This window comes from Barbus barbus (genome assembly GCF_936440315.1).
Source record: "Barbus barbus genome assembly, chromosome: 25".
Classification (NCBI taxonomy): domain Eukaryota; kingdom Metazoa; phylum Chordata; class Actinopteri; order Cypriniformes; family Cyprinidae; genus Barbus; species Barbus barbus.
The window spans coordinates 29,676,118-29,820,296 of record NC_136753.1 but is presented as its reverse complement, the minus strand read 5'-3'; the positions used below and the strand labels follow the sequence as shown (position 1 = coordinate 29,820,296).

The window sequence follows — 144,179 nt, the reverse complement described above, 5'->3', positions numbered from 1 at the left end:
TGTTTGCTAAGTTTAATTAGTTTTGTTTATAGTCTGGTTTCCTGTTTCCCGCCCTTGTATCGTGGATTTACCCTTGTCTCACCGTTTCGGACTCGTTTGGATTATTGCTCTGGTTATCGGACTACTCCTCTTCTCAAAATATATATATTTTGCCATAAGCAAAAAACTAATTATATTTCTGCAAATCTACTAAAGCTGAAATCAGAGACCCTAGTAAAGGAGAGTTTAGAGGCTTCTAGCTCAATAAAGCCATGCAACGCTGCAACGCAGATGATTGCTCTGCTTCAGCCTATTGTTCCAAACTCCCTATAAACCCAGTGTTGATATCATAAAATAGTTGTGTGAACTACTCGCCTATTGTTGAATTTCTGACTTGAGGCAAGTTCTACACGCAGTGAGAGACAGATAAACCCTTTCTATTGCAGTAAATCTGACTGAATTCAGATGATTTATAGCTATGTTTACAGCTGCAGGCTGTGGTTTAGGTTCTATTCCTGGTAGATTCAACCAAAATCTGCTGAAAATGTGCTTCCCTTCAGTTCATCCAAGATTAGGATGAGTTTGTTTCTTCATCAGGTTTGTAGAAATGTGTCTCTGCATCAGTGTCTCAGCAATGGATGCTCTGCAGTGAATGGGTGCCGTCAGAATGAGAGTCTGATAAAAACATCACAATAATCCACACCACTCCAGTCCATCAGTTAACATCTGGAGAACACAAAAGCTGAAACAAATCCATCGTTAAGATGTTTTTAGCTAAAATCTGAATCCATAATCCATAATAATGCTCCAGAGGCAAACTCCTGATAAGAATATTATAATTTATTCTTATAGTGTAGGAACCCAGCAATGACTTAATTATAAGCTCTTCTGTTACGCCACAGAAACGCTGTCAAAGCTCAACACAAGCCAGCGGATGCCGTTAACCCAGTATCTACCCATTATCTTGTTCCCATCACTAACTTTCAGTGAATCTGATAAAAGCTCAAGACTTGTCAGTGACCTTCATCTTCCTCATCAAAGCAATCTCTGCTGTCCGTGTGATAGTTGCTCTGACACTAAATCAGCAGCCGCTGCAGAGACAAACCACTGGAGGATTTAATGAAAGACAGAGATATGAAGAAGAAAGATAAGAATGCACCAGAAAATTGAATGTGTGTGTGTGTGTGTGTGTGTGTGTGTGTGAGTGTGTGTGTGTGAGTGTGTGTGTGAGTGAGTTTGGGCTCAGATTTCAGCAGAAGAAGCACATTAGCTCAATACTGCTGCTGTCTGCGCCGCTCTAATGCAGTTCAGAACAAGCTCTGATCGATACGCAGCTGTCTGCACATGACATATTCTATTCATCTAGTTACAAAGCAAGAAAACGTGCTTCTGTTAGACAATTATGGTGTGGATTATTGTCTTTTCATTGAGATCCTGCATGAAAACGAATATATGGCATATATTGATTCCCATATATGTTACTTATAAGGTGATAGATATAATTTCCACATACATACATTCTGTGGATAGATGAAGATTATAACATATCTAAAATCCCTATAGTATTTATGTACATATGTTATTAATATCTATATGATCATTTTTATAATTTATGTAGCAAATATACATCAATTTTTTTAACTTATATAACTTATATATTTTAACTTATATATAAAACAATATATATATATATATATATATATATATATATATATATATATACAAAAAATATATATGTTTATGTTTTCGTAATACTTTATAAAAAACTAAACGTTTATCTTTTGTTTTTACTTATATAATATCAACATGTATTGGCGACTTATAGGATGGATCACATACATGTACATGACATATGTGTCCAAGAATGTATTGCACATAAATATACAGACATATTTGTATAGTCTGTGCATGCTAATATATGAAATTGTTCCAATCTAATAGGTTTCATATTTGTTTTTACTACATTTAATACATTTCATATATGGAAATTTAATTGGGGCATGCACCCTGAACTTTAACACTTTAACTAAAGGTTTCTCGTCTCTAGTGATGATTGATTAATAAGGATTTAAGGATGAAAATAGCTTTATTTTAAAATGTGTCACATTGCATTTATAAACAGCATTCTAAATTCCTGAAATCTGAAATCTGTTTGTATTAATATTAAAATGTGACATTTTTAGAGCAGTTTCTGCTTTATTTCCATTAAAAACCTTGAAAGAGGGTTTTATGCTCTTCCAGCCTCTGGCTTTCTAGTCTTGATTTCCATGCCAAAGCCACAGGGCTCTTTAGCAGGCAGGCATTTAAGAACACACACACACACACACACACACACAGACACAGACACAGACACAGACACAGACACAGACACAGACACAGACACAGACACAGACACAGACACACACACACACACACACACACACACACACACACACACACACAGACACAGACACAGACACACACACACACACAGTCTCACACACACACACACACACACACACACACACACACACACACACACAGACACACACACACACACAGACACAGACACACACACACACACACACACACACACACACACACACACACACACACAGACACAGACACAGACACACACACACACACACACACAGACACAGACTCAGACACAGACACACAGTCTCACACACACACACACACACACACACACAGACACACACACACACACAGACACAGACACACACACACACACACACACACAGACACAGACTCAGACATAGACATAGACACACACACACACACACACACACACACAGACTCAGACACACAGTCTCACACACACACACACACACACACACACACACACACACACAGACACACACACACACACACAGTCTCACACACACACACACACACACACACACACAGACGCACACAGTCTCTCACACACACACACACACACACACACACACACACACACACACACACACGTTGGTTTTTGTGGTTTATGGGGACTCTCCATAGGCGTAATGGTTGTTATACTGAACAAACTGTGTGTGCTATTGCCCTACACCAACCCTACACCTAAACTTAGCCCTCACAGGAGACTTTGTGCATTTTTAGATTTCAAACGGAAACGGAAATTTGTTTGTTCATGCAATGCTGATTATCTTATTTTACTAATAGAAAATTTATTGTCACAGCAAATTAATGTCGTTGAGGTAATTTAAAGGGGTCCTATCATGCTTTTTCACTTTTTGAATTGTAGTCAGTGTGTATAGTGTATGTTTGGGCATAAAACGATCTACAAAGTTACAAATCTTAAAGTCCACTCCAAAGGGAGATATTTCGTTTTTTTTAAATCCCTTTTCAAGAACTACAACGAACGGCTCGTTTGGACTACAAAGTTGTTTTCCTGTATTTGTGACATCACAAATTTTAAATCCCGCCTACAGAAATTCGGCTGGTTGGCGGGTGGAGAGAACACTTGGTTGAGCGCTGCACGTTTCAAAATCGAAACCCAGTGCGGGTGTTTTTATATCACTGTATTTCTGATGGAAACCAACTGTTTTCAGAAAATTTTGGATGTCATTTTTATTTCATCTTGCATGTAATGTCTGATAAAGCAGCGTTTGTGAGCGGAGCTGTGCTTTGTGTACAGCGTTACGGAAGAAACCTCGATCTCTGCCGCTCCAACAGCACCTCCTGCTGGCAGAGAATTCATTTGCATATATATATTTCCACAAATAGAGTTAGTCTGTGGGAGTATGGTATAAATAAATTAAACTGTATAACAGTTTCAGTGCAATTCATGTTATAATATTAGAATTAAAGAACAATAAATATAATACATATTACCGGTGCACTTATCTGTACATAGTCAATGCAGTTATTTTAAGCTGTTGTTGACATCCCATCTAAAACATGATTTAGCCAAAAAAACAACAACAATAACATTACCACTTTAATATGTCTAGCAATATCCGTGCGTGCAAAGGTTCTGCCTGATCCTCTTGTTTAATATTCTCTGGGTCTGAATTGATATGGCAATATTGAGGAACTTACTGCTCTGGCAAGGGGCGGGGCAAAACTGAAACACCGTCTAAGCTGTTCGCCAATCACAACGCACTGGGACAGCTAACCAATCACAACGCACTGGGACAGCTAACCAATCACAACGCACTGGGACAGCTAACCAATCACAACGCATTTCGTTTTTCGGAAAGCGGGCATTCATCAAACCTGTAACTAATCGAGTCGTTTGTGTCAGGCTGAGGAGAGAGGTATTGTAATAATGTAAATTATGTATTTAAATTTTCACCAAGCATGACAGCATGTTCTAGTACACCCCCAAAACAAAATCAAGACTTTGTAAAAGAGCATAATAGGACCCCTTTAATTTTTTAATGTTTTCTGAATGGAAAGAAGAATGTGTAAAAGTCACCACTTTATCAATATTATGTTACAAATGACAAACAGTGAATTGTTATAGAAATCTTAATGAATAACTAATATTGTCTTTGTTTGTAAAATACCTTACAAGACTAAGCTATCCAGAAAACAGATATAACTGTAAACATACTCTAGTCCTCAAAACTAGACCTCAAGAACTCTGGAAATCAACAAATAATTAGTGATCTAAAAAGATAACTAACAATAATGACAAAACAACAAGAAAGTTTAAATGAAGTCAGCAAACAGCAAAACAATATTATAACAGTAACCACGTCATTTATTCATGCTGGGAACTCACAAAGCCTTATATTTCAACAATATGACATTCTTTGTTCAGACAACTGTGTTTGACTAGTTTTGGGGTCATTTTGTTGGTCTGACAAGGATTTTTATGTAGTTTCATTAAAATAGCATTTTTTTGTATTTGAGACTCAAAAGGTTTCGTAAACTGGAGAATATGCAGCTGTATTTTTTCAGAGTTCAGATCTAGAGAAGATAATCCTTTAAAAGGGAGGAGAAGATAATTCATATGCGTCAAAGCTTGTGGGTTCAATCAAAGTTCATCTGTCACCTGATGTCAGCGTAAAATCTGAATGCTGAAAAAGCAGATGAGAAGCACTAATGTCCTCCCACTCACTCATGCAAACACCAGCGCTGTGTTTCTGCGTCTAATGAAGAGGTCTGGGGTTTGCTGCTGGAGTTCAGGTGCATCTGCTTCGCTCTGATCCCGTGTGTATTTCAGCTCCCAGCGCGGCCGGTTATCCTGATGTCTGTGTGTGTGTGTGTGTGTGTGTTCAGCGTCACGCTTCACGTCCCTGCAGAACACATTCAGATCACATCCTCATCTCAGATCTGCCCACCGTTCCCTTCAACTGCTCATTTTTCTGCCTTTCACTTCGGTTCAGTCTGTGCGGCTTCGTTGGGTTTGCTCGAGTCTCTTCAGGGAATCTGTCTGTCTGTCTGTCTATCGCTCTATTCAGCTAACAAAAATATGTTCTAAGAATATTCTGCTAATAGGGATGTAATGATTCACTCAACTCACGATTCGTTTCACGATTTTTTTTTTTTTTTTTTTTTTTACAAAATGAGACAATTTATAAGACAAATTATAAATTAAATGTGTCCTTTTATTATTGCTTGGACAAAATGCAGCACGTTTCTTTGTGAAACTGAAATATAACCCTATAATAATATACTAATATAGCACTTGCATATTTATGCTCTTTTGTTGGTTTTGATTGCTTCTATTGTAAGTTACTTTGGATAAAAGCCTCTTCTAAATAACAAAATGTAAATATAATGTAAATGTAAATAACAAAACTAAATAGAAATTTTAAAACAAGCTCAAAATAACACAAAATAAGGCTTTGTCTGTGCTCTTTCCATTTAAAACCACTGCATTTTAATCATGATCCAAACACAGATGCTGCATGCATGCAACATGAGCAGTTTTTAATGTAAATTAGAGACTGTATAATTTCTAAATTTGAAGCAAAAACAGAATGGCCTGACTTCAGTTTTGTGAAACTACTGTATACATAAAAAAATATCTGCATGAAACCGAAACAGCAGACGAGCTGAAGGAGACGCAGATTCAGTCTCTGCCAGCAGGTGGCGCTTTAAGCGTTTCCTTGGTTTCCGCTGTTAACTTATAACATATTAACTAAATATTTCTAACATAATTGTGTTAGCTGGGAGATCATTTTGAACGGATGTTCTGTTAACATCTATCTGTTAACATCAGGTAACAGGGAATATTCTCACAACGTTCGCTAATGTTTTTTAAAAGTTAAATAAATGTTAAGACAAAACATTGTTAAAGTAGTGTTTATAGAGCGTTCTTTTGATTTTATTAATATTTGATATACAGTCTCATCGTGTTGAGAAAAATACATTCTGAGATCAACATTGATCTGAATGTCCTTATGATGTTGTCCTTGATGAACATTCCAAGAAACGTTTTTGTAACATTTAAATAACGTTCTAATCACAAGAAGAATTGTGCATTCTTAGAAAAGTCAAAAATAATTGTTCAAGTAACGTTACATTTTTGTGAAAATGTTTTTAGAATGTTGTCAGAAACATATTTTATATGTAATAATAATAAATGTTCAAATAATGTTTTTTTTTTTTAAATTTAGTTAGAAAATAAAGTTAGTAGAATGTTGTAAGCAATGTTTTTGTGGTAATCACGACAAGATAACTGGACATTTTAATGTTTTAGAAACACTTCAGAACAATGTTCCTAACAGTGTGTGCTAGAGATCAAATAAAGATGGAAGAGGAGCTGTTTCTTGAAGAAGAACTTTTACCTGAGTCTCTATAGAGACTATATATATCATTATAAACATATATATGATGATATGCCATTATAAACATGACCATATCCAGGCACAGAAGTGAATAACATGCATGTGTATGTGCGGTGTGAACCGCAGCAGTGGTGTGAGGAACGGATGGATGTTTGGATGAAGCTGAAGCAGAGGGAAATGCTAATGTCAGAGCTCTGCTGGACTGATGTTATTAGAGCGTATCCCACAATCCCTCACGTGTTACTCTGGGCAGTCGTCATATTATTAAAACAGATGCACACATATGGGGACGTGTTGATTATCTCAGCGCCGCAGACTCTCTCTCATCACAACACAGATTTCAGCCATAAACACTGTGTGCTCTTGTTTAATGACGCTCGTTGTGATTCCTGCAAGCACAGACTGATATAAAGCAGTGTGACGCAACTATTTTAAGACGCGTCAAAGGTTCAGTGTTCTGCCATCACAAACACACACTGCGTCTGACTGCTTATAATGTGTGTGTAGAGACTCTTCAGGTGTGTGTCTGCTCTGGAGACGTTGATGCTCTTCTGAGGAAAAGCTCATGGGAACAGCAGAGAGGGGCTAATCACTGACTGAAGAGCTTCATGTTTTTCACCTCTAATTGCTTTCATGTTCAATTATAACAGGCAGTTCTGCTGTATGTTACATATTATTTCATGGTAAGTGTGTTTTAATGCATTGCCTTGTCTTTTGTATGCTGGTCTTGCTGTAAAACCAATTGCCCTTAGAGGACATAAATAAAGAATATTCAAACTGCAGTGATTGTTTTCAAACAGGTAGCCCCGCCCCCAAACTCACATCACTGGTTGAGTGGAATGTCTCAGCCAATGATGTGAGTCAGGGGCGGGGCTACCTGTACCAATGAATATTTATAGTGACTCTAAAAGTTAAACTAAAATCTGAACATATAATTGTGTATGTGTTTGTGTCTTACAGGGGAAGCCGTATGTTTTTGACAAAGTTTTTCCCACGAATTGCACACAGGAGCAGGTGTACAACACCTGTGCCAAACAGATTGTCAAAGGTGAGTGTGTAGATAGGTATATATAATATAAATAACTGTCTATAACTGATATAAATAACTGTCAAAATATTATATAGCACACATTATTTCTTATAAATAAAGATGATTGTATTTATCTGAATATCAACATTTGTCAGATTTTTTTGTGTTGTTTGTTAATGAGGTAAACATTAATAAAAGTGAAGTGAAATTATAAAGTCAGACCGCTGGAGTTATTGTTTTTTTATATTTAATACTTTTTGATTTTAATACTAAATTTAATACAAAATAATGAGATATTTCCATGAATTATATGTACATTTCAAACATATTCACTTTCATTAATACTGAGTAAAATCATTAAATTTGCATTCATAGTGCTGTTATTATGACATGTCGTCAATTAATATATGAGCAATTAAATAAATATTCAAATTCCTGTAGCCTATATAAGTCATATAATAATTTTACCTTTCAGATGAATCTCATTTATTGGGATTCTGCTTTGTCTGTCTTCAATTATTCAGTTATTCAACTAAATTATAAATACATTACAATATTTTAAATAGAATAGTTGTTTTAGAATTTTTCATTAATAACCCCATAATAATTATATCAGAAGACATTTATACATTCTGTAAAAGGCTTCTTTTAATATTTGACATTTTGTGCTATAGCAACTAAATCAGCAAATGTTTCTATTTTATTTCCTGTAACACATTGATGATGTATCGTCGTCCTGCGCAGGCTACACTTATATCTGAAGATGTTACATTGTTTCTGAGGGCTGTTGGGGATGCAATGAAACCTCTAGCCCTTTTCCATGTTGATTTAGTGTTTCTCTCTCCACAGATGTTCTGGGAGGTTATAACGGCACCATCTTTGCGTACGGACAGACATCATCTGGTAAAACCTACACTATGGAGGTAACACAGTTCTCTACACTGCTCTTGGCTCATTATTAAAGAACAGTTCGCTCAGAAATGAAGATATATTCACCCTCATGTTGCTCCAAAACTCTAAAACTTTCTTTATTCTCTGCAACACAAAAGAAGACATTTAGTTCACAATAAAGTACAATAAAACACGATTAAAGTGTACTGACTGCTTTCTCTCTCTCTCAGGGAAAACTGCACGATCCTGACGGAAGGGGAATCATCCCGAGGATCGCTGAAGACATTTTTAACCACATTTACACCATGGACGAAAACCTCGAGTTCCACATTAAGGTGATAATAACAGCACAATATCAAGACGTTAATACTTACAGATCATTCTGTTTTCGAGTGAAGGAATGAAATGTTCTCAGATATTTCCATCTCATTAGCTGTTCTTGTTTCTCTCTCAAGGTTTCCTATTTTGAAATCTACATGGATAAAATCCGTGACCTACTTGACGGTGAGTTCAGTGAGTTTTGTCTCGAGTCGACCTATATACAGGCCTGTGTGTGATTCACATACTCCAGAGAATCATTTTAAAGCATTTCCCCCCTCAATATAATGTAAACGGGCTTTACTGTATTTAAAATACATTGATATCATTTATTTTTGTGGGTATTATTTATTTAAACTGGATATAAAAAGAGCATTTAATTGACTTATAAACAACTGCTCTTTTACAATTTAATTGCATTTTTATTTACTTTTACTGATCAAGAATGCATTAAATCGATCAAAAGTGCCAGTAAAGACATTTATAATGTTGCAAAAGATTCTATTTCAAATAAATGATGCTCTTTTGAACTTTCTATTCATCTGTGAATCCTGAAAAATAAAATGTATCACGGTTTCTACAAAAATATTGTGCAGCACAACTGTGTTCAACATTGATAATAATCAGAAATGTTTGTTGAGCAGTAAATCAGTATATTATTATGATTTCTGAAGATCATGTGACACTGAAGACTGGAGTAATGATGCTGAAAATACAGATTTGATCACAGAAATAAATTACACTTTAACACATATTCACATAGAAAACAGCTATTTTTAATCGTAATAATATTTCACAATTTTTACAGCATTTTTGATCAAATAAATGCAGCCTTGGTGAGCAGAAGAGACTTCTTTCAGAAACATTACCGATCCCAAACTTTTGAATGATAGTGTAGCTACTTAAAATAACCCCTGCTGAGAAACAAGCTTAAGTTTGGTAAGGTTTGATGCTCTCAGCCGGTTTAGGATCAACTAGTTAAGACCTGCGACCACCTCAGACTGCTTTATTTTCAGCATTTGAGCATTAAATAAGAGTGTTTGTGTTCACATCTATGAATACATACACATGTGTCCATCTGTGTCATTTTGCTGCCTTCTGATTGGATGGATTGGACACTCATCTGTATTCAGCTGCGATCGCTGAGTCTCTGAGCAATCTGGGAAAATACCTGTAGACAGAGAGAGAGAAAGAGAGAGAGAGAGAGAGAGAGAGGAGTAATGAAAGCAGAAGAGAACAGACAGATAGAGATCGGCAGGCACTGAGGAGATGAGATGACGTCAGTCTCGCTCTATCTATATTTGATTAAAAGGAAACTGACGTTCACATGCGCTTTCATATCTGCCGAGACTCATATGAAGTTTATCACTAGTGTGTGTGTGTGTGTGTGTGTTAGATTACATTCAGTGTGTGTCTCAAAGGGTCGTTACATCATTGAAGTGATATAATAAACTACGAGGACTGTCTGATGTGATCACATCAGATGATCACATGTGCATGTGCTTATTAAAGGGATAATTCAGGCAAAAATGAAGATTCTGTCATCATTTACTCGTCCTCGTGTCGCTCCAAACCCGTTTGACCTTCTTTCTTCTGTGGAGCCCAAAATAAAGTGTTTAGCAGAAAGTTTATGCTAAACTGAAAGAAGCAGGGTTATTATAGTTAACTAAAACTAAAACCATAAAAAAATCATTACTTGAAATAAATAAAAAATAACTAAATAAAATGAAATCAATTATAAAAAACTTAAATGTATTAAAATAACTTAAAAAAAATACAAATTGAAATAAACACTTGCAATAAATAAATGTTACCTGAAATAAAATATAACAGGTAAAATATTAAATATAGTAATATCTAAATATATTTGATTTAAAAATTTAATTTAGGTTAATGTGATAAATAAAACAAAATAATAATAATAATAATAATAAAATAAAAAGTGTATAGACATGTAAACAAATAATAATAATAAATGACAAAACAACTAAATTACTACAACTTTAAAATAAAAACAGAAAACGTAAAAATAATTCAAACTAATAAGAAGAACTATAATATTATCTAATCACTAAATAATAGAAACCTGTTTTACACCATGGCATAAAAAAGATTAAAAAAGGTAATTACAACATTTTATCTCACAATTAAGACTTTTTTCTTACACTTCGCAGAACTGCAAGATACATTTGGAGGGGAAAAAATTAAGTAAAAAGTTATGAGATCAAAAGTTGCAATTACCTTTTGTATCTTATTTATTCCATGGTGGAAACAGGCTTCCATAAACACCTTAAAAGCAGTATAAAAATATCAGAACAGTAGTTCATACAACTACAAATATGGTTTATGTGAAAAACAGAGTGAAATGCATCAGACACATAAGAACCTGAAACACGCAAGACTGCTTTTATGATTTGCATGGTGTTTTTTGAGCTTACAGTACAAATCATTTTTGCGTTCCACAAAGAATTAAAGTTATACGGCTTTGAAACTATTGAATTAGAATGGAGGGGGGGGGGGGGGGGTGAACAAACCCTTTAAGCCTCTTTTCTTTGTTCTTTCTGCTTTTGCAGTGCATGTCCAATTCTGTCTTTTGTTCTTTGACCCTCATCCGCCTCTCTTTCTCTCTCTTTCTCTCAGTGAGTAAGACAAACCTGTCCGTGCATGAAGACAAGAACCGAGTTCCCTATGTGAAGGTGAGCTGAATCACACTCAGAGATCAGCAGCAATCAAACCTTTCTCAAATAAATGAGTCACTTTCAGAACTCAAAACTTCCTCCTGTCCAAATACAGCCTTAACTGAAAAAAAACTTCAAAAAATAAGATCAATATTATCATTCCTCTTTATATATGATATAATATATGGTAGATATATAGATAGTTGATATTTTGAATCATACCACATTTCATGCCATGTATGATATATTGTATTATATCAAATCATATCATATATTATATCATATAGTATCATAATAATGTATACATCATCATATGGCATCATATACTGTATCATATATTTTATCATATCACATCATATATCTTATTATCTCATATCATATATTGCATCATATACTATCATAATATTGTGTGTTGTATATCATATGTAGGCGCCATGCTTGAGGCATCATATTAATCATATCATATATAAAATCATATAGTATCATAATCTTGTATCATATCCCATATCATATATGGTATCATCATATTGTATCATATACCTCATATCATATCAAATCATATTACATATACATATGTGATCGAGTACAGTAACATGATATTTCATCACATATCTTATATGATTTGATATATGATAATATACAGCCTATGCTTAGGTGAGGGTGCAGTTGTTCTCCTCTATTGATATGATAATATACCATATGATGCTATTTAAGCCTGTAATATGAAGCAGTGACGCACATGATGGGAATCATTTCAGAATGGACGTGTTGACTGATAACAGATTTGTTTTATGAATTCATCTTGTGTCAGTTTAGCTGTGATTACTGATGAGAGATTGACAGTGAAAGAACCATGAGATCTCAGAGAGCACCTGCTATATTCTGTGTGTGTGTGTGTGTGTGTGTGTGTGTGTGTGTGTGCTGTACAGGGCTGTACTGAACGTTTCGTCTCCAGTCCTGAAGAAGTGATGGATGTTATTGATGAAGGCAAAGCCAACCGCCATGTCGCTGTTACAAGTGAGTTTCTCTAACCCACACTAATAGAAAAGCACAGAAGCATTGCTATAACTCAAACAGCAGGTTATGGGTTTGAATCCCAGCGAATGCATAAACTGATCACATGCACACCTTCAATGCAATGCAAGTCACTTCAGATAAAAGCGTCTGCCAAATGCATGAATGCAATATAAAGTTAGGAATCAAATGATCTGACTGCTGTGCTGTCGTGTGTCAGATATGAATGAGCACAGCTCCAGGAGCCACAGCATATTCCTCATCAACATCAAGCAGGAGCACGTGGAGACCGAGCAGAAGCTCTGCGGGAAACTTTACCTGGTGGATCTGGCCGGGAGCGAGAAGGTGCTTTAAGACTCTGACATCCTTCAGCTTCACGAGTGTGTCCACCTGTAGGAAAGAACAATCACTAATGAGATCTCATTCATGGCTCAAACATGTCAATAACTGTGTTTTCATGCTCGTATTTATATAAATTCACATTGTGTACAGTATGCATACTGCACAAACAGTACAGGTAGTATGCTAGTGCAATATTCTGAAATTAGCTACATTTTACACTGGAATTTACACAGTGTGTGTGAACATCAGCAAAACCATGAATCTGTGTGTGTTGGTCAGGTGAGTAAGACAGGTGCAGAAGGAGCCGTCCTGGATGAAGCCAAGAACATCAACAAGTCTCTGTCTGCACTCGGGAACGTCATATCAGCTCTGGCTGAAGGAACCGTGAGTCACAGCTGCATGTAACTACTACAAACATAACATGCATGAAATTATTGCTTAACCCATTTAATAACCACTGTTGGGAAGGATACTTTGGGAATGTAATAGGTTACTAGATACCCAATTTAAAATGTAATAAGTAGTGTAACTCTTTCAATTACTTTATGAAAGTAATGTAACTGGTTACATTTGATTACTTTTCTACATTTCTGTTAATCATTTTGAAACATGTAAAGCACGCCGGGTTAACCTTACAGTAGTTCTCAACACTGATTACTGCCAGACTTTCAAAATCCTTCATCACTTCAATTAAGATTATAATCATTTAACTTAAAGCACAGCCACCACAAAATCAGACTTAAGCACCTCTGTTTACTTTGAGATCATTCTGAGGTTAAATATAGATTTAAAACATTTTTTAAAAATCAAATCTATGCAAATCTACGACAGGAAACACTGGCATCTAACAATGCCTTGGAAAAACAGTTAAAAAATAAATCATATACATAAACCTAAAATAGGAAATAAAACAGTTATCGAATAAGCGTGTGTCCTGAACTCATGTATGTCTCATATTTTAGAGCAGTCAGTGCAATTTATGAAAGAAATCAATCAAATCTGTATGTGTGAAAAAAAAAATTCAGATGTAACCCCCTGATAAGTAATTGTAATTTAATTACACATTTTTTTCTCATTACAGTTATATTTATTTTGGGTTACACTTTATTTTAAGGTGTCCTTGTTACAGTGTAATTATACATTTAAGTACGGAGTCATATTAATTAACTACACGTATACTATATGGTTAGGGTTAGAATTAGGGTTTGGTTTAGGGTTACTTGCATGTAATTATGCATAATTAATTGTTATTATAATAGTAAGAACATGTAATGTGTAACAAGGACACCTTAAAATAAAGTGTTACCTTATTTTACAATTACTTAATTTAGTTACATGCAACTAGTTTCTCTCCAACACTGTTAATAACTCTGTGCTGTGTGTGAGCAGAAGACGCACGTGCCGTATCGAGACAGTAAGATGACGCGGATCCTGCAGGACTCTCTGGGAGGAAACTGCAGAACCACCATGTTCATCTGCTGCTCTCCTTCAGCCTTCAACGACGCCGAGACCAAATCCACCCTGATGTTCGGACAACGGTAACACACAGACACACACACACACACACACACACACAGACACAGACACACACAGACAGACACACACGCACACAGACACAGACACACACAGACAGACACAGACACACACAGACAGACACACACGCACACAGACGCACACACGCACACACAGACACACAGACACACACGCACACACACACACACACACACACACGCAGACACACACGCACACACAGACACGCACACACAGACACGCACACACAGACACACACACAGACACGCACACACAGACACGCACACACAGACACGCACACAGGCACACAGACACGCACACAGACGCACACACGCACACACAGACACACAGACACACACACACAGACACACACACGCAGACATGCACACACACACAGACACGCACACACAGACACACACACAGACACGCACACACAGACACGCACAAAGACACGCACACACAGACACACAGACACAGACACACAGACACGCACACAGACACGCACACAGACACGCACACACACACACACACACACACGCGCACACACGCGCACACACGCTCACACACACATACACACACACACACAGACACACACAGACACACACACGCAGACATGCACACACACACAGACACGCACACACAGACACATACACAGACATGCACACGCACACAGACACAGTGTTGCCAATTTAGCAATTTTGTTGCTAAATTTATTACCTTTTCAGACTTCTCTAGCAACTTTTTCTCACAAAAGCACCTAGAAACAAATTTAGCTATTTTTAAAATTTGACAATTTTTTAGCAACTTTTGATAAATGATTCAAACAATAAAAAGGCACACATTTTCCATCTAAATTACACAAAAAGAGAAAACCGAAGAGCAGTACACACATCACTTGAATCAAATTAGCTGCTATTTGCAATTATTCAACTTAATAATAATAAATTAAATTAATTGCTCATTTATGATGCACCTTGTTAGTAGCTTGTACCTGCGGTTGTTGATCAGTCTGTGCATAAGAAAAATATGTAGAAAAATGGAAAAGGCATTAGTAATTTTCCAGAACATTATCCATTATCCGTTGTAACCCTGTAACCCAAAAACACAAAATACAATGCGTAATTAAAAATGCAGGTAAAAAACTTCCCCTGAAAAATAGTAGGCAACACTGACACACACACACACACACACACATCCATCACTCACACACACACACACACACACACACACACACACACACACATCCATCACTCACACACACACTCTCTGTGTCTCAGAGCAAAGACCATCAAGAACACGGCGTCTGTGAACCTGGAGCTGACGGCAGAGCAGTGGAAGAGGAAATATGAGAAAGAGAAGGAGAAGAACAAGAACCTGAAAGAGAACATCCAGAGACTGGAGGCAGAGCTTAACCACTGGCGTAACAGTGAGGAAATATGCATTATTTCTCTCTTTCTGACACAAAAAACACTCAAAGGTTTCTTCAGAAGTTCAGTCACTACATGAGTGTTTTGGACATGCTCCATGATAATACCATGATTTATCAAACATATGTGACTCTGGACCACAAAACCAGTCATAAGGGTCAGTTTTTTGAAATTGAGATTTATACATCATCTGAAGCTGAATAAATAATCTTTCCATTGATGTATGGTTTGTTATGATAGGACAATATTTGTCTGAGATACAACTATTAGAAAATCTGGAATCTGAGGGAGCAAAAAAATCTAAATATTGAGAAAATCTCCTTTAAAGTTGTTCAAATGAAGTTCTTAGCAATGCATATTACTAATCAAAAATGAAGTTTGGATATATTTACGGTAGGAAACTTACAAAATATCTTCATGGAACATGATCTTTATTTAATATCCTAATGATTTTTGTCATAAAAGAGAAATGTATAATTTTGATCCATACAATGTATTGTTGGCTATTGCTACAGATATACCTGTGTTACTCATGACTGCTTTTGTGCTGCAGGGTCACATTTATTATGGGAATACCATGGTTTTTCAGAAATGCAACATGAGAAAATAATCATTTGAAATAAATTATAATAATTCTTATTTAATTATTTATTTGATAATTGTGATATATTTGATATATTTTTTAATACTGTTATATAAATATTGGCATGACTGAATATATAACATGATTACTGAAGATTATTGAAGTACGTTTTACAAGAAAATACTACGTTAATCTTTCTACTTCAAAACTTCACGTTTAGTTCAATGTGTTACTTTCCATTTCTTTGTAATTATTTGTGAAATTTACTAGCAATTTCCAAGTGAAAATTTAATCCGACACCATTTTTTTTGTCAGTGTTTAGGAGTACTGCCAAAATATTGTATGTTTACTTTTTATCATTTTAAATAAGATTTACTCATGGTACATTTACCATGGTAATACCATTGGAAGTACCTTGGAGTACCATGTAAATACCATAGTACCATTGCTTTGGATAAAAGGATCTGCAAAATGAATAAATGCCCATGTAAAATGGTATATTTAAAGTATCATAGTATGCACCATGGTACCACCATAGTAATGTTTTGTAAGGGCGTCTACCATGGAAATACCATGTTTTTAGACCACTTACCAAAAAAATACCATGGTACTACCACATTAGAAGTAATTGATGCAAGAGTTGTTAAAGTAAAACTAGTAAAACCAAGGTAATTCAATAAAATGAGAAAGATTACACCGTTTAAAGGAAATCCCAGAATAAAGTCTTCTGATTTTACTATAGTAAATGTGGTAAATGAGTGTGTGATTGTGCTGCAGGCGAGTCTGTCACGCCGCTGGATCTCATGGCTGTGATTCCTGTCGAATCTGAGGTCAGTGAAGACGCAGCTTTAGACAATCAGAGCAGCGGTGTGTGTGAGCGAATCCCAGAGGAACACAAGCTCAAATATGAGGAAGAGATACGCAAACTCTACAAACAGCTCGACGACAAGGTATGAGCGCCCACACACACACACTCACACACACGCACACGCATACACACACAGAAAGATAGGAGTAAACAATGCATGGAAAAATGGACTTTCTGATTGATTGTTTTCTCTCTGACAGGACGATGAGATTAATCTACAGTGTCAGCTGGTGGAAAAACTGAAGGAGCAAATGCTGGATCAAGAAGAGGTAAAACACTTGCTGAAATCATATTTGCATACTACCACAACTATATATGGCAAAAATAATATGAGTAGTATGGTAGTGTAAAATTCCCTGCATGAAGATAAAACTGCATAGTGGATGATCTGAGTTTTGTTGTGTAAAGTAGGCCAGGGAAACTGCATGCTCAGTGTGTGTGTGTTTAGCTGCTAGCGTCGTCGCGTGGAGACGGTGAGCGTGTGCAGTGCGAGTTGAGTCGTCTTCAAGCGAACAGCGACAGCGCGAAGGCCGAGGTGAAGGAGGTTCTGCAGGCGCTGGAGGAGCTCGCTCTGAACTACGACCAGAAGAGTCAGGAGGCCGAGGACACGAGGATCCACAACAGACGCCTCATCGAGGAGCTGTCGCATAAAACCGTACGCAAACTAGCCCTTCATTAGCAAAAAATACCTTAATACAGCACATGCTGTTTGGCTTGAGGAGCCACATGTTCTGCTTTGATCTCATGAGCTTTTTCTTCATAATAACCTACATATTCCACAGAGCTGAATATTCTCTTGTCTTTTACTCATTCATTCCTGCCTGTTTCTCAAAGTTAAGCTACCATTCAAAACTCTTAAATTAATGCAATGAGTAATGATGCTGAAAATACAGCTTTGATCACAGAAATAAATTACAGTTTAACACATATTCACATAGAAAGTAGTTATTTTATTTTTTTCACAATTTTTACTGTAGTTACTGTATTTTTTTATCAAATAATTGCAACCTTGGTGAGCAGAAGAGACTTAAAAACGTACTTATTCCAAGAATAAGCGGTATAAAATGTTGTTTCCTCAGATCTATAGTACAAATAATATAATTTATTAAACCAGTTTTATTATTACTGTCTTTAGTGCTTTGCAAGCTGGTCATAATATTCATTGAGCAGTAAAGTAAGACCTATAATGATATAAACACCAGCAGTAATGTTAGCTGGAACTGCCTTCCTTCAGCTGCTCATGAAATCATCAGTGATCCATTCATTTAAGTCTGTTTCCATGCAGTGAATGATGTATAATCACGCTGCTGATTTGAGCTCTAATTCTGTCTTCTCTCAGTCGGATCTGATGTGTTTGGAGGCAGAGTTTTCCCGGCTACAGGAAGTGAGCGGCCAGCAGAGGAAGCGCATCACTGAGGTGTTAAACACTCTGATGAAGGATCTCAACGACTTCAGCTTCATTCTGGGAAACGGAGACCTCAGACTGGTGAGCGAGTGTGTGAACGAGTGTGTGATGTCTGAAGAAACGCTTCTCCACTGATATGATCTGGAACTGGAATATTAGAAGAGTTTGTGTTCTTGTCATTTATCTGATTTGCCTTTTCTCTCTCATTTAAATTCATTGCAATTATGCACATTTGTATTGCCAAAGTTGGGCTAAAAAATAGGCCTAAAGAAAATTGACATTACTGGAAATGATGTAAATACATATAATTGACAAATAAAATAAAAGCAATAGAAAATCTAAGATAATAATAGAAATAAGTGATAATAAATATAAGATTTATGAATGAGATCTGAGAGCTGATTATCAGTGAATAATGAGAGATTTCATCTTGTGTAAAGTAATTCTGTACTAAAACAAAAGGATGAAGTAAAGATGCAGAATAAGACTGATTGTGTGAGTGAATGTGTGTGTCCGTCAGCCGTGTGACCTGTCGGGAGTGCTGGAGGAGGAATACGCCGTGGTGTGTGTGTATGTGAGCAAAGTCAAATCTGAGCTGAAGTCGGTGGTGAAACGCTGCAGACAGCTGGAGGCTTTACAGTCTGACTGTCACCGAAAGATGGAGGAGACTGGCAGAGAACTGTCATCCTGTCAGCTGCTCATATCACAGGTCACACACACACACACACACACACACACACACACACACACACTCACTCACTCACATGCACGAACACACACACACGCACTCACTCAAACACTCTCACACACACACACACACACACACACACACACACACACACTCACTCACTCACTCACACACACACACACACACACACACACACACACACACACACACACACGCACTCACTCAAACACTCTCACACACACACACACACACACACACACACACACACACACACACTCACACTCACACACACACACGCACTCACTCAAACACTCTCACACACACACACACACACACACACACACACTCACTCACTCACTCACATGCACGAACACACACACACGCACTCACTCAAACACTCTCACACACACACACACACACACTCACACACACGCACTCACTCAAACACTCTCACACACACACACACACACACACACACACTCACACACACACACGCACTCACTCAAACACTCTCACACACACGCACACACACACACACTCACTCAAACACTCTCACACACACACACACACACACACACACACACACACTCACACACACACACGCACTCACTCAAACACTCTCACACACACGCACACACACACACACTCACTCAAACACACTCACACACACACACGCACTCACTCAAACACTCTCACACACACGCACACACACACGCACTCACTCAAACACTCACACACACACACACACACTCACTCAGTCACTCACTCACACGCACAAACACACACACGCACTCACTCAAACACTCTCACACACACACACACACACACACACACACACACACACACACAGATGCTAAATTCTCTGTGTGTTTCCAGCATGAAGCGAAGATCCGCTCTCTGACTGAATACATGCAGAACGTGGATCTCAAGAAACGGCAGCTGGAGGAAAACTACGACTGTCTGAGTGAAGAACTCGCCAAACTACAGACCGCAGGTACAAAACACACACACACACACATTTATACTGATCAAAAATATTGTACACTATATTAACACACTGCTTTTATGTATTTTATTTTATAAACCTCTAGGTGGCAGAAAGATGGTTCAATTCAAATACACAATACCATTTCATAAATTAAGATAATATGGGTCTGTTTTAGAGATCATTATATTTAATTACAATAAAACCATAGTTTTTCTCAAAATATTATTTATTTAATTTAATTATGTATATTTAAAAATGTTCTGTATATTTTAAAATTTATATTTGACCAACAATGGTGGATATAAAACAAATGTTTATTTTTATATGTGTATTCATTGAATAAAATAAATAAATAGAAACTTTTATATTTTATTTTATAAATATATATTTCATTTTTTTAATTAGTTGTTTAGTATCAACATAAAATAATCAGAAAATGGTATAAACTTTGCTGAAGTGCTTATTTTTAACAAGTTTGAACTTGTTTAAATATTTTAAAAGCTTATTTCTATATGTGTTTATTTTTTATTTAAAAAATTATATTTTATATATATATATATATATATATATATATATATTTTATAATATATATTTTATATCAAAATAAAATAAAGAGAAAACAGTACAAACTGTTAAAGTTTTAAGTTTTATATCATTGAGATAGTAATATAGTTTTTGCAAATATTTTGAATTAAATTTTTTTTATAAAGTTTCTGCTTTCACGTTAATTTTAGTTAAAGTTTTGGTAATTTTGTCATTTTAGTAATTTTTATATTTTTATTTCAGTTTTAGATTTAGTTATTTTAGTTTATGAATTTAAAAGTTAAATAAAAAAAGAATTGTTGCCTTAGACACTAGTTTAAATAAAATATTTTTATTTATTTATTTTATTTTACTTTTTAAATAACTTTTAAAAAAATGGTCATTGTTTGGTTTAAGTTAGCTGTTATAAGCCTGGCTTATTGCCCGAGTACTTGATTATCACTCAGCTCTTAAAGAAAACATATTTTACTGTTTGTAGATCCTAAAAAACATGTTTTAAACATGCAGTGATATGCTCAGATTGTAAAGTTATTGTCTCCATATTCACAGAAAGTGCTCAGGATAATCTGCTGCACACTGACGAGTCTGGAAACGGAAAGGTAAATCTCAACCATTTGGTTTATTGCTGGAAATCCTTGTGAATTCTGCAGTCGGTTGTATTTGTGTGGTGTTAACTGTGTTTGTGTGTGTTTCAGAAAGCAGAAGCTCAGCGTGAGCCGCAGCACAAGCAGCTCGGCCGTCTGCGCAACGACATCAACCACAAACAGAAGATCATCGACGAGCTCAAAGAGTCAGAAACCCTCACAAACACTCCCTGATTCACTCTGTGTGTGTGTGTGTGTGTGTGTGTGTGTGTGTGAGTGAGTGAGTCTGTGTGTGTGTGTGTTTAACCGCTCTCTGTGTGTGTGTGTGTGTTTAACCTCTCTGTGTGTGTGTGTGTGTGAGTGTGTGTGTAACTGCTGTGTGTGTGTGTGTGTGTAACCGCTGTGTGTGTGTGTGTGTGTGTGTGTGTGTGTAACCGCTGTGTGTGTGTGTGTGTGTGTGTGTGTGTGTGTGTGTAACCGCTGTCTGTGTGTGTGTGTGTGTGTGTGTGTGTAACCGCTGTGTGTGTGTGTGTGTGTGTGTGTGTGTGTAACCGCTGTGTGTGTGTGTGTGTGTGTGTGCAGTGATAACCAGAGGCTGGGTCTGCAGCTGGGGCAGATGAGCGTGGAGTTCAGTGTCCTGAAGAAGCGCGAGCAGGAGAAAAGCCGACAGCTGGAGGATCTCAGGTGAGAACAGACTCTCATCTCAAACACACTCTACCGGTCAAATGTTTCTGAACAGTAAGGTTTGAATGTTTTTTTGTTTTTTTAGCAGCAAATCAGCATATTATTATGATTTCTGAAGATCATGTGACACTGAAGACTGGAGTAATGATGCTGGAAATACAGCTGCAGATCACAGAAATAAATTACTGTTTAAAATATATTCAAATAGTAAATAGTAGTTATTTTAAATAGTAAAACTTTTTCAAAATTTTACTGTTTTTGCAGTATTTTGGATCAAATAAATGCAGGCTTGGTGAATAGAATAGACTTCTTTAAAAAACATGAAAAATCTTACGGTTCAGAAACGTTTGACTGGTAGAGCACCTGATCCTGTTTCTGCAGATTTCTGCACGAGCGTCAGGAGCAGACCAGGCAGGACATGAAGGGTCTGGAGGAGACCGTCGTGAGTATCTACAGCGCCTCAGACTGAATATGATGTTTAATAATGAGATTTCTGACACACCTGCACGTTTGTCTGTGAAAGGCTCGTGAACTCCAGACTCTCCATAACCTGAGGAAGCTGTTCGTTCAAGACCTGACGGCTCGAGTCAAACGGGTGCGTTCATCTGAACCGCAAACACTCGTGAGATGAGCAATCCACTGGGATTAAAGAGCCTGATGGACTGGGAAATAATACAGGAACTGACCTGCTGTAAAATGACATCAAAAAATAAATTATGACTGATTTTGGTGCACAAAAAAACAGTAACATTTTATAATAAGTTACTGCATTTAACAATCTGTTAATGTATTAAATGACATGAATAAGGAACAATACAACAACATATATTTATTTATAAAGCACATTTAAAGCACAAAAAAATTATCCTAAGTGCTGCACAACATGGAAAAAAAAGCTACACATACATTTTTGTTAATTATTATTGGATTATTAATTATAATCCATTACATATATCCAACAATATGAAACATATTACAATATATTATAAATATAATAATATTATTATTAATAATTATAATTTTCATAAAAATAATAATTTTAAAACATTATAATTTTATAAAGTATTTATTATTTTACTAAATATTCTATTACATATTATAAGTAATACATTAAATATATTTAATAGCATATATATATTATTATTAACAAATAGTATACTATATTATAAATAGAATTGTTCTAATTATATAAATTAATTACATTTACTATGGAAATATTATAAATATATTATGATTATAATTATAATATAAATATGTTAGTAAATTATTATATATATATATATATATATATATATATATATATATATATTATAAAAAAGTATACATTAAATTCATTTAATAACAGACTTATAATACTATAAATACTTATAAATACAATATTATCATATTAAAATTTTATTTTTTGTCTGCAAACGCAACATTTACACTTTTACAAGAGCTACATAATAAAAACATAATAAAATACAATTTTATAAAAATATAAATATGATAAAATGATAAATGATTTATGTATTTATCAGTCACAAGTTAATAAAAATGCAATAAATAAATAGAAATACATTGAATAACTCTGATTTATGATGGTATTTTATTAGTAAATGTTGAAATCAACATGAACTAAGATCAGTGAATGCTTTAGAAGTATTGTTCATTGTTTGTTCATGTTAATTCGATTCAGGATTATTTGTATAGCGCTTTTCAAAAAACAAATCGTTGCAAAGCAGCTTCACAGAAAATTAAAGTTTCTACATTATATTCAGGAGTAGCTTATCAGTGGCGACTATATAAGGGTGATATGGCAGAAATGTACAGTAAAAAATCATGTAGTTAGTTAATGACATGCATTCAGATAGACGGTGAACGAAAGCAATGATAGCAAAATTTGGTAGTTTAGTATTTTGGTTCAGGGTTGGCATCATCTGAGGGGTTGGCAACTGCATGTTAACTAATGTTAAATGGAACCTTACTGTAAAGTGTTAAAGAGAATAAAAATAATGATATGAGCGATTAAACTGTGTTTCAGAGCTCTGAGCTGGAGCTGGACGACAGCGGAGGCTGTTCCACACAGAAACAGAAGATCTCCTTTCTTGAGAACAACCTGGATCAGCTTACAAAAGTTCACAAGCAGGTCAGAAATCAGATCCTGAAACTCTGTAGAAACTGTGGAAATCTCCATTAGAATATGCTCACAAAAATCTCTCAGTTTGACTGTATATGACATATTGATGGTGCTCATATCACCTGATTGAGCTGGACGGCAGGATTTAGTGTTGATTTTGCGCTGTCTCTCAGCTGGTTCGTGATAACGCAGATCTGCGCTGCGAGCTTCCGAAGCTGGAGAAGCGTCTTCGTTCTACGGCGGATCGGGTTCGAGCGCTGGAGGACGCGCTGAGAGAAGCCAAAGAAGGATCCATGAATGACCGCCGGCGCTATCAGCAGGAGGTCGAGCGAATCAAAGACGTCATGAGGGGCAGAAACGGCTTCCGACGGCCTCACGCTGCGCTCATCGGTCAGTCCAGCTCCCTACTGAACCATTAAACAAATCCATCTCAAGAATCATCTCTATTATTACTGCAGGAGATGAAGCAGCTTTCATTTGTAAAGGAAAATATGCATTGCTAAGAACTTCATTTGAACAACTTTAAAGGAGATTTTCTCAATATTTAGATTTTTTTGCTCCCTCAGATTCCAGATTTTCAAATAGTTGTATCTCAGACAAATATTGTCCTATCATAACAAACCATACATCAATGGAAAGATTATTTATTCAGCTTTCAGATGATGTATAAATCTCAATTTAACAAAAAAAACCCTATGACTGGTTTTGTGCTCCAGGGTCACATATATAAACAATTTGTGTTACATTTCAGCATGTCATGAAATATAAAATTACTATGATATATTGATGATTCCTCATACCATGAAATAAAATACAAAACTAGAAATATTAAGATACAAATTGTATATTAAAAAACCTTTATTAAATTACAAACAAATATTAATATTAATATGATTCTATTGTTAATTATAATACATTATATATATTGAATAACACATAAATACATTATAAATATAATGATATTAAAATTATAATTGTATAAATAATTTATTAAATTATTAACATTATTTAATAAGATGATAAATAATGTATTAAAAACATTACAAACATTATAATATTAATGTAGTAATTTTATAAATAATGTATTGTTTCTAATAATATTTTTACATTAATAATAAATGCACTAAATACATTTCATAACATCTTTATAATATTTTAAACAAATGTAATATTTAGTGCTGTCAAACGATTAATCGTGATTAATCACATCCAAATAAGTTTTTGTTTACATAATATATATATATATATATATATATGTGTGTGTTGTGTATATTATGTATATATATATATATATATATATATATATTTTGAAAATATATACATATTTATATTCATATAATTTATAGTATATATAAATATATTAAATATAAAAACATAAAATTTTTCTGAAATATATAAATGCATGTGTGTGTATTTATATATACATAATAAATGTATAATAATATTATAAATCTAATCATATTATTGTGTAAATAATGAATTAAATAACTAAATTGATTATTAAATATGCTAAAGAATACAATAAATATATTTAATAACATATAATATTATAAATAAATGTTATCTTAAATGTAATAATAATATTATTAATATACTAATTCTATTTTTCCCCTCAGCCAAACCGATTCGCCCAGGACATTACCCCGCCTCCTTATCTGCCAATCACGCGTTCCTTCGCAGCAGGGATCAGCCAATCACGTTCAGCAATGCTATGTTCAACAGCGCCACTGAAAAACCCCAAACCACAAAAACTGAGTCCAGCTTCACCAACAAGTGAGCATCAATGTTTCTGAATTGTGTGTTTTTACCACAGCTGATGTAGAAAATGTGCTTCTGTTTGTCGTGTTAACAGCACGCTGTCAGAGGACGAGAGACATGAGAACAAACTCAACATCACCGACGGTAAACACACTTCTCTGACTTTTATCACCTGAATAAAATGTTATTGCTCAGCGGTCGCTCTTTCCAGTTTATGGGTCCAAGCTGTAAAAAATGTCTGCATGGGACCTGATTGGGACACCCATAGATGCTGTAACGTGATCAGTGTTGGGAAGGTTGCTTTGGAAATTTAATAGGTTACAGATTATAAATTACCCTATTTAATAAGTAGTGTAACTCTTTCAATGACTTTATGAAAGTAATGTAACTGATTACTTTTCTAAATTTCTAATGAATGTTTTCGAATGCTGTTAAAGAAGGCAGGGTTAACCTTACAGTAGAACTCAACACTGACTTAATTTTAAAATACAGCCACCATAAGATCAGACTTTAGCACCTTTTTTCACTTTGTGATCATTCTGAGGTTAAATACTGATGTAAAATCAGAACAAGATATAGTTTAATAGCTGTGATACTGTTTTTAAGCTCAAATCTTTAAATTATATTCATTCTTGTTTGAGCAGGAAATGCCACAGATGTGAACGAGAACAGGTGAGTGTGAGTGTGTGAGACTGTACTGTACATACTGTAATAAGCTGATAATCTAATGATGTCTGGTGCTGTAGTGTGTGTGACGGTGAGCCAGCAGACCATCTCCAGCACAAACACAAGCTTCAAGAGCAGCGCGCCGCCAGCTAAACACACAGGTGAACAACAATCACAATATTACACACAGACCACAGCATTTACATTCTAACAAACATTGTTACATTAGCGTTTCAACATATGCACTGCAGAAAGTCATTTTCTGTCGATGTATTTTTGTCCTGTTTTCCAGTAGAAATATTGTAATTGTGAGGAAAAAGTAAAAATTGTGAAATAAAAAGTTGAAATTACCTTTTCATATTTAATTTTGTCAAAAAACAAAAAAATCTCACAATTCTATAATTACAAGATTTAAACATAGAATTGCAAGACACAGAATTGTGAGAAAAAAGTCAGAATTGTGAAATAAAAGAGTCACAAATCCCTTTTTTTATATTCTGTGGTGGAAACAAGATTCCATACTTAAACTATTAAGTCTTGATTTCTGACAATAAATAAATAAATAAATAATATAATAAGTTTATGCTTAAAGTAAGAACATATCTACCAATGCAGTCAGACAAACAATCTTGTTTTTCTTGAATTAAGTTTCTTTTTCTGACCCCACTGAAAGATATTTATTGCTTTGAGCATAAACTCGTTCTGTTTTCAGAAAACAAGACTTAAGACTTTGCTTCTCACGTAATTGTATCTTAAGAATTAGTAGGTATTTCTGCTGAAAAACAAGACAAGAAACTTGAGAATATTCTTCTTTTCTTCTCTTTCTGTGCAGGCGATCTGTTCTTCTGAATCCTCCTCTGTATATTTGCATGTTGCCTGCAGATCCAGTGATGAATATGAACCCGTCCGCTCACTTTAATCTGTCGTGTGACCTCAGATCGTTCAGCTGTCAGACTCTGAAGGAGCAGTGAAGATGAAACATGAGCAGAAGAGTTTATATATGCGAGGTCAAGCAGTCGTCAGCAAACGGCTCGTTCTCAGAAAACAACTGCCAGAACATTTTTATTAAAAATAAATTATAACATTAAATTGTACATTTCATTTAATTTAAGTGTTAAAATCAAATTATTAATTTAAAGTAAAATTAATAATTTAATTAAATAATTAAATTTAATTTGAATAAGCCTTTATAATGCATTATTAAATGTGGCCAAATTAAATTATTACATTTAATTATTAAATTAATTTAATTTAGAATTCAATTAAATAATTTAATTTAATTTAATTTGAATAATCCTATACAATGCATTGATAAATGTATCCATGAATATTACTATTCTAATGAAAAACAAACATTTAAAATCATAAAATATCAGTTTTTTATACGGTATCGGTAGAAATGCCTGAAGACACATACATGATACATGGCAGTGTTTCCTGAGAACGACCCAGAAACAGAGCGTATGATGGTGTTAGTTATTGTCGATATTAATGTGATGTTATTATAAAATTCTGTAGCTATTTTTATGTAGCTGTAACTATTTTTATATTCATATTTAAACGACAGAATAGCTTTTGTGGGCCGGTGTGTTTGGTATGCGCTGATTTGTATGCATTATGTTATTAGTATCGTTGTATAAAGAAAACAAGTATTATTATTTTACCAAATAACAACAAACTCTAGAGAGACTAGAGAGAGACATTTCACAAGTGCAAGTCAGATGATAAAAAACTAAACATATTAACAATTCTAATCAGTTCTAAGAAGATCAGATTACTCCTAGAATCAAGATACCTCATAAATGCAGTTGAGAAATGGCCAACTTTACAATTTCTAAACTCAGAAATGAGAAAAACGTGTGATCAGACACATCAGTCAGTGTGACCTCTGATCACATGACCTACGGTCTTTCTGCTTTGAGTCTGACCTTTGACCTCTCTACATATCCTGATCTGCCAGTCAGGATGAGACGGAGTCAGACTACGAGAAAAATATAGATTTCTCAGTAACAACTTAAAGGCTCTGAAAGTGCACCTGCACCATAAATAAATACATTTTAGCCTGTATAAAAAATGTATTATATTTTTAAAAATTATATGAAATTTCTATATAGGCTTTGATTAAGGTGTTGCATTTTTCTTTGACTTTTTTTTACAACTTAAAGATTCCATGAGTGTATAAAGACTTTATGCAGAGCTTTAATGGATTCTCATGTGGCCGTTTTCTGCGTCTTTGACCATCGGCCTTCAGCTTCTGCTGGGAAATACAGTTACATAAGATCTCATGCTGTTTCTCGCCTGGTTTTAAAAGAGATTCTGCGCATCTCAAGCCACATCTAAATGTGAATAACTCTGGTGAGGATCTGTATGTCAGTGCACACGATGAAGGACTCAAGGATGTGTGTTTGAATCAGTTTCTTGTGGTTGGTTTTTGTAGTGCATGATGGACAAACAGGCCTGTCGCAGAACTTGCCGATAAAAACCTTTCAATAAAGAGAATCCAGTCTGTGAACACCTGTGTTTTTTGAATATAGTTGATCTGTTGCCTTGCTATTAAAAAGTTTCTCCATGAACTTAAGTGTTTTTTTTTTATTGTACATATATATATATATATACATAGATGAATACAAGTACAGTTAGGTCCATATATATTTGGGCCCAGGCACAATTTTTGTTATTTTAGCTGCTGACCAAAACATATTCTAGTTATATAATACAGTTATAAGTTAAAGTGCAGACTCTGAGCTTCAGTTTGAGGGTGTTGTAATCACTATTGGAGGAAAGGTTAAGGACTTACAGCTCTTTAATATGTACCTCCCTCCTTTTTCAAGATACCATACACAGTAAGTAATTGGACAGTTGACTTAAAATCCGTTTCATGGACAGATGTGGGCTATTCCTTCATTATTTCTAGATCAGTTAAGCAGGTAAAAGGTCTGGAGTTGATTCTAAGTGTGTCATTTGCATTTGGAAGCTGTTGATGTGAACCGCATCATGCCGTCAAAGGATCTCTCCATACAAGAGAAACAGACCATTGTTAGGCTTCAAAATCAAAACAGATCCATCAGAGAGAGAGAGAGAGAGAGAGAGAGAGAGAGAGCAGGAACATTAGGAGCAGACAAATCAACCGTTTGGTTCATTCTGAGAAGAAAAGAAGGCGCTGGTGAGATCAGAAACATAAAAAGACCTGGACGTCCACGGAGGACAACAGTGATGATGATCAGAGAATCCTCTCCATGGTGAAGAAAAACCCTTTTGAGTGTGTGTGTGAATGTGAGAGTGAGAGTGTGAGTGTGAGTGTGTGAGTGTGAGTGAGTGTGTGTGTGTGTGTGTGTGTGTGTGTGTGTGTGTGTGAGTGAGTGAGTGTGAGTGTGAGTGAGTGTGTGTGTGTGTGTGAGTGAGTGAGTGTGAGTGAGTGTGTGTGTGTGTGTGTGTGTGTGAGTGTGAGTGTGAGAGAGTGAGTGTGTATGAGTGTGGGTGTGTGTGTGTGTGTGTGTGTGTGTGTGTGTGAGTGTGTGTGAGTGTGTGTGTGTGTGTGTGTGTGTGAGAGCGTGTGTGTGTGTGTGTGTGTGTGTGTGTGAGAGCGTGTGTGTGTGTGTGTGTGAGAGCGTGTGTGTGTGTGTGTGTGTGTGTGCGAGAGCATGCGTGAGTATGTGAGAGTGTGTGTGTGAGAGCATGCGTGAGTATGTGAGAGTGTGTGTGTGTGTGTGTGTGTGTGTGTGTGTGAGAGCATGCGTGAGTATGTGAGAGTGTGTGTGTGAGAGCATGCGTGAGTATGTGAGAGTGTGTGTGTGTGTGTGTGTGTGTGTGTGTGAATGAGTGTGTGCGTGTGAGAGAGTGTGTGTGTGTGTGAGTGTGAATGAGTGTGTGTGTGTGAGAGAGTGTGTGTGTGTGTGTGTGTGTGTGTGAGAGCATGCGTGAGTGTGTGAGTGCGTGTGTGAGAGTGTGTGTGTGAGAGCATGCGTGAGTATGTGAGAGTGTGTGTGTGTGTGTGTGTGTGTGAGAATAAAGCATCAGAATTAAGTAAGGTATCAGACTGACTGTGTGTGTGTGTTTAGGCTGGTTCTGGACTTTGATCTGTTTTATTACGCGTTCGGTCAGCTGGGGACGGTTGTATGGGCCTGGATGCTCATGTTCTCATACACTGGTCGGCCCGTATCACGTTCGGAGTGTCTGGGCTTCACTGAATCACGGCCGCGGCTGGAGGACGTGTGTGTCCACGGTGGCAGCGCTAACACTGTGTGCTGCTCAGATGAGCATGCTGGGAATATTTCCAGTGTATGTCGTCCTGCATTATCAGCTACCGCCCGCTTCACGATTCATCATCATATTAGAACAGGTACAATAACTCAGAGTACACTAATACACAGGCCTGTGAGTAATACATGTGATTCACTTATTTCATTTCATTATAAAATCACACCTAAAATGTGTATGTAGTTAATTAAAATAAATACAAAAATTATATTTAAGTAAATAAACATAACTAATTTTGTTTATTTACTTATGAAATTATTTATATGTATTTATTATTTATAATATATCATATTTTAATAAATCTTATTGATAATATATATCATACGTGAATATAATTTACATAATTATATATATATATATACACACACACACACACACACACATAATTATGTAAATGATATTCACATTACATAAATACACATACATCAATGAGGTATATAAAAAAGATAAATCATAATTTAGACTTTTTACACACACATAATTATTTATAAAATGTCCTCATGCTTGATGCATAATATAAATTATTGTTTAATTAAATAAAATTATTCTAATTATTATTATTATTCATAATTTCATATTTAAATATCATGTACATAATTATATCATCTACATAATGTAAAATAAACACTATTAAATTAAATTATTATTTTTCATATCTATCATATTTTATTATCATTCATACATTGTATCATTATCACAATTAATGATATTTAAATCAAATGAATAATCTATATAGTTTCAGAAGTTCCATTTCATCATACAGTATGAAGATAGAGGTTTGACAAATGAATGGATAATGAATTAGGTTTTTATGAGATTGTTCCAGATTTAAAGCAATGCTTTGTGCCAGTGTTTATTTGGGACTGCCGTCCTTTGCCAAATGAAATAAGTCACTAAATTACTGGCTGCATACCAACATAGAAAACAGTAAAACACAGATGAGCTCAAACAGGGGGTCAGAGGTCAAAGGTCAGTGGCCTATCGGACAAAAGCGGTCAGATACACTTTGACTGACTGACAGCCAAACAGACGACAAACACACGGATGAAGCCTGTAATTTGAGCGTCGCTTTAATGAAGTTAAATGAGCACCAAATCCTGCTTTTCCTCCTGTAATACTCTCAGATTGTGTATGGATTTATTTAGAGAACATTAAACCCATAGAAAATGATATATATATTTTAAAGGGAAGTGTGTCTGTCATGAAAACTGTCACAATACAAATATGTTATTAGTTGTAAACATAGATTGAATTTGTGAGATTCTCTGACCTTGAGTCCATGGTTCTTGTGTTCCTCACAGATCTTGGCCAGTCTGTTCTATCTGTACTTCATCCTGGTAAGATTGTGCATCCCTGTGTTCAGAAACAAGAGCAACCAGCCGTTCAGTACACGGGCATTCATCCTGGCGCTCTTCCACGCCACTTTCCCAGGTACCACACACACTTCTGCAAGAGTTTACACACATTTACATTTATTCATTTAGCAGACGCTTTTATCCAAAACTACTTACAAATGAGGACAATATAAGCAATCAAATCCAACAAATGAGCAATGATATAGAAGTGCTATGACAAGTCTTGCTTAGCCCAACGCAGTACACATAGCAAGGGTTTATACACACACACACACACACACACACACGTTGGTTTTTGTGGTTTATGGGACTCTCCATAGGCGTAATGGTTTTTATACTGAAATGTGTGTGCTATTGCCCTACACCAACCCTACACCTGAACTACAACTACAGCTTTTGATTTTAATAATGCATCAGGGCGTGCATGTGTGTCTGTACTGTGTGGAGTGGTACGCTCAGATACAGTGCCCTCGCACCGGGGTAAAGATCCGGCATAAACACACTCACACTTCAGCTCCGTGATTAACGCATCACTGTCTGCTCACCAAAGCTCAGAGTGCAGATGTCGCTCAGAGACTGTGACGATTGAGTTCAGTCCAGGATTACGGTACAAGAGCAAAGCCAGCTGAAGAACACACTGGCAGATGGTGTACGATGTGCTTACAGCTCCCAAATACAGCAGAACGCAAGAAAGCTGAAGCACTGCACTGCTTTTAACTGGAAGCTTGTTTCTGCCACAGGAGAAAAAAATCAAAAAGGGTAAATATGACTTTGCTCTCACAATTCACAATTTTTCCTCTGCAGTTCTCAGGACTGTGAGATAAACACAGATATAAATCACAATTCTGAGAAAAGTCTGAATTGTGAGATTGCTATTACCTTTATTTTTTTATTCCATGGCGATTCCCCCCAAAAATCGCTTGATATAAACTCAGAATTGAGGGGGAAAAAGTCTTGCAAGCAATGCAAAAATTAAGTCAGAATTCTGAGTTTATATATCATATATAGATGCTTACTTATTGTCCTCAGAATTGTGAGAAAAAAGTCTGAATTTTCAGATAAAAAGTCACAATTATTTTTTCATTATTAAAAAGAAAAAAAGAAAAAAAAAGAAAAATTGTGCCAACTATAACATGCATTTAGGAGCACATCATGTGAAGAATAGGGGTTCTTAAGTATTATTTGAGGGAAGTCGTGGCCTAATGGTTAGAGAGTTGGACTCGTGATCCAAAGGTTGCGGGTTCGAGTCTCGGGCCGGCAGGGATTGTAGTGAATGATTGTGAGTGAATGTCCAGCGCTCTCTCCACCCTCAATACCACGACTGAGATGCCCTTGAGTAAGACACCGAACCCCCAACTGCTCCCCGGGCGCTGCAGCATAAATGGCTGCCCTGTGTGTGTGTGTGTGTGTGTGTGTGTGTGCTTGGCTGAATGTCACTTCACTTTACTATTAAATTCAATTTTTAAATTTGAGCCAATAAAGTCTAAATAAGGTAAAATGGCTAACAAAAAGTCTTAATTATAATTTCAAGTAGGCTTACATTTGTGTCCAGAAAACAGGAATTGCGGTACAGCCTAATGTGATTATTAAACTTCAAAAGGTGATGATTTAATGAAAAATGTGAGCGCTACGTGTTTCAAAGTAGAAAACAGCCTTGCTGTCAATAAATACTGCAAATTTAAAATATAAATAATTCCATAATTATTAAATACAGATTCTCCTCTGCTCCTTGTGAAAACAGTGTCAAGCCCTGTAAAGACAGAGGAGCATAAAGTTATAAAATTGCAGAAATATATATTGCAAAAATATCATAGACCTGTACAAATGGCTATTTAAAAATATAAATGTCCTCTTGGTGGCACTGCAGGATCACTTTAAGTATTGGGGGAAATTATGTTAAAATGTTCATTTTTGGGTGAACTATCCCTTTAAGAACAAGCATTTCTTCTTGTGAGTCCAAGATATTCCACATACACTGAACAATTGTGTTCATTTTCTGTGCATTAATGCTGTAAATCATATTTAAGAACCATAAGTTTACAGTTTGATGCATTTTCTCCTTACAGATGAGTTTCTGGGAGCTGGTGACGCCGCGATCATGGACATGCTACCAGTGACATCTGCAAACACCAGCTCTTCATCATCAGCCGTGACACATTATGAAATATATTACATAACATATGAAATCACTTCATGAAGTACATCAGCCTCTCTGTAAATGCTTTTTACTTTAATTGAATTTTGATTTTAACTTAATGACTGTATATTATATAATATATATACATATATATATATTAATGAATGTAACAATGCACAATATTAAAAGTTATAAATGCTTTTAAAAAGACAGACTGAAATGGTGTTGTTAAATGTACATCAATAATCTACAACTCTGAAAAATCATTTTTTATCAGATCCGTTCCAACTTCAGAATCCAAACCAAAATCCATGAGGTTCTTCACTTTCTTTATGTTGTGGATTTAAATAAAGCATTTAAAATTAATACAGGCTTCATATTTCAGTCCCTCCGGTTTGTTTTGCCCCATAGCCATCCATTATTAGTTCATTACTGTACATGCAACTCATGCTCGTTTAACTGAGATCACTGATGCCACAAAGAGATTGATCGCTTTACTTCACAGTTTAACCCTGAAGCTTCTGAAGGTGGAACAGTGTAAAAAATGATTTGCAGCTAATGCATCTAACAGATGTCTGGTTCCTTCTGCTGCCATTTAGCGGAAGCTTTAATACAAAGCAACTTACAAATGAGGAACGTCACAAGCAGTTTAGAGCAATGGAACCCGTAATACTGAAGTTTCGAGAATAAACCAGAGCAGTGTAGAAGCAGAAGCATATGCAGAAAAGGAGTGAGAAGGGGAAACAAGATAAGCATATTTCTGAATTTTTAATTTCTAGGAAGTATCTTTGAATGTGGTTTATAAGCACAGGAGGAAGAAGTGCTTCTTGTTCCTCAGAAATGTGGTTTTTTTGAGATGGGAGTATTTCAGACGCTCTTTTAAAAGAGGCAGTTTGGAAAGAAATGCATTTTCAGTGCAACCTTGGATGAAAATGGCAAAAATGTGAATGTTTCTAAAGCTGACTTTGGCAGTCATTATGGAGAGGCTGCCAAGCTAATGAAGTCACCACTGCATTAGAATACTATGCAAATTTAAAGGGCTGTTCACACAACTCGGTTTTCATTCCACTGCACTACTTCCCATTGTTTTTCTACATAAACATTCACTATAAAAACTTCAACCCCCAAAATTCAGATTTTTGTACTTTTAGGGGATTTTTTTTTTCTCCCACCTTGTGGTGTTTCTGGTCAAAAATGATTTGAATAAATGTCATGCAATATTATTGTTACCAAATGTTGGACTCAATCTTTTCATCAACTTGCTTTCAGTTAGCACAGGTTTTGTATTTCTTGATGGAATCGAAAAGTAGGCAATAATCTGAGTTCATGCACCTCAGTTTTTGAGTGATTACTGCCAAAATTATCCACAAATGATGCTTTTTTCACTCAAAAACTGAGATGCATGAGCTCAGATCAATGAGGCCTATGATCAAACGGTTTCTAAATGAAATACAAAACAAATAAAAAAAGCAATATGATAAAAGATTGAATTTTAACATTTTACTCAGTCTTATATATAATGCACAATTCAAGTAGTTTTAATGCATTAATTATGCCTTGTGATACACCTTATAATGCATTATATGATATTATGAATAATTGTAACCCCAGTTTTATTGCATTATAATACATTGTTGCAACTTTATAATGCATTAAAAAACAAAACAAACCTTGAAATAACCTTCATTTATCTTTGGTGCCAATTGTTTGTGAAAAGAAATAATGCATTACAACGTACATTCTGAATACCTTTATAATGCATTATATATAAAGACGAAGTATTACTGATTGAATCCAAGATTTGGTGATAATGTAGCATAGCGAGGGATTTTCAAGCAATTTTTGAAAGGCTGGGCATTTTTGACCACAAACACCAAATTAGGTTAAAGATTTGCAGCAGCTCAAGGGTTAAAAAAAAAAAAAACCCCACAAAAACCCATTCTGTGTGAGTGCAAAACCCACAGCAGACAATGCAACACAAGTGCGATTATTGCAGCTTTCTTACTGTGTGCTAAATAACAATCTGACATCTCATATCAGGATGTGTTTTATTCAGGAACCTCGAGCACCATCAACACAAAATAAAAGCAGACAAGACCACTGACTACAAAACCCAGCAAGAACATACAGTGTTACAAAACCGCATTACTGCATATTATATAATGCACATGAAAAGATAAGACAACAAATGTTGGTGTTTGAGCGAGAGTTTCCAGCTAAAAACGTTTCGTCTTGTTCATTTATTCACAATCTACAACTCTGAGCCAAATTCAAACAATCAGAGTGAACAGCAGCAGTGATTCATGTCTTGTTAGTCAGGATTGACAACATACAATTCTTTGAGCATTTCATTTCACGATTTATCACACCGTAAACCAGAGATCCCAAAACCAGGGCCGTGCCGTATCTTAAGAGGAGGGAAAAAAACAAGCCATTGAAGCATATCTTCATTTCTAACTGATATTTTAGTTTTAACATTTGTTTTAGTTTTTGCATTGAAATTTAAAAAACAATAAGCCAATTTGATTTAAAAAAAATAGATTTTTCTTTTATGCCAAAAATCATTAGGATATTAAGATCATGTTCCATGAAGATATTTAGTAAATTTCCTACCGTAAATATATCAAAACTTCATTTTTGATTAGTAATATGCATTGCTAAGAACTTCATTTGAACAACTTTAAAGGAGATTTTCTCAATATTTAGATTTTTTTGCACCCTCAGATTCCAGATTTTCAAATAGTTGTATCTCAGCCAAATATTGTCCGATCATAACAAACCATACATCAATGGAAAGATCATTTATTCATCAGATGATGTATAAAGCTCAATTTCCAAAAATTGACCCTTATGACTGGTTTTGTGGTAAAGGGTCACATATTTGGAATTTTCACCCACAGTCCTTCATCAAATTAGATTTTTGTCCCTTTGTATTAAAATGTTTGGGCACCTCTGGCATAAACACTGCAATTAAAATGATGAAACATCACAACCGAGGAAAGAGAACAAGATGGCTACGGTCTGAAACAGAAAAACTGCATGAATGTCGTGATGAGAGGTTTCAGACCATAAACAAGAGATTAATATCCAGAGAATATTCTGCTCTCAGCGACCGTCACTCAGCGTTTAGTCACGTGGCGTAAGAGGATAAATCAGATCTCAGCGTCTGAACGCTGTAAATAAGTAGAGAAACACAGAATCCCTTTTCTCCATGTTAATGTGGCTTTCACATTAGTACAATCCCAGAGAGAGCGACTGCAGAAAGACCAGCGCTAACACATCACAATCGTCCATTTATCTAACCTACCGCCTGCTGGTTACTAACCCGTATTCTGGTGAATGCATAGGAGAAAATGAATCAGTAATAATAACAGTACATCTACACTACTTTATCAGACGGGTATTCTATGAAATGGGTGCTTTCCATTTAAAAAAGCAGATTTTTACAGCAAATTAAACAAAGTGTGTTAATTGCATTGCATTATGTCAAGCTAAATTAATAAATGGTGAAATGTAACTATGGCACAACAGGATACGTGGATGAGATTACTAAAATGTTAATTTTTCAAAAATAATTCACTATATAAAAAAATGAGTCACAGGTTTGAGCATGTTAAATCGTATCTTTCCGAGAAAGCTATTAAAATATAAAGTATTAATTAAAGAGGAGACATGTGCTGGTCCTTGGCAGAGAACAACACAATATTTTAACCTGGAAACACAAACTCATTGCTGGAGTCATTATTTACATGTTAATGAGGGACACAAAGGCACCTGTTTTGTGGAATGACCCAGATGCACAAAACTGTATAAAACCGGCTTGATTTTCAAACATACAAGATTTGGTCCGTGTCCCACTCGGGTCCTGTAAGTGCATGCTGGCAAACATGATTAATAAACAGCATTTCAAGTAGACTCTTGACTCAAAGCTCCAGTGGGGTTTATGTGAGAAACTTCATTTATCTTTATATGACCTTCTCTCCTCTCACTTCTGTGTCTTTTTAAGGTAAAGTGGTTGTCTGATTCTCTAGATATCATTTAGGAAACATGCTAAACTGCCTGAACTCCTCATAGCTTATTCAGACCTTCTTACTCAGTGGTTCTGATCCCTTACTATTCATATTTATATAGATTATTGTATTCAGAAGAAATCCAGCAAGAAATGTCTGGGGCATATTTGACCCTAAAATATAAACGCGGGGGTTCTTTTGATGACTTTCTGCATTTCCCACAATATTTAAACTTTTTTTTTTCACCCATAATTTTCATTAATGCAAAAAAAAGCAATTTTCTCAATATTATTTTTTCAATTACAAAAATAATATATTATTTGATTATTTTACGTACAATTAGTACAACAATTATTTGCTGTGCTGAATTTATGACAATATATACATCACAATGTCTAGACAGAATGCATTATAGAAATAAAAATTTGGGTTGTAAATTTGCTTAAAAATATTATGTGAAATATACCAAAAAAACTTTTTTTCTTTAGATTTTTGAATAAAATATGACCCAAACATTTCTTAGTGAAATTCAAAATGTAATGTAAATGCAAAAATCTAACTTTCAATACTTTTTAATTACAAATTATTTTAAATAATAAATTACTAGATATTTTAAGTACAATTAGTACAACAATTACTACAGTATTTTAGTATACATCCCACAATGTCCATTTAGGTTGTAAATTTGATTAATTTTCATGAAAGTATTATGAAAACTTAAACCAAACTAAAAAACAAGCAAACAAACAAAAAATGCACAGATGCAAAATCTAATATTTTCCTTTAGATTTTGGGGTAAAATCTGACTCAGACATTTCATTGAAATTCACCATTTACAATACAGAACATAAGAACGAACTAACTTTATGAACACGTCACTGATAAACAAATGTGCACTAGAGAGGGATTCGTCCCAATTCACTGGAACTGCTCAGGATATTCAATGCATTTAATTCTATTACAAAAAGTGAAAAGATGAAAAAATATGGCAAAAGTGCTGTAAAAGTGTTTTATACTAACAAGTATTCTGATCTTGCACTGAATTATGAGCACATTTCATAGCAGTGAGTGCTGGATATCTGTGGTTCTCCAAAACATACCTGCATTGAGACTCTAGTCCAGACGTCCTTTCATTCATTTGGAGCAAACGCACAGATTAATATTCAACTTTGTCAAAGTGGAATGAATACAAACAGTGCACATCACAGTGTCACAGCTTGAAGTGAATCTACATGCGTTTGTGTATATGCAACTGTTAGCATCCACATATGGATTAATAAAACGTGTCAGTATCGTTCTGATCTCCTTCCTAATTGTAAGTGCACATGATGTCAAGACTGCAAAAATACCTTAAACCTGTTTAAAACCCGTATTTCTTTGCTCCATTCAAGTCATTGAATGTTTTTCCATGATAGTCTCTCTCATACTTCCTACTTCCGTATGCGGGAGCGCTGTCTAGCCAGTCGGTTCATGAAGCAGCACGTCACAGTGGCGATAATCAATATGCCCACAAACAGCGCCGACGACACGCCGATCACGAGAGGCAAGAGCAGCAGATCAGTGACTGTGGAGAAAATACATTAAAACATATATGAGTCTTTCAGTTCAACACTAGATCACGCAAGCATGCTATGGCTAAATGTGCTTTCTGTGGTGAACAAGAATTTTTGACGCCAAGAAAGAGGAAGCCACTAGAACAGGACTTTTCAAAATAGGGTCCACAAAAACTTGTATTTTTAGTGCTTTCAAATTTATTGTGCACACATGAAAAAAGGATGAAAAAAATTATTTATTTTGAAATAAAAATATAAAATAATATTAAAAAATATATTGTATTCTAAAATGTATGTGTACATACAATTTGTAAAAAAAATTAAGAAAAAAAGAATATATAAAATGTATTTTTAGTGCTTTCAAATTTAATGTGCGCACATGAAAACAACAAATATAAAGTAAATATTATTTATATTGAAATAAAAACAAACGGAAAGATATTTTGAAATACAATTTATTCTAAAATGTATAACTACATATATTACATATACATACAAAAATATATAAATGTTAAAATATTCAATATATTTGTATTTTAATATAAAAATGTATATATCTGTGTGTGTGTGTACATAACTAGTAAAAAGTGAAAAAGAAAACAGTTAGGTTAGCATTAGCAGGTCATTTGTTTTTCTTTTCCCAAAACATTAATAAAATAAATAATAAAAATAAAAGTAAATATTTTCCAGATAGTATTTTAACAATTGGAAAATATAATATAGAACAAACATATTCATTTAAATTTTAAAACAACAATATAAAATATAAAACAATATATAAAATATATAGACGCCTTTATATTTTAGGAAGAGGGTCGTTATTTTTGGGAGTCCTTGGCATCAAAATCTTTAAAAACCTCTAGCTAGGAAAATAAATACCGTCACAGGTTATCCCTGTACAGAAACAGCTTTCACTACTCTGATCATAACTCACCTCGTGCGTACAGGTACAGGTGTGCGGTCACTGACTGGGCTTCAGCGCCGGTGCTGTACCATCCGCCGCGTGGATCCTGCGCCCAGACGTCGGCTCGACACAGATAGTGTCCCTGATCCTCCTCAGCGGCCGAGAAGATCCTCAGCCTGAAGCAGCCGGCAGACACACGGTCCACGCTCACGTCGCTGCCATTGCTGTAGATACGCGTCAGGCCGTCGTGGGTCAGAGTCGCCAGGAGGCGGCCTTTGCTGTCCTCAGAAAGCGTGGTGTCTTTCCTCGACGGCTCCTCTGGTTTCTGAAGCCACTGGACCTCGACTCGTGAAGCACCGCTGGCTTCCACAGAGACATTGCAGAGCAGGGTGACGGTGCTGCCGCGCTTCAGGAGCGGCCGGCGCGGCAAATCAATGCTAGCAGATACACGCACCTCTGAATGGACACAAACACAAACAAATGCTACGTTAATAAACTCTCAACACGGCATAAGGGTTTATCTAATCCATCCCAAAGAAGCACAAAATCACTTTTAATCACAGACTTTTACATTAACCGTTCCCTCCTGGTGGAATGACCTGCCAAAATCAATCCTTAGCCATCTTCAAGAATCGGCTAAAAATAACATCTCTTCCATCTTTATTTGACCCTCTAACTCAAGCACTCTCTATTCTAATTCTATTTTCAAAAAAATAAATAAAAACTTGCCCCTTTTAGACTTTATTCACTCTATTCATTTACTAACTGCTTGTTTTCTAAAAAAAACAAACAAGAAACTAGCTTCTCAAATGTTTTTGCATTCAATCTACTGGTTTTCTTTTTATTTATTATACAATAATAAAACAAAAGCCCAACCTTGCTATGTGTACTGTGTTAAGCTAACTGAGACTTGTTATAGCACTTGAATATCATTGCTCTTCTGTTGGTTTTGATTGCTTCTATTGTCCTCATCTGTAAGCGTCTGCTAAATGACTAAATGTAAATATAATCTCATAAGTCTGGGTCATACTTCACCCAAATGAAAATAAATTTTAATTTTTAAATAATTTTTAAATTAGAACTAGGTGGAAAAAAAATCTACATTTTCAGCATTTTGATAGTATTTTATACACTGCTATTAAGACATTTGGGGTCTGTAAGATTTTATGTTTTGTGAAATATTATTTACACGGACCTCTAAAAGGACACATAAACAAACACTGTGTTAATGAACTCTCAGAACAGCATCTGGGTCATACTTCACTCAGAAAAAATAGATAAATAATGACTATTTTTATGTATTATATTAAGATTTTTGCATGATCACATAAATCATTCTAATATGCTGATTTGCTGCTCAAGAAATATTTCTGATTATTATCAATGTTGAAAACAGTTGTGCTGCACAATATTTGATTTATACATGTCTTTACTGTCACTTTTGATCAATTTAATGTGGCTTTGATGAATAAAAGTATTAATTTCTTTCAAAAAAATAAATACAAACATAAAAGAACTGTAGTTCAAAATATACGTTTCCTCTGCAGTGGATAAAGTGAAATACAGTATATGTCTAGTTAAAAATAATTAAAATATAAGGAATGTTTTCCACACTGTTCTTCAGTAAATCAACGCAAGGAATAATATTTAATAATTTCATATGCATTCATATAACAATAAAAAAACAGCTATTCTTGAGTGATAATGCAATTAAGAGTTTTGAATCAATTTACTGAACAGTTCAAACTGATTTGAGGAAATTAACTGAATTCTGATGCAATGGGCAAACAATGCATTAAAATCACATTCTTAATGTTGCTCATCATGTTGTCTATTTTTTTTTTTTTTAGAAATGCACTTAGAAACTTAAAACATGCATAAACCAGGGCTCCAGACTGCAGCCAAATGGTCACATTTTTAAAATATGTTTATAAACAGATCAAATGGCGTTGTAGAAAACCTTAAGTAGTAACAGTAACTGTAACCATGGTGTTGTGACAGAAATAGCCTATTCATTTCAGGGTTTGTACTACCTTTTGAGAGAAAAATTCAAGCAGTTTTCAAGCATTTCACACAACTGTTTCCAGCACTTTAAAGCTCCAAAATGATCCAATTTGAATGCACGCATTTTATTTGGCTACTTTTGGACTGTTGAACAAAAACACCCATCTACTCCCATTCTAACACTGGGAAGAGCCAGGATATTTTTTTATATAACTCCGATTGGATTCGTCTGAAAGAAGAAAGTCATATACACCTAAGATGCTTTGAGGGTGAGTAAAACATAGGCTAATTTTCATTCTTGGGTGAACTAACCCTTTAAGTCTATTTATTTTCAAAGCATTTGTCAGTAATGCAGTTAAAATGAGGAAAATATGTGAATGATTGCATTGCAGGCTGATTTAAGGTGTGCCCCTAAATTTTCTGCTTGTGCTCCTAAAACATTTCGGTCAGAGGCTACAGTGCTCCTAGTAAAAATAGTTAGGCAAGTTTTACTAACAGCTTGCGCCAATGCAAACCGTCTTTTGGCATTAAAATTGTACTATCAGGTTTTAAAGAGGCGCAGTGAAGAATTAGCGCTGAAAAGGCGTAGAAACAGTTATTTTTGCGCCTGAGCTTATTGAATATGTATTTGTAGGAGTTTCCCTTTCAGATGCCAAATTTATGGAGGAGAGTATTCAAATGAATCACGCAATGCGTTTTGCTAATGCTTGCGCTCATCAAATTACTAGTATTTGCTCCATTACTTAACGGCCAAAAAAAGCATGTCTTAAACTATTTTGCGCTTGAAATGGCTGCAATAATTGTTGCAGAGAACAGAGAGCGCGTGGTAGAAGGGACAGGATTTTTTCCACATGTATTAATTTATTTTGAATGGCAGAAGAACACATTATCCAAATATTTAATTTGCCAAGCCATGTTATTTTTAATTTGCTTCAGGAAATAAGACAACTCGGAACCCTCAACTAGGAGTCACGCAATACCAGCTCAATCAAAACTTCTATCAAACCTTCATTTTTTGGCCTCCGGGTCTTTTCAACGTACTGTGGCTTCTTTATTTATTAATTTGCAACTATGCTAATTTGCACTGCACTTGGTATATTGCATTGGTAGATATGTAAATGAGATGTTGCCTCTGTGTTTTTTAATTTGCACGTTGTTAGTAAATCACTTGCAGAAATTTCCACGCCCACCGGCGCTGTTTTGAAATTGCGCTCTCACACTAATTTGCTGGAGTCCTGGCATAAACACTTTCTGACGCACCTTCAGTCTTTAGGCTGACAGTGACCCACTCTGATCTCTGTGTGATCGTGGCTGGACTCTCTGGTGCTAGTGTCTTCCTCCCAGCGTAGACGCTCACAGCGCAGCGGTAGAGTCCGGCGTCAGCAGGGCGAATGGAGAACAGGCCCAGAGAGAAGCTCCCATCGGCCTCCCTCTCCATGCTGCCTCCTCCTGCCCGGCTGAGATCATCGCCCCAGGCCACCACGCCATTGGGATCCACACGAGCCACCTCCACCTCCACACCGCCCGCCGGCCCGCGCCGCATCCACTGCACCTGCAGTGCCGAGCGCTTCCACGCACCCACACCTGACACCTGACAGCTGAGGCGGAGCGGAGCGCCAGGGCGCAGAGAGACGCCACCCTCCGGGACAGAGCGCACGCTCAGTGTCTCCGCTGAGGAGAGACAGCAATAACAGACTGGTTACTATATTCATAATGACTAGAGCAGCATGGAGACTAACCCACACCTTCTTATTGCTATTGCTCAGGCCAATAAACATTGATGCTGTACCATCACTTAGTTTGAGCACAAGCACACAAAACATGCATGATTTGGGGGTGGTGGGGTTGCTAAAAACTGCAACTGTGATTTAAACAGAGATAAAAATACCAGGTTTGCTGTGCTTGTTTTTAGAGCTGCACAATTTGGCCAAAGTATTGTGATTACATATCAATATGGCAATAAAATGATTTTATTTTACAGTAAAATATTAGAATAATGTTATATTGCAAATAGGTGGAAAAGTTCCAGCAAATTTCAGAAACATTCCAGAAATTTCGCTTTTCAAACTTTCCAATTTTTTGGAAACTTTCAGAACTTTTTGGGAAGTTTCTGGAAATATAGAGGATATTTTCCACCCCTTTGCAATCCTAATTAATAATAAATATATTTATATATTTAATAATAAAACGTTTTATTAGTATTTTATTTTATAGTGAAATAGTAAAATAGAACTACTACTTTTGTTTTTATTTAGTAATTATTTATATTTATTAATATATAACTATAACATATATAAATTATATAATCAGAATGAGTTTTATTATTAATAAATACATTTATATAAATATATATAAACATATTATTTATTTCTAACCAAGCGGTTGAACGGTGAGATTCCCGAGCTCCATTGTCCTCTGTGCGATGCGTTCCCATTTTCCATCCGGATCTCTGATCCACTGCGCAGCCTCGCAGAAATATGACCCAGAATCCTCGGGTGCCAGAGCGCTCATCTTCAGCACGTACAGATCCCGGCCTCCGTCGCCCTTCCGCTTCTCCACAGCGATCTCTCCGTCCTGGTATCTCTTCCCATAGGCTCCGCTCTGGCCCGGCGTCACACGCAGCTCGCGGTCAACAGCGATGATCTCTTTGAGGTTGTGACCCAGAGACTCCGGGCCCCTGCTGCTGCGCACGCCGAACGTGACGGACACGTGAGTGTGCTGATCCGATTGGACAGATGCGGCGCACGTCAGCTGAAGCTCTGTGCCTTCGATAACAGGTTGGCCGCTCAAAATACGAGAGTGTGTTATGAGCAGCGTGTCGGGAATCACTGCGGAAATAAAAGACAAAATGCTTTCTGTTAATGTTTATATGTAAGAATCAGGGTCAATGACATGATAATATTTTTGACTGTCTATAAAAAAAACTATTTTGTCTTTTAAAATTCTTTTTGAAATTTTTGCGGAGCATGAAGTCAAATGTCTAATCGGTGCAATTTAACAAAACCAAAACCTCAAACACCCTAATGAGGGCGTCTCAAGTCATTAGTTAAAACATTTTAAAAATGTGCTTTTTTGTCCATTTTAAAGACATGACACAATAGGTTACATCAAATGTTAAAACCTCAAGAAAACATCATGATATGCATGCTTTTAAAAAGTCATTATAGTTGTAAAAAATGTTTTACCAAGAAATATGTGTTTTACCGTATTACAAGAAATAGCACTCAAGGTGTAAAGGTGTTCATGCCAGGTGTAAAGAAAATGTGTCATTACTTTATCCTGCTTCAAAAATCTTTACGAAAATAGTATAAATTATTAGGAAAATTATATTTTATGTACTATATTTCATATATCATATACAGGATTTCTGCAGGTTTCAAGAAGGTAAAGTTAAGACGTTTCTAAAAGACTTCTTAAGACTAAGAAGTGTTAACAGTATAATAGTTTATTTATATTAGCAAAATGTTAAAGTTTGAAAATGCAACTTTCAATTAATCTCTGTTACTTTGTAATTAATTTCACAAAAAGGCTTGAACAGCTCTGCTCCAAACCATTAAAATATGGAAATATTACTGTACCTTCTGATCACAAGTGCTAAAAAAGCGCTGTTTTTGTCAGTATATCTGTATTATTTCTGAAGATTTTCTTTCTTGAGAAGCAGTCTTGTTTTGTGTGAAATTGAGCAAAAGTGAATTTATGATCAAAACAACTTTTGATGAATTTTTCAAGACTTCATTTTACACTTGTATCTCAAGTAAAAGTATCCTGATTTAATCATGCTTAGATATTGATATTAAAAAAACCAAAATACAGAGGACGATGTTCAATGTTTGCAATGCATGCAACATTTAATGCCATGACTTTATGAATTTAAGACTTTCTGCTCTGATTTAATACCTTTTTAAGGCCTTAATTACACAGTGGTAAGAGCTTTACAGAGAAATAATAAAGCAATCATCAAAAAACAAGGATGAATTAAGACGTTTTAAGACCTTTTAGAAAATAAACTGCATATCTTCTAGTTAGCATTTGATGTATCCTAAATACACTTTCTGTATACTTGCACCAAATTACAGCTTGATTGGAAATAACACACAATAAAAAATAGTGATATCTTCATATTTTATCTCAATATTTTGACTAACAGCTCTTTAAAAAAATGTATGGGTCACATACGTAAAACATTTTTTTTTGTTACATTTCAGTATGTCATGAAATATAAAATTACTATAATATATACCATGAAATTTAAATACAAAACTAGAAATATTAAGATAAAAAATAAAAATGTATATATTAATATGATTATTAAATATGATTCTATGGCTAATTATAATACATTACATATATTGAATAACACAAATATATATTATAAATATAATGATATTAAAATATAATTGTATAAATAGTTTATTAAATTATTAACATTATTTAAGAAGATGATAATGTACTGAAAATATTACAAATATATTATTATTTAATATTATAATAATGTATAAATTTTTCTAAAAAGATTTTTACATTAATTATAAATGTATTAAATATATTGTATAAATATATTTCATAACATATTTATAATATTATAAACAAATGTAATATCTAGTGCTGTCAAATGATGAATCGCATCAACCCATCTGTCATTTTTTCTGATTTACCACCTACCTTTGACCACCACTGATGAGCTGTAGTTCCCTAGGAAGCGGGTGTCAGTGCTGGGCGTGTAACACTCGTAACGGCCCTGATCGTCTGAACGGAGCCTCTGGATGATCAGTCTGGCTTTGTCGCCTGAATCCCTCTCGACTCGAACCTCGCCGGCCTGCACGCGACCCTGGAATGGCGCGTACGGAAAGCCGGCGTCCCGTGTGGACACCACACCGATCTGACGACCCTCGGCATCATCCCGGTACAGATACCACTCAAAATCCTGCGTCCGTGGACCTTCGTATCCCGAAACGGCACAGGGAAGGGACAGCGAGAAACCTGCGGCCCGGTACAGCGGCCCGGCGGGAAGAGTGACCTCACGGCACACGCAGCACTGGAACTCTAACACACAAACAGAACAAATGTTAATCAGTCTGAAGGTTAACCACAGGGATCAATACATTCAAAGCGGTATTCCGAGTGAGGTCGATAAATTAGCTCACACTGCACAATATTTCCACTCGTCTCATTTAAATGGCAATATTGAACCAAAAATTTATCCTAAATTAAATTGAATCTATTCCACACCTATTGAAGCAGATGTGATGCTTGTGGTGTTTTCAAGCATCTGTAGTCTCAATATATGAGGATATGAACACACAAAACGATTCACACACACACAATGATTGTTCATACTGTACATGTACAGGTGTTTCTTCACCTATGCCGCTTTTAGAAACTAAACTGCATATCTTCTAGTTAGCATTTGATGCATTCTAAATACAATCTAAAAAACATATTTTAACATTTTCTGCATACTTGCACCAAATTACAGCTTGATTGGAAACAGTACACAATAAAAATATTGATATTTACCTTGATTTTACTTTATGTTTCATCTCAATCTCCTCACTGACACCTCTCAGAAACTAGTTTTAGAAAATTAAATCTTTACTAGGCCAGAATGGTTGGTTGTGATAAATTATGCAATTTGCTATTTTTTATAATTGATATAAAGATTTATTTTCAACAATTAAATCTGAACTGGTATATGTTTTATACAGTATGTAGTGATACGTGTGTCATGCTGGTCATGGTTTTATTTCTGGTATATGTGTAAAGCATTTCAACTTTGGTTGTTTTATTGGTGCTATATAAAAAAAAAAAAAAGAAAGAAAAATAAATAATTTTTATACAGTAGGAATCAACACATGCAAAGCAGTTTTCTGAATGAGATCAACAAATTAGCATAATGCACAATATCCTCACTTAAACGAGGGCACCATCAAATACCGCCCCATATTCCCGGGACTGGCCGTAAGTATTGTTTATTCATGCACACCCTTTGTTTGAGCATGTTGTAATGCGTCTCTGAATGAAAGGGTCAGAGTAATGAACACTAATGCCATTCTGCCAGTCTATGCCCATGTTTTACAACCTGTGAGCTCACAGCTGAACTCATCGTTTTCATAGGGTGAGTCATTTTGCAGATCTGTCTGAGGGTTATTTACATACATCCTCATTCTGCTAAAGGGACCAGAAATAAACCAGACACTCTTAACCATATTAACCTATTGTATTACATTTGATACATGAACTTCCAAGACCTTTAAATGATCGACATGATCAAAATGTGCTGTTAAACCTGTCGCACTCAATCTACTGCATGCCTTCTGTCGTCTGACTAGTTTATAGAGTTTTTATCAAGTTAAAGCTCTTTTAGTGTAAACTGCAGTAATATTTCCAGATGAACTCTTACTGGACTGAAGCAGCTCAGCTTTACTTAATTCTCCATCAATCTTTTTTTATGAAAAATCAGTGCGTCTCAAACCTGATCATCAGGATCTTTTGAGGAACGTTTTTTTCCAGAAGCTTTACTTTCACTCTGTCACGTGTTGGTTTCCGTTTAGTTCCTGTTTGCCCTTATGCCCTTATTTGGTTTTTCCTGTCCTAGTTTAGTTAATCATTGTTTGTTCCATTCACCTGTTTTGTATTAATCATCTTGTTTGCTCTTTTGTTCTTGTTCCTTTATAAGTCCTCAGTTCTCCCTTTGTCTTTGCCTGAGTTAATGTTCATTAAAGGAAAGAGTGTGTTGATGCTACTTCGTTCTCTGCCTGCTCCTCGCCTGAGCCCTCCTATGAATCCGCTGGTACCGTCCAACCCTCCTGCCCGAGCGCCCCCAAGTGTCCGCGCTCCCAGTGCGCCCTTCTATGTCTCTGCTGGTCCCTTCCAGCTCTGCGCTTCCAGAGTGCCCCCAAGAGTCCACGCTTCCAGAGAGCCCCCAAGAGTCCACGCTTCCAGAGAGCCCCCAAGTGACCGTGCCGTCAGAGCACCCTCTAGTGCCCGCTCCTCCAGAGCGCCCCACAGAGCCCGCTCCTCCTCAATGGCCATATACCTTCTGCCTGTGTGGCCGGGCCTGGAGCTAAGGCCACGGAACCCCTTCAGCCGCCTTGGCTGCCCAAAAAAATAAGGCCATGGCCCCCCAAGTCCTCGGATCCGCCATGGCCATCCAAACTCCCAGATCCGCCATGGCCTCCCGAGTCTCCTGTCCCGCCATGGCCTCCCGAGTCTCCTGTCCCGCCATGGCCTCCCGAGTCTCCTGTCCCGCCATGGCCTCCCGAGTCTCCTGTCCCGCCATGGCCTCCCGAGTCTCCTGTCCCGCCATGGCCTCCCGAGTCTCCTGTCCCGCCATGGCCTCCCGAGTCTCCTGTCCCGCCATGGCCTCCCGAGTCTCCTGTCCCGCCATGGCCTCACGAGTCTCCTGTCCCGCCATGGCCTCACGGGTCTCCTGTCCCGCCATGGCCTCACGGGTCTCCTGTCCCGCCATGGCCTCACGGGTCTCCTGTCCCGCCATGGCCTCCCGGGTCTCCTGTCCCGCCATGGCCTCCCGAGTCTCCTGTCCCGCCATGGCCTCACGAGTCTCCTGTCCCACCATGGCCTCCCTGGTCTCCTCCTTGTTCTGGCCCTGCTCCGGCCTTCAGGGCGCCCGCCAATTTAAGCAAGGTTAAATAACATTTCTTCACTCAAAAAAGTACTGAAATACTTATGCTGAACTAATTCAATAAAATAGGGCAATTTCAATGGTAAACTTGGGTTTGACATGGTTGGAAACATCTGAATCCAATGCAAAACCCTTCCCACAGTTTAGTGAGCTGTCTGTGTGACTCAGGGTTTGATTGGTGATTGTGAAAGCAGATATGTAAACAAGATCTGATAAACTAAGCTATTGTAACGCGGTTGAGTGTTGACATAAGCATGATGTCACCTCTCCTGTTTAACCACAACATTAACACAACCTGAAAAACAAGACAGGTGTTGACAGGTTTCCTTCACAAACATTTACCACTGTGTAAACAGTTTTGCCCAAAATACCATAGTACTCAATGTAGTCCCTGCAGGACAGGACACATCAGACACTGCTTGACATGTTACTACAACTAGTATGACTCCAAATCCATTTGCTATTTTAAGGAGAGCGCATTTTTATTAAGCAAGAAATCTTTCTGTCGTTCTCATTTCTTTTAAAGATGTATTTCTGGCTTATTGTTATGACAGTAACTAACAATAACTGTATTTTGGTGGAAACTACAGTCATTTCTGTAAGTGTTCTCTAACCGGCATCAGGTCAGTCTAGTTTCGGTGACTCATGGGAAGTGACCACACACACACAGCCCCGATAATGACCAGAGAACAGAAGCTGTAAGCGGATCAGACGTGTAATTAAAGCGTAACCAGAGCAGCAGGCCAGTGGAAATCCTGCACAGCTTATACGTACATTGATGTCAGTATTGCACTGAGTGGAAATGAAAGGATCGCTGTACTGTATAAAAGTACTGTGCTTTCCTGTTGCTCAAACACTAGCAAAGCCAAAGGTCATGGGTTTGATTCCTAGGCAAAGCAAAGCAAGAACTGGTAAAATACAATATAAGTCACTTTGGATAAAAGCATCTCCCATATGCATAATATAATAAATCATTATATAAAGCTCCTGTGACGATGCCGAAATGAAGTAAAGGGTCAAATAAGGACCATATGTGTCTGAACACAGTTTCAATCTTTCAAATATTGGTAATAAAATGAAACATGACACAGGATCAATGAATTGTACACAAAAAAAAAACACTATCAGATGATAATACCAAAGTACATTGATATATATAACACTATATCTGCAGTAAAGGTGCAATAATATACTATATGTCAATGTGCAATAATATATCTAGTCACTAAATCACTAGTTACTCATTCCATTTAAATCGTACTTTTGTATAAACTTACTGTGCATATCAATGTGAAAGCCAACGTGCAATACTATAAATGGTCACTTTACTCTCAATGTGAACATCATGACTCAGTCACTTGTTGTATCTACTTGTAAAACTATACTGTACAGTCTTATAGTCTGTGGTTATATGTTTGTTTCTCTATCACCAGTCAGTTTCGGTGTATGCAGAAAAATACAATGACAATAAAAGCACCAAATGACCAAAGCACACTGTTATTTAATTACATGGTACACCAAGATACTTCCTTAAAATATATTCCAGTAGAGTATGGCGCTTGCAACAACAAGGTTGTGGGTTCGATTCCCACGGAAGTCCCTCTTGAATGAAATACAAGTCACTTTGGATAAAAGCGTCTGCCAAATGTATAAGTGTCAAAAAACATGGTATTTCCATGGTACTATTTTATAAGTATAGTACTCCAATGACATCCAAAAACATTGAATGATTACCATATTCATATACATATGGTATTTACATGCTACTCCAAGGAATACTACCATAGACAACATTACTTTGATATATACAGTATATATATATATATATATACACCACTAAATACGTACTTCAGCTTAATATTTACATAGAACTTTACATGAATATTTCACTATGGTATAGCGTTAGAAAAATACTAGCATAACAAAACATGCTAGTGTAATATTAACGTTACCTCAGTGTTATTGGAGGATTGATGTGGATTATATGGAGCATTATGGACATTATGTTGGACTCACCCCAAAGTAAAGCGATGAACGAGATCCACCGCGATGCCATTCCGCGCTGAACTCCACAACACACTGGCGTTTACACCGTTTTACTATAGTAAACACATGCTAACGCGTGCTGTCCTCGGGTTGGTGCTGAAATCAAACGACTGACTACACAAACAAACACGCGCGAGATTCTGCTTTTCCCGCGGATTATGTCGCAAAGAGCGCGTGTTATAAACCAGCACTGCAATTGAGCAATCGGTTCGGTGTTCGGTTCGTTATTGATCATTTACGCCTCCTTTTCCCCTCGCGATCACCGTCCAAGCGACTAAATCAGGCGGTCGACTGAAAGTAGTGCGTGACGTACAGGCGGAGAGGCGGACGCTCATCGGTTGATCTCTGTCCAATGAGGCGACGCAGCGCGGACGAACACAACCAATGGGAGGAAGTCTCGCTTCAATCGGTTATAATATCTGTTTAAATCGATGTTTGAATTTAGGCCAGTACTTCCAAAAAAATAATGCTAATAGTGGTTTCCATTAAAACACAAAAACAATTAATTATTAAATAATATTAAATCCCAGTCGTTTATTAACACTTGTATTTAACATATATTTCTTGTATCCCTCTTCCCCTAGTTTCCTTAATTTCTTTATTTACTTAACCGTATTTACCTAATATTATAAATAAATAATTATGTCAATACGGTTTTGTTGACTCTGGACTATTTCATTCCTCCAAGGGGTGCCACAGTAATATGAAAACAATAATTTTACACCTAAATAATGAGAAACTGATTTATTTATTTTACCACGAGGCTGTTGAATGCTTTATTCCGAGTAAATTAAACTGAATATATTTATATTAACTGTACTTGGGCCTCTAAACTCAATGAATAATCTGTTTTAATAAAATAAAATTGCTGCTCAGTATAAAACCTTTGATTTGTATGCTTTATTCACAATTTTAGACACCAGATCGTCATTATAACCATCATTAGTATCTTATAATATTATAATTCAAGTAAATGTGATTCTAAAATGAATCAAAGTTATACTCTTAATATTTTATTTGACATGTATTTGTTCTTTCACCTTTGATAAACTAAACTGCTCACCAAATACACATCTATGGCTCCATCTAGTGAAGAAACAATTATTTGCTCATTAACAGAGAAATTAAACCTTTGCTTTGTATTGTTTACAAAAGTGTCTCTGTCTAGTGTTATTAATATTTAGATGAAATGTTTTGACTAAAACCTAATGTGTGAATAGCATGAAGTTTGCTGAACACACGTAAAGCTCATATATAGTGTTCATAATTAGTGTTAGTGATTTTAACAAATATTAAACTATTATTACTTTTATAAGTGTTCAGACTTTGTGTAACAACCACATGTGTCCCTGCAGCACAAAAGCAGTCATGAGTAACACAGGTATATTTGTAGCAATAGACAACAATACATTGTATGGATCAAAATTATACATTTCTCTTTTATGCCAAAAATCATTAGGATATTAAGTAAAGATCATGTGGAAATTTCCTACTGTAATTATATGAAGAGTTTATTTGCAAAAACAGGTTACTAAATTTATTGACATTTTCAAAAATCATATTTTTTATTGTTATCATGTTTTTATTGTGTTTTATTGTGTTAGTTAGCTGTATTTTTTCAGTTTGAGTTTAATTGGAATGCACAATGAAAAAACAGAGCTATTTGTTGTTGCAAATGAACTCTTCATATCAAAACTTCATTTTTTATTATTAATATGCATTGCTAAGAACTTAATTTGAACAACTTTAAAGGTGATTTTCTCAATATTTAAATTTTTTTGCATCCTCAGATTCCAGATTTTAAAATATTGTGCTATCATAACAAACCATACATCAATGGAAAGATTATTTATTCAGCTTCAGATAATGTATACATCTCAATTTGATAAATTATGACTGGTTTGTGCTCCAGGGTCATATATACACATATCTATGGTAACAACACCCATCCTAGCCACATCAAAGAAACTTACATTGATTAAAGTAAACAACCAATCAGAACACCTCACCAACCGCATAGCAACGCCCTACAGCAAAATAAATAAATAAACATTAGTAAAATCTTATCCAATGACAACAACGTTGTTAACATAATAAACCAGATTTTCTTCGGGAAATGCACATTATATATTTTTATTGTTTATTTTAGATTTGCATTTTTTTGAAAGCAAACTTTTAGTTGTTTCTTTCATTCTTTCGGCCTGTGTGCAGCTCTCATGTCTCCTCAGAGGGGCAGCATTGTGTTTCATCTTGACCTGCCCTCGTTTCAAATAACTGCTAAACCAACTTTTTATCATTGGCCATTATTTTAGTCTCACTATCATGGTGCACACATCTTCTCTGCTTAATTAAATACTTACACAGAGTAAACATTTAATTAAACACATCCCTTTTGTCGACTAGCTTACAATGAATCCCTAGTCAGTGAAGTTATAAGATGTGTTGGAGCAGAAAAATGCATTTGAAATGATAACATTGCTATGTATAAGTCTTTGGCTGTAGCAGTGCCATACCGTCTCATTTATCAAGCTTTAATCTGAGCATTTGATGAGCTGTCCACTGCCGTCTGAATTACTAAAGTAATTGCCATTGCTGAATGACTTTACTATAAACCACCACTGCAGGCAATTTATTTCATCAGATCTTCATCGAGCTCACAACACACACACACACACACACACACACACACACACACACACACACACACACACACACACACACACACACAGCAGCCTAGGCCCCGTCTGTAGATTCGATTTTGTGGCTTCGCCAGGAGCCAAAATCATCAGCAGATTCTGTGTATCTTATAAGAAGTCGAGTAAAGTTATATGAACAATTTTTTCCTTCCCCCAATATGCTGTGTTTCCTTTTTTGTGTGTGTTTTGATCCCGGCTCTTGCGGCGGGCCGCTCTGTGGTGAGGCGCGGGCTGGAGTGGCGCTGCTGTGTTATTTTTGGCAGCAGTGGCGGTTGGTGGCTCTAGAGATGGAGTGGAGCGTCCCGGATCCAAACCCAGGCTGTTTAAGGGAATTCTCATCTGTAATGATCAGCGTCATTATGGGCTCACACTAACTGCAGGACGAGCCGCGCGTTCATTTCAGTACGTCCCTCAAAAACACATACATGCATCTTGACATGCATCATGCTACATGAGACCAAACCTTCTTCTTCTTCTTAAAGAAGAAACGAAACATCATTCTGGACTGGGTGGAACTGAAATATTTCAGTGGCCTATTGGCTCACCGATATATTATTTAAGTTATGTTTATATTTAGCCTAGTTTTCATTTGAATTTTAGTTTTGGTAATTTTGTTGTTTTCATTAAGACTTCATAATACTGAACATTAAAACGTTCTTTATGTTTGACGTATCTTCTTCTTGTACCTTCAGTGGTTGAATGGATCCATGGTTGAAAACCCTAGTCTTATTCAATTACATTAACCAGACTTTCAAGCTATTTTTCATTTCATAAATAATTTAAAACAATACTATAGTATTTTTTTAAATAAATGTAAAAACAGTGGTATTTTTTGTTGTTTTTATTATACTCATCACTTTTATTTAACCATTTGCATAATTTAAATGACGTCAGCTTATATAATAAACTTATATAATATTATAAAATAAGTTTTCCAAATGTGTGCTCTGCCCTGTCAAGCGTTTTGATTGTTGAACTAGAACCGTTTAACAGACTGAATGAAGATGGTCTCCACTGCTATCCTCGTATATTTTTGCAGTAAAAGTTTGCTTTAAGTTACTGACGCTCAAATAAACACACTTCCGCCCGGCGTAACGCGGCACACACTAGGTCACACACTAGGTCAAGCGTTGCAGTTGTTTAAAGTCAGTCTTGCTATTAGAAGCCAAACCGGTTTGTGCAGCGTTGAGCATTTTTCATCCTCCCATTACGTGCTGTAACATCATGTTAAAATGTCTCTCTAACCGCTCTTGGCATTAAATCAGAGAATGAGATGATTTCAGTTTATATATTTATTTTTGGTGGTGAGCGTGCACAAATGCATGCAAAGTCTGTGTGCTTGTGTGTGCGCGAAACAGCGTGCTTGATGCCAAACAGTTGTGTCTGAGTGCACGCATGCATGTGTGTATCGGGTTATACGCCGGCGTGCATGATGTGTTTGTGTGCGAACCCACAAAGATATTTCAATTTCTGCTGGATATTAAAGAAGCATGTGGTGGCAGCGGCCCTCGGCCTGCCAGCGGGTGAGTTGAGGGGGGTGTTGTGGCCATGACTCTGGGGGGGGAGACGAGGGGGAAGTGGCTCATGGTCAGGGCCCCTGCTGGACACACTGGCGCCTCTTTCTGGAGGACTTCAGAACCACCACACTCCTCCACCAGAACCCTGCCAACCCAAATCACTCACTTCAACATCCTTCCATTTCTCTCTCTCTCTCTTGCTCTCTCTCGCCCACTCTAAAGCTATTTTCCTATCAAATTTTAATTTTCTCTGAACATTTGTTTATGCAGTCTTCTTCTAATACTTTGGGCTGTATTTTAAAAGGAACCCAATGCTGCGTTAAAAAATTGGATGTAGCCTACAATTGTAATGTTCTCCCACTATTTTATAAATTATGTTGAAATGTTGAAATTATGTTGAATTTCCAAAAATTTACCCTTATGGCTGGCTTTGTGGTCCAGGGTCACAAAGCCAGCCATAAGGGTCAATTTTTGGAAATTGAGATTTATACATCATCTGAAAGCTGAATAAATAATCTTTCCATTGATGTATGGTTTGTTATGATAGGACAATATTTGTCTGAGATACAACTATTTGAAAATCTGGAATCTGAGGGAGCAAAAAAATCTAAATATTGAGAAAATCATCTTTAAAGTTGTTCAAATTAAGTTCTTAGGAATGCATATTACTAATCAAAAATGAAGTTTTGATATATTTACGGTAAGAAATTGACAAAATATCTTCATGGAACATCTTTTCCTAATATCCTAATATAATCTTAATAATATAATCTTTATTTTTTATTGTAACTGTAAGATATAAAGTCGCAGAAAAAGGAAAGAGAGCATTTAGTTTGGCAACACATATGAAGATTGATCATCATAAGCTCATTTAAATTAATTGCGTTGGCAACGGCCTGGCACTTTATTTTTTCTTATACAATTATAGAATTTATATCTCACAATTCAGACTTTTATTTTATATTATTGAGTTTATATCGCAATTTAGATTTTTTTCTTTCTCAGAATTGTTATTAAAAAGTCAGAATTCTGAGAAAAAGTCTGAACTGTGAGATAAAAAGGTAATTTATTATTCTGTGGCAGAAACGATCTTCTGTAGTCCCTCAAAGGTTATGAAATGTTTTATTTATCACAGTAGGTCTTCGTGTTGCATTTGTTTGCAAAAGCTCCAAAATAAATGTGGAGAAAAAATATTTTGTAGCTTTAAGAATGGAAGAAGACAAATGTTCATTAAGTGAATAGATGAGTGTAAAACTTGTGACAACAAGGAAGTATAAAACATCTAGAATTATAAACTCAAGGAATTAAGAGTGGATGTCTATTTTAAAATGTCACAGCTCATTTCCCTCACTTCCATTTCTTTTTTTCTGGAAGCAATTTGTCATCCAGGGGACATTTAATAGGGAACATATTATCTTTTTACAGGGGCATGGAGTCTGCCACAGCCTGCCCACAGTTCCTATAAACAGAATTGGTCCATTTAGTGGTGCGTTTGATACATTTCAGGACAGCAGCGAGTTCAGTTACAGACTGGAGCCCGTAAAGGCTCAGATAAGTGCTTCTATTCACCAGGCCGTTGCCAACGCAGTTAATTTAAATGAGCTAATGATGATCAATCTTCATTTGTGTTGCCAAACTGAATGCTCTCTTTCCTTTTTCTTAATCAGTTTTCCATCTGACCTTCCCCGACCTCAGTTTCTTGTTTTAGGTTACCCGGGTTTCTCTCCTCTTCTCCTTCATCATTTGTTTTGCAGCCATTGTTAGACGCAGCAGAGCCCGAGGCGTCACGGCCCTGGAGAGCCCTAAAACAATGAGGCGCTCACCTGTCCTGTGCACACCTGTGGAAATCTGCCTCTCCCGCTCCCGAGGGCGTCCTGAGGGGAAATAAAGGCCTGTAGATGAGTGTGAGGGCCATTGTGACCGCTTTAATCGACTACAACACAATCAGACAGAAGGCAAACTTCATCTTTTAATCTTTTAGCTGTAAATGCATGCAAACACAGTTCTGTTTAATTAGTGCAATTAATCACGACTAATAGCATTAGTTTTAACCCTTGCGGGTCAATTTGCCTCGGTTTTTGAGTTGTTGAAAATATTGGTTAATCTATGATTTTATTCTTGATATTTTGTGACTTTTTCTTATTTATGATCATGAACATGCATGCAAAGTTTCAACACTCATGGAATGTGCATAAAAAAATTCTGTTATGATCATTAATTTCATGCTTAATGACAGCTGCACAGAAACTCACCAAAAACATATATTTTTGAAGCATTTTGTCAAGTCTTACCCATATATTTCTTTTTACATTTACGCATTTGGCAGATGCTTTTATCTGAAGAAATTTACACTGCGTTGACGGTGAACAGTTTGGCTGGGAATCGAACACATGATCTAGGTGTTGCGAGCGCCATACTTTTACTGACTGAACTTCAGGAAAACACAGACGTGCTTTTCCTAACTTCTTCTCTGTTTAAATGTTTTAAAAATCTTAAAAATAGTGTTCATTCATTCATTTATTTGTAATGTATGAGATCTATTAAAAATAAAGGTTTACTGTTTTTATCTGATTTGATATGTTTTTCAAAGTGTGATTTTTGGGGAATTATACGGAATCCAGTCTTTTTTTTGGTTTGTGAGAAATATTGGATGATGTATGATTTTATTCTTGATATTTTGTGATTTTTTTTCTCATGTAGGATCATGAACATGCAGACACTCATGGAATGTGATACAACAATTCTATTACAAATAAATGGTTGAAGGCAGCTGCACAGAAAAATATGTATATTTGTTTATGTAGGGTCTACGGTATCTTAAGTCAGTTTTGAGGGTGTTTACATGTACTTTTTTGACAGATGCGTTTATACAATATGTGTCAATGGTGTTAAAATGTTTTCAAAAATAATGTTTTTTAAATGAACAATTAATGAAAAGAAAAAAAAACTAATAAAATGAAAAAAAAAACTTTTTTTTTTAAATACAGTAATAAATATTTTCTCTAATTTTAAGAACATTTTTTAAAACTAAGTTGTCATGTTTGTTTATTTATTTATTTTTAATGTGTGAGACTTATTATTATTTTTATTTAATTTAATAATTTATTTTTATTTTTGGTGAATTATATTGAATCAGGGTAAATTGGACCCGTACCACAATCATAGCCGTATTTTCTGCATGTAAGTATCCTACACTGTCTGTGCTTGAGCACCTAAAGAAAGACTAAAGCATAACAACAACTAGGCAACTGTACTGCAACCCCTCACACCAACACGTGTGCAAGAAACAGTAAAACTCAAGCTCATATTTATCCACTGACCATCTGAGAGTCGCGTTTGAGGGGGATGAACGGGAGGAGTTCGTGCTTCCCTCTTTTCCTGTCATCTTCTCTTTTCTTTCTCTTTTTCTCTCTCTCTCATGGCCCTGAGTATATTTATCTTTTTATGGCTTCACTCGAGGCAGATCCTCTTCTTTCCTTTTTTTCCCTCTCCAACGTAAAGATACAAAAATAAAACAAAGTTACCGCCACCACAGGGGAGTATAAAGTTCAAAAATAATAGTCAGAAGCCACGGACCCTCCTGTACCCCCCATATAAAGCTCCTACACCCCCACCCACGGACGCACACCCCACCCAACCCTCCGCCCGCCCGGCCAGGCCTTTAAAGCTGCGGACGCGACCGCCAGACCACTTCAGACCACCATAAACATGTCAGGCCCTGATGACAGAGCCGGCCCCGGGATGCTTTATACCAGCTGACCTCAGCTCCAGCTCATTAGAGCCAGTAAATTAGAACCATACATCCCGAGTCAAAGAGGAGTCGATGAGAAGGGAGCGCACTGTATGAGGGGCGATGCATGCATTTGATCATATAAATAAAGTCTGCGATGTGTGCAACGCTTCCGGATCTCACAGCTTTTGCTGTTTTCAGTAGCTCGCCTTCACCTGCATCTCGTCATTTTTATAATTCACACAGACTTGATCTCATACAGGAAAAGCCCATTGCTGTGTTTCAAAATCTTTACTATGTAAAATATAGGAAAAAGTGTAATCACAATTCTGTATGCAAACTTGTTGACACCAAAATTTGTCGTAATTTGCAAAAAAATAGTTGTAGATACACTTTGCACTCAGAAATTGCTAGATTTCACAAAGAATTACAAAGAAAAGGAAAGTAACATATTGAACTTTTGAGGTAGAAAAACTGAAATAGTATTTATTTATTCATTAGGCAAAATGTAAACCAATAATGTGTTTTATTTGTAACATTAAAAGAGCCTTTTTTTCCAGTGAATATAAGTGGGAAAACTTACCTAAAACTATGCTTAAATTTCATAACAATATAAGGTTTTTAAAATAAAAATAGATAACATGCATAAGGCTGAGCTGAATTAATTGAAAAGAATTGTAAAAAAAAAGAAATTTCAAATGTTTCCTCACAAGCGCTGTGATAAAATAAATAAATAAATAAATACTACCCTCAAAAAACACCCTCACTGTACAAAGAGTCTCTTCTTTCATAAAGTAGAAAAACAAAAATGTAACATTCACAATATAAGTGGGAAAATGTAAAACTTTAAATTTAAATTTCATAAAAAAAACAAGGTTTATAAAAACCAAAAATATAAAAAACATAATGCACACATGAGCTGAATTAATTGCAAAGAAGCATAAAGAATAAAAATAGAAATTTCAAATGCTTCCTCACAGGCACTGTAATAAAATAAAATACATGAAAAAATAAATAAATAAAAAACCCTCACTGTATAAGGAGTCTCTTCTCTCATAAAATAAAATTTTAAAAATTAAATTTCAATGAAAATTCCATATTCACCTTTTAAGATTCCGAACGTGGAACATTCTCACAATGTAAGTGGAAAAATTAATAAAACGTCATAAAACTAGATTTCATGAAAGTAGAAGCTTTAGAAAAACAAACACAAAACTATTTTAAATATATATATATAAAAAAAAGTATAAATGCTTCCTCACAAGCACTGCAATATAATAAAATAAATAAAAAATTAAATAAGTTAATAAAATGTAGAAACCCTCAGTGTATAAGGACTTGATCATTTCCTCTCTTGAGTGGTCAGTCGTCTCCTCCGGTCATCTCCTGCCCCGCGCTGGCCGTCCTGCAGCGTTATGTGGGGTAATTGTCCGCCGGTGGGGCCGGTGGGGGTAATTGGTTCTCGCAGACAGCGGGGGAGGTTTAATTTCCTCGAGTGGCGTTCTGAGAGACTCTTTGTGAGACTGAGAGCTCTGCTTTGTTTGTGCTGAAAAACTAATTAAAGCATTTGTTGAGCCGTAAGACAGTACGAATGACAGAGCAGGAGCAAAGAGCAGAGAAACTCAAAGAATATATGGGAGCTTGATGGCATGAGGAAAACATATCTGGCTTTATATTCTTTCCCTTCACGATCCATTACTCACGGGCCAAACATTCAAAGCAATGACACTTCATTTCTGGAGAAAAAAGGTTTTACTCACACTTTGTGGTCAACTTATTCTGAGCATCATACATTTGATTTATGACATCCCACATGCAGCGTCTATGGATTCAATATACTGGTGTGATACCGAAACAAGCATTTTCAGGCCAAACCTCACAACATGGCATTTGGCTGAACATAAAGATGTTGTTTTTTACACAAACCGTGACTATTTCAGTATTTTCTGTATGTAGCATGCAGGTTTTTGGTCATTTAGATGGTTGCAGATATGTTTTTAATATATTAAAAACAGATGCATCATGAATAAATGTGAAGGAATCTCATGAAAACATCACATTTCAACCCAAAATGACAAGAAACACAAAATTATATATTTGTATACAGAGAATTAAGCTAATTTCGGCTAATTAGGGTCATCTACTGTAACGCTTCTGAAAGTTTTGCTTTTGATTATTCTTTACTGCAATACAAAACATCAGTTCTCAGAACTGTAGCATGTTTAATGTAAATTAACATATTTAAAATAACTGATACATACTATACCACTGACTTTATTTATTTTTTTGTAATACAGTAATGATAATTTGTGCTAAAAATTAAAATTATGGTCCTAATAATATTAGGTTAAATTTTGGTTAAGTGTAATATATATTTTTCTTTTGATTTAAGGGTGACATAGGACCCGAGATGTTCTTGAAAACTGTTATAAACATGTAAAACTCTACTGCTTTGCACAGGCACTTATGGTGGTTTGAATGCTTAACTAAATTACTGTATATGCTTTAAGTTTGACTTTTACTGTAATCAGTTCATAGAAATCTGCCCACTGATATTATTTCCACAATTACTTAGGATTTTACTTCAAAAAATTATATTTCATACATAATGTCTTTCTTAAAATTTAAATTCTGTTCTAAAAATCTGCTTATAATATTCAGAGTCAAAAGACCTTTAAATCAATTCATCCAAATAAAAAAATAAATAAAACCATCACATGAATGAGAAGACTTAATTTATTCATAAATGACTCGCTTCATGGTCTACCTCCATTCAGCAAAACCAGTGAAACACAACATTGTCTCATAATTTAAAACATAAATTAGATTTTATGTAAATAGGAAATTAAATAAAACAATGAGAAGCGACAGGACCAGTAATGAAATAAAAGAAAACGGTTCACTGTACACCAGATTGCCTCTTTGCAGCCTAAACTGAAGATTACGTCCTGATCAGTTTTATAAAAGTAATGAGTCCTCAAGGATTAAAAAAATAAAAGAAATCAATTTGAATTAAATAAAAACAGGATGAAATGTGCATCGATCGAAAGCCCGAATGTCAGATGCTCTGCTGACAAAAACTCAACGCTGGGCTTCAAAAACAGCCGCCCCTAAAAGTCGTCAAAAAGAAGGAATCTAAAACAAAGAATAAGAAATAATTCAATAATAATTTGTAGACATTAAAACATTTTAAAATACTCCCCAAAATGTAGGCCTCTCCAGACAAACATGTGTCTGAAGTTCTTTGTACATTACCAGTCAAAAGTTTTCGAACAGTACGATTTTTAATGTTTTTAAAGTCTCTTCTGCTCACCAAGCTTGCATTTATTTGATCCAAAGTACCACAAAGACAGGAAAAATCTGAAATATGTTTACTATTTAAAAAACTGTTTTCAATTTGCATATATTTTAAAATGTTATTTATTCCTGTGAAAAAGCTTTTTTTTTTTTAAATCGTTACTCCAGTCACTTGATCCTTCAGAAATCATTCTAATATTCGGATTTTCTGCTCAGAAAAACATTTATTATTATTATTATTATGTTGAAAACGGATGAGTAGAATTTTTTCAGGTTTTGTTAATGAATAGAAAGTTCAGAAGGACAGCATTTATCTGAAATAAAAATCTTTTGTAACTTTATAAATGTCTTTATCATCACTTTTGATCAATTTAAAGCATCCTTGCTAAGTAAAAGTATTCATTTATATGACCCCCCCCCCCCCCCCCCCCCCCCAAAAAAAAAAAAAACTAAACAAAAAACAATCCGAGCTTTTGAATGGTATAGTAATTTTACAAAAGCTTTTATTTCAGATAAATGCTGATCTTTGGATCTTTTTATTCATTAAAGAATCCTAACAAAAATGTACTTAACTGTTTTAAATATTGATAATAATAATAATAAATGTTTGTTGAGCAGTAAAACAGTATATTAGAGTGATTTCTGAAGGATCATGTGACACTGAAGACTGGAGAAATGATGCTGAAAATACAGCTTTGATCATAGAAATAAATTACACTTTAAAAAATATTTAAATAGAAAAGAGTTATTTTAAATAGTAAAAATATTTAAAATATTTACTGTTTTTGCTGCACTTGAATCAAATAAATGCAGGTTTGGTGAGCAGAATAGACTTCTTTAAAAACATAAAACATCTTACTGTTCAAAAACTTTTGACTGGTAGTGTAATTAATTTCTCCCAGTCAAGAAAATGTTCATGATACGCTGCTCTCCGTGGAGCACATTCCACTAGTTCCTAAAAACAGACTGCATAATAAAACACAGGATTTCATTTCATACGCAGCTTAGCACCAATGCAACAGTAGCTCCACTTGTCAGAGTCTTCATCCGAGTCCTCACACAGCGCTTTTATATCTCCAGCAGCCCGCTGCTGCCGTCCACACCGTTCCCTGTGCTGCTTTTTTCGTCTCCGCCAACCGTTGGGTCCTGCATGCCACCGGCGGGCCCCTGAGGAGCCACTTTACCGGAATCAGTCGGCTCCTCGGTCGCTCTGGGCTCTGCCTCCTCTTCCGGACCCTTCGCTTGCAGGCTGGCTTCCGTGTGGGTTTTCTGATGTTTGCTGAGATGGTCGCTTCTCGTGAAGCGCTTATTGCACAGGAGACAAGTGAACTTCTTTTCTCGAGTGTGGGTGCGGACGTGGCGCTCCAGCTCGTCTGAGCGAGTGAACCGCTTTCCGCAGAAGAGCCAGTTGCAGACGAAGGGTCGTTCGCCTGTGTGCCAACGCAGGTGGGCTTTGAGATGCGAAGCCTTGCCATAAACCTTCCCACAGCCGGGAATGTGGCAGCTGTGGACGGGTTTCTTGCGCAGGGATGCAGCCGAGGCGCCAAGCCTCTCCAACTCTTGGCAATTCGGGCAATCGCAAGAAGACCTTCCGGTTGTAGATCCGCCGGTGTATCCGGGAGATCCCCGAGCCGGTTTGAGCCCCATGGAATTGTCCAGGATTCCAGAAGTTGGGACGTGTTTGGGCTTGTACATGTCCTGAGGGAGCATGTGCTGGGAAGACTGGAGCGAGCTCAAGCCTACAGACGGATACGGCGCCGGATTTAAAGACGTAAAATCGGGAGTGTAACTAGGCATCTGGGAATTGAGGGATGCTTGAGGAGCGACGGGTTGGAGGCTCTCAGGTTGAGGTTGTCCAGCGCTTAGCCAGTTTGAGTTGGTATGGACATCCCACCAAGAAGATGTTGCGTTTGCAGGAGCAGCCGTGATCCCGGGATGGATGCCCTTGTACCAGGAGCCATAGGGATGCGTCATGTCCAAGTAGGTGTTGACGCTGGTCAGGCAGTCCGCTGTGGCTTTGGTCCCCAGGAGCGAAGGGTCCTGAGAGGCACTGGAGGTTTGGAAACTGGAGAACGGGTTGTACTCGGAGCCGTACGCTCCCGTGGGAGCAGGAGGAGGGCTGCCGGTTGGGGTTAGCAAACCCCCGGCGGAGCTAAAGGAGCCGCTGTAAGAGTCTGCGACGCCCTCATTGCCTCGGACGATATTCTTAGGGCTCTGGAGTTCAGAGGTCATGCTGTAGGCTTTCTTAACTGGTACCGTGTTTCCCGCTTTACCGGGGGTGGCGGAGTCTCGGACTGGACTGGTGTTTCCAAACTTGTTGCAGGTGGCGGTTAGCATAGCCAAGGGACTGGATCCATAACGTGTTTCCTCCTAAGAAGACAATAAGAGATCAGAACGCAATCTATGTTGCTTTAAGTTGCATACAGTCAAACCAAAAATTATTCAGACACCAGATATTTTTTACTAGTGGGTGCAGGACACTATAATTCATTTATATAAGTGAGGATAGAGAAATAAAGTGAGCTGTGATATATTAAACCCAAAAATTCCTCATACAGTGGACTACCAGTAAACTTTGGGATCAAATAATATTTAGACACTTTGACCAGACCATGTTTTGCTTAAGTGTTTTTCTTTAATTGCTAATGTGACCTTTTTACTCCACAGACTGAACAAGATTAAGCATTGCTTGGTAACTGGTTGAGCTAAACTGGAATTATCTAATTGTGTAGCTGAATCATTTTTTGATTGATTGTAATCCATTACATACCTTTTTATCAAAGTTATCTGCCATTATCAAGGTGAATTTGTTCTGACACAGTTTAACTCTGAGCTCTTGTCATATTGTATTACCATTTTCTAAACCGAATAAACTGTGATAATGTGAGAAATGTTGAAGGTGTCTGAATAAATTTTAATTTGACTGTAGCCATCATAATGTTCTCAAGCATAAAAGAGGTTGTGCAAACATCCTTCCTGCGCTATTAGTCTAGACAGAAATATGCACCAGCGTTGACAACACAATAATTAATGTCACCACACATAGAGTTCCTGTTTAACATGTTTACATCTCTATAGTGACCATCCGTCTGTGAAAAACAGGCAACAATATAATATTGTTTGGAAGAATAAACAATTGTTTACTCTAATTGTGTTGTCAATTAATGTGTCAGCTGTGCATTTGAACAAATGCACAGGAATAAAACATTTAGAAATCAAAGATGGTCAATTATCCTCACATTGATCCAAGCACAAAGTATTTATCATGCTTTATGCCAGTGCATGAACACAGCCACAGAAAAACATGTGGTAACCATGTTTACAGTCAACAATGAGTAATTCAAGATTTAATGACAAAACGTTCTCCGTTTAGATGTTAAATTAGAAAGCAGATTGGCATTTTAGGATTCCCACAACCCTATCTTAAGTCCAAACCTCACCTTACAGTCACAGACTACGGTTGGACTTCGCTTCATTTGGAATGGCAGTGGTCTACCCTATTTTCCGTTGGGAAGTGATGATAAATGAATGAGTAAGGCACAGTGTGTGATGATATTTCCCTCTGAGTGTGTGCGGTTCATCTTGGCAAAGGTTTTGCTCCCGTTTCCAGGTTAATTGCTCTCCATTACCGCGTGGAGCTTAAATTTGATGCCTACATCCAAAACCATTGCCGCAAAAGTTTTATGTCCTCGACTCGTAGCTTTTTTTCCCCCTTCATAATTCAGGGGCTGGACTATCTGGTCATAAGTTTGGAAGCTTTTTGATTGTGTTGCAACAAACGCTACACTCTTAACAATAAAGGTTCCTCAGTGGTTCCTTAGGTTTAGTCAAGAACCTTTAAATCTTACTTTTTTTGCTCTACAAAGTTGATTATGGGTTATTCACATAAGTGCATTGGTGTCTAGTTTCTTAAACACCATTAAGGTTTCTAAAGGACTACAGAATAAAACATTTTTGAAGAACTTTCAAAGGCTCTTCAATGAATGCAAAACTCTATTAATTTAAGTGCATAGTCTTCCTGACAACATGGACTGAATTTCAGTGTTTTCTTTACATATTTAATCACATATTTCATGCAATTACATCTAAAATTAGTTATTTTCATTCTACTTTAAACTTCACACATAAGCTATCTAATGACTTTTACTGAGTGACCAGAATCAGAAGAAAGCCAATGTCAACCAATAACGCACAAAACATCCATATAGTCCTCGTTTGATACGCGTAGCATACTTGATACATATTTATAGAAACCAGACTGAAAACATACGCAGGTCTGAGATCATCAGACTGTGTTTTCCATACCTCCAGAATCGACGCGGCCATCCCGGAGGAAGCAGTCCTGTGAAGTTCAGTCCAAAAGCAGGAGAAGCTCTCGGTCCAGAGTCTGATTGAAATAAACTCCGCCGGAGCGCAGCGACTCTTCTATGAGGAGACCCGGATACCGGGAGACCCGCCTCCTAATGACAGCAGACCGAAGAGACTTAGAACAAGAGAGAGAGAGAGAGAGAGAGAGAGAGAGAGAGAGAGACCTTAAATCAGTTTACGAATTATGAGGGGTTTGATACTCCTAATTAAAGTTTGGGGGTCTTAAAAGAATGTGTTGCTTTTTATTTATAATTGGCTTTATTAAGATATGAGTGTATATAGGTCTTTAGACTTTAGGCCTACTGATCAAAGCCTATATTAAGACAATCTCTGTAGGCTACTTATCACATTATCATAGGCCCCTAGGCTATATTTAGCCTACACCTCGAATATGCCATAAAAATCCTGTTTTGATTAAAATGTATAAATACATAAATTTACAATTGACGATTTTCGCAGTCAACTGCGCTATAAAATCACCGACAGATTCTTTTTTTTTTTTTTTAAATAACCTACTTTGAAAATAGTAGCTCAGAACTGTCACATTTGATTAGGAATATTTATCACAAGGGGAACTGTAAGTTTTGCAAAATGCACAAATGCTCGTTTTCTCTATCAGTGGTTTTGCATAGGTTTCTAAAACATAGCTACACTAGAAGAATTCTGGGAGTTCATAAATGCATTTATTACACATCGACCAAAACTAATCTATCTATAGCTAAAAAAATAAGTAAAAACTCATGTCAATATGGAATTTTTTCTTCATATACAAATGTTATATTGTGTGCATCCAATGCCATTAATTGGTTCCATATTGTCACATGCTAGAAAGATCGGGCTTGATTGCTTATGATCAAAAATGGTAATGATTTTCTTATGTGAATATATGCATGGGAGAAGTGCAAGAAAAATGAATTGATAAAATCAGTAAACTAGTTGATTCCCATCTTATATCAGACATGCAAATAAGGATTTTCCCCATAAGCAGTTTTGAGAACTAAATTTTTTCACACATTACTCTAAGCACAGATAAAATAATTTTGTAAAATGATGCAAAAATGCTATTTCTGATCATATTTTATCACAAGAGTTGAAGAATATACATTTCAATAACAATGCCAATCAAACCAAGTGAATCATACAGAGTCCTGTTATTAAAGAGGTGTTGGTGGTTTCAAAGACTGTAATGAGATAATGAAAGTATAAGTACTGTTATCCGGCCAATTTAAAGGATAAAACAAAATCTCAGCGAATCGAACTAAGAGAAACAACACAATCTGATTTTATACAGTTTATGAGAAATAACAGCAAACCGATTGTAATCAAGCCTTGAAACAAAATCAAAACAAAAGCACGAACATCCCTGGAAAAACCTGGTAAAAAAATTGATCATGAAAATAGAAAAACGTTTTTATGTCATAGTCTGTTATTAAATTTTTTTGTATCCAGGTGTGCCGACTTTTTTCTATTTTCATAATCAACCCTTAAAAACGATTAAAAAGGCGAAATTATGTCTTCTGTGTTTTTAGCCAAGTGCATGAAAGTCAAAGATGCTTTTAACAGCCTTGCCTATAAACTTCATTTACAATTTGTATATTTTGTTGATTTTGACCACATTTTCACTCTGAAATACCTTTTTGCTTTCTTTCCTAATTTTTCCATATTTCAGTTCAGTGTTCATGCACCACAGAAGCTGTCAGCTGTTAAGAGTCTCGCTCTGGCTTACAGACATCCATCAAGTGAATAAACAGTTGGAACGGCCTTCCGACAGCCCATCTTGGTTTTGAGTGTCCTTGTGGGTGTTGCTTTTTTTCCAAAATGAGGGGAGAGAAGATTAAAATTGTTTTCAAAAATAAACATGTAATTTCATTCTTTATTTTCTCCCTCAATTACAAGGCATGGTCAGAGCAAGCTTGTAGTTTGTGAGAGTTTGGCCCTTACAGTAACACACAGACTATATTTAGCAGTCTGCTCTTCAACTGACCCTGCGTCTCTACCTTGCCGAGCACAAAATGAAATACACACATGCACAATCATGCAACACATTAATTTCAGCAATCATAGTATTGAACTGCACTGGCTAATTAGATTGGTGCCATAGGGGGCACTGTTATTTCTAAGGACATGAATCATGTTGCTGTCAGAAACATTGCAGTAAAGACCACACAGTGATTTATTGGCAGATTTAAATGTTAGATTAGATCATTTTTGGAGCTCTTAGCAGCTGTAATCCACAGTCCTACTTTAGTGGAAGTAAATAACCCAGTACGAGATAGGAAAACCATTTAAAGACCCTATGAAATCAGCTTTGTGGCTTTTATATAAGACTGCAAACTAAACAGTGACAAAATAAACGTTTTGCAGGTATACACATTTAAAATGCACAGTTTCCTCCAGTAAATCAGTTAAAAATACAAATATGCTCATCAAGCGATTTTGGGGTGATTTTATCAATATACCACGCACTATAATTGGAGGAGGTCCAGTGCGTGTTGAAAGGTGAAGAATCATTTTCCAAATACTAATGCATGTGCATTTGCAAATTGCTGGGATGGCCTAATAAATTTTCGCTCATGCATTTATCTCGGGTCTCGTCTGCTCATCTGATCCCTTGACTTACTTCTCAAATGAATGGAAACATATGCAAAGACATGAGTTACTAAAACTGTGATGCAACTGGAAGATTATTCAAGGATTCATCGAAGAAGAAATGTAGACTTTTAATGTGGCCTCCTGGCCGGTCAATTTTTGTTTTTGTTGCTTGATTTGTCTTTTATCATACTGCATTACAAATAAACATACAATAAAAAAGAAGACAAATCAGCCTTGTGCATTTTAAATGTAGTTAACATTAAATAACAATACAGTGCCTAGTGCTGCCCTCTTTTTCAATGGCATTGCTTTCTGGAAGTATTTTTCCCATTCATTTTTTTTCCCATAGGAAAGGCTTCATTAAAGAAATATAAGCCATGAATCAAACCAACCACATACGAGGAGAATGACAATATTACAAACTTTAATTTGAAGCAAAAAGTAGATGCAAATTGGATAAAAAGACAAAGGTGCAAGACTGTAGTCGATTTAATTAGGGAGAAGAACAACTACAGCATCCCATGAAGCATTGCAAATGACATAATCAGATAAAAATTGATGGAGAAATATAAGTGATTCATTTAAAGTTGTTTATCGTATCTCTATAAATAATGTATTTTAATATAAGCTCAAATATTTAACTATTTTGGAAGTCTAAGGAGACTGATTCGCTTACCCATTTACGGTGGGCGGAGCTTTGCTGGCTGCTACTCTGTGAGTGGTGGAATCTTCTCTACAGCATCATGGGTAATGTAGTTTTTCACTCACTTATTTAAAAAATAAGCTGAATTAAACTGAACAGATGGGTTCAACAAAAGCATATACAATTGATTAACAACCCCAGAGCTCACAATAAGTCTGCCTTTACTGGTTTATCAGTTAGCATTAAAAATCAATTTCCATATTGAGAATATTAAAGGAGTTTTTCTGTTGTGCTCAATAGCAATTACGTAATTAACAGAAAACCACATTCGTATCCTCTAGAGTTTTGGAAAAAATCTCAACAACGTCTTAAACTCAGATTCGTCACGTCTGCAATCAAATGATCTCATTATGAACAATTCTCATCAAATGATCTAAGCTGCTCCACATTTATTTTATAGCTTTATACACTTACTAGATGAAAAGCCTATACTTTTATTTCTTTCAAGGAACTTAAGGAGTGAAATCTGAGACAAAGTTGATGTTTGAATGAAACATGAGATGTATTTGAGTACATACAGGACACAAACATGATCATCAGTGTGAAAAACTAAGGTTCAAATGGGTGTGCCTTTACAAAATTTACTGAACACGCAAAGATATAAACCGAGGAGCACGGTGCCACATGTGGAGGCTTCAGCGCAGTTTGAGGGAACTGCCTTCCCAATGATTTGCATGTGGTTTCCCCATTTGGCCTAATAGCTTTCCTATTTCCCTCTGAGGATCAGAAATCCCACACCCTGAACAGGCTAAAATTGAAAGGAGAGGTGCAGCAGTGGCGTATAAAGAGCCGCTGATGTAGTTTATTGGGATATCCTTTATCACTCTGAGGAGCTGTAAATGCTTGATCCCCACTAACAGCTTCCTTCAAAGTGGCACGAAAGCAATCTATAATTAGAGATTTAGAAGGAAACTGAAGGAAAACATTTTGTGTTTTTATCTTTTCTATTTTTGCATTTTACATTGAAATGTCTTCCTCTCTGGGCGAGGTAATGCTTGTAAAAGCACCGTTGATTATTGTGTTAATGAAGGGCGTGTGTCAGCTATGAAGTGGTTTTTCCTAATAATTTACTGTACTTTGGTGTAAATCAGCGGTTCTCCGCCAGTTCAGATTCAAGATCCAGATTTGACTTTGGGCATCACATGGTTGGTTGGTTAGTTGGTGTTTTAACGCCAGCTTTCTTGGCTATTTTCATGGCAAGTAATAAATTGAAATACTATAAAAGATCAATTTAAAAACAAAGTTTGCTTTGGATAAAAACTCAAAACATCAAATAGTGAGCATACACAGTTGTTTTATGGCCTTAAATTCATTTGTATTTTTGCATTTAACCTTGTTTCTTTTTTACCTGTTGAATGTGATCCAATAGATTTTATTTATTTATTATTTTTTTTTGCATTTATCATTTTTTCTTCTTACCTGTTGACTGTGATCCAATCAGAACAACATGAAGCAGCACTTGAGAATGGCTTATGTATGTTTCAGCGTACGTAACATTCCCCAAGCAGTAATTCACAAATGCCATGGATTTGAATGCTCTCCAAAAAAGTACCCTTATAAATCAAATTGACTTTTTTTGGAGCGCCGTTCCTTTTTACATCCATGCGACCCAAGACGGCACCATTAGCTGAAATATCAGCATCTTTGGCCAGTTTACAGATATTAAATATACGAATATACGGTCTTTTAGCATAACTCACTTTGGACCACTCACTTTACAGTTTTGGGTTTTTAAGGTCTATATGCTTTCATCATTAGTCTCCGTATCAGAGTACCGAGGATTTCATTGTGGTTAAATGGGAATCAATGGAATAATTCTCCCTGAATTCCTCCCGGAGCCCGGACCCTCAGCAAATTAAACTGCTTAATAACGCTGCCACGCAAGGAAAAAGTGAAATGATTAGACGTGTGTGAGTGGCTTTGGAGTTGGAAATGTGGTAAGAGGGAGATACAGGGTCAGGGACAAACTTGCCTCACAGCGAGATGGCTTTTTCCAGACCGTGCGGTCACAGAAACAGGAATTTCTATGGAAAAATAAGCGAGAAAGACCGTCAGATGGGATAAAAAAGGGAAAAGCTTAATATGATCTACAATAGACTTTTCTGCAATAAAAACCCCAGCTTTGGTCGTGCTTTACGCAGGTTATTAACTGAAGACAGGGAAATACTCATGAATTGGATGTAAAACTGTGTGGGGCCTGAAGGAGCCAGTATGATCATAACAAAGAGGCCAATTTTATGAATTACTGGTTACTCAGCACTCTAGACTATACTAAACATGGCACCGAGTTACCACTACTGCTGCCGTCCACCCCCGTAAGCTCCACCACAAGTGTCCTCCACAAATCATCAGTTTAACTGATTTAACATCACTCATGAAACGCTCTCAAAACACAGGAGCAATGAAGACGTCTTAAAACAAGAGTTCAGAAAGCATGGAGGGAGAGAGGAAGGGAGATAAAGACGAGAATATGGGTGAAGCTCATGAAAGAACATGTTATGTTTCACCCCAAAATCAAAATCAAATTAGAAATTATATTTTGCATTAAGAAACAAAAATGCATTATGACTTCCTTTACTATTTTCATTACAATTAAGCACATTTTACCCCCGAATTATTCAAATTTAGCACAATATACCCCCTAAAATATTCAAATGAAGCACATTTACCCCCAAATTGTTACAATTAAGCACATTTTACCCCAAAACGTTCATAACCACAATGACATTTAAATTAAATAAATGCTGTATTATTTATACTGTAAAATATTTATCAACTAGTTTATAGTATTTGAATTTTCAAGTTAATTGTAATAAAAAGTAATTTGAATCAACACTAACTGTAATTAGAATTAAAAGACCTGGATGCACTGAAGAAATTAGAATTTGGAACGAAATTATTAAATGTGCTTAACTTTCATGAACAAATATGGTAAAAATACCCATCATATTATGGAAAATATAATTTATTATTTATTTTCTACATATTTTCATGAGATTCAGCCATAATGAAAGAGTGTGAGCAAGCTGTACATGTAAAAGTAAGCACATTTTACCCCAAAATCATTATCATTTTTTTTTTTTTTATATTAAGCACATTTTACTCCCAAAATGTATGAAAGCCTGTTTCTTCCATGGAAGAAAAAACAACAAGTGCAAGATAGAAACTTGAAATTCAAGAAAATGTCAGAATGTTGAGATATAAAGTTATAATTAATTACCTCTTTTATTTTTTATTCAGTGACAGAAACAAAAAAAAAAAACAGAACTGCGAGACATAAACTAAGTCAGAATTTTGAGATAAATCGTTGCAATTACTTTTTAAATGTTTTTATTCCATGTTGGAAACAGGCTTCATTAAAAATATTTATAATCACAATGCAAAAAATAGGCTGTATCCTTCTCATTACTGTGATATGAAAGTAATGTGGTGTTATTTGTATTATAAAGTAATTTCAAACCATTTTATAGTATTTTCAAGTGAATCAACATTGAGAATAATACAAATTAAAAGGTCTGGATGCATTGCATCAATGAGAATTTGGAAGGAAATCATTAAATGTGCTTAACTTTCATGAAACAAATATTGTGAAAATCTCACAAGACCCTCATCTTATGGAAAATGAAATTTCGTATTTACTTTGCACGTTTTAATGACTTTCAGCCATATAGAAAGAGCGCGAGCGAGTGGCCCGTGTAAAAATAAGCACATGTTACCAAAAGAGAGCCCTTCCTTTAAACACCAAAACAAAACACGGCAGGTCAGAAACCCACAGCAGACGCTCAAGGAGAGCTCGGACCACCCAGCGCTGCACCCACACCCTGCAGCTAAAGCACAGCGACGGTGGTGAAATAAGAAAACACTGAATTCTGGGTCTAAAGCTCTTTCCACCTCCTCACCGTATGGCCGTTCCGTCTCACTCATGCGCTCAGGAGCGCTATAAATGTCAAGACCACCATCTGAAACTGACATTGGATGTTTAGGTCAAGGACGGTTTGGGTTTGTCGTCCCAGACTCGAGCGGAGGAAGTGACTGTAAACAGACTTTCCCAGATGTGCATGTGAACGACATGCATGCGGATGCTCGGAGCGAGCGAATGCCACGCAGTCTGGGCTCCAAAATAAAGTCGAATGCTTTTGACTTCCACCGGCTGGGGCGAGCGGCCTCAGAGCTGCTCTAAATCCGGAAGCCTGGCTTGAAGTAACGCGCCGTCCCCCACAGAGAGCGAGCGCGGTGGGTGTGGCCCCTGAGGAGATGGTTTTTGAGGGGGCCCCTCCCGAACGCTGAGCTGCATGCCAGCGCCCAAGGGCTCCAGTCTGCCTGACCAAAACCACCGCGAGCTACCCACGCCACATCACACGGGCCAGCTTGGTGAACGACGCCCCCTACTGGAGCTGCAGGAACAGACAGATGCACCTCTGCACATCCCTCCACCTGCAATGCTCAAAACACATGCATGCATGCTGAATTTCACCGTTCTGTCTGATTCTCAAATGTTTTATGCATATGTCCAACCAAACTTGTCATAGCCACAAAGCCACGTTAATTAAAATAAAGTGATACAGAATCAACATTGAGAATAATGAGAATTACAGTGTGGCTGCATTACAGCAATTTGGGAATAAAGTGTTAAATGTGCCACGAGTTGTCTGCGTACTAAACAAACACGATGCAATGAGCCTCAAGTAAACACTTGCTGACTTTGCAATTTGCATTACAATTAAGCACATTTTACCTCAAAATCATCTACATTTTTATTACAATTAAGCAAAATTTACCACTAAATTACTACAATTTCCATTGCACATTTTACTTCAATTTTCTTAACCACAATTGAAATAAAGAGTGATACAGTACTTTGAATCAACATTGAGAATAAAGAGAACGTCTGGATGCATTACAGCAATGATCATTTGGAAGGAAAAATATGATGAAGATCCTAGAACAAAAATAAACCTCATTTTATGAAAAATAAAATTTCATATTTATTTTCTGCACATTTTTATTAGATTCAGCCATGTAGAAGGTGCACAAGTCGTTTATGTAAAAATAAGCACATTTTACCCCAATATCATTACAATGTTTCTTACTATTAAGCACATTTTACTCCAAAATGTGGGGAAATCTGTTTTTGCCATGGAAAATAAAAATAAAAAAGGTAATTTCTTATTTTCTGCACATATATAAAGAGCGTGAGTGAGCGTCCATGTAAAACTGTCATTACCACAATGCATTCCCACAAAGTCACATTATACTGTATTATTTTATTTAAATTGTAAAGTATTTACAGGCAGTTTTGCATAAAAGTGATACAGTGATTTTTGTTAACATTGAGATGTACCAATAGCTGTCTGCATCACATCACAACACAACGTTTAAAATCTGAACAGATTTAGAAACACTTGGTACATTTGGACTTTGTAAATGGTTACAGAGTAAAACTAGCCATCACATGCTAAACGACCAAGGATCACACACACACTACTAGACTTTTGAGTTGTTATGAACACAACAAAATAACACAGAAACATGTCGCATTGCTAGAAGATGCATGAAACCTGAAAGCAATATATGTTTTAAAATCATCTCAGAATAGCAAACCTGTCTATCCTCAAACTGGACAGAATCATAGCATGAAGAGAAGAAATCAGAATCTGTTACCATTATAAGCTACACTTTCCAAAAGATGGGGTTCGCAGCAATGTTATAGAAAAAACATTTTGGGTTCCCCAAACAACCTTTATGTGCAAATAAACAATTTTCTTAGTGAAAACATTTTAATAATCAGAAGAACCTTTTTGCACTACAAAGAACCTTTTGTGCATTGAATAGGTTCCATGGATGTTAAAAGATCTTGATAGAAACCTAGATGCCAATAAAGAAACTTTATTTTCTGTGAAATCCGACAACTCGGACCACCTGAAATGGGCAGACAGCCTCTGATTTTCATCAGTTAGCATTGACCACAAAATGGGAGAAAAGCAATGTAGTGTGTCCCAGCCTTTAATCATTTGTTCACAGTAAAAATGACATGATACAGCCAATCAGAATGAGCTTGATTTATATACACCATTAAGTGCATCAAACCCATCGAGGTCATTTCTAAAGTGGACAATATGAACATACAGCAGATATTTACATATAAAACCTACAGTCTTTCTTTTCAGGAAAACAGACCAAAATACTGATGACGTGATCTTGCATACAGGCTTACGACTGGTTTTGTTGTAAATCTAAAATGTAACCATAGAGATTGGTTATCACTTGTGCTTTATTGCATGTGGTTACTGTAATGTTTAAACTCAATCAGACTGTGTTTCACCAATAAAATTGAAGTTTTTTTAAAAAACATGTTACTCCCACCACCAGCCCTTCAAAATGGTTTTGTCTTGAACTTTCTGTATTTTCTTTTAGAAAAATGTGGACTACACACAGTATTTTACACACGACCAGGGGAATCCTTGCTGTATTGTTCTTGTCTCCTCTAACGTCTGCTGGGAGTTTAACGTCTCTAGCGATACCACGCTAACCACTCCAGCCAAACTTTCTGCTACAGGGTTTCCATCAGGGGATCTCAGCACTGCTTTAGCATTCAGTATAAACACAACAAACCCTCACTTACTGCCTTACAACCACATTTCTGACTTAAAATTGGGAACATTTCTAGTCCAGCGGTCAATATATCATTGAAATTTCCAGTGTTATTATCTACGAAATTAAAATATTCCATGACAGTTCAGGTTTCATCCATTTTGATCATTATAAATGACAATCAGCTATGGTAGGCCTATATAATACTCCACCATACTACTTTAAACTGCGTCGTACCCCGAAGATACAACTTTAAAGACTCAGAACAAAGTTCAGTTTTAATACAACAGATGAACAAGCAATTACAGAATTCAGAAACAACATCAGACACATTTTCTGATAAACTTACACTTTTCATAGCTCCCATTATCCATAAACAGATATAGTTTGGCAATTATATTAATATATGGTTATGAAATATAGTCAGACTAGTGACATTCATAAACATCTAAACTAATATACTGATATAAATTATATACATTTTCATAATCATTAAGTGTTATTAAAATTACTATACTTCACATTCATAACTGAGGTCTTCAATTTACAACTGACGGGCATGTCTTATGAATATTAAATATGTTATGTGGAATTCGTCCAGCCTTATGCTACTATGACATATTTCATAAATGTTAAGTTATTAATAAATAGCCTATTCAATCACTGATACTGTATCACGCCATGTGTGCATGACTCAATTAATTGTCACACATAGCTACAATCATTTTCTAAAAAATAGCGAAACGCTGAACAAACGCAAGAATTGCATGCACTTTTTAACCCCGGTGGAAATTAACAATCGCACCGAATTAATGCATAGTATGTAAATGCATAGAATGATGCCTTATAGTGGATTGTAGTACTAAATATATTGAAATACTGTATAAGTGGCATTCTTTCTACTTTTTCTTTAGATGTATTTATATAAATGCATCATGGAAGCAACATTTGCATGAACAAATACCACACTGGAGTCTAAAAAAATGAAATCCAGCTTGGGTTATTGAAGTCACACACATTATCTTTATTCATCCACGTTTCCCTGTCTTAGAGAGCCGTTCACTCATAGCAGGCCTAAACAGTATTCTTCCAGTGACCTGTAATTATTTGATAGATTTTTAGAGCTAACTGCTATTTAGTAAGTTTGTAAGTGCTTCCTAAACAATCAGACATAATATGGGACTAATTTAAAGAGTAAGGCAGGCAGTTTTGGCAGCACCGGAGGGGCTGGTTTGAATCAGCGGAGGCCCCTCGCTCCAGCTCTGGTTTTAAACTGTTCTTCGTGTTTGTGGAAGTGCGGCTGGCGGTCGACTGCGAGGCCTGCGAGGCAGCGCTGTTTAATTGGGCTTTGTTGTGGAAAGAGACGGGGGAGCACGGTTCACTGTGGTCACATCTGTACGGTGGCGGTGGCGAAGAGACTCACACATGTACGTACGCACGCAAAAACATGCCTACATTGTCACTAATGAAGCTATGCAGTCAGCTGAGTTTATTAAATATCTATTGAATATGCACAGAGCGTGACTCAACAGGATGATGATGCGTTTGCTTTGTGCGAGCGGATTTTAGCAGCATATAATTATCACATTTACAAAACAGAGCTTCTGAATAATAAGATGTTGGATTTACACATGTGACTGTTTGGCCTGCAGCTCTCTCATGTGCTGGTGACATGCTGTACTCTATCTGAAACAAGCATTATTATAATTATTGTAAAATCATTATGCAGGCAGTTTTATGAACTCATTCTAATCGAGTTTACATGGAGTATTTGTACTGATTGTTCTTCTCAAGATACTATAGACCTTGTTACTGTTGCCTTTGGCATGGTTTGAGTTTATAAAACACTTCATATTCAGTGATATTATTGATTTGACTGCACTGAAACGGTTAGATGAGAACAAAACCTGCTCTAAATTGAGCTTAATAATGACACAACTGTCTTCTGTACAGCTGCTTTACAGCAGAATTTGTCTATCTTTTGATGAAGTTTGCATTTGTTATTTTCTTGTAAAATGCTTTGAAACGATTAAAGCTTTTCAGATCTGTATTATAACGTGCTGTAAATAAATGTGACTTGACTTAACTATATGGACCTAACAAAGGCACATGTAATAGAACACTGTTGGGAAACAATACATTTACTGCAAAAAAAGTTTTTTTTGTGTTGTTTTGTTAGTTTTTGCTTAAAACAAGAAAATCTTCTGCCAATGGGATAAAAAAATTTCTTCCTTCAAAGGGAAAACAAGATTATTCTTCTTGCCCCATTGGCAGATATTTTCTTTTCTCATTTAAGCAAAAACTCACTTAATTTTGATACTTTTTGATACAAGACTTACTTAGTTTAAATCATTAAGTTTCTTAATTCAAGCATGATGTTTGTATTGGAAAACATGACAAAAATACTAAGTAAAAAAAAAAATTGCAGTGCTTTTTTAATTTAATAAATAACTCTTAAATTACTTGGTTAAAAAAACATCTGTAAAAAAATGAACATAAATGATATAATAACTGTAAATATCAAGAAATAGACCATAAAAAGTGTGAACAGACCAAGCAAGAGACCGTAATGTCCTGAATTTCATCATCATGCATTAGAGAGATTCCGCCCCCCTTTCCCTATCGCTCCTACTTTTCATCCCACATCTTTTCCCTCCATTCTCCACTTCATCTCTCCCTGTCTCATGTGGTGCTGATTGAACCCCATCAAAGGCTGCGGTGAGAGTAGATGGCCTGCTGCAGCTCCAGCCTCTCGCAGCCTAATGAGACACACACACACACACACACACACACACACACACACACACACACACACACGTGCATACATGCACACACGCACACACACACACACACACACACACACACACACACACACACACACACAGACGCACGCACACACATGTTGGGTTTCCATGTTTTATGGGGACATCCCATAGGCGCAATGGTTTTTATACTGTACAATCTGTATGTGCTATTGCCCTACACCAACCCTACACCTAAACTTAGCCCTCACAGGAAACATGCTGCAGTTTTTGATTTTCAAAAAACTTTATGCTGTATGATTTATAAGCTTGTTTCCTCATGGGGACCAAAAAATGTCCCCACAAGATTAAGATTTACTGGTATTACTATCCTTGTGGGGACATTTGGTCCCCAGGACGTGATGAATACCAGGTGCACACACACACACACACACACACACACACACACACACACAGACACACGCACACACACATGTGCATACATGCATGCAATTCCAAACAAGACATGCACTACATGCACACAAGCACATACTCACAGCTTCTTGATGCATATCTTTTATGCAATGCAATGCAAGAAAAATCATTCTCATAATCATTTTTATCTTGTTTCATATAACTTCCATCCATTTACTTTAGAATCAATAATTAAAACTTGTTTTTAGAGAATACTTGTTCATTTAAGTTTATTTTTCTCCCATGTATGATCAATGCACATGCAATTCCAAGATGTTCTCTCAAAACAAATCTTCATATTTTACACAATTGTGCTTCTCAAGTAATGTCTTTCCTTCATTTATCCACTTTCATCAGTGGTTTCTCTCTCTCTTCTTGCCATGTCTCGTCACACTCCCGCAAAACCACAGCTCTCTTCAGAGTCTTTTCCAAACCAGCCTGGCGTCTGTCTCCCCTTACTAACACCCCTCTCTCTCTGTGTGTGTGTGTCTTACATATCAAAATATAGCCCCAAAAAGCATTTATACACTAATGTCACAAAAAAAGTTTTAATGTCTTTACATTAGATACAATGTATCAAAACAAAAAGAAGCACAAACACAAGCAAAACATTTGATGGAAGTGTGTTGAAGATGAAGACAGTCAGTATTGTGTCAGTGGATGATGTTAGTTTATATGATTCTTTATGCCTGTGATTTAAATTACTTCAAAACGACCTGATTCAAGCATATTGAGACTCCAACATGAAGAACAGCAACACTAGTGAAGAGAAACGCAGATACAGATCTAATCAATCACATTTTTATTTGTGACTTCGGTGTCCAAATACATTCTGCAGCTCCTGTATCGGCTGTTGAGCAAATTATGAAAAGAGCTGAACAGTAAACATAAATTATGAAATATATACATCTTTAATAGATAAATCTTTATACACGTGAGCAAATAAATACAGAACATTCAGGTTCTTGCATTACATTTATACACTCACAGACACAACAGAAAACAGAATGAATACAAATAATTCAACAGCATCTAAAAATAAATCATCTACAGTTACTAATTGCAATTTGCCTTAGTATTTGCTTCATATGCTAGTACAGCACCTCTAAGTGGTCAAACATTAACATTGCATTAGTCATAGTCTAGTGGTGCTGTGCTGGTAAAATTGATTTGAAGATTGAGGTGAATAAAAATGTTACTTTATCTTTGTCTTTTTTTTTAAAAAACAGATTTAATGCAAAAATGTTTTTCTTGAAACTTACAAACTTGAAATTTCACAAAAATGCTGAAATTAAAATAGAAATACAATCCAATTTCCAAAACTAAAACAGATTAATATACAATTAAAAGTTAATGTACACTAAAGTGCCATTCAAGAGTAGTTATTTGATGATTATATTAATGTATAGCACCAGTATCCAACAGATCTGATGAAGTGCAATGTTCCCTGGTGTCCATTTTTCAAAAATTTCACAAAGTATAAATGAGTAAATGTAGAGTATATAAGTGCACATTTAACACAGCTATAACGCAAATGCAGCTACAGAAATAAAACAGCATGAAGCTCATCATCTTCTAGCAGTTCTCACCAGACTTCTAGTGGGGTTTTTGAACCTGGATGTGCCGGGCAGGATTCACTACACATCCTTTCTCCTTATAATGATCCAGAAGTCTTCTCCACAACACACTGCACCGCAGCAAGTTCTCATTACCTGTCAAAATAGCAGAATTACAGCGCTGTAATCCATGCATCAAATATAAAACTGTTGATAATTATAAAATACATATAAAAAAGGTTTAGTGTAATTATAATAACATTTATTAAACCTGGCACTATTAACATAAACTGCACACACACAAAAAAAGGTGAAGATATATGATATTTATATCATTTTTATACCCTTTTTAGGGCTGAATAATATTCATGCTTAAGAGACATAAATGACTGTAAATTAAAACTGCAATATGTGTGTTATTTTGCATTATAAAACAAAAAAAAACAGGTGTTACAAATCCACTTTTTCACACATTATTGACTCGCACGAGCCTAGACGGTGTAACTAACCAATGATGCACAGGCCCTCTTGAGCCCTGGTGATGCCCACGTTAACTTGGTGTGGGTCCATGATGAATCCAAGTCGTTTCATATTCCAGGATTTGGTTGGTCGTTTTTCTATTTCAGATTCAGGACAAGAGCGCACAGTTGACATGATGACATATTTCCATTCACTTCCTGTGGTCAAACAAACAAAGGAGAACAGATCAGAAATAATAAACTGTATTTACATGTCTTGAAAGTGTTTAGTTGTGTCTTAAAAATACATAGCATTCCTGTATATGTTTATTATACATTTATTTTTCAAATGTATAAAAGGGAGCTAAATAATGGTTAGTTGTAATGTACCGTCATGGTTCAGGTAAACGAGTTAATGCTTAATGATGTTCACTCTGCCATTAGTGGACTCATTATTGTGAAAATGTTCTTACCTTGACTCCTCATGATGGTGTTGACTGTGATGCCTCTTATATTCTTATCAGACAGGGACTCATTAATATTTGCCACTTGAGCATTATATGGTGTGAGAATGGCAATGTCCTTGGTCTTTATCCCAGCCTCAGTCAAAAGAAAGGCGATCCGCACCTGTAGGAAGTTTATTACAATTATCAAATAATAATAATTAGTTTTTCTAGCTCGTTTTGTTATGAAAATGGAGAAACCGTGGAGTGAGAGACGAGTAGTAGCAGCAGTATGTGAAATATCCACATGCATATCTGGGCCTTAGCAGACCTCTGGGGATGTATATAGATAATGGAGGCATCCTTCAATTAAATATTGAACATACTGAAATATACAGCCTGAATGCACTGTAAGTCGCTTTGGATAAAAGCGTCTGCTAAATACATAAATGTAAATATTGTAATAATATGCTATGTTTTGTGTGTAACACAATAGGCAATATGCTTTAATTTACACTGTATAGCCCAAAATTACACTTTAATTAATTTTGCTCTTACCACTTCTTCTGCCTCTTCCACATTTGCCTTTGAATTTTCATTCCCCCGTTCAGTGGAGACCACCAGACCTTTCTCCTTTCCTTCAACATGACCGAAAACAATGCATGTTTGCCTTGATTTAGTAAGGAAGAGACTTGGTTTGGGTGACGTTCCAGTTTTTAACTGTCCTTCATAGAACTCCTCAGATGGAAATGCACAGATGTCTTCTTGCTGTAAGAGACAAGATATTTAAGAAATTTTAATTTGAAATAATTTGAACTATAAAAATAAAAATAGAGCTACTGCGGTTCAGTTGTTTAGATCATTGTCATATTTTGCTTGATAATAAATACTATTGCTGATTGAAAATGATACATTTACATAAAAAACAGAGCTGCCATTATCTAAAGAACATTAAAAAGTACAGTAACTGACCAATGTTTAGATAGAAATACAGTATTGAAGCTATAGTGTGATCATTTACTACCATTCTGTACTGAGTGTCAAGCATGAGTGCTTTCTCCATGTAACGTTCAAAAAGAGATTTGCTCATTCCCAGTCGCTCCACCACATCACAGTGGACTACAGGCTGCAGCTGCATATGATCGCCCAGAAGAACAATCTACAACATGACATTAGTACAATATTAAGAACCTAGAAGTGGATTCAACTCTATTGCATGTCTTTCTTCAATGCAATCATGGAATTCTTTCTGTTTTACCTGTATTGATGTGAATGTTATGCTAAAGCCTCCAATAACCTTTAATGTGTGTTATTCAACCAATCCATGCTGTTAATGTCCAGGTTTAAGTGTTTGTCTGAAACAAACACTGCTTTGGAGTCGTACCTGCTCAGGCTTATGAGCCGCTAGTGGAATAAAGGCTTCCGGTTCAGTTGCCATGGCACATTCATCAATGATGATCTGTTTGAAGTCGAGGAGTTTAGCTAAGGTAGGGTTTGAGGCGGCTGTGCAAGTGCACAAGATGACATCATGCCGCAGTAATTCATGTTTCCGAGCCTCTTGGAGAACGTCTTTGTAGCTTTAAAAAAACAACAAAAAATGTCTTCAACTTTAAATTAGTGCAAACAATTTTCAACAAACAAGAAACAATAACATAGAACCAAAATCCATGTGATATGTACTGTAGTTACAGAGCCATACTTACAATTTCTTTTCTTCATTAGTGAGTGCATCTCCTCTTGCGATTTTCATATCAAAAGCTAGTATTTGTGTGGAGAATGGGTTGCCATCTTTTCGAATCAGGTGGTGAAGTGCAATGGAGCTAATAAAATGACAGCAATACACATCTGTTATTGAAATATATAACATACATACATTGCCTTGCAAAAGTATTCATACCCCTTTATTTTTTCAAATTTTGTAATGTTGCTGCCTTATGTTAAATAGCTTTTTTTCCCACATCAATCTACACTCAATACATCATAATGACAAAGCAAAAACAAACATACAAAAAAAACAGGTTTAACATATTTGCAAATTTATTTAAAATAAAAAACTTTAATGATTCAATTGCATAAGTGTTCATACCCTTATCCAGGACAGATGAAATTGAGCATTTATTTTGCATGTAAATGTTACTACACTTCGAGTGAAGTTAAGCTGTGGCAAATTCAATTGAATGAGCATGATTTGGACAGGCACAAACGTCTTAATAAAAGGTCTAACAGCTGAAAATCCATATTACAGCAAAAACCAAGCCCTGATAAATAAATAAATAAAAACTGCCTGTAGAGCTCAGAAACAGGTTTGCGTCAAGCCATACATCTGCAGAAGAGTTCAGAAAAAAATTCTGCTGCATGGAAGGTTCACAGAAGCATGTAGTCTCTGTTACCCTTATAGTTTGAAACAATCAGGACTCTTCTTAGAGCTGGACTCCTGGCCAAACTGAGCAATTAATGGAGAAGGGCTTTGGTTAGAGTGGTGACCAAGAACCTGATGGTCACTATAGTTGAGCTCCATGATCGTATGTGGAGATAGGAGAAACCAACAGAAGGACAAACATCACTACAACACTTCACCGATCTGGGCTTTATGGTGTCGTGGCAAGACTCAATCCTGTCCTCAGTGAAGGCAAAAGAAAACACACTTTAAATTTGCAAAAAGTACCTAAAGGACCCTCAGACTGTGAGAAACAAGGTTCTCTGGACTGATGAACCTCAATTCTAAGCATCATGTTTGAAGGAAACCAGGCACTGCTCATCACCTGCAGAGTACCATCCCAAAAGTAAAGTGAGCCAGTAGCAGCCTCATGCTGTGGAGCTGTTTTTCAGCAGCAGGGACTCATCAGAGTAGAAGAAAAGCTCAATGCACTAAAATATTGAGCCTTAATGAAAACCCAGTCCAGATCATTTGGAACCTCAGACTGGTCAGAAGGTTCACCTTCCAACAGGACAATGACCCTAAGCACACAGCAAGAGTGGCTTATAGACAACTCTGTGAGAGGCCCAGCCACAGCCTGGGATTGAACCCAATCAAATATTTCTGGAGGAACCTGAAAATGTCTGTCGGCCCCCATCCAACCTGACAGAGCTTGAGAGGTGAAGAGAAGAGGATTGATGCCAAATGAGGATTATTGCCAAATGCTGATGTTCAAAGCTTGTCACATCATACCCAAAAAGACTCAACCAAGTACTGAGTTAAGGGAATGAATACGTATACAATGTACTTGTTTTAGTTATTAAATAGTTATTCTAGTTAAATTTATAAAGTTGTGAATGCTGTTTTTGCTTTGTCATTATGGTGTATGGAGTGTAGATTGATGTGGGCAAAATGTATTTAAAGCAGTTTAACATAAAAACGTGAAAAAAATGAAGGAGTGTGAATACTTTCGCAAGGCACTGTACACACTACATTTGTAGTTAGTATCTTCACTCAAATAAGTGATAGATGGACATTATTTGGCAAATACCTAAGCTCTGTGTTGGGTTTTTCGCCTCTTTTTGAATTGCGTGACAGCTTTAGATTGCAACCTGGGTAAGGAAATTCCAACATCTCCATCTGAGCACTGTAGACTCTGAGAGGTCTAAGTTGATTTCGAAGTTTTAGGAGATGACCTGCAACACATTTGTTAAAGTGCAGTAATGTTGATAATGTGATGCTATTTAAATCTGAATTGTGTAACTGCTGCTTTACTAGTGGCACATAACTATATGTCATACTGAAGATAATTATATAGAAAAGCATAATAGATACTACCATATTCTTACTAATTCTGCAATCTTTACTGTGCATACTAAATGTAAAGTTCCTCATGTATTGAATATCTGAATAATCCACTATTTTTCTAGTAAATTTACCTGCTACAACATCAACAGATTTATTTGAAGGCCCACAGTAAAGAACAGCTCCCTTCTTCTGTGAATTGGAGGCAGGATGTTTTTGAGTATTCTTGAACAACCAGTACACAATATGGACACCAACAACAGTTTTTCCTGTGCCTGTGAAAATGCACAACACTCATTTAAAATGAAAGGACTGAAAATCAAGCGCAATGGCCTTACCAAAAAAGTCTGAAAATATCTCTCACCTGGTGGTCCTTGGATAAGAGTGAATGGGTTGGTCAGTGCCTCTCTTATAGCTTTACGCTGACTGTTGTTTAAATTGGAAAACCCAGAAGGGAGATAATTGTCAATCTCAAACCTGGCTGGAAACTGCTTCGAAATTTTTGCTCCTTTGAAGAGATTTAGTGTAGATTTAGTTAAACTACATTTGAAGAGATTATTTTGATAAACATGGCTAAGAAATCACTGGTGCTGACAGTAGAGTCTAAAAATACAGATGTTATAAAGAGGCAGTCAGCCTTTAGTACCTCCTTCAGAGTTGATTCTTCCACCAATGGCTATAGTTTTTACAAGATGGTTAGCTTTGGTGAGACTACTAATTGCATTTTCTTTGCGCCTGCAAAAGAAATAAAACAAACTCATAATTAATAAAGAATACATATTTACACATTTAGTTAGCTAGAGTATCTATAATTTGTAGTCTTACGCATCTGGCAGAAGCTTTGGAATCAGCTCCAGAGTAAATCTTGTCCTCTCTGAGAATATCTCTTCTGGAATATTTGTCACGGGCATGTGGTTAATCTGAAAATCAATTTGCAAATTCTTCGGTTCCTTGGAGTCATTTTCTTCAACGTTTGTAATTATGCCATGGGCCACCCAAGTGATAGAGGGGATATCCATGAGAGTTGTGCACTGAGAGGGGCTTCTCTGACTTTGGTGAATCTTAGTTCGAATGCAGAGGACACTGTTCTTGAGGTCACATTCAATGGACCACTGAGATTTTTTGTCCAGTGGGAGGAGAAAAAAACCTTGAAGCTTCTTTTCACGAGAGTTTTCCCATTTCAAGACTGCATCTTCAATAAGAATGCTCTCATTTTCAGCAACAGCATTGGAGGCTGACTCCATTTCACACAAAGGTTTCCATATTGCCTGATAATCCATGTATGTCTTGTATGAATTCCTTGATGAGTGGAAAGCATATTTTGAGAAACACTTGATTGGATCTTTCACATGCTCCAAACAAATCTCAAATTTTGGATGCACAGCAAACAGCTGAATTGCTGGTGTCATTAGTCCCCGAGCCGTGGCTGCACCTAGCTGTACTTCGACTGCCTCACCTGGCTTTATTCTCATCGACAGTTCGGCATAATGCTCAGCATGCATGGGATCTGATTTTTCTGAACTTGTAGCATTTCTCAGTCTTTCCTGGAATTGTCTTGCATGGTTTCTTGAGCTGACATCAAGCTCCTCAATCAGGAGGAACAATCTGTCCCAATCGTCTTCTCTAAGAGCATCTGCTAGGCATTTCCAGGTCTTTGTAGAGACATAGGCCATGACTGAGTTTGGAGTTTGCTGTTTCACTTCTGCAAGGATGTGAGGATTGGAGAATGAATATATCCTTCGCACCCATTTCAAGATCATGCAGTTGTTTGCTTCATCAAACTGTGGTTGATCTGCCAACTGAAGATCCCTGTACATAATGTCTAAGTTTTCTGATATAGAGTTTCTGTTAAGTGGGAAGGATAATCTGAAGTTTGTCCCTGATGCATTGAGTTCTGCAATGTAGGCCAGCTTCCTTTCACTTTGGGTCAACAGTTCTATTGCAAAACGTAGAGCATTAGATTTCCTCTCATATGCTGATTGTTGATTGTTTTTCCTGGAAAATTCCATACAAGACAGATCGATGTCATGAGCTGTGTACCTAACACTTGTCTTGTCATTTACAGAATGAAGAAGGCGCTGTACAATGACATCTATATATCGGCGGATTGGAGATGAGGCCCATGTATAGCTGTCAAGATCTAAATCATAGTGCCCAATTCTTGAGGCATGTGTCGAGTTTGAACGCAGGACGCATGATTTGTGAAACAGTCTCCTAAATGCAATAGCAAAAGGGAGAAGTTGGGGGTGAATCTCATCTGTTGCAATAAAGTCAATTATTTTGTAGATATTTGTCTGCTCTGCTGCTGTCTTCAAGCATCTCAAAACAGATTTTAATATGGGGAAGGTTTCAGAATCAGAAATGCCAGCCTGAGGGTTTGGCATGGCTCTGCGGTGGATCAAACCTTGGTTATTCAGTTCATGAGACACATGTTCACACTGATGAACTTGACTTGAGAAGTGAACAGATAGTTGAATCAAGGAGGCATTTTTGTCAAAAAGGTCAGTGAGCTTTTCACTGTTTGGCCTGTCCTGGCATCTCAGTGGAGTTATGCTCCTTGTTGTTTCATCAAAAAGAAGACGTTCAGCAACCGTGTGGTTAAACATGATCATCAGCTCTTCCACCATTAAGTGAGATTGCCTTCTTCCCAGAGTCATGTCTTCATCTGGCTGTTTGTAGCACCAGTCTTCCTGTTTCCTCAATCTCCTGTGGACCTCAGCAAAAGTCCATGCTTTCACAAGGCAGATTTCAAGCTGGTCAGAATTCTGATGATTTTCAATGATGTCTTCAGCTTCATCATAGGAAAACTTCTTCTTGGAGCGAATGACAGACTTCCAAAATGATCTATCCTTTATGCAGTGTGTCTTAGTATCTACTTGAATTATCAAGGAGATTGCTCGTCTATCATGGTTAGGGATTAAACTGAAGAAATTGGTACTCAGTTCTTTTGGGAACATGTGTATAGGCTCCTTCCCACTGGGATAGAATGTAGTGCACAGCTGTCTTGCATATTTGTCCAGTTCACTGTCTTTAGCCACAAAACTTGCAACATCAGAAATGTGAACTCCTATTTCATAGCACTCTCCTAAATCCCGTACACTGAATGCATCATCAAGGTCTTGTGAATCTTCAGGATCAATGGTGAATGTTGGGAGCATGCGAAAATCTCTTCGTCCCTTATCAAACAAACTGACACCTTGAAAGTCTTGCATCTGATTTCTCACAGATGAAGAAAGTGTTCTCCTCAACTGATACTCTATGTTGAGTATATTCAGTCCATTATCTAAAGTTGTCATTTTTGGAAACACTTCCACAACTGTCCCCAAAGGATATCGGGAAAACTTCTTCCACTTAAGGACTTTGACAATGAAGAGATATTTTCCACGTGCTTCTTCATTTATTTTGATGAAACGCTTTATTTTGTGATTCTCTGGATTTCTTACAGCAATGTGGTCTGGTTTGTTCTTTGAAAATGGTGTGTAGATTTTTGTGATGCATTTGTTGATAGGTGTCATCACCTGATTGTCATGTCTTTCAATAGTGCAGACAAATTCTTTGACAGCATCCGCACTTTCAAGGACATTGATCACTTTACCCGTAGGTGGATATAATTTCTCATTCAGGATCTCGACTGTTACCTTGTCTCCAGGGAACGCTTGTCCGATATTCTTTCTACCCTTGATATTAATTCTCAGAGAGGGCTCGTCAAGTGGTCTAGCATAAGCTTGATAAAAACTCTCTATGACCAGCTCACACCGTTTATGTGTTGAAGAGTCAGTCAACAACTGCACTTCATCTAGTTCTGTAATTTGGTTGTTCACACTACTGACAAATTGCTCATGTTGAAAAACTGGAAACAAGCCTTCCTCTGTCAATGCAACGTTTATGTATTTGCTCTCATCAAGAAGCTCTTGAAGTATTGGGTCTTCTGTGTCTGGTATTTCAGATGTAGTTGATTCACTATCGCTGTTGTCTTCATCCTCACTTCTGCAGAGCTCAGATATCTCAAGGAGATCTTGTTTCAAAGAATCCAAGGTAAAGTCATGGGCACTTCCCTTGTTGATGCAATCCTCTATGTACGATCTCCATAGTCTCCAGCACATACCAAACTGTTGGCAAGAAAGTGCAACTGCATCTCCAACAACAAATATTTGGGATTGGGCTCTTGTCATAATGGTGTTTAGCACTCGTGTGTCATTGAAAAACTCAAGACAGGTCCGGTCCGTCTCCAATAGGCTGTCCTTGGTGTGCACAGTGGAAATCACGATTACTCTGAACTGTTTTCCTGCAAAATATGGAAAAGGGCAGTATGCTCTGTAAATCACATGCATTAATACTAGTATGTTTGTACATACCATAGCATAGTATTACATTTGAGGGATGAATCATCTTTACCTTGCACATTTTCTGCATTCTCCACAGTGAAACGGGGCAGTCTAAGCTGACGCAGTCTTTGCCTGATCTCCAACACCTGAAACACAAAAGAGGCAAAAGCATCTGGTATAAACACTAACATAAATTTGTGACCCTGGACCACAAAACCAGTCATAAGTGTCAATTTTGAAATTGAGATTTCTGAATAAATAAGCTTTCCATTGATGTATGTTTTTTTTAGGATAGGGCAATATTTGGCCGAGATACAACTATTTGAAAATCTGGAATCTGAGGGTGCAAAAAAAAAATCAAAATACTGAGAAAATCGCCTTTAAAGTTGTCTAAATGAAGTTCTTAACAATGCATATTACTGATAAAAAATTTAAGTTTTTATATATTTACGGTAGGAAATTCACTAAATATCTTCATGGAACATGATCTTTACTTAATATCCTAATGCTTTTTGGCACAAAAGAAAAATGGATAATTTTGACCCATACAATGTATTTTTGGCTATTGCTACAAATATACCCCAGCGACTTCAGACTTAAGGTTTTGTGGTCAAGGGTCACATTTGACACAATAGCAGAATGCCATTAATTAAAGCATAAGTTGGTTTGATACCTGTCTGCCTTGAGAAAGAACACAGATTGATTTCGGATCTTTACCATCCCACTCCTGAGGCCATTCCTCCATTATTCCTTGCACAATGTCAACAACACTTAGAACTTGTTCCGCATTGAACCAGGACATGCTTGTTGGGTCTAAACAGCATTCTCCTCTTACATGATGGAACTGCAAGGCATGTTGTTGTGGATGAGGAGGCACATCTCCTCTAGCCTTAATCACATCACTCTTTCCCACATAAAATTGTGTTGAAACAAAATCCACAATGTCCTTTGTGGAACGGTAGTTTTCAGTGAAAATGATTCGGCTTTGTTTGGCGATGTCACTGTTTTCAGCTTGGTAGTAATAGAAGAGGCGATTGAGCAGGGTATGTTCTGAGCATTTGCCTTGTTTCACAGAGAAGAGCTTGGGTCCCATCTGCATGTGATCTCCTGCTAAAACAACACGTGTGTTTTTACCTGCTAAGCCCAGTGCCATAAGAGCCTCACACTCCAACATCTGCGAAGCTTCATCAATCAGAATGTGGCTGAAGTAGTTTTCAGGGAGCTTCATGTCATGGAAGAAACGAGCCACAGCAGTTGTTGTTATGATGATTCTTGTGGAATCTAAAACAGCTTTATCAGGAAACTCAAAATGACTGCCGTCTCTGGATAAATGGCAGTACTGTAGAGTGATGGGATCAGTGGATCTGGGATTGCTTTCCTTTGCCTTGATTCTCAAAGGTTTGGCTTCACAATGAACAGTTGCATATTCATGAAAATGACCTTTTACATAAAGATCACCAGAACTGTATCAAGAAAAAAGAGAAATGACTGCATTAAACAATTAAAATTGTAGAAACACAAGTTACAAAATGACGATGCCTTCAAGGTATACATTTTTATCAGTTTTATGCATTCCCTGGGAATCAGTTCCATGACCTTGCCCTTACTTCCACCTTGCTCTACTGTTTTGCCAGAGGAATGCAATAGGGATGCACGATATGATTGGACCAATATCGGAATCGGCCGATAATAGCTTTAAATGTAAATATCGGCATCGATCCGATATGAAAAATTATGCCGGTATGTCTTGTCTATAAGAGGAATACATTAATTAGTTTTTCTTGTTAAAAACTAACCAAAATTAAAAATAATTTGCTTATAATTTTTGCACAGGAGACACTTGGTGTTTGTCCAAACAAAAGGAAATATATCGGCATTGGCTATCGGCCAAAATGAGTTGAAAAATATCGGCATATCGGATAGCTGCAAAAATCCAATATTGTGCATCCCTAGAATGCAATTTAAAAAATGTATATTAAAAGGCAATTTCCCTGTTGAAAAAAATGTGCTGTGTTTTGTGTTGTTGGTGTGCCAGTGTAAATTACAATAGATCACCCTCAGTGTAATCTGTCAACGTGATGGACGGCCTTCGTAAATGACGAACATTTTTCGGTTAATGCGACCTGTGCCTGCTCTGTCTTGTTTTTCAGCACGTTGTCAGTGTCCTCTTTGCTCCACAATGTATTTTTCACTGCTAAGGGGAGTCAGTAACTTTGAAGGGTCAATTGTGGTGCCTTACCTGTTTGTGTGTGTGCAAATCAGGATTTTGTTCTGCGGTTGCTGCACAAGAGCCTGGGTCATCTTTGCAAGGGTTCGAGTTTTCCCTGTTCCAAAAGGTCCATAAATTAACAAAGGTGGGATGCTGCTTCTGTTGTCTGTTACACCCAGAACAAAGTTCATTGCTGCTTGCTGCTTCTCATTTAACTCTCCTGTATCTGACTGAGAAGAAATACAGAAGTTGCTGTTTTTCAGGTCAGGTAAGACTTTGTCTAAGTTGGGAAGGTCATCAATGGCCTTGTGCATCTCACAGAACCAGAGACGATTTAGCTGGAACTGGACTTCCATCTCACATTGCTGTCCATTCTGCAGATTCAGATCAGTGCAGCATTGTTTGGAAAGCTGCAAAAGTACTTGTGTCTCTGTGGCAGCGTCTTTTAGAAATTCAGCCTCATAAATAGGCCCAAGATAATCATTGTTTTCCACAACACGAACAAGAGATCTGATAGCCTGTCTTTTCACTATGAAACCTTGAGGAGCATCAGGAGTGAGTGGGTGAGACAGAGGCACAGCAGCAAGAAGTGTCCCGGGATAAGCACATTTCAGTCCAAACCTGTCATCAGACAGGCAATTTTGCAACTGCGCAGTCCCTCGTAGATTGAGCCTGGAAATATTTTAGGACAGGGAGGGAACATTAGAATTTTTATCAATTTTCAAGTATTGGACTTAGACCTAAGAAATATATATGTATATACCTGGTAAGCAGTTCACCTTCTACTTTTTCCTCCCGATATAAAAAATGGTGCATGCTGTGTTTGTAATTGTCATGGTTAATCAAACTGTTCATCTGATCTATCTTGATGAGCTTGTATCTGTTTATCAGCTCTCTCTCTGCCTCTTCTCTTTCAAAAAAAGGAATGATTTCCATGCTTTCCTCATTCCAGGGCTCAAGATTCCTGGCAGACTCTTGTTTTTCTAGCAGAATCTCAGGTGCTGGGGTCGAGACTGGTGTTCCCTTACACTCATCCTCTCCAACTCTGACCTTGATTTTTTGTCGTAGTACGGGTCTCGTATTAAAGTCAAACACTACCCACTGCTCATACAAGCCTGGATGGTCAGATTTGAAGGACACTGGGATTTCATACTCTGCAGAAACACATTATAATTTAGGTGAAAGTGATTTGTGAGCTTGGCAGTTCAACAATTAATAAGTATTAGTAAAAGCATGTTATAAGGTTTCTTTAAGAGTTTTGTTAGAAATAGTCATTCTTCACCTGTTTGGCTCTTCTTATACCCAGCACTAGTGGAATATGTCCGTTCCTCATTGGGGTCTTTGCTGAGGCTGAATATCGCCCCCAGTTCCCGTCTGAGTAAAGCAATAACTTCTAGAGGTTCCTGGAGGGATTTAAGTCCATTTGGAAGTACAGATCAATGTCATTGCAGAGGCTATCCTACACTACTGAGTCTTACAGCTGTCTAAAACTGTTACAAAGGTGCTTGGCAGATTACAGACCTAAAAAAACTAGAATATGTATTGTAAATTTATTGTACCATATATACCTGATAATAAAAACTGGCTAAACATTTTGACAACTTTTGCAAGAATTGAATCTTTTTTATGTCACTTAGGGACTTGAGACTAAGAGATGACTTTCATCATTTAACTGATCAAGAAGTAGGCCTATAAACCACTGCTGAGTGAAACCCCATAATTCTTAAAACTAAGAGCAAGTTTAGTAGTATTATTGGTAACTGGTACTATTATATTATTGTAACTAAACTTTTTCATAACTATTTTTACTATTTTGGAAATTAAAGACAAATGTTTGTGTACGTGTTAAAATACAAACCTTAGAATTAATGGTAAAATTCCATGTACACTGTATTCCCTTTTTCCTTACATAGACGCTGTCTATATCTGGGTCACAGCTGATAGAAACTTCAGGAAGGCTGTCGCTGACCTGCAGGAATATTGATTCAATCAATGATTATGACATTGTAAAAAGCAATTGTAAAAATCCACAATTATATTTAAATTTTGGGTGTAAATATATATAATAAAAAATAGCATGAGCCAAAAAAATTTATTATTTGTTAGCATTTATAACACTGCAATTAACTCCTAAATAACAGCAAGTAGCAATGCAAAGTATCAAAGGTCAGAGGTACATCTGTCAACATTTGGGATACTGTCCTAGAGCTTTACTCACTAATGATATTATACACTGTTCATTACTGAATGGCCCACTTACGATGGTTTTCTTGTCGCTGCTGTGTCTGTATTCCTCCAACAGCTTGTCCTGATAGGACAGTAAACCCATCTCGGCTGCATCTCTGGCTCTTTTTCGTGAAGCCTTGATTCGTTTTTCCCATTCACGAAGTTCCTCTTGACTGTGTGCCTTTGTGCAATTATCACCATACTCGCATATCAGGGATCTATGGGAGAATGTTTTATAGGCTGCTTTATCATACTTTGACACAAGAAAACATTTAATGGCATGTCACACTTGCCATAAATACCTTCCACACAGTTTCAGGTCCTTGTATGTTGGTGGTGGATCTCGGTACTTCCAAGTCTGAGAGGTATCTTCAAAGATCAGTCTCCTGTGCTTCACAGTGAAACAGTGGTTCATCAGTTTCTCAGCTTTTGGGAAGTGGACTTGACATAATGTGCAGTCAAACTGTCCTCCTTTCTCTTGAGTCTTTGACTGCAGCGTCCATTGGTTTTGTTTTATCATATTCATAATCTGAGGAATTGTCAGTTTTTCATGCTTCATGGTGTTCCACAGCGCTGCTTCCTCTGAGCTCCTAGCAAAGGTACATCTACTTCCATACTGCTCGCATCCAGTTTGTTCAGTGAAGTACCAGCAAACAACATACTTTTGAGGTCTGGGACGACCTGGCCGGGGGGCAACAGGCCTCCACACTGATTTTCGACCTTTCCGCCTGATCAGCAGGATGTCTTCAGAACAGTTATGGATGACCTGGTTAAGTGAGTATGAAATCTCATTGTGTTTTTTACAGCATTTATTACATCTGACACACAGACTGAACCTCTTTTTTAATGTTTGAAGAGCATATTGATTTCCTGCAAGGGCCATGATTTAGAAGACATGAAATTCCTGTGAAAAGAAATAATTTGCAATTAGATTAAGATTTCACAATGTCTATTTACAACTTCATTTTTTGGTTATTGTTTTTAAGCAATTATATTTTAATTATGCATTCTAATTTTCAGACTTAGTGAATACTAGCTGTAAGGAACATATCTTTACATACAGTAATTCATGTTTTTATAAAAGGCATGGTAATTAAAAATGACTTGCCTGCCAACAAAACTTTTACATTTAGATAAATTTAAAGGCTAAAAAATGCTAAATGCTCAAATTTAAATGCTTGAAACCTGCAGTGCTCATGTTTATTAATGAAGTCAAAGCCTTTTGGAAAATCAATTTGTGGTGGTCAGTTTGGTCAGCACAAATAAATAAATGTAGGAAACACATCCCACAGCACAACAACCTGAGCCCAACTTCAGTCTACTCATCACTTTAAAGTGCATATTTCAGGTTATTTATTTTTTTCAAATTAATATATAACCTTGTATGAAAATACCACATGAACCATTAATGCAGGATTTAAAAATGTTTTACAAGACGCGAGGGCACAAATTTAGATGAAAAAGTGACTTTCCTTGACAGTTCTCAAAAAACGTTTTTTTTTTTTTTGTCAACATCATATTACGTCACGAGAGGGAGTCGTGTGCCGCACTCTGCTTTGAGCGCGCACGAGTCAGTGTGTTTTCAGTAGTTATTTTTATTTCAATTTATCATTGTCATGGTAAATTATTGTGTTTGTGGAGGTTGCACAAACTCCAGCCTGTCAGGACATCGAGTCCACAGGTTTCCTAACAAGAAATAGGATGGTATCTTCCGGGCCTCGGTGCGTTAGTGCAGCTGAAGAGACTGGACTTCACTAATGCATCTGCTTCAAACACCGCGGTGGTGTGTAACTTAACAGATGTGATGGAGGCCAAGTGGAAAAGCATGGTCAGCAGTGAATGTGATCTAAACTTGTGTTTGCTTCTCCCAGCATATGCCGTCTGAGAGAGGAATACTCCAGATCCCTCCAGTCATGTCCACTACACCTGCTCCTCTCTCCAGATCCCTCCAGTCATGTCCACTACACCTGCTCCTCTCTCCAGATCCCTCCAGTCATGTCCACTACACCTGCTCCTCTCTCCAGATCCCTCCAGTCATGTCCACTACACCTGCTCCTCTCTCCAGATCCCTCCAGTCATGTCCACTACACCTGCTCCTCTCTCCAGATCCCTCCAGTCATGTCCACTACACCTGCTCCTCTCTCCAGATCCCTCCAGTCATGTCCACTACACCTGCTCCTTTCTCCAGATCCCTCCAGTCATGTCCACTACACCTGCTCCTCTCTCCAGATCCCTCCAGTCATGTCCACTACACCTGCTCCTCTCTCCAGATCCCTCCAGTCATGTCCACTACACCTGCTCCTCTCTCCAGATCCCTCCAGAGGATCAACATGATGAGGCTGTTGGTGTATATCTAGCACAGCCTTCACCATTTAACACACTTTAACAACACATTAGTGTGATACCCAGACTGAAAGATTGTTAAATGTTTTTAAATGGGTCAGATGGTATTTCTTTTGGTAGTATATGTTTGGTACATCTACACACACACACACACACACACACACACACACATATATATATATATTAACAGTTGAAATGTTGTGTTTTGAGTTGGGTATTAACAGTGCTATGAAATAATATTTATGATTTAGTGCTGTATAAATAAAACTGAATTGAATTAACCATAAATGCAAATCTGCTTGATTGTGATTTATTATTTATTGATTGTCAACAAAATGAGGCCATTCAAAACCTTTATAAAGTCCTCCTTCCTCTGTAAACTATCTTCTAATAGCTGACACAACACATGCACCATAGCCCTTGTCTGTATGCTGTCATTATTGATTGTGTTACACAAATGGCATCAAAAAGTGTTACTTATAGGTAGTCATGACCTAAATAGAGTTAACTTGTAATTGAGAATCAAAATTATTCAGACTGTTTTAATATTAAAATCTTTAACTATGTATGTATACATGTATACAAGTATTTAGCTTAGAGTAATAAATGATTTCTGCCCTAAAACATGTGTCTGCTGGCCTGGAGCGTCTCTACTTCCTCCGCAAATTGAGAAGAGCCAGAGCCCCTGCCCCCATCATGTGCACCTTCTACAGAGGCACCATCGAGAGCATCCTGACTAGCTGCATCACTTTGTGGTATGGCGCTTGCAACGCATCCTGCCGCAAGTCACTTCAGCGCATAGTGAGAGCAGCTGAGAAGATCGTTGGTGTCTCTCTCCCCTCCCTCCAGGACATCTACAGCACCCGTCTCACCCGCAAAGCCCTCTGCATTGCAGGTGATCCCACCCACCCGACACACAGCTTCTTCAGATTGACCAGCAGACTGAAGGACAGCTTCATACATCAGGCTGTCAGGAAGCTGAACTCCCTCCGTCCTTGCCCCCCCTCCCCTCTTTTACCCCATACAACACTGAACTCTGACACTATGAGTTTTAGGCTGACACCAACCTAAAAACTGTGACAGCACCTGTCACTTGTGCAGCATTGGACTGATCACTACCTCATCCAACATTGACTGCAAACTATCTCTTCAGATAGTCTGATATAAGGACTGTTCTCCCTACTGACAAGCTCTTCTTGCACTACACATATATCTGCACAGTTTTGTTTTTATTTAACTGGTTTGCACTCTATCTATTCTGCCATGCGCCTTATGCCACTTTATCTCTTTTTTTTTATTTTTCTACAATGTCCTCAGACTGATAAGCTCTTGTTGCACTACACATATATCTGCACAGTTTTGTTTTTATTTAACTGGTTTGCACTCTATCTATTCTGCCATGCGCCTTATGCCACTTTATCTATTTCTTTATTTTTTTCTACAATGTCCTCATTTGTATAGCTGTATAGTTGTATGTACATATGTTTAAACTGTGTTATCTGTATTTGAACGTGTTTAATGTTAACTGTATGCACCAAGGGTCTGAGAGTAACGTATTTTCAATTCTCTGTATGTATGTGCCGTACATGTGGAAGAATTGACAATAAAGCAGACTTGATTTGGAGAGGTCTATGCTTTGATAAGTGGTGATAAGAAACCACTATCACATAACAGTGTGGGATATTAACGAGTGTGACTCGCCTGATCAACGCTTATTAGTTTCTATTACTGGTAGTATCAATACTTGCCTGATTACATTAGCTAACGTGTGTATATCTAACACTGATCTCTCACCAAACACCTGCCCTGTTCTCCTCACATCAACTCAATCTGTCTTCTCTGACCGTTGTTCTGTCTAATCCTGGCCTGTCCTGCTCTCTTGGCTGCATAACAGTCTCATCATTTTATCTGCGGTCCGTCATACGAGTGTAAATACACATTTAACATTTCCTCAGCGTCCGAACTGTCTGCGATCCATTGTTTTCCTGTGGTTTAAATGGACCGCGCTCCCTTTTGATGCGTCACTTCCGGTTTTGGCGCGTTTCAGATGTGGAAGTAAAATTCTCTCGCAAAAACTACTACAGAAGCCTTAATAGCGTATTTTAAAGTATATTTTAAAGAAAATCTAGTATTTTTCTATACATCGACACACTGCAGTCTCTAACCTGCAATAAGCGTTTGTAGTCAGCGCCACTAGCCAGACTGATGAACAAACACGGACCGGAAGTTAACTTTGGGCAAGGCGCGTACGCCAGATGTCAATAACAATAACTTCATGTCACCTTCTCTCAAAGAACAGTTAACCCAAATTAGATTATGCAATGAATTATTCACTCTGACATGCTGGGTATGACTTTATTTCATCTGTGTAACACAAAAGGGGATGTTATCAGAAATAGAGACTTATATTATATTATAATAGAGTCCCTATTAATCTTTTACTGTATGGAAAAAAGAAGCAATTAAAGTAAATGGTGATTGAAGCTACAAGCTTTTGAATTACACAGATAACAATTCAATGATCTTTTTTTGCAAAGCTTCATGAATTATTTTCCACTAAATAATATAATGTACACAAGCCTGAATTAATAATGCATATCATCATCTTACCTTCACATATTCATTCCAGTCCCAGAGGTTTTCTAACACTTGATGTTTCATTCGTTCTCACTGTTATGTGCGTCTAGAGGTGTTTAAGCAATATAATAAGCCACTCCCTTCCTAGAATTAAAGAATAACTTTCCATTTCCTGGACAGTGTTTGTACTGAACACTGCAAACGCAGTTTCAGCTTTCAGTTTCAGTACTGATGAAATCCACAGGAAGCAAACAGACACCGTTTAGGCCTAATTGACAAACAACTCTTAATATAAGTTGTTTCCTATTAGACTTTGTAAAAGGATACTCAGAGATAGAAAACTAAGTCATACCACATTTTGCTATTATACTTACTATTAATCCTTACAACCAAATTTATTATTATTATTATTATTATTTAAAAACTTTCCCTGCACAGTACTATTATGTTAAAAACTCACTTGGAAGAAACTCTATATTGGCTGCAAACAGTAAAACTAAAACATTAGAAAATACAAATATGCTGAGCATTGCTTACAAAAACAAACAAGGAGGTTATTGCACATGATTTTATCTGTGGAAACTGACCATGCCTGAGATGACCGCACACTGGAATGCTACACAAACCATTAAACAAATCAGGCGAATGAAAGTGTTTAATGGTACCTTGAGAACTGACATAATCTGGATTTGAAGTGTTAATATTTATTCATCTACTTTACCTTTATGTGTTCATTTCTTAATGTAATCAACATTCATTTACTTTTTTTCACATTATATTACCATGATTAATGTTTTATCTTATGTTGAGCTGTGATGTACAAATCTTTGAGATTCCAATACTCAAGATGATGTTGGGGAAGCAGTAATTGTATTTGCTTGGTGACAGTTGTGGAATTTATGCTGGTCAGACAAAGACAGACTGATCATAAAAAGGAATGCAACAAAGATTATTCAGCAAATTTTATTCAGTTATCACTTTGTCTCATGCTTCCTGCTCTTTCTGTATCTGCATCTCTTCTAAAAGTATAAGGGCCAGTTTCAGAAATGGGGCTTAGCTTAAGCCAGGACTAGGCTTTAGTTAAATTAAGATATTTAAGCACGCACACACACACACACACACACACACACACACACACACAAAACAAATGTTTTTGGTGCAATGTGTCCTTAGCTTGGCAAACAAAAGCAGCAGTGTCTGAACAAACACAACAGCTCAAGTTTCATTTATCTGTCATTTCTTTCACTCTTTGGCCAGAGTTAGACTTAGACACACAACGATATGTATGCAAACACACCTATTTTACTGAGCTTTTATGACTGTTTTAGTAGTAATTGAGAGCATATAATCTTATCAACAGCAATACTAGTCCTAATGGTTTAGAAACTAGGCCTATATTCAGAAACTACTGGCTCAATAATTTCCATATTCAATACCTAATTAGACACTTTTGTTCAACAGTTTTAATCTAATTTTCAGCATTGCAAATTCCTTGTGAACAAAACAGGCGACTGCAATTCTGCCAAGTAGGCAATGCTCCTGGATCAACATCAGCCAGTCAGACTTTAGAAATAGGTAAAAGGGTTTATTTAGGGTTTGGCTCGGGACTGGAGCTAGAACCAACATTCTTATCACCTACCCTCAGATTTAGCCATCATTTTTTGGTAAAGGTTGGGTTTAGGGATAGGGAGAGGACTTCTTGATGTTGATTTAGGAACATCACACACATCCATTAAGAAATGTGAAAGATCTTGACTGGTTTGCACAAATTCCAGACCTGGATACCTTTGAGAGGAACAGGACCACTGACTCCCAGAAGAACTGCAGGTGTCTATGTGCCAGCTGCCTAATGCCTATTATTCTGAATGAAACATACATTTGGGTGTGCATATGCTTTTGGGATGCTGTTATATGTTCAGATGTTTATTGATGAGAAAAACTGATAAGGTGAGTCTGATATGACCTCTTAAGACAGCGTGGCCAGAGAATGAGATATTCTCCAAATGCAGTCGTGACTGAACGTTTCAAAGCTCTGGTGTCAAAGAGTGACCTTAACCAGAGAGATCAGTGTGAAGTTCCTTACAAAGAAAAGAGAGACAGCGTAATAAAAGTTCAACAAATAAGAACTGTTCTGTAGTAACCAGGAAGGAAAAAGAACTAGGTCTTCTATTTTACTGACAATAAAGTACAGCTGTAAGCCTGTTACTTTAGGAAAACAACATGCAGGAACTGTGGTAAGATAAAAACTCAGATTTCTTTATTATACAAACATGTCAAAATAAAACAATATTCACATTTTATTTTATTTTTTAATTTTGGACTTGTTTTATCCATTGGGACTTCGGTGACCAAATACATTCTGCAGCTCCTGTATCGGCTGTTGTGCAAATTATGTAAAGACACAGTAAGCATCAATTATGAAATATATTACATTCACAGATACATCTTTATACATGCAAACAAATAAATACAGAACATTCAGGTTCTTGCATTACATTTATACACTCATAGACACAACAGAAAACAGAATGAATACAACTGAATACAAATAATTCAACAGCATCTAAAAATAAATCATTACAGTTACTAATTGCAATTTGCCTTAGTATTTGCTTCATATGCTAGTACAGCACCTCTAAGTGGTCAAACATTAACATTGCCTTAGTCATAGTCTAGTGGTGCTGTGCTGGTAAAATTGATTTGAAGATTGAGGTGAATAAAAATGTCCTTCATTTCTATATAATGTAATTACATGGACAGATATGTCACTTTACCTTTTTTTGCATTTATATGTACAAAATTAAGATTTGTTGTAACAAACAATGCAAAAAATGTTTTTCTTTATAAATGTATGGTTGAGTAATGCAAACTTCACAAAAAGGCTAAAATTAAAATATATAAATACAATAATTTCCAAAACAGACTTAAAAATGAAAGATATTTAATATTTAAATAAAAGTTAAGATATACTAAAGTGCCATTCAAGAGTAGTTATTTTCTGATACTTATATATATCACAAGTATCCAACAGATCTGACGAAGTGCAATGTTCCCTGGTGTCCATTTTTCAAAAAAATTCACAAAGTAATGTATAAATGAGTAAATGTAGAGTATATAAGTGCACATTTAACACAGGTATAACGCAAATGCAGCTACAAAAATAAAACAGCATGAAGCTCATCATCTTCTAGCAGTTCTCACCAGACTTCTAGTGGGGTTTTTGAACCTGGATGTGCCGGGCAGGATTCACTACACATCCTTTCTCCTTATAATGATCCAGAAGTCTTCTCCACAACACACTGCACCGCAGCAAGTTCTCATTACCTGTCAAAATAGCAGAATTACGGCACTGTAATCCAAGCATCAAATATAAAACTGTTGATAATTATAAAATACATAATGTAGACATATAAAAAGGAAGTTTAGTGTTATTATAATGGTATTTGACATACAGGTACATCTAAAAAAATTGAATATCGTGAAAAAGGTATTTTTTTCTTGTAACTTATTTCAAAAAGTGAAACTTTCATATATTTTAGATTCATTATGTGCAAAGTAAAACATTTCAAAAGTTTTTTTGGTTTAATTTAGATGATTAGAGCTTACAGCTCATGAAAGTAAAAAATCAGTATCTCAAAAAATTTGAATATTTACATTTGAGTTTCAATTAATGACCATCCCTACATTATAAATTCTGGGTATCTCTTGTTCTTTGAAACCACAATAATGGAGAAGACTGCTGACTTGGCAATGAGGGTACCTCCACAAAGAGAGTAAGTCACAGAGGGTCATTACTGAAAGCTGTGGCTGTTCACAGAGTGCTGTATCAAAGCATATTAAATGCAAAGTTGACTGGAAGGAAGAATTTGGGTAGGAAAAGGTGCACAAGCAACAGGGATGACCGCAAGCTTGAGAATACTGTCCAGCAAAGCTGATTCAAACACTTGTGAGAGCTTCTCAAGGAGTAGACTGAAGCTGGAGTCAGTGCATCAAGAGTCTCCACGCTCAGACGTCTTCAGGAAAAGGGCTACCAAGCCACTTCTGAACCAGAGACAACGTCAGAAGCATCTTATCTGGGCTGTGGAGAAAAAGAACTGGACTGTTGCTCAGTGCTCCAAAGTCCTCTTTTCAGATAAAAGTACATTTTGCTTTTCATTTAGAAATCAAGGTCCCAGAGTCTGGAGGAAGAGTGGAGAGGCACAGAATCCATGTTGCTTGAAGTCCAGTGTGAAGTTTCCACAGTCAGAGATGATTTGGGCTGCATGTCATCTGCTGGTGTTCGTCCACTGTGTTTTCTGAAGTCCACAGTCAAAGCAGCCATCTACCAGGAAATTGTAGAGCACTTCATGCTTCCTTCTGCTGACAAGCTTTATGGAGATGCTGATTTCATTTTCCAGCAGGACTTGGCACCTGTCCACACTGCCAAAGCTACCAAAAGCTGGTTCAATGACCATGGTGTTACTGTGCTTGATTGGCCAGCAAACTCACCTGACCTGAACCCCACAGAGAATCTATGAGGTATTGTCCTACAATCCCTGCTGGCCCGAGACTCGAACCCGCAACCTTTGGATTACGAGTCCGACTCTCTAACCATTAGGCCACGACTTCCCGTAAAAGAACATAGTTTTCTGAGACACTGAATTTTGCGTTTTCATTATCTGTAAGCCATAATCATCAAAATGTCAAGAAATAAAGGCTTGAAATATTTGAAATATTTCACTCTATGTGTAATGAATCTATATAATATATGGGTTTCACGTTCTGAAATGAGTGACAAAAAATATTGACCTTTTTCATGATATTCAAATTTTTTGAGATGTACCTGTATTAACCCTGGCACTATTAACATAAACTGCACACAAAAAAGATTAAGATAAATGATATCCATATTGTCTTGAAATTATTAGATCCTTATAGGACTGAATAATACTCATAATACTTAAGAGACAAAAATGCGATGTGTACATTATTCAAATAACTAGCAGGCGTTTACAGATCAAATCATTCACACATTATTGACTCCCACAAGCCTAGACTGATTGTTCATCAGATTCAGAGCAGACGGTGTAACTAACCAATGATGCACAGGCCCTCTTGAGCCCTGGTGATGCCCACGTTAACTTGGTGTGGGTCCATGATGAATCCAAGTCGATTCATAATCCAGGATTTGGTTGGTTCTGTGTCTATATCAGATTCAGGACAAGAGCGCACAGTTGACATGATGACATATTTCCATTCACTTCCTGTGGTCAAACAAACAAAGGAGAAAAGATCAGAAATAACATTTTACACACCTTAATTCAGAAACTATACATACCTATTTAAAACAGCATTTACATGTCAAGTGTCAAAACATACAACTTAGAAAGTATTAATGCCTTGAATCTCTGCCTTAAAAACCTTAAAAAAAAAATTATTTTATTGAAATACATTGTTATATTTTTATAGTTTATAGTTTTTAAAAGAGAACTAAATAATGGCTTGTTTTAATGTCCTGTCTGGTCCAGGTTCTGTGTTAACATGTTTTAGCAGATTTGAACAAGTTCATGCTTATTGATATTCACTGTGATTTGTGAAAATGTTCTTACCTTGACTCCTCATGATGGTGTTGACTGTGATGCCTCTTATATTCTTATCAGACAGGGACTCATTAATATTTGCCACTTGAGCATTATATGGTGTGAGAACGGCAATGTCCTTGGTCTTTATCCCAGCCTCAATCAAAAGAATGGCAATCCGCACCTGTAGGAAAAACGATTATCTGAATTAAACATTTTTAAATATTTATTTAATATTAAAAATAATAAATAGATAAATATATTTTAATTCATGAAACATGATAAATGGTTGGAACTAAGGCATTTTTTTTTTATTTCTATTACTTTCTTAACCTTGTGTATTTTAATTTGTCTTAATTTAATTTAAATTAAATTTTGTAATGCCTGTTATTTTTCACGTTGATCTAGGTCGGCCACAGATAACTGGATAATTAGGTTTTATAAACAATTTTACAGAGACATCACAGGCGTATTTTGGAATTAATATAACTTTTTAACCTGTTAACTGTCACCCGTCCCGTCACCGGGACACCTAAATTTACTTCACTATTTTACAATTAAATCCTAATCTAATCAAACTATACAAACGATATATCATTGGAAAGGTCTAAGACTCCTAAATAGATATTGTTCCACCTTTTTTGTTAAAGAATTATGTAGGAAACTAATGGGTTAATTTATGACAAGAGTGTACCTGAAAAATCTACATCATAACAGGAGTTCTGACATTTTTCCTAGTTGCCTTTTTCCCTCTCACGCTTTAGAAATCATAAGAAATGATATAGTTGAAAACTTAAAATCTCAAAATTCATCCTTTGAAACCCATTTTAAAATCAGACATAGCATTACCATGGAAATGGTACATAAAAATCATGTTACAAAATGTTTTCGTTCATGAATTATAAACATTTAAGTTTGAATAGTGCTCTATAATCTCTATGTTCAAAACTGTGAGTGACAGTTAAGGGGTTTTAAATTAAAAACAACTTCCTATTTGATAAATATCTCAACAACAGCTTAAAAAGTCCATAAAACGTCCTGAAATTTGACTGTTAGGAAAAGCAGCGTTTGAACTCCCAAGCGAGTCCCTGAGAAGGAGTCGTTATCATTATGTCTCCAAGCAAACTTAACCATCAAAATTGACCACCCAACGGCATAGACTGCATAGACTGATGGAGTTTCCAGGTAAGTAAATTTATACCTTGTTAGTCATCGAGACCGTTTTGAATTGCAAGATGGCACCGCCACCAATTAGTTATTCTAGCTGGTGTTATTAATAAATTATAGACAGGTGTTATGAGAGCCAAAAGCAGTATCAGGGGTAAACAACCACATTAATAATTATCAGGAGAGTTTCTACTGTTTGAGTCAGTGGATATTTGAGGCTTTGCCCAGACCTCTATTAATGTGTATGGATCCATTCTTTAATATACTGAAATATCAGAATAATACACTGTGTAATATGCTATGTAGGAGATTTCAGGTTCACAGTCCTACGATAATAGTTCCTTCTCTGACTTTCTAAACAAACACACCTGCAGCAATCTGAAAGGAAAGCATGCTAAAATATACTGTGTCCCGTGTGGAACTTTAATTTACACTATAGCCCAAAATACACATTATTTCATCTACATTTATCTTACCGCTTCTTCTGCCTCTTCCAAATTTGCTTTTGAATTTTCATTCCCCCGTTCTGTCGAGACCACCAGACTTTTCTCCTTTCCTTCAACATGACCGAAAACGATGCATGTTTGCCTTGATTTAGCAAGGAAGAGACTTGGTTTGGGGGATGTTTTAGTTTTTAACTTTCCATCATAGAACTCCTTAGATGGAAATGCACAGATGTCTTCTTGCTGTAAGAGACAAGATATGCAATGGAGAAATTTTTATTTGAATTAAGTAAAACTACTGCTGTTTAATTGATTAAATCATTGTTTAATATCGCTAGATAAAAAATACTATTAACCAATAGTAACTATATGTTCAATCTGAAGCAAATATGTACCATCTGAAGTAAAGAACAGTAACTGACCAATGTTTAGATAGAAATACAGTATTGAAGCTATAGTGTGATAATTTACTACCATTCTGTACTGAGTGTCAAGCAGGAGGGCTTTCTCCATGTAACGTTCAAAAAGAGATTTGCTCATTCCCAGTCGCCCCACCACATCACAGTGGACTACAGGCTGCAGCTGCATATGATCGCCCAGAAGAACAATCTACAACATCACATTAGTACAATATTGAGAACCTAGAAGTGGATTTCAAAAGTGTTGCATCTTTGTTCAGTGCAAACATAATGAAAAGTGCTAATATCCAAATCAGTGTCTAAAACAAACACTGCTTTGGAGTCGTACCTGCTCAGGCTTATGAGCCGCTAGTGGAATAAAGGCCTCCGGTTCAGTTGCCATGGCACATTCATCAATGATGATCTGTTTGAAGTCGAGGAGTTTAGCTAAGGTAGGGTTTGAGGCGGCTGTGCAAGTGCACAAGATGACATCATGCCGCAGTAATTCATGTTTCCGAGCCTCTTGGAGAACGTTTTTGTAGCTTTAAAAAAAAAAAGTTTTGTTTTTTAAATATATATAAACTATTAATTTCTATGAAATTGTGTCCAAACAATTTCTAACAAGCAAGAAACAATAACATGGAATCAAAAAGAGATTTGTAGTTACTGAAAAATACATACAGTTTTTTTTCTTCGTCAGTGAATTGATCTCCTCTTCTAATTTTCATATCAAAAGCTAATATTTGTGTGGAGTATGGGTTGCCATCCTTTCGAATCAGGTGGTGAAGTGCAATGGAGCTAATAATACAACAACAACACCACACATCTGTTAGTGAAAAGCTTACATTAAATACACACACACACACACACACACACACAGCCACACACCCACACACACACACACACACACACACACACGCACACACGTTGGTTTTTGTGGTTTATGGGGACTCTCCATAGGCGTAATGGTTTTTATTCTGAACAAACTGTGTGTGCTATTGCCCTACACCAACCCTACACCTAAACTTAGCCCTCACAGGAGACTTTGTGCATTTTTAGATTTTCAAAAAAACACAATTTAGTATGTTTTTTAAGCCTTTTGAATTACGGGGACATAGGCAGTGTCCTCATAAACCACCTTCATATTGTAATACCTCTGTCATACCCATGTCATTATACACATTTGTGTCCTCATAAACCACATAAACATGCACACACACACACACACACACACACACCTTACATGGGCAGTTAGTATCTACATCTAAATAAGTGATAGATGGACATTATTTGGCAAATACCTAAGCTCTGTGTTGGGTTTTTCGCCTCTTTTTGAATTGCGTGACAGCTTCAGATTGCAGCCTGGGTAAGGAAATTCCAACATCTCTGTCTGATCACTGTAGACTCTGAGAGGTCTGAGAAGGTGATTTTGAGGTTTTAGGAAATGACCTGCAACACATTTGTATAAAAAGTTTAAGTTGCAGTGATTCATGGTCAGGTAATATTCTTTAAAAGTGCAGTGTGTAACTCCTGCTTCACTAGACAGACCAAACTGCCTAAATGGATAATAATTGGCTATATAGAAATTTTACCTGCAACAACATCAACAGATTTATTTGAGGGGCCACAGTACAGAACAGCTGCTTTCTTCTGTGAACTGGTGGCAGGAAGCTGTTGTATATTCCTGAGCAACCAGTACACAATATGGACACCCACAACAGTTTTTCCAGTCCCTGTGAAAATTCACAACCATAATATAACAGGAAAGGAATGGAATTACAATAGCCCAAGACCAAAGAAAGCAAAAATTCAAAAAAATATCTCTCACCTGGTGGTCCTTGGATAAGAGTGAACGGGTTGGTCAGTGCCTCTCTTATAGCTTTACACTGACTGTTGTTTAGATGGAAAAACCCAGAAGGGAGATTGTCAATCTCAAACCTGGCTGGAATCTGCTTCGAAATTTTACATCCTTTAAGGAAAAACAAAATTAAACTACATTTGAAGGGATAATTTTATAAAATCACTAATTTTGATAGCAGAGTTTGAAATATAAACTGAACAAAATTATAAATGCAACACTTTTGTTTTTGCCACATCTGTGGCATTGTGCTGTGTGATAAAATTGCACATTTTAGAGTGGCCTTTTATTGTGGCCAGCCTAAGGCACACCTGTGCAATAATCATGCTGTCTAATCAGCATCTTGATATGCCACACCAGTGAGGTGGATGGATTAACTCGGCAAAGGAGAAATGCTCACTAACACAGATTTAGACAGATTTGTGAACAATATTTGAGAGAAATAGGCCTTTTGTGTACATAGAAAAAGTCTTCGATCTTTGAGTTCAGCTCATGAAAAATGTGGGCAAAAACAAAAGTGTTGCGTTTATAATTTTGTTCAGTGTAGATATGCAAGACACTATAAAGAGGCAGTAGAAGTCAAACCACTATACCTCCTTCAGAGTTGATTTTCCTGCCCATGGCAATATTTTTTACAAGTTGGTTGGCTTTGGTTAGACTGCTAATTGCATTTTCTTTGCGGCTGTAAACAAAATAAAAAAGCATAATTAATTAAACATACATATGTTTGAAGATGTGATCATAATCTACACATAAAAAAATACCGTGTACATAAATAGTACATTTTTAGTGTGCTAGAGTATCTAAAATTTGTAGTCTTACACATCTGGCAGAAGCTTTGGAATCAGCTCCAGAGTAAATCTTGTCCTCTCTGAGAATATCTCTTCTGGAATATTTGTCACGGGCATGTGGTTAATCTGAAAATCAATTTGCAAATTCTTCGGTTCCTTGGAGTCATTTTCTTCAACGTTTGTAATTATGCCATGGGCCACCCAAGTGATAGAGGGGATATCCATGAGAGTTGTGCACTGAGAGGGGTTACTCTGACTTTGGTGAATCTTAGTTCGAATGCAGAGGACACTGTTCTTGAGGTCACATTCAATGGACCACTGAGATTTTTTGTCCAGTGGGAGGAGAAAAAAACCTTGAAGCTTCTTTTCACGAGAGTTTTTCCATTTCAAGGCTGCATCTTCAATAAGAATGCTCTCATTTTCAGCAACAGCATTGGAGGCTGACTCCATTTCACACAAAGGTGTCCATATTGCCTGATAATCCATGTATGTCTTGTATGAATTCCTTGATGAGTTGAAAGCATAGTTTGAGAAACACTTGATTGGATCTTTCACATGCTCCAAACAAATCTCAAATTTTGGATGCACAGCAAACAGCTGAATTGCTGGTGTCATTAGTCCCCGATCCGTGGCTGCACCTAGCTGTACTTCGACTGCCTCACCTGGCTTTATTCTCATCGACAGTTCGGCATAATGCTCAGCATGCATGGGATCAGATTTTTCTGAACTTTTAGCATTTCTCAGTCTTTCCTGGAATTGTCTTGCATGGTTTCTTGAGCTGACATCAAGCTCCTCAATCAGGGGAAACAATCTGTCCCAATCTTCTTCTCTAAGAGCATCTGCTAGGCATTTCCAGGTCTTTGTAGAGACATAGGCCATGACTGAGTTTGGAGTTTGCTGTTTCACTTCTGCAAGGATGTGAGGATTGGAGAATGAATATATCCTTCGCACCCATTTCAAGATCATGCAGTTGTTTGCTTCATCAAACTGTGGTTGATCTGCCAACTGAAGATCCCTGTACATAATGTCTAAGTTTTCTGATATAGAGTTTCTGTTAAGTGGGAAGGATAATCTGAAGTTTGTCCCTGATGCATTGAGTTCTGCAATGTAGGCCAGCTTCCTTTCGCTTTGGGTCAACAGTTCTATTGCAAAATGTAGAGCATTAGATTTCCTCTCATATGCTGACTGTTGATCGTTTTTCCTGGAAAATTCCATACAAGACAGATCAATGTCATGAGCTGTGTACCTAACATTTGTGTTGTTAATCACAGAATGAAGAAGGCGCTGTACAATGACATCTATATATCGGCGGATTGGAGATGAGGCCCATGTATAGCTGTCAAGATCTAAATCATAGTGCCCAATTCTTGAGGCATGTGTCGAGTTTGAACGCAGGACGCATGATTTGTGAAACAGTCTCCTAAATGCAATAGCAAAAGGGAGAAGTTGGGGGTGAATCTCATCTGTTGCAATAAAGTCAATTATTTTGTAGATATTTTTCTGCTCTGCTGCTGTCTTCAAGCATCTCAAAACAGATTTTAATATGGGGAAGGTTTCAGAATCAGAAATGCCAGCCTGAGGGTTTGGCATGGCACTGCGGTGGATCAAACCTTGGTTATTCAGTTCATGAGACACATGTTCACACTGATGAACTTGACTTGAGAAGTGAACAGATAGTGGAATCAAGGAGGCATTTTTGTCAAAAAGGTCAGTGAGCTTTTCCCTCTTTGGCCTGTCCTGGCATCTCAGGGGAGTTATGCTCCTTGTTGTTTCATCAAACAGAAGACGTTCAGCAACCGTGTGGTTAAACATGATCATCAGCTCTTCCACCATTAAGTGAGATCGCCTTCTTCCCAGAGTCATGTCTTCATCTGGCTGTTTGTAGCACCAGTCATCCTGTTTTCTGTATCTCCTGTGGACCTCAGCAAAGTTCCATGCTTTCACAAGGCAGATTTCAAGCGGGTCAGAATGCTGATGAATGTTTTCAAGGATGTCCTCTGCTTCATCATAAGAAAATTTCCTCTTGGAGCGAATGACAGATTTGCAAATGACTCTTTCCTTTACGTGGTTTGTCTTAGTATCTACTTGTATTATCAAGGAGATTGCTCGTCTGTCTTGGTTAGGGATCAAACTGAAGAAACTGGCACTCAGCTCATTAGGGAACATGTGTATTGGGTCCTTTCCACGTGGATAGAATGTAGTACACAGCTGTCTTGCATATTTGTCCAGTTCACTATCTTTAGCCACAAAGCTAGCAACATCAGAAATGTGAACTCCTATTTCATAGCACTCTCCTAAATCCCGTACACTGATTGCATCATCAAGGTCTTGTGAATCGGCAGGATCAATGGTGAATGTTGGGAGCATGCGAAAATCTCTTCGTCCCTTATCAAACAAACTAACACCTTGAAAGTCTTGCATCTGATTTCTCACAGATGAAGAAAGTGTTCTCCTCAACTGATACTCTATGTCAAGAACCTTTAATCCATCATCTAAAGTTGTTGTTTTCGGCAACACTCCCACAACTATCCCCAGGGGATATTTGTAAAACTTTCCCCACTTGAGGACTCTGACAACGAAGAGATATTTTCTGTGTGCCTCTTCATTTATTTTGATAAACTTCTCTGTTCTGAGGTTCTCAGGATTTCTTACAGCAATGTGGTCTGGTTTGTCTTTCCAAAATGGTGTGAAGATTTTGGAGATGCATTTGTTGATAGGTATCATCACTTGACTGTCGTGTCTTTCAATGGTGCAGACAAATGCTTTTGCACCATCAGCATCTGCACTTTCTAGGATGTTGATTACTTTACCCGTAGGATGATCTGATACCTCACTCAGGATCTCCACTGTTACCTTGTCTCCAGGGAATGCCTGTCCTATGTTTTTTCTGCCCTTGATCTCGATTCTTATGGAGGGCTTGTCAAGTGGTCTAGCATAAGCTCGATAAAAACTCTCTTTGACCAGCTCACACCGTTTATGTGTTGAAGAGTCAGTCAACAGTTGCTCTTCATCTACTTCTGCACTTTGGTTGCTAACACTACTGACAAATTGCTCATGTTGAAAAACTGGAAACAAGCCTTCCTCTGTCAATGAAACGTTTATGTCTTTGCTCTCATCAAGAAGCTCTTGAAGTATTGGGTCTTCTGTGTCTGGTATTTCAGATGTAGTTGATTCACTATCGCTGCTGTCTTCATCCTCACTTCTGCAGAGCTCAGATATCTCAAGGAGATCTTGTTTCAAAGAATCCAAGGTAAAGTCATGGGCACTTCCCTTGTTGATGCAATCCTCTATGTACGATCTCCATAGTCTCCAGCACATACCAAACTGTTGGCAAGAAAGTGCAGCTGCATCTCCAACAACAAATATTTGGGATTGGGCTCTTGTCATAACTGTGTTCAGCACTCGCATGTCATTGAAAAACTCAAGACAGGTCCGGTCCGTCTCCAATAGGCTGTCCTTGGTGTGCACAGTGGAAATCACGATTACTCTGAACTGTTTTCCTGCAAAATATGGAAAAGGGCAGTATGCTCTGTAAATCACTATTTAATACTAGTGTGCTTGTACATAATTATGGCATAGCATTACATTTGAGTGATGAATCATCTTTACCTTGCACATTTTCTGCATTCTCCACAGTGAATCGGGGCAGGCTAAGCTGACGCAGTCTTTGCCTGATTTCCAACACCTGAAACACAAAAGAGGAAAAAACATCTGGCATAAACACGCTTACATGAATTTGATACAATAGCAGGATGCCATAAATAAACGCATAAATTAAATTGGTAACTAGCAATAGGTTTGATACCTGTCTGCCTTGAGAAAGGACACAGACTGATTCTGCATCTTTATCACCCCACTCTTCAGGCCATTCCTCCATTATTCCTTGCACAATGTCAACAACACTTCGAATTTGTTCCGCATTGAACCAGGACATGCTTGTTGGGTCCAAACAGCATTCTCCTCTTACATGATGGAACTGCAAGGCATGTTGTTGTGGATGAGGAGGCACATCTCCTCTAGCCTTGATCACATCACTCTTTCCCACATAAAAATGTGTTGAAACAAAATCCACAATGTCCTTGGTGGAACGGTAGTTTTCAGTGAAAATGATTCGGCTTTGTTTGGCGATGTCACTGGTTTCAGCTTGGTAGTAATAGAAGAGGCGATTGAGCAGGGTATGTTCTGAGCATTTGCCTTGTTTCACAGAGAAGATCTTGGGTCCCATCTGCATGTGATCTCCTGCTAAAACAACACGTGTATTTTTACCTGCTAAGCCCAGTGCCATAAGAGCCTCACACTCCAACATCTGCGAAGCTTCATCAATCAGAATGTGGCTGAAGTAGTTTTCAGGGAGATTCATGTCATGGAAGAAACGAGCCACAGCAGTTGTTGTTATGATGATTCTTGTGGAATCTAAAACAGCTTTATCAGGAAACTCAAAATGACTGCCGTCTCTGGATAAATGGCAGTACTGTAGAGTGATGGGATCAGTGGATCTGGGATTGCTTTCCTTTGCCTTGATTCTCAAAGGTCTGGCTTCATGATGAACAGTTGCATATTCATGAAAATGACCTTTTACATAAAGATCAGCAGAACTGTATCAAGACAAAAGAGAAATAACATTTTGAAAATATTTGCACCGCTTGGGGGTGGGGGGGTGTTGGGTCAGGGTGGGCGAAAGGGGGATTTATAGATATATACAGTATATATAGGTTTCTTCTTCTTGTGGTTTAAAATAGCTTGAATGTGTAAATTGTCAAATTAATCTCGAAATAACATGCGTGCCGAACAGTTGGGTCTGGTCCGTATGAATCACGGATCAACTGCGCTCCATTTAACCCCTAATATAGACTATGACAGTTCAGACAGGGCAATCTATCATATACTAATTTAACAAGAAATTGTCAAATTACTACTCCATATCAATCGCATACTATGAAAATACAGAATAATTAGAACAATCATTAACGTGCAATAAATAACAGTGTCATATGATCATATCTATAGGCTACACATTTTTCTAGAACGTTCTTGCAACCCAGTAGCAATTTTTCCACGGCCCGGTAGTGGGTGGTTGGGGACCTCTGCATTAAATGATTACTTAATGACAAAATTTTTCAAAATTACACTGGCTTCAAGGTATGCATTCTTAGGAGTTTATGCATACCCTGGAAACCAATTCCATGACAGTGCCCTTACTTGCACCATGCTTTACAGTATGAGCAAGAGAAATACATATTTCTGACCTACTTCTGTGGATTAGTACTCCAATATGCCACTGCATTGTGATGCCTTACCTGTTTGTGTGTGTGCAAATCAGGATTTTGTTCTGCGGTTGCTGCACAAGAGCTTGGGTCATCTTTGCAAGGGTTTGAGTTTTCCCTGTTCCAAAAGGTCCATAAATTAACAAAGGTGGGATGCTGCTTCTGTTGTCTGTTACACCCAGAACAAAGTTCATTGCTGCTTGCTGCTTCTCATTTAACTCTCCTGTATCTGACTGAGAAGAAATACAGAAGTTGCTGTTTTTCAGGTCAGGTAAGACTTTGTCTAAGTCAGGGAGATCATCAATGGCTTTGTGCATCTCACAGAACCAGAGACGATTTAGCTGGAACTGGACTTCCATCTCACATTGCTGTCCATTCTGCAGATTCAGATCAGTGCAGCATTGCTTGGAAAGCTGCAATGCTACTTGTGTCTCTGTGGCAGTGTCTTTCAGAAATTCAGCCTCATAAATAGGTCCAAGATAATCATTGTTTTTCACAACACGAACAAGAGATCTGATCGCGTGTCTTTTCACTATGAAGCCCTGAGGAGCATTGGGAGTTAGTGGGTAAGACAGAGGCACAGCAGCAAAAAGTTCCCCCGGACAAGCCCATTTCATTCCAAACCTGAGATCGAACAGCTGATTTTTCAACTGTACAGTGCCTCGTAGATTCAGCCTGAAAAGAGAGTGTACAGTTTAAGAATTTGAATTTTGTTATAAATTGTACCTGTCAAATCCAAATATATATTTACATTTACACATACCTTGTGAGCAGTTCACCTTCTGCTTTTTCCTCCTGATACAAAAAATGGTGCATGCTGTGTTTGTAATTGTCATGGTTAATCAAACTCTTCATCTCATCTATCATGATGAGCTTATATCTGTTTATCAGCTCTCTCTCTGCCTCTTCTCTTTCAAAAAAAGGAATGATTTCCATGCTTTCCTCATTCCAGGGCTCAAGATTCCCTTCAGTCTCTTGTTTTTCTAGCAGAATCTCAGGTGCTGGGGTCGAGACTGGTGTTCCCTTACACTCATCCTCTCCAACTCTGACCTTGATTTTTTGTTGTAGTACGGGTCTCGTGTTAAAGTCAAACACTACCCACTGCTCATACAAGCCTGGATGGTCAGATTTGAAGGACACTGGGATTTCATACTCTGCAGAAACAAATCATAATAAATCAGGTGGAAATAATTTGTGAGCTTGGCAGTTCAATTAATAAAGGAAAGGAAAGGAAAGGACATGACATGTGGCCATGTATGGTGCCCCATACTTATAATTTGTGCTCTGCATTTAACCCATCCAAGTGCACACACACACAGCAGTGAGAAGTGAACAAATACACACACACCGTGAACACACACCCGGAGCAGTGGGCAGCCAATGCTGCGGCGCCCGGGGAGCAGTTGGGGGTTCGGTGCCTTGCTCAAGGGCACCTCAGTCGTGGTATTGAGGGTGGAGAGAGTGCTGTACATTCACTCCCCCCACCTACAATCCCTGCTGGCCCGAGACTCGAACCTACAACCTTCAGGTTACAAGTCCGACTCTCTCCATTAGGCCATGACTGCCCCCTGAATTAAGGACTTTTTAATTAATTAATAAGTATTAGTAAAAGCATGCCATACAGTTTCTTTCTGCATTGTGTAAGAAATATTCAGTCACCTGTTTGGCTCTTTTGAAACCAAGCACTAGTGGAATATGTCCGTTCCTCATTGGGGTCTTTGCTGAGGCTGAATGTTGCCCCTAGTTCCCGTCTGAGTAAAGCAATAACTTCTAGAGGTTCCTGGAGGGATTTAAGTCCATTTGGAAGTACAGATCAATGTCATTGCAGAGGCTATCATTACAGCTGTCTAAACATATTTAGAAAAATGACATAGGTGCTTGGCAGCTTACAGATCGCACCATATACACAACATATCCACTTTTTTTCAACAATTTTGACAAGAGCTTGTTACATTCTGCAAAGATGCCTTGAATCATTTTTTTCTTATCTTGTGGACATAAGGTTCATTATCAAAATTATGATCTGAACCCCATAATTCTTAAAGCTGCAGTCCAAAACTTTTGGCGCTCTAGCGGTTAATAAACAGAACTGCATGCATCTTGGGGAAGAACATTTTCTTTATTTATTTATGTCTATGATGAGTTACGCAGGTACTGGGCTACTCTGCAGCAGCTCCTACCAGAACCAGTCTAAAATAGTTTGAATATAAAACACATTATGTGTGTACCATAGTGATTCAGGATAAGCCAAAAACAAGGTATGGAAACTGGATTCATGATGCACTCACTTATTTTATATAAATTTAGCAAATTACAAACACAAAAAAAGCTACGGACTGCAGCTTTAACAATAAAAGCAAATGTAGTCGTATCATTAGTAACTGGTACTGCTATATTGTAATCAGTGTTGGGGAAAGTTACTTTTAAAAGTAATGCATTACAATATTGCGTTACTCCCTAAAAAAGTAACTAATTATGTTACTTTTTATCGAAAGTAATTTGTTACGTTACTTTTGCGTCCCTTTATAAATATGAGCAGGGCTTGATTGTTTGTGTTTACTACAAGAAGTTCTATTTATAGCAAATTTAAAAGCCCTTTCACACCAAAAAGAGTAATGAATAAACCTCAGGATGAAGGAGGAGTAAATTCACGTCTGTAAAGTAGAACGCAGGAGAAGAAGGTTCATCACTCTTCAGCAATAAAAAACAATGAAGCACAAAAATAAAGTCATTTTTGCCTATTAGTATGGTTGAGCTGGATCGTCAAAGGTCAGCAGCAAAGACATCGGTTAATAATAATGGGATTAGATACATTTGTGTTGTTTAACATATTTAATTATCGCAGGTTTGTGTCATATTCTGAGATTGCACTTCACTGTTTTAATTAATTTTGATGAATACTAAATATTTGTTTTTGCGAGTGGGATGAATTAATGCACGTTCACGTTTATTCTAGAACTACAGTAACATCATGTTCACACCGCGCACACAACGCCTCTGTACTTCCGATTTCTCCCAATATGGAGAAGACTTGTCAGTAAATAAATGGGAAAACAAACTAACTGGCGTTACTTTTTTGAAAATATCATATTTTCTTGTAAATTAAAAAGTAATGCGTTACTTTACTAGTTACTTGAAAAAAGTAATCTGATTGCATTACCCCCAACACTGATTGTAACTAACCCTGTCAATGATGATCTTTTTTACCTATTTATTTGAAAATTAAAGTCAAACATTTATATACGTGTTAATGTACAAACCTTAGAATTAATGGTAAAATTCCATGTACACTGTATTCCTTTTTTCCTTACATAGACGCTGTCTATATCTGGGTCACAGCTGATAGAAACTTCAGGAAGGCTGTCGCTGACCTGCAGGAATATTGATTCAATCAGTGTTTATGACATTGTAAAAAGCAATTGTACAAATCCACAATTATATTTAAATTTTGGGTGTAAATATATATAATAAAAAATTGCATGAGCCAAAAAAATGTATTATTTGTTAGCATTTATAACACTGCAATTAACTCCTAAATAACAGCAAGTAGCAATGCAAAGTATCAAAGGTCAGAGGTACATCTGTCAACATTTGGGATACTGTCCAAGAGCGTTACTCACTAATGATATTATACACTGTTCATTACTGAATGGCCCACTTACGATGGTTTTCTTGTCGCTGCTGTGTCTGTATTCCTCCAAAAGATTGTCCTGATAGGACTTTAAACCCATCTCGGCTGCATCTCCGACTCTTTTTCGTGAAGCCTTGATTCGTTTTTCCCATTCACGAAGTTCCTCTCGACTGTGTGCCTTTGTGCAATTATCACCATACTCGCATATCAGGGATCTATGGGAGAATGTTTTATAGGCTGCTTTATCTTACTTTGACACAGGCAAACATTTAATGGCATGTCACACTTTCCATAAATACCTTCCACACAGTTTCAGGTCCTTGTATGTTGGTGGTGGATCTCGGTACTTCCAAGTCTGAGAGGTATCTTCAAAGATCAGTCTCCTGTGCTTCACAGTGAAACAGTGGTTCATCAGTTCCTCATCTGTCGGGAAGTGGACTTGACATAATGTGCAGTCAAACTGTCCTCCTTTCTCTTGAGACTTTGACTGCAGCATCCTTTGGTTTCGTTTTATCATATTCATAATCTGAGGAATTGTCAGTTTTTCATCCTTCAAGACGTTCCACAGCGCTGCTTCTTCTGAGCTCCTAGCGTAGGTACATCTACTTCCATGCTGCTCGCATCCAGTTTGTTCAGTGAAGTACCAGCAAACAACATATTTGGGAGGTCTGGGAAAGTCTGGCAGGGGTGCAACAGGCCTCCACAATGAATTGTTAGCTTGCCGCTTGATCAGTAAGATGTTTTCTGAGCAGTTATGAAGGATCTCTTTATGGGAGTACGAAATCTCATTTAGTTTTTTACTGCACTTATTACATCCCACACACAGCTTGTATGTCTCTAGGAATGCTTGAAGGTTTCCTGCGAGAGTCATGACTTAAAAGAGACAGGAAATTCCTGCGATTAGAATGAGATTTCTGCCATCTACAGCTTATTGTTTGTTCCCTTGCAGTTTTCCAATGGGTTTTTCTCAAAATAGGAGTAAAACAAAGTCTTTAATACTTTGACGTTTTGCACTAGTTTAAATTACACACCCATACTGAAACCTGAGTTGTTTATTTTTTACATGTATGTTTGTACATAAGAACGTTTGCAGTGCGAGGGTGTGCATTTTATGCTGTGCAAAACTATTTTTTATAAATACCCATAGGAAAATCTCAAGGGAACCTATAGCAAAGGACTGTTCCAGGGTTTGATGTCACGGCTGCAGCCCTCTATTACACACATTCTGATATTGATCAATACATTTTTCCAGCCTTCAGACCTAATAAACATCAGCAAGGAACATATCTTTACATACGGCAATTTGTGTCTATAAAAACAGGTGTGGTAACTGAAAATTATTAACCTGCCAACACAACCTTTACATTTCAATAAATATAAATGCAAACACAAATACTGTATACAGGGTTCCCACTCTAAGTCAAATGTCAAATTCCCTGACTTTTCCCTGATTTCACTGACTAAAAAGCTGAATTTCCATGACCTATAATGAATGGAAAAACAGGCCGCTGTTGTGCTAAGCCTTTTTTTGTTGTTGTTGCTTTTTTACCATTAAATGCTCTTTTATTTTTTCATTTTTTTTTAAACTCAGTCATTTTGTAGGCAAAGCTACAGTGGAAAACACATTCAGAAAACACATGCAAATAGAAAAAGCACCAGCAAATCAAGAAAATCTTCATCTTCATCAGTTTGACAGCAGGTGGTGCTAATGCTCACAACACAAACAAATAAGGAAACACTGCAAATGCTCACAATACAACCAAATAACTTTTATATGCAGTGCGTTTCTTTATTTGGTTGTGTTGTGAGCATTTGCAGCGTGTGTGTTGTAAAATTGAGGAAGTTGTTTTCTTAATTTGCAGGTGTTTTTTCTATTTGCAATGCGTTGAGATCTCTCGGTCACCGTACAAAGCTCCCAAACATTTTAATTTTCTGGCATATTTGCCTTTGTTAACCGGTACAGCCTGGTGACTGCATTTGACATAGCGATAGCCAGTTGACGAGCGGGAAGGGAATAAGATGGCGCTGAAAAAATAGCCCAGGGCTCAATGCTAAGGATTTTTTCAGTGGTTAAAATTATTACTTGCCTTGTTAATATTTTCACTAGCCTTGCCACAAAAAATAAATAAAATAAAATAGTTGCTGTTATCAACTTTGATTTTTGTATTCTAATAAATAAACTTATGACACCAATATTTTAGATACCAATTTTTTTTTACAAATCTCGATTTCAATGTTAATACCACAGTAAAAAAAAAAAAAAAAGTATATAAGTTCAGTATCTAATATAAAGTTCAAACATCATTAAAGATAAATAAGAACAAATTGCAAGTAATAGCTAAATTAAATATATAGCACAAAGATAGAAATTACATTTTGCTTAAATTTTTATGTTTGTAGGTGTTCAGGTACAGAAATTGAATAATTACTTATAAAATAACATTTGCATATTCTTCACTCTGTGTTGCAGCTTGATTTTGCATTGCCATTTGAAATTAGTGGCAAGGCAACCACTGCATTTTAATCATGAATCAATCCAAAAATAAAAATTCAATGTTTTTAATTTATTTTAGACTGCATAATTTCAAAATCTGAAGAAACAGAATGCGACTTTAGCTTTGTGAAATGATGCTAGGTGAAACAGAAACAGAAACAGCAGACGGGCTGAATGAGACTTTGTGACAGCAGGTGGCGCTTATGGAACAGTGATACAGCGTTTCCTTGGTTACCACTATAAACACAGCAGTGCTGCGCGTATTAACTCATTTAAATGCATTATACAGAGGCAAGATGAAAAGAAAACGCCGTGTAAATTTTTCTGAAAACAACCAGTTCCCCTCAGAAACACATTCAAATAAAATTCAATGTTTAGGATTCCTATGTTTCGCACATTTTGAATCTTGTTCTGCCTGATATGGTATTTTCTCCTCTTTGCGTCCGTCTTCAGCATCTCTGGCCTCTGTTAATGGCCGTTTACAGACTAATTAAATATAGATTAATCATTGTTAAAGCTACAAAGTAACTTGCCAAGACGGGCATTTTTATACTTTTGTATATATTTGTCCATTCAGGCGCAAGAAAGATGCTGTGAGAAACTCGCGCGTGTCCGAGACGCTGCTGTTTACACAGGTACTGAATGCAGTTGACCAACAAAAAATATATAAAATTCCCCGACTTTCAATGTCTGGAATAGACCTACATATACCTTCACCTTTACTAGAGGGAAAACAGTAACTAAAGTAAGTGGTGACTAAAGCTGTCAGCTTTGAATTCAACAGATGATTATGTAATTTAATGATCTTTTTTATAAAGATTCATTAACTAATTTTAAGTAATAAACTTTACAAAAGAATCAGGTAACTTGAATTAGTAATGCACAGCATCGTCTTACCTTCATGCCATGATCTTCCTGTATCACTGGATGTTTCAGCTGCTCTGTGTCATGTGAATCTAGCTAGAGCCCTTTAAACATTTTATAGATAAGCCACTCCCTTCTAGAATTAAAGAATAACTTTCCTTTTCCCTGACAATGTTTTTGTACGGAACAGTGCATACGCAGTTTCAGTTTCAATACTGATGAAAACCACAGGAAGCAAACAGACAGAGCATGAGCCTTAAACAACAAACAGACAACCCTTACTGTTCCTATTAAAGCTCTTACAATGTCTACTACACCAATTTCAGCATACATCAGTTTACCCTTTAATATGTTTTTGCTATCATACAGACAACATTAGAAACTAATGGTTTCATGCAACATGCTTTTTTTTTAACCATGACTAATTTTAGTCATGTTTTCCCCATTGCACAAGCTTATTGTTCCTGAAATACTTTCCGAATGGAACTGATCTAGTAATAAACTGAACATTCTTTATCCTGTATGAGCTGTTTCTTTAGAAAGGACAATAATGATCTTATAAGGAAAATAAAAGTGTCAGGGTGCTTCAAAAGGATGAGACAGCTGTGAACGGCAAGATGTAGCAGATTTGCCTACATTTTCTATGCTGAACATTGCTTAGAAAAACAAACAAGGCTCATTGCACACGGCTGATCATGCCTGAGGTGACTACAGACTGGAAAAGCACACAAACTAACAAATTAGATGAACGAAAGTGCTTGAAAGGACTGACATTACATATATTTGGACCGTTAATATTTATTCTCTTGACCACTCCCTTTTAGTGCCATGTTAGGTAAAGTTATGTAAGCTTTAGACAAGAATTTGCATCATGGCTGCATTGTCCCTTATTGTTCTGTTTCTGACACAGACCCAGGAATGTGATAATTGTGTGTACCTTTAAATGTGTTTTCAAATCCACCTACCTACAAGAATCCAGGTGATACACACACATACAACAAAAGCAGCAGTATGTGAGCAAACAAAACAGTTTCAATTTCATTTATCTGTAATTTCCATCACATGGCCAGAGTTCGTCATGAACACATGATGACACGTACACAAACACACCCTTATTTTACTCCGCTTCAGTGACTTGAGTCTTATCAGCAGCAATACAGTCATAATGGTTTATCAACTATATTCAGAAACCACTGGCAGTAATTTCCATATTCAATACCTGATCATAATCTTAGACTAGAGACAGAAACGTCACAGAGTGCTTAGTTTCCCTCAGTTGCAAAAATGACAGACACCTTATTATGAATTTATGCTTTAATCTTATTTAAATGGTTTTCAGTAATCAGTTAGCAGCATATAGCTTAGACATTTCTCTTTCAGGTCACTGAAAAACAAACCCATAAATCTGAGTCAGTGACCCTTGAAATTCATCTAAACTACCAACGTGAATGAATCATATCCTATAAAGTGCAGTGAAAATGTGGATACAGTCATGTTTTTGGTTTTGTGAGATTCTGCCCTGCTAAATAACAACTAAGACCAGACTAATGGACCAGATTAAACCATTGCTGGTTACACATAAGATATGTTTTGGCAATTTCATGCTGGTTTTAGATCAACCACAGCTCTAGCTGGTCTATTAGCAACAACAAACAACCATCTTAATAATCAGCTCATGTTAGAAACATATCACTAATGCCAATCTAAAACAAGTTCATCTTGAAATTTATCACGGTTTTAAGTGGTTTTCTTCAACAGGCAGATCAACTTTGCAGCCAAAAGTATGTGGACACCTCTTTCTAATAAACGTGTCTGGCTAGTAGAATATTTACTAATCTTAATGCTGCCCCACACAATGACATAATGGAGAATTGTTTAACAGTTTTAAATGGCATGTTTCAGCATGACGCAGTCCTCAATGCAGGTGGCTGTGATTCTGCCAATTAGATTATGGTCACAGATCAGCATCAGCATCAGATTTTAGGAATAGGTAAAATGATTTGTTTAGGGTTTGGCTCAAAGCTAGAGTTGAAGCTTGAATACATTCATCAGTTTACAGTTTCTCTCTGATTTGAGCCATAATTTAAGGATTGGTTGTTCTAGGATCAACAAGAGATGTTGATTTAGGAACACCAACATAAGTCAAGGTCCATCAAGAAATGAAAGATCTTGACTGGCCTACACAAAAACCTTTTGGGATGAACTGGAATAATGACTCCCAGAAGAGCTGGAGTTGTTAGGAAGGATGAAATGCCTATTAATGCCCATGCTTCTGAAATTAAACATTCAACAAGCATATATACAGGTGCTTTGTTTGGGTGCTCACATACTTTTGTCCATGTTGTGTATGTGGGATGCTGTTATAAGCTCAGATGTTTATTGATAAAGAAAACTGATAAGGTGAGTCTGATATGACCTCTGAAGACAGTGTGGCCAGAGAATGAGATATTTTCCAAATGCAGTCGTGACTGAACGTCTCATGGCTCTTGCGTCAAAGAGTGTCCTCAGCCAGAGAGATCAGTGTGGAGTTCCTTATTCTTACGGACTTCTGCAGCATGAAGCTCCTGACAAAGAAAAGAGAGACAGCATAATAAACATCCAATAAGTAGGAACTGTTTTGTAGTAACAAGGAAGGAAAAAGAACTCATTCTCTTTTTTACTGACAGTAAAATACAGCTGTAAGCCTGATACTTTAGAGAAAAAACATGCAATAGGAACTATGGAAAGATAAAAGCCCATACTACTTCATTATGCAAACATGTCAAAATAAAAAAAGCATTCCCAGCCCATTTTATACTTTCTTGATTTTTTGGGACTTGATTTTATTCATTGCATTTTGAAAAGTGTGTTTCAAACAAAAGCCATTCCCATAGCTCAAACAGTGGAGGTTCGATTCTTAGGTAATGCATGAACTGATGAGATATATACTTCATATGCAATGCCAGTTGCTTGGGATTAAAGCATCTGCCAAATGATTCAGATCTGAAAGAGAACTTCAAAAATTTTGAGGAGGCACTTTGAATGGCATGTTGGAGTATGAGAGTCATATTCTTTATATAATAACACACACTGATTGACTGATTGATTAAAAACAACCAGACCCACTCACCTTCTCTCTCAGACGCTGTTTGAGAGCATTAAGATGAGCCATGCGGTTTTCTTGGATCAGCTCCATTTTGTGGTGGAGTTTCTCCTCGGCCATCTTGCTGTAGTTGTTGTTGACCTCCTGGGCCTTGGTGAGCACCTCCTTCTCACGCTCCCGTTTCTCCGCCAACTGCTTCAGCACCTGCTTCTCCTGAGACTACAGAAAAAAAGTCCAGAAAGGTGTGACAAATTTAATGTGACAGTGAAGAAAATTTTTCTGACATGTAAAAAGTGCAGAGAGAAGCCAGAAAGTGAGAAAAGTCATGTAAACAGCAATGGGCCTTTTCAAAGAGGACTGTGGTGCTATCATGGTATCAAATGGCAATACCATGGTAATAACTGATTACCATATTCATATGGTATCCACATGCTACATGGTAAAATCTTTTAAAAATAAAGGCTCCATAGAACCACCATTTTGGGTTCCTCAAACAACCTTTCAGTGAACATTTCCTAAAAGAACCATTTTCTCTTAGTTTGAATGACATTATCTAACACTCCACTATTATTAATCATTAAGAACCTTTAGTGCAGTGAAAAGGTTCTACACCAAATAACGGTTCATAAACCTTTTAATAAAGATGCCATGGAAGAACCATTTTTGCTTCCCCAAAGAACCTTTCTGAGGCCAGTTCTTGAAAGAACCATTTATTTTTTAGTGAGCCGAATATTTTAACATTTGAACTTTTTTTTTCCATTATAAATAGTGTTTTGTGCAATGGAAAGGCTACATGGATGATAAAGGTTATTCACAGAGCCATTGATGCCAATAAATAACCTTTATTTTTAGAGTGTTAAGATTCTCAATTATTCATGTGCTTGTACTTTTCATGAATCCATCTCAATAGATAAATGCATCCGCTAAATAATTAAATGTTATTCAAGTCAGCTGGATGTGTTGCTCAAGAAACATCCTGTTGACAAACTCTACAAGAGCAAGAAGGTCGTGTCCAAAAACAGGATGTTTATGTACAGTGCTTCACAGAAAACAACTCATTAGATGAAATACTAAAGCAGTATTTAATGGCATCATCATCTTACCTTCCGCCTCTCCTCGGCGGCCTCCAGCCTCCTCTGTAGTTCCCCTAGTGAAGGCTCCTTCTTCTGGGGCGGCAGTACCAGAGTCTGGGGTCTCTCTGGAGACGTCTCAGTCGGACTCTTCAAGATGACCTCAAATGCCTGACCGGAAGCTCGCTTATTCAGCGACTTCACCTCCATATCTGTGGAGCAATGATGATGAGGATGGATTTGTGATGCATGACCTTAAACCTAAATATTCTGGTAGTAAGGCCTTCAATCATGGGCTGTTTGGCTGTTGAAGCTCCTACCTTCAAACTGACCGAAGGTGTTGGGATGCGGCTGGGAATACAAACAGGAGCAGAGGAGAGACAACACCGACATCTCTCTCAGCTTCTCAGAGTAGGCTGCAAGAGAAAGAGAGAAATCTTGTTTGAATACAGTAAATATGACAATAAATCAGTGATGCATATGCATGTGGTGAACTAACCAGAACTTTACATGCACTGGGTAAAGTGTAGACACGTTTGGCCTACGACAAGCTATTATTTTAGACACCAGTTATTACTTGGCATACTATTTAGGACATTGTACAGTTTGGAGAGTCATAAAATTTTAGATATTTTATATTATTTGTTTATAAATGTATCTTGATTTAAGAATCTTTTAGACATTTGTACAGACAAAAAAAAAAGATGAAGAATATCACTTTTTTTTTTGCAGTGTGATCTTTTGTTTTTGTAAAATGGTTTAAAAAGTAATTGGAGATTGGTTGCAGGTTTTACTAATGCAACTTATTTTCATAAAATCTGCAGAAACCCGTAAAAAGTTTAATAGATGTTTCAAAATATCTACTAAAAAACATGATTAAAAAAAATTACATTAATAATGGGAAATGTGCTGTTATTGGTAAATTCAAGATTCAAGATTTTTATTCGTCACATACACAATTATACAGGGTATAACCAGCAGTGAAATGTAGGTCAGGGCCGCTCCAAGGACAGTGCAATTATAAAGTATACAAATATTAAGAAAAAGTAGAAAAAATAAAAAGAATAAAAAAATAAAAGATAAAAAATATAAATGTGCAGGTCAGTATGTTTGTTGACTTCAATAGTACTATAAGGAATGCAAAAGAATGTGCAAAAAGTTGTACAGGGTATGTACATAGCAGCAATATGAGGTAGAAAACAATTATGAATAGCTTATTGATATAGTGGTATTTACATGGAGTCATGTGATGTTATGACACAGAGTTAGAGTTTAGGAGCCTGATGGTCTGGGGGAAGAAGCTCCTCCTCCTCCAAACAGGAAGGGAAAGTCTGTATTACAGCAATATCTTACAGAATCAGATGTAGAGGCGTATCCCTGAACTGACCGGTATTGCTTCATGAAATTTGATAAGGGATGCATAACTGCAAGCATGTTACTGGGCTGCATTTGGCACCAAACCCCACCCTAAACCGGATTCATGCATTATTGATCCAGTTAACACAGCACAAGACATGTCAGCCAAATAATGCACTGTGTGAACTGAATCACTTAATAAAGCAACATCATACCGCTCCTCAATAGTAGACTTTGTCTACATTTCAATTTGCTCATAATATACCTGTACATACTATTGTCAATTTGTATATTGTTATTCCTTATTTACTTGTTCTATTTTTTAAATTCTTTTTATTATCTGTTATTTTTGTTCTGTCACTGTCTTTCTGTTGCACTGTGGAGCTTCTGTCACGAAAACAAATTCCTCATATGTGTAAACATACCTGGCAATAAAAGCTCATTCTGATTCTGAATAAGATGCATGAATATTTTGAAGAATCACAAATCACCAACACAAAGCAAATGCATGCATGCAGAAGGGACAGACTTAAATGTTCATGTTTATTACAGGAGCTAATGGCGTTTGTGTGCATCGGAGCATGTTTATTTATTACCCATGAGCTCAACAGAAAGGTGACTTTACAAGAAAGCTGAGACAGCAAAGATAACTCAAATCATGTTTTGTTTGCTGGACATTAGAGCAAAGCACACAATATAATGTGCACAACTTACTGCTGTTATTTATAGAAGATCTACAGCCATTTCAGATGCAAAACACAATGCAAACTAATTTCACCAATGTTGCAGAGCAGCTCTGCTCATCGGCTGCTCAAGGTTCTTTCTAAGGTCGTATCAAAGTCAATATGAGATGATCAGACTACAGTGGATGACTGCATGTGTTTGAATGCGAACCAGACAGTCACATCAACAATATTGCGCCACATTTTGCAGCACTGCTACCCTCCAAATGAACCCGTTTTTTTACAGCCCAACATCTGCAGTGTTGAGCATCATCACACTCCAATGCACAATAACAGTCTTGTTCAAACAGAAACTCCCTGTATTAAAAGGATCTATTAATTAATGACATTATTATCCCTTAGATAGCATAGAGCATGCATGCTTGACAAAGGACATGTTCACCAGTGCCAATGTCACGCTAAAAGACGTGATTCTGTGGCAGCTCATGCAATCTCATGCAATAACTCATGCTAAAATCTCCCTAGTTTCTCAGCTTCATTTCTAAAGACAGAGATTATTCAGGGTCTTACCTGAAACTGTGCTGTCCATTGTGCTGCCGGAGGAGGACGGATGGATGCTGAGTGGAGAGATGAACGGAGTGAAGTGCTGAAGGAGTGACGCACAGCCAGTGGTCTGTATTATCAGGGGGGGGGGGGGGGATGATGGATGGGAGGCAGAGGGAGGGAGGAGGAGGAGGTGAAGGTGGAGAGGACGAGAGATGAAGAAAGAAATGGCATCGCTGACAAAACCAGCAATTTTGTAGCATCATGAGATAAACTGGGAAAAAAAATACAATAATGAAGTGATATAGTGCCGTTGTCTTGGAAACAAGAGCTATTTTTACTGCTCACACAACCTTCAAAAAGAATAAGTTATGCGTATATCTGAGCATAACACTAAAAATAATCAAAACACCCATTTAGAAGTCATTTTGCCTGAGAAAAGTTCTTGCAGCATTTCTTTGCTTGCTTTGATATTTTGTTATATAATATTTTCTAATCTAATGCTTGTACATTTTGGGCTGCTGTATCTGGTAAATATTTCTAGATATTGTTGTCTATTTAAAGAGTATTGTACAACTTTGGTCCGGTCAATGAGGTTTTGAAGAAATCGATACATCATTGACAAGACAAAAGATGTATTGGTTCAGTTGTACGACATTTGATCGCTTTTTCAATCAGCTATTGATCTGAAACTGACACTTACATACATCAGACTGCTGGGAGTAATGTAATGGACCAAGACTGTAAATTAAGATGGAATAAAAGTAGAAAATTGTCACATGCAACTAAGTCCTGATATGATTTTTTGTTATTGGTGTGCAGTAACTAGTGTTCAGGGGGCCTTTTTGCATGTTGCTATGCAGTTGCTTATTAGTCCAAATTAGGCACTCTTCAGTGGAAGTCTGTGATGTTTGAAATAAAATTACAATTAATAAAAAATAAGAAAAAAAAAAACCTTCAAAGTCTGGGAGATAAATCAACATACTAAAAAAAAAAAAAAAAAAAGAAAAGGCTGGGACGTTTTTCATCTGGCAAAAACTAATCAACACAATAGAAAAATAAAATTTTAAAAACTTCAGAGTAAATCTGGAATTTGGCAAAAAAAATAAAAAATTAAATGCACATCTGATGTTTTTATCTGGCAAAAATGAATTAAAAAAATTCAAAAGAAAAAACTATTTGCAATGGGGTGAAAAAAGTTAATTCAAGATATTTGTTAAATAAGTTTGACAAATTTTGCATTTAATATTTAAAACAAGGCAAAAAATACCGCAAAACACAGTTTTTGCAGAGCAACCCAAAGTGCCAGAACTAATATTCAAATTCCATTCCAGATCCACTGATGCACTATTACGCAAGTCTTCATACACAATTCATGCCTCTGTTGAAGGTTTGCGTGCGAAGAGTGGCTCGATTGAGTCTGCTGTCCTAAAACAACTGCACAAGGGAACAGCCTGATTCAAGCTGGTTTGGATCATCTCTCTCAAACACACGTACACTCACTGAACAATAAGACTGTGTTAGAAATTAGAACAAAAAACACTAAATATGAGCAATAATACTAGTGATGTCTGCCTTAAACACCACTTATCAGCTGATTAAACATAACATCTGCGTCTCTAAACTGGGAATATTTGGTCCTAAAGTTGTGCATTCAGAGCAGAGAGAAGTGGCACATGTTCATCATTGTATTGACTATCTTTCACACACATACACGTATAATATTCTGCAGGTCAAGCGAATGGTTGAAGTGTCTGAGGTCACAGATGTGATGCTCGCTGCTGTAATAACATTCATTATATGAGCAGCGCTTATTGATTCACTGCTGCCTTCATGCAAAATGCATTCAGCTTAGGCAAAAGCAAATCAATAAAACCCTGTCCTTACAGAATAAGGCATTTCCTGGATTTGTAAGATTTGGGGAAACATCTGTCGTGCAAATTAAACCGAGACACAAGTGCTTTCTTTTACATCTCTGCTCTTTATTACAGAATTGGTGAGTGATTAGAAATTGGGTTTTGATTTGATGGGTCTTAAAAACAACACCACTTGAAATGCTGTATGAGGAATGTCTTCATTCTGTTTAGATATGATTGATTTAATCTGAAGGTGATTTTAGCAGAGAACATAAAAACTCATCAGAAAACAAAACTAGTGTCAGTTTAGCATAGACATTAATATCTACAATGTCTGCAGCGTCACAGCAAAGATATCAAACTCTGAATATCACCCAAATATAATATCATAACTTACATGTGGTATGATAACTGCATCCACTCTCTGAATTTACAGAAAACACCACACACACACACACAGAGAGAGAGAGAAGCCGCTCTATGTGATGTCTTTCTGTCTGGGTGGGCGGTGAATGTTCCGGATCACACATTTGACCATCCATTCAATGCCGTCATTCACACCCTGCCTGTAAAACACAACCGCACAGAAAACACACACCATATTTAACTTGCATTAAAAAGTTCAGAGCAATAAGCAATAAAATAAACAACAATGTTTACAAGATATACACAACCAGCCAAAAGTTTGAAAGAAGTCTCTTCTGCTCACCAATGCTGCATTTATTTGTTCAAAAACTACACTAAAAATAGTGAAATATTATTAGAATTTAAAATAGCCATTATTCATGTGACTACATGTTAAACTGTAATTTATTTCTGTGATCAAAGCTGTATTTTCAGCATCATTACTCCAGTCTTCAGTGTCACATGATCTTCAGAAATCATAATAATATACTGATTTACTGCTCAACAAACATTTCTGATTATCAATGTTGAAAACAGTTAATATTTTCATGGAAACGGTTATTCCAAACTTCTGAGCAGTAGTGTATTTTTTACAAAAAAAAAGGCAAGCATGTGAAATTGCACACGCAAACTTCTGCAATTACTTCAGAGACGTGACGTGAATTAATTGCTGAATCGGAGCTTTGAGCTTATTTGCAGAGGTAAAATTCTCAATTATGTCAGAATTAATATTACAAAGGTTTAAATCTGAAAATATTATAAAATATTTATCTTTTAACACTCATACTTAAGATGTAAAGGAACAAGTGCAAAACTGGAATTGTGGTAATGCTTTAAAATCACTGCAATATTCATGATTAATTTTACACTTCCAAAAAAAATAAAAAATAAACAAATTAAAATATATAAAAACAATCGGTAACACTTTACTTAAAGCCTTTATCCCCCAGTTTCACAGACAAGGCTTAAGACTAGTCCCAGACTACAGTGTAAGTCTGAGCTGATTCAACTGAAGGAAACTTGCTCGACTGATCTTAAAATATATCAGTGCCTTTGTTTTGTCTCAAGATGCACACCAGTAATGTTTTATTCTAATCAGAATCAGAAACTTTATTGCCATTGTCTGCAAACACAATTCACAAACTAGGAACTTGCTTCGGTGACAGAGTGCAACATAAAAACACTGAATAATAATAATAATAATTTACGAAGTAGAAATTTTCCTATTTTAAAAAGCATATAAAAAATTTAAACAATGACTTATTTAAAGTGACTAATGTTATAAAAGTGACCAACTGATGCAAATGTTATAAAATGTCCAGCTCAGTAAAGATGTTATGTAGTGTCCAGCTCAATACAATGGTTATAAAGTGTTCATGAGACCAACGGCAGAGGGGAAGAAACTGTTCTTATGGCTAGAGGTTCTGGTCCGAATGGACCGTAACCTTCTGCCAGAGGGAAGTGGCTCAAATAGTCCATGTCCAGGGTGAGAAGAGTCAGCTGCTATCCGGCCTGCTCGCCCCCGAGTCCTGGAGACGTACAGGTCCTTGAGAGATGGAAGGCTGCAGCTGATTACCTTCTCAGCAGAGCGCACAATGCGCTGCAGTCTCTGTTTGTCCCTGGCAGTGGCCCCAGCATACCACACGGTGATGGAAGAGGTGAGGATGGACTCAATGATGGCCATGTAGAACTGCACCATCATCTGGACTGGCAGCTTGGCTTTCCTCAGCTGCCGCAGGAAGTACATCCTCTGCTGGGCCTTCTTGATAAGGGAGTTGATGGTCAGCTCCCACTTGAGGTCGTGGGTGCCCAGGAAGCAGAAAGAGACCACAGTGGTGATGGGGGTGTCTGTCAGGGCAAGGGGAGGCAGGGGGGCTGTGACTTTCCTGAAGTCCACAATCATCTCCACTGTTTTTTGGGCATTAAGCTCCAGGTTGTTGCTGTTACACCAGGACACCAGCCGCTCCACCTCTCTCCTGTAGACAGACTCATCACCATCCGAGATGAGCCCGATAAGAGTGGTGTCATCCGCAAACTTAACCAACTTCACGGAGTCATGGCTGGAGGTGCAGCAGTTGGTGTACAAGGAGAAGAGCAGAGGAGAAAGTACACAGCCCTGTGGAGAACCTGTGCTGATAGTTTGAATGTCCGAGACATTCTTCCCCAGCCGCACGCACTGCCTCCGGTCCGTTAGGAAGTCAGTGATCCACCTACAGGTGGAATCAGGCACGTTGAGCTGAGCGAGCTTGTCCTGGAGCAGAACCGGAAGGATGGTATTGAATGCAGAGCTGAAGGCCAGGTTGATGGCGTCGTCTACAGACCGATTAGCTCTGTATGCAAACTGCAGAGGGTCCAGGAAGGGGAAGGTGAAAGACTTGAGGTGGGGCAAAACCAGGCGCTCAAATGACTTCATGACTACAGACGTGAGCGCCACAGGCCTGTAGTCATTTAGTCCAGTAATCCTGGGCTTCTTGGGTACGGGAACGATAGTAGACAGCTTGAAACAGGCTGGGACGTGGCATAACTCCAGGAAGGTGTTAAAGATGTCTGTGAAGACAGGAGCCAGTTCGTTAGCACAGTGTCTCAGGGTGGAAGGAGAGACACCGTCCGGGCCTGGGGCTTTTCGAGGATTTTGCATTTTAAAAGTTTTAGTCACATCCTGCATGGAGAGTGTGAGGGCAGTGGGGGAGGAGGAGGGGTCTATTAACATTCTAAGGCATGTTAATAAAAATTACTTAAATTTCCTAATTGAACAATGGCCTAATCCTGGCTTAGTCTAAGCCCTATCTGTGAAAACGGGCCTTTATATAATATGCATTATAAAAGTAGCTTTAATGCATTAATTATGTCCTGTAATGCACATTATAATGCAGTGTAATAAGCTCACGAATACACTTTTACACCTTTAGAAAGTATATAATGCATTAAAAACCACGGCAACCCTTTTATTTAAATGCTACTGTGATGCATTTAATCTTTGGCTACATGTATTAATTCAATTATATGATGCATTACAAGGTGTATTATGAATAGCTTTATAATGCATTATGCATAAAGGCTTTAAGTAGAATGCTAGCAAATATTCTATATAAATCAACTCATCAGCAATTGATCTTGAGTTTTTGTTGTTTTCTGTGCATTTCTCATAACTGCACCATCATGTTTTTGTGGAGTGCTTGAGCGCAGCAGGGTTTACCACTTCCACACAGAACACTGAATAATAAATGAGTCAAACGAGGCAGACGTACCCTGATAAAGCACTGCAGGGCTGCACCAGACAGTCTCTTTTACCAATTTTGGGAGCGCAGTCGCTGAAAGCCGTCTTAATGTCGGGCACAGACAGACAGTTCTGACAAACACAAGACAAGCAGTGCAATCATTATAACTCAATGTGGAAATGAAGGAGCACAGCACCACCTACAGACCACTGGGAGATGACAGAAGGATGTGTTTATACGGGACGGATTGAGTTTCTGAGATCTTTGAGGTGTGTTTTCTCACACAGATGGTCTGGAGTTCATACCTCAACGTCCTGTTTGTTGGCCAGCACAAGAAGAGGAACTCCTTCCAGAACTTCACTGCTGATCATCTTCTCTGTAAGATGGGAACATAAAGTCGTTTCACATTAGACACTGATTCAGGCCTGATCGACGTTCCCCCAGATCATCCGACTAGGCCTGCCACAAACCATTTTATTCGGTTTTATTCATATTATTTGTCACTTCAGGGCTTCTGAAGGTAAATTTAAGACCAAGCAAAGAAAATGTTAAGAATAACTTGAAGGAAACGTAATGCTTCAATATGTCCTTTAAATGTCTAGAGAGAACATAATTAGCAGCACTTCAGAATATGAAAATACAACTTCCAGCAGATCTCAAGAACTTTTGAATTTATTGTACAAAATACAGCTTGAATAGATCTGCTTACAAATACTGGAATATAGAAATAACTTCTACTGTTCCTTCTGACTGCACTGCAAACAAGTGATGCTCTTTCTCAGTATTTTTGTCTTGTTTTCCAGCACAAATGTCTAAAGATTCATAATTCAAGATACATCTACTTGAGAAGCAAAATGACATAAAATAAGAAAGTTTGCTTGAAATTGATCAAAATGTATTTATGAGGAGTTTAGGATTATCTGCCAATGAAGTTTCATTCCCCAATGACAGATATTTGCTTCTTTTTTTTAAAGTTTATATGTTTGTGTCCTAAAACAAGACAATATTGAGGAAGATATTCTTTTTTATTTGATTTATTTTGCAGTGCATGCAACATTCAATGCCACTCATTTATGAAGCGAAGGCTTGTGGAAGGGCAAATTAGGACTTTTTTAAACCTGCAGGAAATTTGCAGTCGTATATAATTATAAAAAAATAACAAAATAGGCCTATATGATTTACTTTAATGTGAAAATGAACATTTATAATAATTATGAATTATTTTATTTTAGATGGGTTCTAGAGCACTCATTAAAATGGTGATGGTACAGAATTGGATTGATCCCTCATTGCAGCAAAACTCACCGAAAGCGTTCTTCGACTCGCTCAGTCGCTCCTCATCGGTGGAGTCGATGACGTAGATGATACCATGAGATTCTGCATAGTACTGAAACATGATAAATAACACCTTATAAAGAGATTCAATCCAGAACGCAAAGCTTTCATGGCAAAATAAACAAGATCCCCAGATCAGAATCACATTTAGTGAACGTGTGTCACCTTATCCCATAAAGACTGTAGCTCTTCTTGTCCTCCGAGATCCCAAAACATCAGACGAGCTTTTCCCATATCAATGGTGCCGACTGAAACACAAAGATGAAACATGAGTTAAGCTCTGCTTATACTTCAGTTGATTTGATTGAGCATCCATCACTCACTGTTGAGCCCGACTGTAGTTGTGATCTTCGCAAGATTCATGCCTTTGTAGTTTCTGCTGAATCTTGTTTTTGTTTGTTCCAGAAATGTCTACAATAAAAAAAACACATCAAGTGAGAACATAAAAGCCTCACTTTAGGCATCGTCTTTAGTGTAGCATCTAGAAACAGATGTCTTAGTGTGCTTCCTAACTAGTGAGCATTTTAGCCTCACATTCTAGTGAGCAGCCTACCTAGACAGGCAGGATTATTGTGCATCATAAACCCCAAAATGTTACTAACTCAGAACAACTGTATGAACAGTTTAACTACTACTAGTATAGTAAAAGTGAAGGAGGTGTTAACTTATTAGGCATTACTAGTCTTACCGTTTTCCCCGCATTGTCCAGACCGAGGATCAGGATGCAATACTCGTCTTTTTGAAACATATATTTGTAGAGACCCGATAATAAAGTGTACATCCTCAATAACAGACTGACCAGTTCATATCACAAACACAACACTGTGTACAGTTAGCTTAGCTTAGCTTCAGCGCTCTGAACAACGTAAACAGTCATGAGCTCTTGTGGAAATTACGACATAAAACACGTTACTTTATACAAACACAACTGAGTTAAGTCTGTGAATCAGATGTAATTCACGGTTTTCCGGTTTGCTAAATCCATTTTGGCAGCGGTCAGTAATAAACACGTCCTGGGAAGTTGTTGGCAGTTTTTCTGGTGCATTGTGGGAAATGTAGTTCATCTGTTCGGCGGTTTCAAGTTTACTACACTAATTATTTTACCACAGTAAAATCTTGTATTTTTTTTAATATTGTGAATTTTACACTCTTCAGGTTTGCTTCTTTAATACAAGAAAAAAAAACATCTTCTAAAAAGTTACAGATGTGTAGTTTACTGTGTTAAAATCTATTAATGTGTGACTTTTGTTACTTTAAATAATAATTAAAAGACCCGAAACAATATTATTTATTTTAAAGATGAAAAAGTTTAGAGGAATGTCAAACACGTTGCCATGATCGTCATAAATACATTTAATGCACTTTTAATTTCCACCCATCAGATAATATATTATTAACAACAACACTTACAATATATTAGCAAAATATTAACAACGGAAGAAAAAAGAACAAAACAGCATCAACAAGTGAACTATTTATAATTTGAGAGAACATTATGTTTAATTTCATTCTTTATCATGATCATCATGATATTCACTAGCTCCAGATCTATGGGTTTTTTAGTTTTATTGATTTATGATGAGGATTATCATCATCAGATCATTCCAGCCCACCATGGAGGAAGGAAGAGGCCTACAATACCCAGAATGCACACTAATATAAACATCCACAGGAAGAGCCTGTCCATGACCATGGCCACATACTTCCACTCTTCCCTCACCTGAAATAAAACAAAGAACATTGTGGTCATTCAATTCAATTCAATTGGCAAATAAATGCCAAACATGGACATTTTTCTTATTTTATGTATATGTATATACTGTACATGTATGCATATATAAATATATAAGGTCACCATTTCATTAAATTATTTTGTCATGCAATAAAATAAAATAAAAATAAAAAAATGACAAAAACATGCATGCTTCTGATTTTAGATCAACATTTTGTAAAAAGTTATAATAATGAATATGTATGTGTGTGTCATTATTTAATTTGAATAAATTTTTGTCATGCAATAATTAAAATGCATTATTAAAAACATTATTAAAACATGTACATATTTCTTATTATAGATCAACATTTTATGTTTGTTATTTTTATTTTAATATATAATGCAAACACACACGCACGCACAGATGTAGATGTAAATAAATAAGGTCATCATTCCATTAAATTATTTTTTGTCATGCAATAATTAAAAATGTAAAAATAGACAAAAATATGGATGTTTCTTATTTTAGATCAACATTTTTTTTAAATTTACATTACAGTTTTTTTTCAGCTGCTTACACACATTTTTAAAACTTTGCCCTTTTTTTTCAAAACTTTACACACAATCCAAGAATCGCACACAAAATGCAAAATGCCTCACATCTCTTGCAAAATGAAGCATTGCGTTGAAAATATCACAAACACATCTCAAAAGCAAGCATTTGCAAACACCTTCACCATAATATTAATTCCTGATAGATTTTTTTTGTGCTACAGAATTGTGTTGTGTTTTGCAAAAAGTGTTTTATGAAATTGAAATCTGAGTCAAATGTTGAGAATTAGCGTGTTGCAGATTTTGTGTGTGTTTCTGCTGTTTGAGTGTTTATTTTGAATCAACATTTTATATTTGTTTTAATATATAGGCCTAACGTAAACACACACACACACACACGCGTCATGCAATAATTAAAAATACAATAACATGGATGTTTTTTACTGAACATCAAGTTTTATGTTTAAAACAAATTGCATAAAATTACTTATTTTTTTGCAGTTGACTTAGTCTTGCAGTTTGACAAATGAATATTAACATGAATGCCTCATATCCAAATCAAAAGTAAATATGATGTCAAGAAATATTATAAAAATAAAGGAAGTTTAAGCTACTTGAAAGAAAATATATCCCTTAAGAAGACGTACAGACGAATCAGCTTGTTCAGCGTGCAGGTGCTCAGCGATGTCCTGCACTCCCTCGACGGCCAGCCGTGTAGCATGAGATGGAGCGAACTGTGGATGTTCTCCAGCGCTGCTCACTTTGGAGGTGTTTCTGGAGGGTCTCCATTGATCTTGTTCGTGCAGAGGACAGAACTGGACGCTGCATGAGCGATAACGCATGCTGGCGCTCTCTCGCTCTCCAAGACTGATCTCCACACTGTGTGAGCGAGTCTTCGATGCAAACTTTGATGCAAACGAATGCATGAAATTACTCTTCACAGGAATGGATAAAGCTGGTTCCTTCTTCTCTTCATCATCCCAAACAGAAGCAGCGCTGCTTTTCTTCCTCTTCCGAGGATCAACAGATGTTCTTCGCAAGTTCTTCTGCAACACAGGAGGCTTCTGGATGAAGAGGAGCCTCGGCATGATGTCTAAGAAGAACGTACGCACCCATTTAGGCATCGAATGGGTTTCTGGTGACCTGTGATGCACATTCAGCACAAACACAGTGATGATGATGGATAGAGTGACGAATATCATGGTGAAGAGCAGGTATTCACCAATCAGAGGGATCACCAGTGATGTAGACGGAATGATTTCTGTAATAAGCAAGAGGAAGACGGTGAGCGACAGGAGGACAGAGATGCACATGGTCACTTTCTCTCCGCAGTCGGAAGGGAGGTAGAAGACCAGCACGGTCAGACATGAAATCAGCAGACAGGGAATGATGAGGTTGATGGTGTAGAAGAGCGGAAGTCTCCTGATGATGAAGGAGTAGGTGATGTCTGGGTAGACTTCGGAGCAGCACTCGTATTTCTTGAGGTTGTAGGTGGCCACTGCGCTGCTGATGGCCCATTCGCCGCTCTCCCAGTAATCTGTGCGGTCTGCGCTGTCGGCTGTGCGGATCAGGTCGATCTTCTCACGGTCGTATGTCCACGAGCCGAACTTCATGGTGCAGTTCTGCTGGTCGAAGGGGAAGAACGTGACGTCAATGCTGCAGGAGCTCTTGTAGATGGCCGGCGGGATCCAGGTCACTCGTCCGTCGTGGAACAGGTGAGCTTTGGTCAGGTGAGTCACGGTGAAATCACCGTCTGCGCTGCAGAAACACAGCATCAGATCTAGTTTTGCCTCCATGCACTCTTAAAAATAAAGGTGCTTCACGATGCCATAGAAGAACTTTTTTTGTCTAAATGGATCAAGAATGACCTTTCTGTTTCACTAAAGCTTCTTTGTGGTGAAAGAAGGTTCTTCAGATTATAAAAAGGTTCTTTGTGGAACCAAAAATGGTTCTTCTATGGCATCGCTGTTATGAACCTTTTAAGCACCTTTATTTTTTAAGAGTGTGGAACACAACATTTTGAAACACAAGTTTTGAAGAATCTTCACATTTTTTATATAATAAAAGTGAATGGGGGTTTGCAATGTCTTCCAAATAAATATCTTTCAGACACCTCTAAATATGGCGTCATACCCAAAGTCTACAATTCCTGAAGAGAGTAATTCCATTCATGTCCATTTTAAACTTTTAAAAGAAAATAAATGAAAAGGTAAAAAGAAAACAAAAGAAAAGAAAAATGAACTGAGATTAAAAATAAAATCAAAAATTTCAGTAAAAAACAGTGCTATTTTATTATCATCATCGATGCACATAAAGGCTTTCTGGAGAAATTAGACGTGTTGTTTCATGCAGCAATTACATTGATTACTGATGCACCTTACAGAACGCATCATTGTGAATTATACTCCCTTTTGAACTGGACATCATTGCATATAAGACGGGAAACTCACTGGTATATTTTTGCTGGGTTTATTACCTGAATATCTTCAAAAGTTGTTGAAACCTCATCTTAATACATATACAACTAGATCATCGAATTATATTTCCTTGGCTATTCCTAGAAAGAAACTACTTATGGTCGTTCCTCTTTTGAATTTGCTGCCCCAAATGATTGGAATATGCTACAAAAGTTATTGAAATTAGAGACAAATATTCCAGTATGTGCATTTAAAAAATTACTAGCGAGTGCTTTGACCTCGACCTGTACATGTTTTAACTGAGATTTGAAACTTTTAATTTTTTGTGAATAAGAACTTGTTCTTAATGAACTTGCCTGCAAATACAGGTTAAATAAATAAAAACTAAAATCGATATACTATTATAGTTTTTGTTAATATTTTGAATTAGATTTTATTTTTATGTTTTCACTTTAATAATTTAGTATTAAACGAAAATGAGAATATGTGTGTGTGTGTTTATATATCCATTATTATTATTTTTTATTTCAATACCTTTTATTTTGTTATGCTTTTGAATGGCTTTTAATGGAGGCTTTCTGGGCCCAGAGAGGAAAAAGTTTATTCAATAATAACTTGTTTTAGAAGACTTCCAACTTCCAATATGTTTTATTTTATTTCAGTTTTTTTGTATATACTTTTCCTGTGCTTTTTGGAATGTGACTGCTTTAGTCCACACTGTATGGCAAATAACTATTCTATTCTATTCTATTCTATTCTATTCTATTCTATTCTATTCTATTCATTTGTTTGTTTTCCACTGAAAAAAGAAAAGCCACATGGTTTGTAATGACATGATGGTTAGTAAATTCAAAAGACAAATGTAACTCTATTGAGGGTACATGCTGTTTTGATTCTAATAGTTATAGTAGAATTAATGTAAAGAGTTTATAACTCAGCGACATCCCAAAAACATCATGCTGAATTCCTTCACCTTCAGTTAAAACTCAAACCTCATGAATCAGAGTTTTCAGGTGCTTTTTACCAAATTTTAACATAATGAATGAATCATAAAATGTGACCATTTACACTTTTAAACACTTTTTAAGAAATGAAAGGAAAAATAAAACACCTAACCCTGAATGCACACACATGAGAGATGCTGTGGCGCCCCCTGTGGAGCTTGTTTGTCACTGCAGTCAGTCAATAAGGTGTCATTTCTTTGATCACCTACTTGTTATACAGCACTATATCAGGCTTCCAGATGAACTGTGCAGGTATCCGCATTGAGGTGATGTTCTCATAGTCTGCAGGCCTCCAGCGGAGCCGGAAATCATGCCATTCCTAACGGAGAGAAGGGCCGTGATTAAACAAGCTGTCAGGAATCAGGATGAGTCAGAGCAGGACACTGAATCGTGTTGAACAGGGAAACACTCACTTGTTTCACCCACACATTCGTGGTCATCATTTGATTTTTTTCATCCTGGTGAGGGACATAAAACAATCGTGACATTTAATGCAACCACAACCACACGTTTCATTATAACACAGCGTAAAGGTTTGGCTATTATGTTGGTGATCGATCTATGAAATATAAAAGTGTTATGCCATTACTACAGGAAGAGTTTGCAGATTGTACCACATCAATGAGCTGGGCAATGGACAGTCCAAAGCGGACGTGAACCACATCAGAGATGTTCTGGACCGGACGGACCAGTTTACTGTATCCTGTGAGCAGAAACCTCAGCAGACGGTCTTCAGCCTGAACTTCACCACAACAGACTACAGACGGACGAGAAGCAAACTAAATCAGTCTGCACATGCAGCAGATACTTAATAGCAGTTGTTTCTCCAAATCAGATATACAGTATAGAGCTCAAAAGAGGGGACCAAAGCCTGCAATCATAAATCAGAGAGATCAATATGGACTCAAACAAGCAAAAAACCCATAAATATATAAATACATACATACATGCAAAGATAGATCATCCAACCAGAACAGAGAACAGAAAGGGAGGGTAGTTCTTATTTATATTTTGTTTATTATTAGTTTATATTTGTTTTCATTTTCATTTTAGTTAACATTTTAGTAATTTTAGTGTTTTGTCATTATTATTATTTTACAGTACAATTTTATTCATTTTTATTTCAGTTTTAGTTGGTATATCAAGTTAAACTAAATCAA

General features: G+C 36.9%; 8 protein-coding genes across 13 annotated transcripts in view; 1 reads left to right on the top strand and 7 right to left on the bottom strand.

Annotated features, from left to right (window-relative positions):
* The window catches only part of LOC306845299 (kinesin heavy chain-like), a gene marked incomplete at both ends in the record, with an annotated part of 38,429 nt that extends 3,779 nt beyond the window's left edge, over positions 1-34,650 (top strand). Inside the window, 29 exons of the mRNA XM_079377996.1 lie at positions 7,686-7,773; positions 8,605-8,678; positions 8,877-8,981; positions 9,102-9,150; positions 11,605-11,660; positions 12,572-12,659; positions 12,877-13,001; positions 13,278-13,382; positions 14,388-14,536; positions 15,806-15,954; positions 17,316-17,488; positions 17,607-17,675; positions 17,855-18,061; positions 18,746-18,892; positions 19,332-19,520; positions 20,376-20,493; positions 21,580-21,629; positions 21,726-21,820; positions 22,197-22,298; positions 22,680-22,740; positions 22,822-22,893; positions 24,322-24,426; positions 24,591-24,807; positions 26,034-26,190; positions 26,270-26,319; positions 26,820-26,847; positions 30,900-31,119; positions 32,400-32,529; positions 34,520-34,650. Of these exons, the coding sequence (XP_079234122.1) occupies positions 7,686-7,773; positions 8,605-8,678; positions 8,877-8,981; positions 9,102-9,150; positions 11,605-11,660; positions 12,572-12,659; positions 12,877-13,001; positions 13,278-13,382; positions 14,388-14,536; positions 15,806-15,954; positions 17,316-17,488; positions 17,607-17,675; positions 17,855-18,061; positions 18,746-18,892; positions 19,332-19,520; positions 20,376-20,493; positions 21,580-21,629; positions 21,726-21,820; positions 22,197-22,298; positions 22,680-22,740; positions 22,822-22,893; positions 24,322-24,426; positions 24,591-24,807; positions 26,034-26,190; positions 26,270-26,319; positions 26,820-26,847; positions 30,900-31,119; positions 32,400-32,529; positions 34,520-34,650 (3,309 nt within the window). The remainder of the gene's footprint in view (positions 1-7,685; positions 7,774-8,604; positions 8,679-8,876; positions 8,982-9,101; positions 9,151-11,604; positions 11,661-12,571; positions 12,660-12,876; positions 13,002-13,277; positions 13,383-14,387; positions 14,537-15,805; positions 15,955-17,315; positions 17,489-17,606; positions 17,676-17,854; positions 18,062-18,745; positions 18,893-19,331; positions 19,521-20,375; positions 20,494-21,579; positions 21,630-21,725; positions 21,821-22,196; positions 22,299-22,679; positions 22,741-22,821; positions 22,894-24,321; positions 24,427-24,590; positions 24,808-26,033; positions 26,191-26,269; positions 26,320-26,819; positions 26,848-30,899; positions 31,120-32,399; positions 32,530-34,519) is intronic.
* A 4,478-nt stretch (positions 34,651-39,128) lies between these two features.
* Positions 39,129-53,055, bottom strand: LOC306845016 (immunoglobulin superfamily member 8-like). The gene is made up of 6 exons (XM_079377510.1): positions 52,720-53,055; positions 47,724-48,104; positions 45,437-45,889; positions 44,322-44,732; positions 41,088-41,513; positions 39,129-40,164 (listed from the first exon to the last, which is right to left on the bottom strand). The coding sequence occupies exons 1-6, from the start codon at positions 52,757-52,759 to the stop codon at positions 40,031-40,033; spliced, it is 1,845 nt and encodes a 614-aa protein (XP_079233636.1). The 5' UTR covers positions 52,760-53,055; the 3' UTR covers positions 39,129-40,030.
* Positions 53,056-65,057: 12,002 nt separating this feature from the next.
* LOC306844941 (transcription factor Sp7-like) lies at positions 65,058-68,318 on the bottom strand (the record flags this gene model as incomplete). Its single annotated transcript, XM_079377389.1, has 2 exons — positions 68,295-68,318; positions 65,058-66,359 (listed from the first exon to the last, which is right to left on the bottom strand). The coding sequence occupies exons 1-2, from the start codon at positions 68,313-68,315 to the stop codon at positions 65,058-65,060; spliced, it is 1,323 nt and encodes a 440-aa protein (XP_079233515.1). The 5' UTR covers positions 68,316-68,318.
* Positions 68,319-81,993: 13,675 nt separating this feature from the next.
* On the bottom strand, positions 81,994-101,420 carry LOC306845090 (3'-5' exoribonuclease HELZ2-like). Of its 2 annotated transcripts, XM_079377658.1 has the most exons (21): positions 101,350-101,420; positions 96,699-97,300; positions 96,431-96,614; positions 96,029-96,139; positions 95,453-95,573; positions 94,934-95,324; positions 94,201-94,842; positions 92,635-93,424; positions 92,032-92,107; positions 88,462-91,921; positions 88,283-88,371; positions 88,001-88,144; positions 87,771-87,911; positions 87,383-87,527; positions 85,619-85,735; positions 85,300-85,492; positions 84,940-85,074; positions 84,474-84,683; positions 83,946-84,099; positions 83,524-83,691; positions 81,994-83,170 (listed from the first exon to the last, which is right to left on the bottom strand). In XM_079377658.1, exons 2-21 carry the CDS (start codon positions 97,277-97,279, stop codon positions 83,055-83,057), a joined length of 7,968 nt encoding a protein of 2,655 aa, XP_079233784.1. In that variant the 5' UTR covers positions 97,280-97,300; positions 101,350-101,420; the 3' UTR covers positions 81,994-83,054. The 2 variants fall into 2 exon arrangements, with proteins under 2 accessions (XP_079233784.1, XP_079233785.1); XM_079377659.1 differs by lacking the exon at positions 84,940-85,074.
* A 2,127-nt stretch (positions 101,421-103,547) lies between these two features.
* LOC306845089 (3'-5' exoribonuclease HELZ2-like) lies at positions 103,548-123,873 on the bottom strand. Of its 2 annotated transcripts, none has more exons than XM_079377656.1 (21): positions 123,818-123,873; positions 120,726-121,299; positions 120,458-120,641; positions 120,056-120,166; positions 118,455-118,575; positions 117,559-117,949; positions 116,829-117,470; positions 115,337-116,126; positions 115,141-115,216; positions 111,563-115,031; positions 111,334-111,422; positions 110,711-110,851; positions 110,475-110,615; positions 110,184-110,331; positions 109,564-109,680; positions 109,232-109,424; positions 108,959-109,093; positions 108,518-108,727; positions 106,905-107,058; positions 106,392-106,559; positions 103,548-104,640 (listed from the first exon to the last, which is right to left on the bottom strand). In XM_079377656.1, exons 2-21 carry the CDS (start codon positions 121,295-121,297, stop codon positions 104,525-104,527), a joined length of 7,968 nt encoding a protein of 2,655 aa, XP_079233782.1. In that variant the 5' UTR covers positions 121,298-121,299; positions 123,818-123,873; the 3' UTR covers positions 103,548-104,524. The 2 variants fall into 2 exon arrangements, with proteins under 2 accessions (XP_079233782.1, XP_079233783.1); XM_079377657.1 differs by having other exon boundaries at positions 120,726-121,191; positions 123,818-123,859.
* A 1,212-nt stretch (positions 123,874-125,085) lies between these two features.
* Positions 125,086-132,881, bottom strand: LOC306845337 (stathmin-3-like). Of its 2 annotated transcripts, XM_079378067.1 has the most exons (6): positions 132,772-132,881; positions 130,546-130,648; positions 128,257-128,352; positions 127,970-128,148; positions 126,894-127,085; positions 125,086-126,348 (listed from the first exon to the last, which is right to left on the bottom strand). In XM_079378067.1, the coding sequence occupies exons 2-6, from the start codon at positions 130,562-130,564 to the stop codon at positions 126,289-126,291; spliced, it is 546 nt and encodes a 181-aa protein (XP_079234193.1). In that variant the 5' UTR covers positions 130,565-130,648; positions 132,772-132,881; the 3' UTR covers positions 125,086-126,288. The 2 variants fall into 2 exon arrangements, with proteins under 2 accessions (XP_079234193.1, XP_079234192.1); XM_079378066.1 differs by lacking the exon at positions 132,772-132,881 and having other exon boundaries at positions 130,546-132,230.
* LOC306845336 (ADP-ribosylation factor-related protein 1) lies at positions 130,577-138,373 on the bottom strand. 3 transcript variants are annotated; one of them, XR_013781982.1, is made up of 8 exons: positions 138,021-138,326; positions 137,656-137,743; positions 137,498-137,580; positions 137,303-137,384; positions 136,303-136,373; positions 136,028-136,128; positions 132,772-132,940; positions 130,577-130,648 (listed from the first exon to the last, which is right to left on the bottom strand). XR_013781982.1 is itself a non-coding variant. In XM_079378064.1 (7 exons), the coding sequence occupies exons 1-7, from the start codon at positions 138,111-138,113 to the stop codon at positions 132,853-132,855; spliced, it is 606 nt and encodes a 201-aa protein (XP_079234190.1). In that variant the 5' UTR covers positions 138,114-138,373; the 3' UTR covers positions 132,193-132,852. The 3 variants fall into 3 exon arrangements, 2 of the variants coding, with proteins under 2 accessions (XP_079234190.1, XP_079234191.1); XM_079378064.1 differs by lacking the exon at positions 130,577-130,648 and having other exon boundaries at positions 132,193-132,940; positions 138,021-138,373; XM_079378065.1 differs by lacking the exons at positions 130,577-130,648; positions 132,772-132,940 and adding an exon at positions 133,871-135,326 and having other exon boundaries at positions 138,021-138,373.
* A 553-nt stretch (positions 138,374-138,926) lies between these two features.
* LOC306845298 (neuronal acetylcholine receptor subunit alpha-4-like) lies at positions 138,927-143,753 on the bottom strand (the record flags this gene model as incomplete). The annotated part of the gene is made up of 5 exons (XM_079377995.1): positions 143,634-143,753; positions 143,433-143,477; positions 143,229-143,338; positions 140,246-141,356; positions 138,927-139,052 (listed from the first exon to the last, which is right to left on the bottom strand). Exons 2-5 carry the CDS (start codon positions 143,460-143,462, stop codon positions 138,927-138,929), a joined length of 1,377 nt encoding a protein of 458 aa, XP_079234121.1. The 5' UTR covers positions 143,463-143,477; positions 143,634-143,753.
* Between the last annotated feature and the right edge of the window lie 426 nt (positions 143,754-144,179).

Excerpts from the sequence above, each read along its gene's own strand:
- LOC306845016 (XM_079377510.1), bottom strand. The coding sequence starts at position 52,759 with ATGGCATCGCGGTGGATCTCGTTCATCGCTTTACTTTGGG. Across the intron at positions 48,105-52,719 it reads GTTCATCGCTTTACTTTGGG|AGTTCCAGTGCTGCGTGTGC; the intron begins GTGAGTCCAACA and ends TTTGTGTGTTAG. Across the intron at positions 44,733-45,436 it reads TCTCACCGTTCAACCGCTTG|CGGAGACACTGAGCGTGCGC; the intron begins GTTAGAAATAAA and ends GTCTCTCCTCAG.
- LOC306845090 (XM_079377658.1), bottom strand. The coding sequence starts at position 97,279 with ATGGCCCTTGCAGGAAATCAATATGCTCTTCAAACATTAAAAAAGAGG. Across the intron at positions 95,325-95,452 it reads GTATAAGAAGAGCCAAACAG|AGTATGAAATCCCAGTGTCC; the intron begins GTGAAGAATGAC and ends GTGTTTCTGCAG. Across the intron at positions 88,372-88,461 it reads CCAAAGCTTCTGCCAGATGC|GCGCAAAGAAAATGCAATTA; the intron begins GTAAGACTACAA and ends TTTCTTTTGCAG.
- LOC306845089 (XM_079377656.1), bottom strand. The coding sequence starts at position 121,297 with ATGACTCTCGCAGGAAACCTTCAAGCATTCCTAGAGACATACAAGCTG. Across the intron at positions 111,423-111,562 it reads CCAAAGCTTCTGCCAGATGT|CCGCAAAGAAAATGCAATTA; the intron begins GTAAGACTACAA and ends TTTTGTTTACAG. Across the intron at positions 110,332-110,474 it reads ATCTGTTGATGTTGTTGCAG|GTCATTTCCTAAAACCTCAA; the intron begins GTAAAATTTCTA and ends AATGTGTTGCAG.
- LOC306845337 (XM_079378067.1), bottom strand. Across the intron at positions 127,086-127,969 it reads CCGCCGAGGAGAGGCGGAAG|TCTCAGGAGAAGCAGGTGCT; the intron begins GTAAGATGATGA and ends TTTTTTCTGTAG. Across the intron at positions 126,349-126,893 it reads AACAGCGTCTGAGAGAGAAG|GAGCTTCATGCTGCAGAAGT; the intron begins GTGAGTGGGTCT and ends TTTCTTTGTCAG.
- LOC306845336 (XM_079378064.1), bottom strand. The coding sequence starts at position 138,113 with ATGTACACTTTATTATCGGGTCTCTACAAATATATGTTTCAAAAAGAC. Across the intron at positions 136,374-137,302 it reads CGAGTCGAAGAACGCTTTCG|AGAAGATGATCAGCAGTGAA; the intron begins GTGAGTTTTGCT and ends CCCATCTTACAG. Across the intron at positions 132,941-136,027 it reads CCCTGCAGTGCTTTATCAGG|GCAGGGTGTGAATGACGGCA; the intron begins GTACGTCTGCCT and ends TGTGTTTTACAG.